Below are 109,839 nucleotides of genomic sequence, written 5' to 3' on the forward strand. Positions count from 1 at the left end.
GTGAACCACAACGCAACAGCCGTAGGACAGAAAGCCTTGAAGATGCACCAAAGTGAGTGAAGATGCTCAGTGCATCCTGAAAGCAGGATCTCAAACTGCTTCCTTTTCACTGTGTACGAAGGGTCCTCAGTTCACGATATGTGGAGTTAGTGCCACGTGGCCTAACAGATAAGGCGTCTTTCTTTGGATCAGAAGATTGAGAGGTTGAGTCTCTTCATGGTTACCAGTGTTATCATTTTGTGGGCATTGTATAGCACTGTTGTCCCACAGCACCTGGGTGGTGCAAGAGGACACGGGTTTGATTACTGCTCAGTCTGTGTGAAGTTCCCCTGGGTTTTGTTCAGCTGCTCTGGTTTCCTCCAACAGTCCAAAAACGTGCGATACAGCTAGGCTGGTGACTCTAAATTGCCCATAGTGTGTGAAAGAGTGTGTTCATTGGGTGTTGCTTTGGATAAGTGTCTGCTAAATGAATTAATGTAAATATGCCAGCTAGAAAAGGGGGCCGCAGTGATGCAGTGGGTTGGACCGAGTCCTCCTCTTCAGTGGGTCTGGGGTTCGAGTCCCGCTTGGGGTGCCTTGCGACGGACTGGCGTCCCATCCTGGGTGTGTCCCCTCCCCCTCCAGCCTTACGCCCTAAGTTGCCGTGTTAGGCTCCGGTTCCCCGCAACCCCGTATGGAACAAGCGGTTCAGAAAAGTGTGTGTGTGTGCCAGCTAGCAAAGGTAGGATTGTCTCACACAGGATGGAGATATGACCCAGTAGCAGTCCGCTCTAGGGGGGCCCTCCCCACAGGTCTGAGCTTTTGGACTCGAACACTGATTTGTTCTGAGTCAGTCTTCTGGAGGACCGGCACCATTTGCTGGTTGTTTTGCTATGAGCCGTGGATACAGGGAGGAGTACACCAGGGGGCGCCTCCGAATAATGTTTCACGCAGCCTCTCATCTCTCATGCCGCGCAAGAGCCGAGCAACTGAGATGGACACGCCACGAATTGTTTCAACCAGAGCGACAGGGAGAGCATAATGCAATGTTTTCGCAGCAATTTTTCGATCGATCCCAGGCGGACCCCTGCGGACGACTTGGAGGTGCTGCGCAGCGCTTCCGAGCACCAGATGGCGGGGCGTGATTATCCCAGCAGTGGCGTATTCAAGTTCCGCTGTGTCCAAAGCCTTTAGGAGTTTCCTCTCCCTCTGTGCATGTGCATCTGTGAGTGTGTGTGTGTGTGTGTGTGTGTGTGTGTGTGTGGGTCTGTATTTCCACAGCCCTTCTTCCAATTCATACATTTGCAGATATGGAAGTAGAAAGCGTGGGAGCATTTTTACTTCCAACGCCAGTCTTTCTTTCACCAGTGTCCCGGCCCAGAAGGGGTGGGTTCAGTCCAGCTTGTCTGCGGGCCTCGGTGAAGTTCTTCGCCAACAGCCCACTGCAGACGGGCTGCCAGATGGGAGCTTCAAACAAGGCATCAGCATCGTGGCTTGACGGATACCTTATCGTCCAAATATAGCACACCTTTGCGGAGCAAGGGTTAGGAAGAGGGACGGAAATCCGAACAGAGCGCTGCACTGCATCCTGCGTTCAGCCATCTGCTAAATTTCTGCAGAGTGCCGTTCTTATCGCAGCTGAGCGTGTGCGTTGTACAGCGCATGGTACACTTACACCACTTACCCTCACTGTTTGGTTGTTTAAAGTCATTTAACAGAATGCTATTAATGGTGGCAGTTTTCAGTGGACCGTATCTTCTGTTCTGCTGCTGATTTGGTTCTTCGGTGCGCTGCGGTCAGGCAACTGAACCTGAAACATTAAATTATATAGTTGCTAAGCTGGCACTTTTATCCAAAGCTTGCAGCTTCGCACTTTTTTCCATTTTCACAGATGAATGCACTTACTGAAGCAATCTGGGTTAAATAACTTGTTCAAGGCCAGGTCCTTAACCATCACCCAACTTCGCTACCCCATAATCGAGCAATCGTCAGAAGACTGCAAGTTTTTGTTTTTTTTTTTAAATAAATTTATTTATTATGGTTTTCAGAGGGGATGCGGTGGCGTGTTGGTGCGGTGGGTTGGACCGGGTCCTGCTCTCTGGTGGGTCGGGGGTTCGAGTCCCACTTGGGGTGCCTTGCAATGGAATGGCGTCCCGTCCTGGGTGTGTCCCCTCCCCCTCCAGCCTTATGCCCTGAGTTGCTGGGTTAGGCTCCCATGACCTCGTATGGGACAAGCGGTTCAGAAAGTGTGTATGTATATATATTATAGTTTTCATGATATAAAATGGAATGACTGAGTAATGTGCACAACAAGCTGGCTGTCCTGTCTGCTGGCATCACTCGGCACTGGGATAACGGCGAGGCTACGGGCTCAGCATCTGCCTGGTTCTGAACTTCTCACCTTTCCCCCCTGGAGCTCGAAGCACATCCTGCTGTAGCCACGCCTGCGCAGGCCTGTCTGGTGAGAACCAGGTTCTGATCCACATCTCGGGAGGGCGGCGCCCCCAGCCTGTGGCCCCACTTCCCTTCACGTGGCGTCACCAATACCTCCGAGCCTCTATTTTTGCACGTTGTGTTCCGGTTTCTCTACAGCGGGCTGCTGGCTGCTCCCATTTCTGTGGCACAGGGATGCTGTGGCCTCCGCTTTCTGGCCTCAGCACCACCCCCCCCCATGCCTCCACACCCATTGGCCAGCATTGGAAGAACCCCTAGGAAACCCTGCACAAGGACAAGCCCCCTCTTCCCACCTGCGAATGTGACACGGGTGGCGGGCCCGATCTCTGCGACCGACAGTACAGGTGTTCCACTACAGTGGCTCTCCAAATATTCATATGTGCACACAGCTGGCTGGAAATCGCTCACAGAGTGCACCCAAACTCCTCCTTCACAACTTTTCTGTTTGCTTTGGGCTACAGGAGTGGGAGGTGCAAACAGTCCACACACACACGCACACACACACACACACACACACACACACGCGCGCACACACAAACACACACATTCACTCACACCGTACACCAGCAGTTCTCCCCTACCCCTTTACGTCTCAGATCTGGCAGTCATAAAGACGACTGAGACTGCAGAAGGAGACATAGCCAGGAACTTGTCCTGTACTGTAGCCTGGCCAAGCGCAGGGACACACTGCACATTCAGGCCAAATGAGCACTTCAACAGCTGAATCATATCTAACAGTCTTCACAGGAGCCATGCTCAGAGCATGCAAAATACACTTCTAATATATATACATATATATGCACGGTGGTGCAGCGGGTTTGGCCGGGTCCTGCTCTCTGGTGGGTCTGGGGTTCGAGTCTTGCTTGGGGTGCCTTGTGACGGACTGGTGTCCCGTCCTGGCTGTGTCCCCTCACCCTCAAGCCTTGTGCCTTGTGTTGCCAGGTTGAGCTCTGGCTTGCCATGACCCCCTCTTGGGATAAGGGGCTTCAGCCAGTGTGTGCGTGTGTGCGCGTGTGTGCGTGTGTGCACGGGCAGCTGATAGCATACTGGTTAAAGCTGGTGCCCAAAGGTCACAGGTTCTAATCTTACCTCTGGCTGTAGTACCCTTGAGCAAGGTACTTGCCCAAAATTGCTCCAGTAAAATTACCCAGCTGTAGAAATAGGTAAATAATTGTAGATTAATATTGTAAGCAGCTTTGGAGAAAAGCATCAGTTAAAGGAGTAAATGTAATGGGTGCATATATAGATGCGTACATGCATAAATTTGTTTTGTGGCATATATAAATGCATATGTATATTTGGCATTGTATATTTAGATATTTACATATACATGCATACACACAAAGCATATGCATACATATATAACATCTATTTATATACCCTTATGTATATATAAATGCATATACATATATACTGTATATTACAATTGTGCAACTATGTATGTGAGTTTGAGTCTGAGCTATTCCTTTAGCTTCAGGTCAGGTGCAATACTCTGAAGATTCATTTCTGTCAATCAATGGAAGATCACCACAGAGGGATATGAATGTAATTACATGATTTTAGCATTTGAGAACACAGATCATGTGGCCGCGCTGCCGTCATTCCCCTGTAAATGCCCGATAGCAAAGTTATTATGAATTGCTGTCTGAACCCACCGGGAGGAATGTAGTCCTGAATAATACATCTCAGTTCAGGAGGGACAGATGAAGCAATGAGAGATGAAGCAGTGCATTGTGGGCCAGATTACCCAAAGTACCTGGGGACTGCTGCATGTTCAAATTCAATCTTACTGTGGTGCAAAGGCCAGGAAAGTGTTGTTTTTTTTCCTTCCAGGGAAATCTGCAGAAATGCTGCCGTGCCTGGGCGAGTGGGACCTCAACACTGCTGTGTTCATTTGTCATTCAGGGCAAACAGTAATTCTATCAGGGTGGCTGGTGGACAGTTCAACCGTCAGGCGAAACACCGGGGCGGCCTGTGCTCACGCAGGGTCTGCCGTTCTGTCCGGAGGTATTGCTCCAGGCAGAATCCCCTATCCCTACTTCGTACGTCACAATTTATAATTCATATGCACAAGCTTTAGCCTACATTGATCCCTATCTGTTGACAGGCAACGCAGACGATACTGTTCATATGTGAGAGGAAAGGGCGATCGCACTGGGAACCCCTGAACTGACACCAAGTTGTTTGATATTGTGCTCTCATCTTATCTTCAACTGTGTTACCTCAGAATGTTAAGCTTCTACGTGCAGTGTGGTATTTCAAAGGTACAACCACTGACATAATAATAATAATAATAATAATAATAAAAAGATTGTGTCATCATTACAGTGCAACTGATTTTGGCCAGAGGGCCCCAAAAAGACCAAAAACTGAGAGAATGTAACTTACTCAGATGGCTGTGTGCCCTTTAAGAAAGCGATGTTTTAAGAGGTAAGTCCAGCATGTATGGTATACTCGTGGCATTCAGCATTCTCCTAGGTGGGCCAAGCAACTTCAAGGTCAAAGCACTCCGTGGACGGCAGTGACCTCTCCTTTTTAGGCCAGGCACTGTGTCCAAGGAGGGGGGAAGGGAGGAGCGCAAGCAAATCCCAGGTTTCCTGCCGAGTATGCGCTCTTCATTAACTGCTGCACCTCACCCCATCGAAGAGCCAGGGTTTTCTATTCGTGGACGACTCTGGGGTGTTTTGCGTGAGACGAACCGCTAAATATAGTGAGGACATTGATTGGCGGTGGGGAGGCTGAGAGGCTCCAGGCTTTTTGTTGCCCACTGGCTGAGCTGTGTCTGTCCACAGGGAGCTGGGGAGGGAGAGACACCACCCTCCCTGAACACACCCTGCAAGGTTCCCATTGATTTCAGTTTCCAGACATGGAGCAGCTGAGCTAGGGGTTCAGTTCAGGACCATATAATAATAATAATAATAATAATAATAACTTTCACTTACCACTTGTCCTGGTCAGAACTGTGGTAGTGTGGAGCTTATCTTGAAATCACTGTCCACTAGGCTGGAGGGGGGGGAGGTACAAGTCCATTTAAAGGCAGTCACACACAGACTCACCCATTTACACACTATTTGCAATTTACTGTCACCAGTTCACCTGAACTGCTGCCTTTAAGTGTGGGAGGAAACATGAGTACCCAGAAGAAATAATATTAAGCACCCAAATATTAATACTACTACTACTACTACTACTACTACTACTAATAATAATAATAATAATAATAATTTATTATTATTATTATTATTATTATTATTTATTTATTTATTTATTGAGTCTCTGCAGGACTTTTAACGCTGTCCTCATCCACATTGTTAACAACAAGTGTGTTTTCTACACAACGGGACCGGCTTTGCTCCCTAAACGTCACCATCGCAGCACACGTCAGTGGGAAAAGCAGCAGAGGTGTGTGTGTATGCGTGTCTGTGTGAGTCTCTGCGTGTGCTGTCAGTGCAAACACAGTGGAACTGCCGGGAAGAGATTAACCCCACGACCGCAGTGAGGCACTGTGTTTCTCCCACAATTAAAAGCCTGTGCAATTACAGCAACAGGCCTGTTTCACTTGAGAGGAGGAACATTCTGACAGGCTCACTGGAGCTGCGCTTCATTACTCTGTTTTTAATTGTTATTTCTTCCCGATTCTGTCTCTCTCTCCCTCTCCTCTTCCTTCAGACAACATGGTGCAACTCCTTTCTTTCTGCTGACCTCCAGGGTCCAGACCCAAACCCAAACCCAGAATCCCAGTGTTCCTAGGAGAAATAAGGAGGCCTCTGTGACTGGCAATGATGGCCACAAGCAGGGTGCATCCTGGGAAATGAGAGTGCTGCTGCAGCTTGCCATCTGGCCCACTCCCTACCCCCCTTCCTGGGGTGTCGGGGGTGACTACAGCACCCGCTCGCCTCCACGGGCCCATTCCGGCATCCAAACACACACCCACTCAGTCCCTCTGCACCATGGAGTGTTTGGACTCTGCTATACCATGGGAAACAGGCAGCAGTGACCAGCCAGGCTCCGGGTTTTCTGGCTGGAAAGGAGAGCTGGATTTTGTTGGAACCAGAACCTGGTGGAGTGGAAACAGAGCTGCTACCTGGCGTCAGTAGGACCATGAGCTTCTTTTTACACATATTTCAGCAACAACCCCCCCACACACACACGCCCTCCACACAACTTTAAGAAAAGAAGAACTTTTCTCGTTGTCCATGACTGCAGTCAGGGTGCATCGCCCCCCAGCTTGAGCAGACGGAGGAAAGTAAGGCTACATAGACATGGGCACAAACACATCCATCTATTCTACTACTAGAAAAGCATCAGCAGAATCGAACTTGTGACTCTTGGGTGTAAATGCAGCAGTTTTCACAACTGTGGCAACTGCCCCTATTTATTCATTCAGCTGATGCTTTTCTCCAAATCCACTTACACTGTTAAGTCAATTAAAATTATTTACAGAACTTACCAAGGTTGGTAATTTTACTGGAACAGTTGAGGGTGAGCACCTTGCTCAAAGGTATTGCAGTTGGGATTCAAACCTACAGTCTTTGAGTCCAAAGGCAGCAGGTCTCCCCATTATGCCACCAACCACCCCACACATCAAGCCAGTTTCTAAAATTCAAAAACATGTTCCAACTTTTCAGTTGTGCTGTGTGGACCAATTCAGGATAAGCACCTTCTTTACAGTATTATAGAAGCGAAGAGGGTAAGATTTCAGCTACACTTTCGACTACCTTCTCTAGCGGTGCCACTTTACAATTGTTTGCTACTGCAATATGGAGTGAGGCTCTATTGTAGTGATACTTTGCTCCATGAATTCCAAGACATTGCAGTGCTGACTCATCTGTTCTGATGTAAAGAGGGGGATGTGTTATATAGCCTTCCGCCTAACAGCGTGCAACACAGAATTGCGTAGAACAGGAGCCTCATTCGGGATGCCCTGGGCTCAGAACAAATGACCTATGTCATGTGTTTTTAACTCCTTCTGGTGTTGATTTAACACTCATTATGCTGTAGTGTTTATTATTATTATTATTATTATTATTATTATCATCTCTCAGACTCACTCACACAATGGGAAATCTAGAGTGACCAGTTAATATGTTGTTGGTCTGTGGGAGGAAATCCACAGAAGCATTGGGAGAACATACAAATTCCACACAGACTGAGCCGGGTTCGAACGCATGCCTTCAATTAGAGCCCACGAGTTGTGAGGCACCAGCACTGCACCTGTGCTACCATGGTGTTTTCCACATTTACAAGTAACGTGTAAAAAAACCGTGTTATGTCGGGAAATAATTCTATAATTTTATTGTGTACTGGCATGCTTGGCATTATATTTTGTTTTTCTTCTACTGGATTACAAAAATAGATATATTGCATTACTACCAAACATTATGCTTTCCTTTCCCATATGATTAGAACGGCTCTCAATTCAGGTTGTTTGTATTGTTGATTCTGACCTTCTCAATCTGCCACTCTGGCTTATTCATTGTAGTTCTTTCATTGTCCCATAAGAATTGTATCATTTCTCCTAACATTGGCTTTTTTTATTATTTCCTCCAGATTGGAATTCAAATGAGTGATTTTTTTTAATGCATGCTATAAATACCAAATATCATTTTTGGACATCTTGTAGGGTTCAGTCTAGTTCTTGCTATTTGTTTTGGTACCACCTTCAATGTCTGGCAAAATGTCCATACTATAATAAAGCTAGATATGGATACACCCATGATTTGCTAATAATGTATTTTCAAACGCTGTTTCAGTGTGTTGCTCCTGCTCAGTTATTTACAGTAGGCATGCATACGCACACGCACACATACATGTGAAGATGCACAACATTCACTGGAAGTACAGATGCAAAGGGATGGGTTAAAAGGCCATGCAATTACTCAGCCCTTATGTCCAGGCACAAGAGAAGAGCTCAGAGCACCGGGTCATGATTCATTGAATATTTTTTTCTTCATTTCTCCACTTCAAACAGCAGCTGGAGGATATTTTTGTTTCGGGGACAATGGGTGATTTTTCCTTTGTGTCGGGGCAATCAGCCTCTTTGCCTGAGTTCTTTACCCGTGCGCGCGCGCGTCTGTGTGTGTGCATGCATGTGTTTGTGTGTGTGTAAGTGCGATTGCTGCCGTGTTCTGTGGTGTATAATTACACCTTCTCTTCCGCCAACTGTTGTGTTTCTTCCCGAGGAACTGTGGGACTGCGACTTCCTCTGCCAACCCCCTCCCCCTCCCCCTCCCCCCCCAGGAGCTCTTTAATAAACACTATGCCGGGGGTCTGCGGGCACACGGAACCGCAGTCATGATGTCAGCTATGCCAGGAAGCTGTCCTCATTTCATTCAACGACAATACTGGGCCTGGCCTCAAAAATAACTCTCTAACTGGAACATGAAATGATCATTTGCGTCTTTGTCCTGACTCATCAATAATGCTGCAGAGGACAAAAATTTGAAATGTGCACCTCAATGTGTTTTAAGGATTCTCAGGTGAAGTTTATTTATGGACTATCCCAGATCCACTCGTGTTTTCTGGTACCTGCTTGTGCAATAAATAAGAGAAGATGCTACGGGTCTATTAAATAGTCCTGCACCTGAAGAAGGTGCTACCACCTTTACTGAGCCAGTCAGTTTGAAGGAGAATGGGTGTGTAGGGTCACTCATAGAGGGTCCTTTTTAGCCATAGAGGTCTCGGTCTACTGTGAATGGATGCATGTGAGTCAAGTCATTGCCCCAAGGAAAAATGTCATTTTAACCACCCTGCTTCAGCCAAGCAAATCCAGCAAAAGCACTTCTGAATGCTTCGTGGATGCTTTCAAAAGCTAGGTACAGACCCGAAAGCTGACTAGTAGTTACCCAGTGCTTGGCACACACCAAAATGCCTACTATAAGCAAAAAACCGGAATTAGCTGCTTAGGAAAACATTGGAATCGTTTGTTGTAGCCTCTTCCTTCTAGCGGTAGCGTCCAACGAGCTGACAGCAACTCCTTCAACTCAAAGCAAACTTCAGTGGCGGCTCAAGTCATGTGGAGTCATTAGAGCTGAAGCCCCGTGCCGTTCGTTCCATCATCGGCTGCCCCCAGTTTCTCTTTTGCTCATCCTGTTGACATGTCGTGCTGAACATTTCTGACACAGCTTCTCCTCGGCGCTGTCGGCGGGAAGCGTGACGCAAACGCGGGCAAGGCTGACTCAATGCTCGCATGAACGTGAGAGGGCACGGCCGATGCAGTCCAGGCAGTTGTTGAACCAGCCTCCACTTCCAGGGGTCTGTCACCGAGTGTATGATCTTTTGTACACAAATGTTGGCCAAGCACACAATTATACATCATCAGCATGCCATAAATATACATTCAGGACTCACGTTATGGTCTCCTGTACAAGAAAAAACACTAAATCAACTTATGAAAACACTATTGACACCCCTTTCTTATACAACAAGCTTATTGCTTAGTACAAAGGCATTTATGCCCATTTCACAGTCATTTTACTTCTACAGCACATGTTTTATTCTGCACAGCAGCCTTTGCCAGACATGTGTATTCAACATTTTGGAACAAAGATAAACACCAGGTGTCTCAAATCCAAAAGGGTTTTCCCTGGCTGTTTTCTGGCTAAATTTAGTGTATTAATGTACTGTCCAAGTAGGGTTCAAATGCTTGCACTCCTAACATAGGCACTGGATGTAGATGGGTCATCCTTCAATTTATTGATATGGTTACTCTTCTTGCAAAACAAAACCATCTATTTACTCCCCCATTTCAAGAGCCAAGTGAAGAGAGGCTTTATTGTCATTTCAACCATATACAGCAGTACACAGTCAAACGAAATAACGTGCCTCCAGGACCATGGTGTTGCATAGAACAGTTAGCAACAAGACTACACAGACTATACAGAGTGCACGTGTGCAAGACTTGTGTAAACAGTGATAGACATTACAACAATTACTAAAACAAGACCATTACTAAAACAAAAGGGCCCGAATGCTTCGGTATCTTTTGCCAGACGGCAGAAGGTGTCTCAAAGTTTGTGTGAGGGGTGCATGGGGTCATCTACAATGCTGGTGGTTTTGCGGGTGCAGTGTGCGGTGTAAATGTTTGTGATGTAGGGGAGACAGACCCAGATGATCTTCTCAGCTGTCCTCACTATCTGCTGCAGGGTTTTGCAATCTGAAACGGTGCAATTATCAAACCAGGCAGTGATGCAGCTGCTCAGGATGCTCTCACCAGTCCCTCTGTAGAATGTAGTGACGATGGGCTGTGGAAGGTGGGCCTTTCTCAACGTTCGTAGAAAGTAGAGACGCTGCTGGGCTTTCTTGGCTATGGGGCTGGTGTTGAGGGACCAGTTGAGGTTCTCTGCCAGCTGAACACCAAGGATTTTAGTGCTCTTGATGATCTCCATGGAGGAGCGGTCAATGTTCAGCGGAGAGTGGTCGCTCCGTGCTCTCCTGAGGTCAACAACCACCCCTTTTGTGTTGTCCATGTTCAGGGACAGGTTGTTGACTCCGCACTAGTCCATTAGCCACTGCACATTCTCTCTGTATGCTGACTCATCATTTTTACTGATGAAACCCACCACAGTCGTGTCGTCGGCGAACTCAGTGATGTGGTTCAAGCTGTGCATTGGTACACAGTCGTGAGTCAGCAGACTGAACAGCAGTGAACTGAGCACACAGCCTTGGAGAGCCCCAGTGCTCAGTGTGGTGGTGCTGCAGATGCTGCTCCCTATCCAGAATGACTGAGGTCTCTCAGTCTAGGATCCAGTTGCAGAGGGAGGTGTTCAGGCCTACCAGCCTCAGTTTTCCAATTAGGCGCTGAGAGATGATTGCATTGAATGCGGAACTGAATTTTATGAACAGCATTCAAACGTACATGTCCTTTTTGTCCAGATGTGTGAGGGCCAGATAAAAGGTGTTGGCGGTGGCATCGTCTGTTGAGCACTTGGGACAATATGAAAACTGCAGTGGGTCTAGTGAGGGGGGCAGCAGGGTCTTGATGTACCTCATGACAAGCCTCTTGAAGGACTTCATGATGATGGGTGTGAGTGCGACGGAACGGTAGTCGTTGAGGCAGGACACTGAAGACTTCTTCAGCATGGGGGCGATGGTGGTGGCCTTGAAGCACGTTGCAACGACGGCGCTACTCAGGGAGATGTTGAAGATGTCAGCGAGAACATCTGCCAACTGGTCTGCACATCCTCTGAGCACTCTGCCAGGAATATTGTCTGGTCCAGCAGCCTTCCATGGGTTAACTCTACGTAGAGTTTTCCTCATGTCGGCCGTGGTAAGACACAGCACCTGGTAAGACAGCACATTTCCTTTTTCATTTTGTATCTATTGTAAATAGTTAAATTGTGGGGTCTTACGGGGAATACAACGGGGTGACTGTGTTTAGTAGTGGGAAAGGGAAAAAGCCTAAGGGGCGCTAAGCAGGTTGGGAAGGCTGGATTGAGGTCCAGGTCCTTGAGAAAAAGGTATCCTCAGACCGAGAGCTTTTATTTGCATGCCTATGTTCCAATAAACGTTCATCATGTTTACTGCCTGTGGGTCCTTCTTCACCCCATCCGAACCCGCACTACAATATTATGCTAACAATCAACAAATCACAACCATAAATTACAATTGAAACAGCAAATTCACACACACACATTTTCTGAACCGCTTGTCCCTTACGGGGTCACAGGGAACCGGAGCCTACCCGGCAACACAGGGCATAAGGCCAGAGGGGGAAGGGGACACACCCAGGACGGGACGCCAGTCCGTCACAAGGCACCCCAAGCGGGACTTGAACCCCAGACCCACCGGAGAGCAGGACTGCGGTCCAACCCACTGCACCACCGCACCCCAGAGCCACAGCAAATTCACTGCCACTATAATTAATTTTTTAAAGCTCAAGGTTTTCACCAAAGCAACTACAGTATAGTGTTAAGCCACTTCCAATTATTTAAACATTTACACAGCAGGGTAATTTTTATTGGAGCAATTCAGGGTAATTACCAAGGTAAAGGGTGCAGTAGCAGTGAGTAAAACCTAGCTCTTTTCAGTGCAAGGCAGTAGCTCTAACTACTACGCCACCTGCTCTGTCCTATTACTAGCTTTCATAAATACACCATAAACATTTAACTGTTATGGCACACAAAGAGGTCCTTTTGGGGGTCATTCTTATCAACTGCCACCTGCCTTCATAATGCCAGTGAAGGGCCTGTTACACCCTCAATGTGGTGAAGCAGGAGATGCCTTTAGTACCTTTAATATTTCTCCCTTTGTTTCTCATATAACGGTAACTCATTAATGTTGATTTTGTCTTTTTTCTTTTTCTTACTTTTTTGGTATAACTGCTTTGTTATTATGTCACATTGAGCTGCAGTGTGTGAATTTCCTATCCTATCCTATCCTATCCTATAAACAAATAATAACATAAATACTGCTTAAACTATCAAAAATAAAGGCTTAATCTCAAAATGAAATGAAGATAATTCTCCCAGCATTCAACATTTGTCAGTGAAGCTACACTGTGCTTATAATGGCCTGGTGTCTGCTTCCTTTTCAAAGTGAAATATAAAGACAGTGATCATGTGAATTTTATTTCTTTATATCATCAACATTTGTGAGCAAAATTTTGAAAATGTTTATCTGGAGTGTACCTTGTGCCACAGCCAACATTTGAGAAGTACACTGTTTTGAGGTGTATAATTCTGCAACCCTGCACCAAACAAAGGGTAGAATGAATTGATGAATGAATGAATTTCAATATAACATTGAAGGACAAGGTATGAATAATAAAAAGCGATATTTTGGTGTTATCATTGACATCTGCAAAAATACATTTAATTCAGGAATTTTAATTAATTTAAATATTTTCACCAAATTTAACTGCATTCTCTCACAACAGAAATTTGAATATGAACTAATGGAAAGAATGAATCCTTTTTTTTGAGGAATGGATGTACCAATAAAGTGGGGGCGGGGTGGCGCAGTGGGTTTGGCCGGGGCCCACTCTCTGGTGCATCTGGGGTTTGAGTCCTGTTTAGGGTGCCTTGAGACAGACTGGTGTCTCACCTAGGGTGTGTCCCCTGTGCCGTGTATTGCTGGGTTAGGCTCCGGCTTGCCACGACAAGTGGTTTAAGACAGTATGTGTGTACCAGCCATATTGCTATGATGTAACTGGTAGAGGGCAAAGGCTTTGAGTTAGCATGGCTTTTGCATTTCTTAGGAACAATTCAAAATAAATGGGCACAAATATAACCAGATGACTTCAGTTAACAGACACTTTTCTGCAAAGCGACTTCAAGTGAACACTATGTAGTGTTATCAGCCCACACCTCATTCACCAAGGTGACTTACAGTGCTAGGTACACTACTTACAATGGGTCACTCATCCATGGATCAGTAGAATACACTCTCTCTGTCACTCACACACTATGGGTGAACCCGAACAGCATGTCATTGGGCTGCGAGAGGAAACAGGAGAACCCAGAGGAAACCCACACAGACAAGGGCAGAACATGCAAACTCCACACAGACTGAGAAGGGATCAAACCCACACCCTCTTGCACCAAATAGGCACTGGGACACAGTAGCACTACCTGCTGTGTCACTCATCTAAGTTATCAAAAGCAAACCAACTATATTTATTTATTTAGCAGATGCTTTTCTCCAAAGTGACTTCCAATGGATACTATGCAGTATTATCAGCCCACACACCTTATTCACCAAAGTGGCTTACACTGCTAGATACATTACGTACAACAGGGTCACTCACCCATGCATCAGTGAAGCACACTCTCTGTGTCACTCAAACACTATGGGTGAACCTGAACAGCATGTCTTTGGACTTTGGGAGGAAACCAGAGCACCCAGAGGAACCCCACAGCCACAGGAGAACATGCAAACTCCATACAGACTAAGCAGGGATCAAACCCCTGTTCTCTCACACCACCCAGACACTGGGAGACAGCAACGCTACTCGCTCTGTCACCATTCCACCCTAGTTACAGCCTAGATGTGGGTTCAAGCTCTTCCCAATATACTGCATGTGTACATCTTGCTAAGTACTTTCAAATATTTTTACAATTTAGCTGTGCAAAATGTAGCGGAAATGGTCAAAGAAATAATGTAAATAATATCTTTCATTTTTACATAAAGAAATAAAAACAGGATATTCTCATGGGAGCAGGTGCTTGCCAGCTTGCCTGAAGCCCTGATATGTACTGTATAAAGATCAGTAAAGACACAGCAGTGACAGACACATTCCTCCTTAGATTAGAGATGTATGACAGCTTGTAGGCCATTGGAACCCTTGGCATCTGACAGCAAGTACCATCAGACAGTTTGATTGTTCCCCTCTTACGGGTTTCATTCAAATCCCTAAATTAAGTGTAAATGAAATCTTGCTTACAGAATGCCCCTGCCTCTCTCATCCCAGAGCCTCAATCAGACAGCTGCTAAATTTCATCCTCTCCCACAGGACTGAGGTGGAAATTACCATTCAGTGCAACAGGAACCTGTTTATAAAAGGCCTTTTCTCCCTGGCAAATCTGACAAACCTCAGGACTGACTCGAATGTTGTCTTTACAGAACGGCCCTAACGTTTACAGAATTCTTTTCATGTCTTAATTGAATAATTCTCAACATCCTCCTCACATACCACTGATGACATGCACACATCGTTCGTTCATTGCAGGACCAAAAATTCTGTCACTTAGTATTATATAACAGTATGAGCTTGTTAGTTTCAGTAAATCACAATGAGACAGGAGACTGACATTTATGCACATTCCATTAATACCAAGTGTTGTAAGGTAATCTTTGACATTAATCTCTGCCCTCCAGTGAGGAGGAAATGCATCAGTATATAGCTATGTAACTTCACGGAGTGGAATAGCATCCAGTGTCAGCCAGACATGGGGGGTATTACTGATTCACACAGCCAAGCCTCATAATATAAATATAATATTTCTAACAACATGCGTTTTTAATGCATCTTGATAAGTAAATATTCTGAGCAGAAAGGACAATATTTATTGTGTGACTGATGTCTGAAATAATCACTGTATCCAAATGATGGATGCTAGAGCCTTGTGGATCAGTGAAGTTGCCCCTCCTGCAACAACTTCTATTCAGAATGCGCTATCACAGGGCTAAGAAGATTACTGGAGGGGGAAATTAAAACTTTGCCACATTTCAGCTGAATTGCATAAAATGAACTTTGGTAATGTTATGTCAAAGTCACCTTTAGTTCGGCTTTAATACAGTAGTAAATCAGCGCAGTGTAATTCTGCTTGTAGAACAAGAGCACTGATACTCAGACACACACTGCCAGAACAATGACTGCAGCAGCAGTGACAGCTGTCGGATCCTCTTTCTCCGTCTCCTGTGATGGCTTTGGGTACCTTCCAGTATGCAAATTAAAAATGTGAACACCTTCCGTCTACCTGAGTCTTATTCATTCCTGTCATCCTTCAGTTCTGCTACTCATGAAATTGTGTACTTCTCTAATATTGTTAATAACATTCAACATATTATTGCAAACAACTTCTTCCACTTATTCATTTCACTTATGTTTTTCTCCAAAGCAACTTACAATGTTAAACTATTTATAATTACTAAACCTTTTATACAGCTGGGTAATTTTACTGCAGCAACTTAGGGTAAGTATGGGTAAGTATCTTGCTCAAGGGTACTACAGCCAGATGTGGAGATTAAATCTGCAACCTTTGGGTCCAAAGGAAGCAGCACCAACCACTACACTGCCAGCTTTCCTTAGTATAATGTTCAGTATAAGGCCTGTTCCAGTATAACATTCTGTAGGCAGACTATTGTTCATTACAGAAAATAAAATTTTAAATGTTTGGGTGCAACAATCACATAAATCTAAATTATTTGTATTTAGATCGAGGAGATGGGATCAGGGATGATGGGATTAGCTAAAAAAATCACAAACATCAGCGTTTCGGGAGAATGCATAGACTACGAGAGTTTGGGAAATTGCATTTGGAAGAAATAGCCTCTGACAAGACTAGCGTTACCAGTCAGACAGAAAATCTAAGCAGCAACACCAGCAGCCCCACTGTATTCTAAGCCACTTTGTACCTTAGAGTGTCCTGGCAACAGCATAACATACATTTCCACCAAGGACCTGGAAGGCTGTGAACATTGGATCTTGGCCCAGTGAGAAGATACTGGCGGTTTGGATATGGCACAAAGTGTGGTTGGGTGGATGCCCCCACAACAGCCACTCCCACCACAGTGTCCCGGGCACCCTGCCACTGCCACTGTTACACCAGCCAGGCCACCCATGCTTCTGGCTCCGACAGGAGGGAAGCGATACGCAGCCAGATGCAGGGAAAAGAGAGGCCAGAAATGGTAGCCGGCAGCTAACAGCCAGGACTTAAGGCCACTTCCTACTATGGGGCGTATGCTTGAAATTCCCTAGAACCACATAACTTCGGAAAATGACACACTAAATCAAGAATTTAACACTACGCATTTCATTCCCCAAATTCTGGTACACATTACACCTAATGAGTGCTTGATAACTCAAGTTCAATTGTAAAACGGCCCATGAACTGCAGCATCATATCACAGTCCTTGTTGTCAAAATGCTTTACAGGCATCCCTTGATCTCTGAACTCTCTTTATCTGAAATTTCGTTGTAATAGCTATTGGCTTTTGACACCTAATTTTTAATTTCCAGAACAATATCGGCATAATAAAATTTATCCAAAGTGTGTGCAAAAAAATTAGAAAGTCACGTGTTGCGCAAATGAAGTGGAAGTGCAGTGATTTCCTGTAGTTGGCACGCATGTACCATGAGCTGTTTCGTGTCTCCTGTTTGCTTTGATTTGAAATCTTTGTGCAGTGGCAGTGCAAGAATGACTGCCAAGCCTCCTTCTTCCTCCACCCACTGCAACTGACAAACGACTGTTCTTCTCTTCACTCGGTGATTACAGAAACAACTGATTACAGTAAACCACGTTTTTTGTTTATTTTAAACTGTTTTCTGAGCTTATTTTTTAACATAAATTTTACATAAATTATTGAACATTTAGGGGGGCAGGGGCACGGTGGCGCAGCAGGTTTGGCTGGGGCCTGCTCTCTGGTGGGTCTGGGGTTCAAGTCCTGCTTGGGGTGCCTTGCAACAGACTGACAGACTGGCATCCCATCTGGGGTGTCGTCCCCCCCCCCCCCCCCCGTGCCCTGTGTTGCCGGTTTAGGCTCCGTCGAGGCACAGGCAATGTGTGTGTGTTTTGAACATTTATTATACATATGTGTACATGTATTAACTAACAATTAGTTTCTAAAAAGTAATACCTGGAAACATGCCAAATATTGACCTTATTAAGTGTTTGACAATCATGCAGTGTTTTGTATTGTGCTGAAAACATACACACACACACACACACACACAATGTCTACAAGCACTTGTCCCAATTGGGGTCGCAGCAAGTCGGAGCCTAGGGCGCAGAGCTGAGAGGGGAGGGGGCACACCCCGGCCAAACCCGTTGCGCCACCACGTCCCCCCCGAAGACATACATTAATAGTTATATATGTGTTTTACAATGTGTCAGTGACATCTGGGCAAATTTATTTGGAGTTTTCAGATGGCCTGGAAACAGATTAATATTTTTCCCCATTTAAAATGATGGGAAATAGGCTTTCGGTATGTTAAATCTCAGTATTTACATCGTTTTCAGGAAGAGAGTAATTTTGGAAGTCCGGAGATTGCTGTGTTTGTTGTCATCAAGACAATGGTGGAGCTGAAGTTAGTGCACTGAACACACCACACTGTTTCCTCCAAAAGGCCTCTTCAAAACGATACCATCACGAGCTGCCTGTGGCCAGAAGTTCTGCAGCAGCAGAAACACTGCAGGGAGCTTAAGTGAGTCAGAGTGTCTCAGCTGCCTCCTACACACCTGTTGGCTGCTTCCAAAGGTGCCACTTACCAAACACACACTGGTTCTCCAGTGAGGGGAAGCTTCCCTGCATGCCACCTTGCGACCCATAGTGTGTGAAGAGAGCAGACGGTTTGCCATGTCAAATTTACACTCAGATTTGAGTGTAACAGTCTTATCTGAGATCCAGTTCTGGTAGAAAGTATAACTATTCCCTCTAACTTCTACACTGCAGTATGACTCTTTCCTAACAAACACTCTCTCCCACAGATATATTTTGAATTCACTTCCATACCTATGTTCTCCATCAGCCCAAAAGTAAATAATACCCAGACAGCCTTAGGAAATAGCGGAGCACCATGATAAACAAGACATTTGCTATCCTTTGACTTGTATTCTGCAGTCTGTCTTCATGCCGGTGAGCGAGGATTAATCTACTCCTCCGAGTGGGTTCCATCACTCTGTTTACTGCAGGCCTTGAGAAATGCGTTGGCACAGGTGGGTGGACATCGGCACCTCGCTCACTTTTGCTCTCTCTCTTTACTTGTACGTGTGTGCCACAGTAACAGGCGATGAGGCTGAGATCATCACACAGGTTACAATGTGTGATTTATTGTTAGCCCAGCAGAACAGCAGACTGTAGAGACTATTCACATTTCTCTTGTTCACACACTAAGGTGATGCACGGTGATCTAGACCAGGGTGAACCCTGTTGACAATCAACACCGAATCCTTAGTGTCAAGTCACATTACTTGTCAACATTTAAATTTCATATCTTAATAAGTAAATAAGTAAATAAATAACATTTCATATCTAGCATCCATGTCTAAGAATAAAGTGTACCAAAGGAATCAGGAAAACTTTAAGGCCAGCTGTCATGTCCACGCCCACATCATAATCGACAGCACCTAACACAGATCAAGCACCAGACACCAATCAGTACATTCACCCTTAAAGGACTCTCTTCAGCTCCCATTCCCTTGCGGAATCTCACTGAGACAACCGTCCCGTCTGCACTATGTCCTGCTCTTCCTTATCCCTTGCTCCCTGTCTCCGTTCTCTGGCTTTCAACCCTTCGCATCGTCCCCTGACCACTTCCATGGATCCTCACTCTGACCGCCAATCGACCGACTCTTCGCCCGTCCCCGACAACGAGAACTCACCTGACCCCTTGGTTCCTGACAAACAATCCTGCACTTGGGTCCAGCCGCCCCGGTGTCCTTGGCTCCGCATGACACCAGCATAGGACAAATAAGAACATAAGACATACCTGAGAGTTCTGGATCGGGGTGCAGACCATGTATTGCCGCAGGAATCTGTAAACTGAAGGTTGCTAATTCTGAGCTACCCTCCTTACTGCAGCATGCCTGAGGAAGGCTCTTACTCTCCATCGTTCCAGTAAAAATACCCAACTACAGTAAAAAGGGTCAGATACTGCAACTTGCTTTGGATTAAAGTGTCAATTAAGCAACAAATTAATGATACAGTTAAAAATATAGAAACTGTTTTCAAAGCTATGTTCTTTTGCTTCAAAAAATGCTGATTTTCATTTTCTGCCAGATATAAATAAAATATAAGTCACTCCTGTGTGAGTACAAAGTTAAAGGTGAATTATTTATGTTTTTGTTGCCTGCGACTTTTATTGAAACATTTTAAAGGAGTCAAAATTTCCTGGGTATTTCCATAATGAGGCCCCGAGCCAAGTTTTTGTGTGTGTGTTTAATGCTGACACCTAAACTGGACTTTCACTAAAAAGTGTAATTAGTGCTGTCTTAGCTGTATGTGGAAATTGTGTAAATCTCCCATTAGGATTGCCTGGAAACCACAGGCGCATTGTCTGAGACTGCTGTGCCTCCCGGGGTGGGGAGCGTGCTGCGGCTGGGTGGATTCTGCTCCGCTCCCCAGTTCACTTGTCACTCGTGTGCATGTTTGCGGCTGAACACAGCAGAGAGCAAGCCCTCTCCAGGTGTTCACGTCAGAAGTGTGCAAAGGCCAATTTTTCTCTGATCTTCAGCCTCCTGTAACCCCACACTTTGACCTCACCTCCAAATCCTCCCTTCCCGCCATCAGTCTATATTGAAAATAGTTTGAGGGACATGTGCAGGTCTGCAGTCTCTTACCTAAAACCCTTGGAGCCAGATGTGTTTCTAAATTCAGAATTTTTTTGGATTTTAGAGTAAAGTAATACGGCGCATAAACCTTGCACTACACAGCAACCCCAATGAAGTCTGTGGTAGCGCTCCGCAATTAAACAAAATGTATGAATATCCACCATAACTGAAATACATAAAGACTATAAATGGTATTACAGCTTGTTTACAGTTTATTTATATAGTAATGAACTGATAAATGAAATAGTGGGACAAACAGAGACCATAAATATTTTAAGTAAGTATTTCTTCGTAAAACATTCAGTAAAACTTCAAAAATATACAGGTTGAAGCTAAGGTGAATACATGTACACATACGTGTAATAAATGTTCATTATTTCTGGTTGCTTCAGGATCTTGGAGAAGAGGGAACATCAGTGTAACCATCATGGTCATTATCAGGTTTTTTACAAGTTTGGTGGCAAAATTATGGAATTTTGGAATTTACATTTATTCATTTCGCAGACACTTTTTTCCAAAGCAACTTGTATCACATAGAAAATATAATGTGTGTATTAGATTAGCAGAAAGACAGACTTACAGAAGTAAAGTTTGTTTGTTTCCACTATATGTACGTCACACGAGTAGCTGCATAAAACTTTATCCAAATATCGACAATTCATTCCTTGTAATTTACATATGTATGTATATATATAAAAGACCCTTTTTAAATGTGGACAGAAACTCAGCAGTTCTGAGTGAGAGGGGGAGGTCGTTCCACCACAATGGAGCCAGAACCAAGAACTTTCATGCTTAGCCTTTGGTAAGTGAGACCACCAAGTGAGCATATACGGAGGAGCGTAGCAGTCTGGTTGAGATGTAGCAGATGATCAAGTTTTGTAGATAGCTGGAAGCAGTTCTATTGATGCTTTATTGCAGATAAGAGATCGTGGACTTGTGCTACCTCAAGTTCTCCACATTCTCTTGGTGAGGATTGACCAGCTGCAGAACATATGTGCGTGTTCATAAATGTGATGTGTGTGTACTGCATGTTCATTGTCCATGGTGTGTTTGAAAGTAGTAGATTTCAAAAACTTTAATGGAAAATTTCCAGTATCCCCTGTAGCCAAAAAACACCCTGCTTGGCATACAATTACATTTACATCAGGGGATTACACATGTCAAGTAAGCCTTTCTTTCTGCAGGAATCCATTATTTCTGTTAATTAATACTTTTTGAAGAAAACCGATTTCCTTAAGGGAGCTGCAGTGTAGCATTCGGTCGTGTGGTATACATCTGATATCATGCAATAAACTGGCGTTCTGTGCGCTTGAGAAGGGAAACATGTAGTGTAAAAAATGGGAAGTCACACAGGAGTGTCAAACAGGATGTGGGGGTTGACTGCTCTGCACGTGAGGGAGAAGACAAAGACCCGAGTGGAGAATTACAAGCAACGCCTGTTAGAAACACCTCTTATTACTATGTATGAGTTTGAACAAATGAAAGAGAACGGCAAAGACCATTCGGGGAGACAGCGCGACACTGTTTGAGCGTGCATTGTTGAGCGTACAATCGTTGGTAAGACACAAAGCTTTGTTCTTTATTGCAAGCGATCTTCTCCTCTCTTTGTGTTTGTAAAATTTCTACCACAGCTGCAAAAAACAAAAGCTTGAAATCTCCTTTTCTTGGGGAGGGAGTGCTAATGTAAATAATTAAACATGTATAAAGAACAAGACCCATAATGATTAACTGCTTCAGTGAAATTGCTCGTATTTATGACCAGTAGTAGGCATTTCTATGGGAAAAAGAACAAATAAATAAGTTTTGCTGCAATTTTCTCACTGTTTACTATACACCAGGATGGGGTGGAAGCCTGCATACACATATCCGGCAATAACAGTCCACATCATTTCAGCACTAGCAATAGTTTCCTTTGAGCACTAAATCAACAGGTTGCCTCCACCATAATCAATGACCATAATAGTGCTGGAGAGGAATCTAGATCAGTTTTCTAATTGAAAGGAACAGGCCCTGGACAGAATTTGTTGTAATTTACAGTACAGTTAAACAGCAGTCATACAAAGGGATAGATGTGGTTTTTAATCTTCCTAAACAGCACTGCAGTGGTGAAACATTAATGCTTGCAAAGCAGTACTAGAATAAAATATATATATAGCGTGAGGAGAAAATTAAGAATTCTCTTCTACACAGTCTGCATAAAACAGATCCATTTGATTTTTATGTCACAAAGAGATAAGGTTCGGGAAAGCCTTTGACCTCAGCTTTCAGGCCTACCATGAGAACAAGATCAGAGCCGCTGTAATTGCTGAGCACTCATGTTTCGGACTCCGTTAGGAAGGTTCTTCTGGCTCGTGTTCCTCGATGACGGATGTTGATGTTTTTTGGTCCATGAACCCCTACTAGTGTACCTGTGCTTGGTACCATACCTTTCCTGGTGTCACTCTGTACCCCTGTGATCCACCTGTCAAACTGAAGAGTTGGAATGACTGAATCCCCACAGGCACTAAAAAAAAAAAAAAAAAAACACTCGCACAGTGTCAGCTGAAGTTTGAAATTGGGGCTCTATTTAAAGTGACAGTGATCCAATCCCAGAGGGCACTAAGAATAGACACTGATACAGACTGAATAAGCCAAAGCAGATGTAAATGTACATAAGCATGCTTTGAAAATCAGCTGCAAAAGAAAGGAACCCCACTAAAAAAAGCCTTTATTTTTGATGAAAAAAAGGAGCATGAATTGTTTCCTTATGCACAGTGAGAATTCAGTGTGGAACTTACCTCGTCCTGGTTTATTTTCGACTGACTGGACAAAGGGTTTAGTATTTTAGATGTAAAGTTTAAAGTATTGTTTTTATTCATACATATTTGATGAATTATTTGTATAAAACATATATTGACTCTGGTACAGACAGAGGGGTGTGTTCTTCCATGTATATATATATATATATATATATATATATATATATATATACATACACTGTATATACACACATTAATTGAAACCGCTTGTCCCAGGTGAGATCACGGCGAACCAGAGCCTAACTCGGCAACACAAGGTGTAAGGCTGGCAGGGGAGGGGACACACCCAGGACAGGACGCCAGTCCATCGCAAGGTATCCCAAATAGGACGCGAACCCCAGGCCTGCCAGAGAGCAGGACCTGGTCAAACTTACTGCACCACCGCACCACTGCACAACTGCCCTCCCAATATATATCAGTCCAGTCAGTCCAAAATAAGCCAGGATGAGGTAAGCTCCACAGCGAATTCTCAACATGAGAAATATATATTATAAATTGTGTTAAGCATATTGCTTGTATGCTTATTCATATGACTTCACTGAACATTTACCTGACTGCTTGTCATGTAACTTACTACTTTATTGTAAAATGCACATTTACTCAGTCTAAAAGTCAAGTACCTTCCCCAGTCTCATTTGATGCTAGTTGTTTACTGGGTCCACACAAAAGTACTCGTTCTTACATTGTGCTATATGTTGTCTAAGTAATGTATTTTAGATAACTACATTTTAGTACCATGTCATTTAATTACTTTAGGCCATATTAAAATTCAAATTCCATTTGACTTGAAGTATAATTCGGTTGGACATCGGGTAGTGCTGGTGCTGAAATCCGTCTAAGTCCGTGTGGAGTTTGTATGTTCTCCCCGTGTTTGTGTGGGTTTCCTCCCACAGTCCAAAGACGTGCCAGAAGTGCTAATAATACTGAAAAAGCATTTACAGAACTACTAAGGAAAATTTCAAAGCTGCAAGTTGCATAATGTCTTTAAAACAATAAAAACAAACTGAGGTCTATTATTTATCCACTTGGGTTTTAGTAGATTACTATTAAATTAACTAATTAATTAAATGTTGAGATTTTTACTTAAAATAACACAGAAGCTATGCATGCATTTGAATGATATTTATTTATAGCCAGGGACCTAATTCCATATTTTGAATATAGCATAAACCTGCCAATATTTAATATGGATGCTGTGTGTAACCTTTACGATTTAAAATATTCACCACTTCCACATTGCATGACCTGACACAAACTGTGGGTTGCCCTTTCCTCCTTGGTCTCATTTTTATCTCTACGCTAATCATTAGAGCCATCAGCTCATTCCAGCCTTAACTACCAGAGTTTAAAACCTTGCAGTAATTTCAAAGCCCTAACATAGTGTGTGTGCAAGTCTTGGTGTTGACTGCTACCATACACCTTATAGCCTTGCATCCTTGCAGCCTTGGAGCTTCACTCGGGTAGGGAAAGAGTAATTCACATAACAGCCACTGCTAATCCACGCGTATCTAATGAATCATTCTGGCTCTGAGAATTTTCTGCGACAGAGGAGCAATTTCCGCCAAGATTTAAGAGGTTGGAACTGCTTGGAGATCCTATTTTAAAGGCCCACCTTTCCTCTGAAAGGACAGGGGAAGCCACATAATGTTCAAAGAATCTCTTAGAGCAGCTTTTTCTCCACTCCCAATCATGCGAGTTAAAGCTATATATATACAATTGGTACTGTAATGGTTAGAGCTGCTGCATTTGGACCTGCAGGTTTGAGTCTCATCTTGGATTGTAATATCCTTGAGCAAGTTACTTATCCTAAATTGCTCCAGTAAAAATTACCCAGTTGTAATATGGATAAGTAATTGTAAGTAGATTAACATTATGAATCACTTTGGAGAAAAACATCAGCTATATTGAATGTAACTATACATGAGCACCAGATTTTTTTTTAAGCTATAACTTTAAATGCATTAGTGAATAATAAATTAATTAAATGTTGCTCAGCAAAACACAATCTTAATTTCAGAGGAAATTAGACATTATCCCTGGTAAGTGGAAAATTTAGCCCCTTACATAAAATTTTGTGCCTTTTCTACAGACATGAAAACAAATCACAAGGTATTAAAGATACAGAAGAGATTAAAGATGCTCTCACTGATGAACTATATATGTTTGGCCATTAACTGAGTGAAAAATTAAAACAATACCCACATTACTTAAAAGTAACTAAAAATGGAAGCCATTACCTTTGAACTTCCTCAAACCAGTCCAGACTTTGGAACTGATTTAAATACTTCACATCCAGTCTTCCCCAAAGACTAGATAATACAGTCTGCATTAACTACAGTATACTGAAAAATGTAAATGTAAAAAACTATTTGCAAATTTTTACTTATTCATCAGTACTATAACAGCCAGTGGCAACCAAGCAACGTTTAGCTCTTCAAGTAACTTGTCAATCAGTAACATAACAACCACAGGGAAGTGATTGATGGTTATGATTTGTAAGAGATGACAAAATAACCTGTATATAATTGCATCCTTTGCATACAGACATTCACTTAATGCATTGAACTTCATGCTTCTGTAACGCTCATCTCCATATAAGGACCCTGGGTTCTCCCCGTTTCAGCACCTGTTAAGTGTACAAAATCCAGGTTAGAACCCCTGCAAACACAAGAAGCCAATAGGCTCAAAATGGTCACTAGTCTTAGCAGATGAACAGACAGACAGCTGAGGACACGGGTACCTCTTCAGAAAGGTGGGTTGTGTTCTGTGCATATCCTTTTTACTGATTTAGTGCTTCATTTGTGTTTATTATAAGCTAGAAATGAAAACCGAAAAGCTGATTGAACCGTGTTCAGAGCTGTTCCCCTGTGAAGGTTACTGATTTAAGACTTTTCCCATTGATTTACTTTTGTTATGTCTCAGTATACAGTAGTAACATTAGAAGATGCCTTGGATGAAGGTATGAGCTGAAGAAATAATGGTAATTAAAATTTAATTTGGCATGAAACCTGAACTCTGCTGGCAGAATATAACAGTCGAACTTCAGCTACTGAACTGCACAGATATTGGTGAGTTATGAAACTTGATAACAGGGCATATAGTTTGATGAAGCTCACTTATTAATGGTGATAAAGCTCAGAATAACACTACCAATGGAGGTCTATGTTTTGGTTCATTTTAAATGAACTCATGCCAGTCCTGGAAAGGGCTGTAATGTATGTGTGCTGTGTTGTACTGTATATGTTATAGTGTTAGATAGATGTTATTATAGTGAAAGTGTGTGCTGGCCTGCCCTGCTTAGCCTTGCACCCTTTGCTTCCAGGATGGGCTCCGGACCGCAGTGACCCTGCCTTGGAAAGTTTCTTCACTTTCCGGACAGTTGTCTTACATAAATTCATTTCCAGAAATGAACTAATGTCGGAAGCTGGACATGGATGTATTTACTACAGCAATAATTTGCAAGTATAATGTCGAAGCATGATACGTGTTAGTATATCTTAAAATAACTGCATTGAAAACCAATTCGGTCAATCATCATTGATTTGTATATTTGTCTAAGTGATGAAGATCAGAACCTCTCAGCACTGGACGGGAAGGCTGATGCGTTCATGTGAGTGTCATTTCTGGAATTTAAGAGTTTTATCTCATATTTGTTTTAACATTTGTTTGACTTCTCTTGTTATTGGGCATTTACACAACCACTGAAGCCTTTACTCTGGTGTTAAACAAACAGCCGATTTCACAAATAAGCACACACAAACACACACGTGCATCACCACTACCGTCAGTCTTGACTGTGTTCCCGATGACGTAATAACGCGTCCTCGCGCCACCGCTGACTTCATTAGTGCTCGCTTGGACCGGAAACACGTTCGTCTGCTTCATTAACCTCTCTGCCGTCGGGTTTAGCACCGGGGGGAACATCTCACACACACCGCATGTCTCCAGAGCAACCTCAATCTAAAGTTCTGGAGCATTTCCTTCTTTTTTTAACGCCCTCCCTCTTTCCTCCATCCTTCTCTCTGCCTCTCTCTCTCTCTCTCTCTCTCTCGCACACTCCTCTCTCTCTCTTCTCTCCCTTCTTTCTCTCTTTTCTCTCCAGTTCCCCCTCTCCCCCTTCACTCTTTATCCCTCTTTTTCTTTTTCTCTCTCTTCTCTCTATCCCTCTCCCCTCTCTTTCTACCGCCACTCTTACACTTTCTCCCTCCCCTCTGTCCCTCTCTCTCATTCTGTCTCTCACTTTTCAATGTCAGTGTGCTTATGGGCTTACATTTCTATTTACATTTTACATTTATTCATTTAGCAGACGCTTTTGTCCAAAGCGAGGTACATCTCAGCAAAAGTACAATTTATGCATTACAGAAAAAAATGTATTGACAGAATGACAGAATTCTTCTACAGTCAAAGAAATGGTTCAACAAAATTAAATATTTTGTAATGACACATTATAATACAATTGAATACAATTATCTATCAGAGTATAAAATTACAATAAGACTATCTCTATCTATCTATCTATCTATCTATCTATCTATCTATCTATCTATCTATCTATTTGACCGTCCCTTTCGCTCTCTCTATCTCTCTGTGATTCTCTGTCTCTCAATCCACCCCCCACGTTCTCTCTCTCTCTCTCTCCTCCCCGTTTCTCTCTCCTCACTTCTCTCTCTCCCTCTTGTCGCTCTTTTTTGGCTGTACAGTCTCTCTCTCTCTCTCTCTCTCTCTCTCTCTCTCTCTCTCTCTCTCTCTCTCTCTCTCTCTCACTCCGTGGTCGAGCTCAGCAGAGAAGGGAACATGACAGCAGAAGGATTTCTCTTCGACATGATGATGATGTCCAGCATGAATGTGAAATAAAGAGAAGCGGCCCGGACGCTCCTGTGAACCCCAGAGCTCGGCCGGAGGAGGACCATGAATGAATGAATGAATGAAAGCTGCGCTCATTAACTTGGTATGTAAAACCGTTCCTTCCCCGCGCTCAGTACCTGTGCAGATGTGCTCGATCGGCCCGAGCATCGATCGTCACGGAGACCGACGATTCCTTTTAAGTGTATCAAGAGTGGAGTCAGTTACATAATCCTGCCAGAGTCGCGTGCCCACTTTCGCTGGAAATTATGGCATTTGTGCCTTTTACGTTGAGGTGCGTGATCGTGATGTCGGAAAAAGAGAGCGCAGTGAAAAATGTCATAATTGTTGGAGAGCAGTAACCGAACACAGTCCCGATGGAGAAAAAAAAAAACGAGAAATGGGTGCACTTAAGACCGAAGGCGAAATATATACGAGCGTGTGCGCACATAGAGCACAGAAGAGGCTTTCCACCAGCTAACTGTTGCTAAGTGGCATCGATACTGGACATGGCTCGTAATGAAAATAAACTCTTTGATAATGTGCGAGACGTAGAGTTATTAATCGCTCTTCTGCCTGTAAATGAAAGGTTGTGTCGGGAGCCTTTGATGTCGGGATTCATCATTGTGTCGCGGGCTGGACGCCTGCTGTGTGTGAAAGAAGCGTCGCGCTTGGCGAGGGGTTCGACGGAAAAGTTGACCACGGCAGAGTCACCGTGACTCCACACTCCACTCTTCACACTCATCTGTGAAGGAGCCGAGCACGAGCTGCGGCCTGTAACCCTGCAGGAATCGCAGTGCTACCCGAGCGCCATTTGACACGAGCAGTGAGTGTGTATGAATGTGTGTATAAACACATCACCCCAATGTGCCCGTGTATGAAATGTATGATGGATTCATCTGATCTAAGTCGTTTGCCCAAGAAACGTCATTATTCATACCGCGTAAAATTAAATGATGTGTGTTATTTGCTAATCAAGTGGCACCTATTCTGCTCTGGTTAAGAGCTCCCTCCATCACCATGACGACCTGGAAATCTCTCATTGAGAAGCACGGAAAGTGTGTGGGGAGGAGTGTGCAGAGAGGGTATGAGAAGGAGCGTGCGGAGAGGAGTGCATGCCGAGGGCTCGATGCTCTTTGGAATTAAGGCACCTGGTCCGGAGCGGCCGAAAGCTGCTGTGTGGTCTGGAGACATGGAAGGGGGTCCAAGGTCTAAGGCATCGCGTGCTCTTTAGACAAACACACTGGGCTGAGTTAAGAGCAGAGTCGAACCAAGCGAAGGAAATAGCCAGCTGGAAGTGAATTATACACGTGTTACTGCTCATAAGGAACATCTGTGTATTTTCACTTCTGGGGAGGTTGACAATGAACAGCAAACATGGAATAATGGATTTTCCAGCAAATGTTCTAAGAGCTGGGATGAAAACTTCCACGATACTGCCCAGTTGTTTGTCTTGATCATGCGGTATTAGTGAGTGACGATGTGAAGCTTTCTGATCGTCACAAACGGCATTTTCAACTTTATTTTAATAACTCTGTTCCTGTGACATCTAGATGCATTTGGTCTCCAAATGGTTAAACGTGTGTGTGGGAGGTTGCTATTTGCAGAAAGACAACATCTCGCCCTTGGTCACCTGCAGTGTAATTAAGCGTGACAGTTAAGGGAAAAAGCAATACATACACAAAATGTCCAACAATGGGAAATGAAATCATACACAGGCACGATGTGTACGGTGTTTACAGTGCGGACAACTGTGTGCATATTCATTACATGAAGAAGGCTATTAGAAGGTAAGCAAATAAACCATAAAACCGCTCCGTTCTGCTAAAAGAATAATACAATGATTTAGTTCTAAGGAGCAAAATTTAAGTTTTCATAACCGACTTTAATCTACAGACTTGCTCGAAGGAAAGAGTAAAACTTAATGTTAAATATTAAACATATGCCCATTCCTGCTATTATCTTTTTTCTGTTGCTTTTAATTCACTGTTTGCACTACTGTTGGATTATGTTAAACCTTTGCATGTACAAGGTATATATACAGCACACTATATAAACGAAAATTATAAACGACTCTTCGTTAACGTGTTCCTTATTGGAACCTTTTAATTTCCTTTAGGGGTCTTGTATGTTCGTCTGGATGATGGTAACTGGTGAGCAGAAAAGTGCAGTTGTAGAGAGGGAATTCAGAGGTGAACATGTCTTCTTTTTTCAGCCTCATGCTTCCTATCTCATTCAGGGGCCCTTTTCCCAAACCCTCCTCAGTAGATTCCTATGCCAGTCAGGTACCCCAAACAAGTCTTTTTTTTTTCCTGGCTTTTTCATATTTCATGTGGTTTGACTTCATGGACCTCACATTGTCAAGATGCTTGCTCATATCTAAATTTACCTTTCAAAGTCAGATGGGCTGAGAGAGGAAAGCAGCAATATTGTTGCTTATCCATGCTTTTCCATTTTTATGCTCTTGACTATTTAGGACCATTTTCAGTACCTTGGACAGCATTCAGTGAAACTGCTTTTTGCAGGCTAATCCAATGTTTTCAACAGGTGTATGCTTAATGTTTTTTTTAACACTGTAACTTAATGTTGTAGAATCTGCTATGTTCATAACAACAACCATAACAGTAATAACTCTATTTCCAGTGGAAGTGGCCATACATCAAGTAGACTGTTCTGATCTCTGTGTATATAGGGTCAAAGTCTTACAGACCATTCTTGCATTAAAATTCAACAAAATAGAGCAAACTGTTAAATAAAATGATTTAAATCAGTTTTTAATTATGTACAGTATTACTGTGCTATAACAGAACACAAATTTTAATGCAAGATATGGTGTATTTCAACAAATATAATTAATTTGAATGCCTTACCTCTTCATTCTCCTGTGTGAAATTCCATAATCTTGACAGTCTAACATGAACAGTATGTCCTTAAGTCAGTTTTCAGATATTATATAAGGTATCTAACCATATATTTATTGTTACAGAAAACTTTGTTCATTTTTGAACAGACATCTGAGGAGAGGTCTTGGCCAGATGTCACTTAAAACATGCAAGGTTAAAATTATTATGAAAACAGAAATGCTATTTCAGCTATATTTTAATGTTGACTTAGATCACATAATGACTTATATCACAGTATTCTGTGATCTTGTGTGATATTAATTGAAAACAGTGTGAAATTTACTTGGCCTTACTAATCAAATGCATGTGAGCTATTCCAGCACTTAATAAATTAGCAGATTTGTGATCTGTTTTGATGCTTTCATACCCAAATTAATAATTCCAAATCCAACTGAAACTCATCATGAAGCGATACATGTATATATGTATATATTCTGTATATATATATATTTAAATTTATAGAAAGTTTCTGTAGAAGCACAAAAGTACATATTAAAGCTTATAAATATGTGTGTTTTTGCCATGACGGCATGTTGGATCGGTGGTGTGTGCTGCAGCAGGATTGCTCTGTGCATGTGTCCGCTGCTGATGATATTGGCCAGGTGCGATGGTCAGTGGGGACAGGAAGCAAAGAAAATAAGAATAAATCAATCAGTGTATCCGAGACCCTGGCAGAATGCTGCCACTTCACTCAGCACATTGTGTATTAGACATTGTGAGTGCTTGATGGATGGAGCTGTGTGTTGCCATGGCGATGATGGCTGCTGAGCTCATGTTCCACCAGAAAAAACCAAGGAATTTTCCCCTCAGATAAACCGCCTGAACATGCTGAGATATGTTTCAACACTAAACCGACTTCAGTCACCAAAGTGGCCTTGCAACATATGTAGGGACATACAGCAAGAACATCAAACCCGTGAGTGTGGTTCTCTGTAAGTGCGTTCAGTAAAGCAAGAGCTGTGCTTCCGCTCAAAGTACTTCATGGTGTGGTTGTGAGACATTTGCATGATAAAATCTGCTTTGCGAGATTTGCCCAAGAATATTTAGTGTGCCTTAATCAGAGTATTGTAAATGTATTCAAATAATCGGCTATTGAGTGAAACAGTGAGAAGAGTAAAAACTCTACCGAAGATGAAAGGGACAGTTGCCATATCAGAGAGGGAAAATTGGCAATGACTGGAATGCAAGCGAAAGGAGATTACTTATGGTATGTAGCTCTAAACCTCAGACAATTTCTACTTTCGGAGTTCAGTAAAAAATTAACTTGTAAGGAAATATGTTGAATTAGTTGGCCGAGACACTGGGAAAAGCACACGGTTCAAAGCTCCAATGAGAAAATCTGTCCCATTTATGAATGTCTCACTAAAAGTAAGTAATGCTGCAATTGCAAAGATTCAGGCCTGACCCAGGCAAGGGGTCATCGTATTACTCTGGGCTCTTAATTCTGAAAGCCACCTGATAAACCGTGGTATGCAAGTGTGCTTTATTCTGTAAAGCTGCTTGGCATTGAAGTAATGTGTCTTCCATATTCTTTGATGCTATTTGTAGTCTTACTAGTGAGCAAAAAAGAGTGATGGAGGACAGAGGGGGGTGGAGTCTGACGGTTGCTCCACATCACAGAGCATCCTTAACCTAGTTCATGCTCTGTCAACAGCAAGCCTGCGATGCCAGCCCTGCAGAGAACTATGAGGTAAGGCACCAGGCCTGACAGCCACGTGGCACAAGCTCCCATCGTGTTGCCGTTCGCTCAGATTATATTTGATTACCCCTTTCTGCAGGTTCTCACAGAGAGCGTGTTTAATATTTAATGATGCTTCTTACATGCTGCGCTTTGCAAGCCACAGAGCAAGTGGTTGACCAGTATAAAATAAAAGCTGTTAAGCAGACAGTTTCCAGAATAAAGAGTTTCTCACACAAACAGTGAAGCACAAGGAAGTGTCAGGCAAAAGGTATCCTCTTTAATTCAGAGAAACATTTTAGATTAAGATAGTTTAATCTATGTACCAGTGTGTATGTAGTAACTTGTCTGAGATTGGCTCTGTTGAAATATATACTGTATATACTTTGCAACATTGGAGAAAATACACATAGGCCAATATCTGAAGATACTACACGCCAAAAGGTAATGCACTGTAGACGTTTGTCGGCTTTTTATGTCTGCGTAAAGAAACAAAGATGGTCGATGAACTAGGATTGCCACGGTTGTGGTCATTCAGTCATTTGTGAACATTTTTCAGGACCCAGGGGCCTTCGACTTGACATTTTCAATGTCATTCTACTCAGTCAAGCGTTTGCGTGGCTCCTGGCAGCGCTGTTTGAGTTAAGTTAGATCTAGTGGTTGTTTTCTACACACAGATGGAGGAGTGGGGGAAAGTCCCACGCTCCAGCACAATACCAATTACCCAGAAGGCCAAGTCTGACATTTGTTGAAACAGATCAATTGACAACGATGAATCCTTGGGCTAATGGGATCTTTTTTCACCGCAGTATTTTGCATAGGTCTCTCCTGCTCTACATTTCATTTGCTCAGTATCTGAAATATTAATAACCGTTCAGTAGGACTTGGATGTGAGGCACAGTGCAAACCATTCACACCCACCCTGCGTGCAATCCTGCCATTATTTAAGGGCTCCACAGATACTCAGTGAAGAGACCACCCAGGCAGTGCGGTCTGGAGATTGTGAGGTCGTCAGGAGCAACCAAAAGAATTACTGACACAATCATTCAAAGATGATAAATTAAGACTATTTAAATTCACAAACATGGTTGCAGCGTTAAGGTCTTTACACTACAAGTACTGCGTATGATCTATAAAAATATAATTTGCAAGATTCATTATTTATTCATCACTGAGATACAATATATCCAAGATATGTAAGATACAATAGTTTTATTACTTTTTAAATTTTTTTGTTGTTCGGACATTCCATTTCTTTGAACCAACTTCTTCACTTTGCTTCATGTCGATACAGAATTCAGATCTGGAATTGCTGAAGATAATTCTGCAGGATTTCTACTTGGACTTGAAGCTGAAAAATTTTGGTTAAGTACTGTCTTTAGCCACTGCTGTATGCTTAACCGTTTCTTTTTTGAATGTATGATAAAATTTCATAGTTCCACAGATCAATAATTGAAAACTTGAATCTTCCATGCTGTATAACTTAATCCCCAAGTCTTCATGAAAGAACGAAAGTCACAGGCATTCATCCTCTTCCTTTGATGTGACTGAATGAGAAAAACATCAGAATTCGACATCAAAAAGAGGGGTACATGTGCAGAAGTCGGCACGATTGTCTTTTGTTTATATGTCAAGTAGCAATAATTGAATTTAATTGTAGGCACTCACAAGTATGGTCCTTTCAAGGCTGCATTCTAACAACAGCACTCATGTGTCTCTGGATGTCCTGCCCTTCATAATATTTCTTTACAGTTTCACCCCCCTTTATCTCAGTTTTTTTTAGCTATTCGTGCATTTCAATAGCATTTTAAAATGTTTAATGTTTAATTAGTATAATTAATGGATATTTTGCCAGCAATTACAATGCCCCACTCGATATTTGCTAGCTCTCATTTTGTGTTCTGGAAATAATTCTCCTTCAAATGCAGGGAACGATATCATTCCTCCACATTCAGCTGACTTGAGCAGTTCCATTTACACTGGTGAAATCCAACTTGGACCACACAAATTTCTGCACCCGACCCCCTCCTTATGCAACATTCACTGCAGCACCACACCAGTCCTATTCCTTTCTAGTGATGGATGAGAGCTTTTCTGTCATAACCTCAAATCACAGATATTGTTGCACTGCAGAGAACATTGAAGCTTTGTGGGGTTTTCACTGTGATGGAGTATATTCTTTTATATATAATGCTACGAGGGTGTGAATTTAAAACATAAAAACAGCCCACTGTGGCCAGAAGACTGCGTAGCGCTGGCTCGTCAGCTTCTGGTTTGATTTCCACTTCTCATTAATTGCTTTAGGACAATTATTGACTTGGTAGAGGGATCAACAGATTGAACAGGAAATGTTGGGGGAGGTAGATGTATTTTTTCCTACTTAAATTTATTGTGCCGCTTATTGTTTAATTAACCTCACGTTGGGAAAATTACTGTAGTAAATTGCAGTAAATGATCTGGTAACTACAGCCCAGTGAATTCAAAAGCAATGTTTGAGGTCTCAACAGGAGTTCCCCTGAGATGTGCAAGGTTACACAACCGAGCGTGCGCCGAAAGGGGTTCAGGCGTCTCAGTCGTAATGAAGTGAAAAATATGAACAATTAAAAGAGATGGCTCCTGGAATCTCTCGATCAGAAACATCGCTTCGTGTCCAGCGGAGTCTGATACATACCAGCATCTATTGTGAATGTAAGGAAGCGTCTGTGAAAGAAAAGTCTTAGACAGGTTCTTAAACTTTCTGTGCGCTGTAACCTCTCAACTTCAAGGGCTAATAGCAGAGAGCAGATCAGGCTTAAAGTGCCTGGGTAGCTTCAGCCTCAGCTTCCAGTCATGAAGGATTTGAACATATGTTTCTTATTCAGCCCACACATGCAAAATCGCATCTCCAAAAAAAAAAAAATCACCCCATCTTAAAAGGAAACCTTTACATAAATGATTAATGGTACACTCATTGTTGTACCTGCCCAAAATGCCTTTCTTTCGATAGGATGCAATCATCTTTCCTTCATTTTCATCCTGTACCAGATCTGCTGTTTACACCAGAACCGTTTTTTACTCTAGTATGTGTAGAACACAAGAGCACATATTCCATGGGTACGCTGCGTACACAAACGCTGTTTCAGTTGTGTTAGAGTACACACCTTGTTCCTTGACTATAAAAGTCAAACACTTGACAACTGAACCTCTTCTTGTATATTCAAAAAAGAGAGCCCATTTGAGAAAAACTGAACTTTTAAAGAGTGTATAAGGCTACAAACTACCGTTTATGTTATTAGGGCAAAAAGAAAGCTGTAACATGGGGGGGGTGCAGTGGCGCAGCGCGCTTGGCCAGGTCTTGCTCTCTGGTGGGTCTGGGGTTTGAGTCCTGCTTGGGGTGCCCTGTATCCCCTCCCCCTCCAGTCCTGCACCCTGCGTTGCCTGGTTAGGCTCAAGTTTGCCACAACCCTGTTTGGAACAAGCGGTTGCTCACAGTGTCTGTGTGAAAGTTGTAAGGTAATACAATAAATGCGAAAACACACACACACACACACACACCATCAGCTTAAATATATGCATACGTGCAGTGCATTCGCAGGGGTTCTTCAGTCCAGGTTTGCATAAGTGTAGGGCTTAAATCCCCTTTTTATTTATATCCGATGTGAAGGAGCCACAAGGTGTGAGTTTCTTTTTGCGGTTCCCAGCTTCAGCAAATATGAAAAGGCCAATTTTCTCATTATGTAAGATTACTACAGAGGCTGTCTGTCCTTATTTATCCCAACATTTATTTTAACTCTGCTGCACGTATCCGGAAACTGCACTGCTCTGACAGTACATCAGCAGTTGAACGTAGATATTTGCAGCATGTTGCATCTGGCTGTGGTCTTATTTGAAAGACCGCATTTTTGTCCTGTGGATTTACAGAAACAAATAAAAATGTTTCCCATGCATACCTGAAAGATAAGCTTTAAAAAAGAATTGAGGCACAGTGTGTTCATTAGACATGATAAGGGGAAGTCAGTTCTGGAATAGAGACATGGTGATTTATAAAACATTGCCCTTCAGGAATTCTTCAGCTTCAGTATGCCTGCTTTTCCAGGCCTGTTAACACTTTTGTTTTATTTCTCTCCTTTTCTGGGCTGCAGCCCCTCGCATGAGCAGGCAGGGACTACTGAAGAAATCCAAACACAGCCCATTGTTGGAGCCTCCGCTGCTGCGAGTACCATTCCAGGGCGCTGCTGTCATTTCTTTGAAAAATACAAAACGTTTATTGCTGTGATTGCCATCAAAATTGTGAGATAGTCTCTCCCTGTCATCCATACTGGAAATTGTTGTTGTTTCTCCTACAGACACAGTTGAGAGTCTGTCTCTGTGTCTCTTTTTGCCCAGAACGTGCCGAAGGCATGGTGCGGAGTGGTCCGTCTACGTGATTTTAGCCACTGTCTTTGGGACTTGTATCTGGCCAGATTTAATGCCTGCTGCTCCCCTGCAGAATATCAGCTTTCTTATTACATGCAATCAGGTGTGGACATCTGCTCCGCTTTAAATGGAGAACAATGAGGTTTCCACCTCTCCCCTTAACAGCTAAGGGAAGTGAGCCATTTGTACCCGGGATAGAGCATCAGGTTGGATCTTTTGAAAGGCTTTATGAATATTAGGATTTTGATTACTTTTTTCATGCTGCCCATCTGGAAACTCTTCTACAAGAGTGACAGTGTGAGGGCAAAACCTGCTGTGCATGTGATTGAATAGGGGCACAGTTGAAACCTGGAACTTGTGTGTCTCTTTATTCACTGAGGAGCTGTAGTTATAGCAGCCCAGCGTTGGGCTGCTAAACTCTGGGGGAAGCAGTGTTTTTTCTTTGATAAGACAGTCAGGCTCTAGGCAGGATGGTGACCTCCAAAGGACCCTGCAAGGTTACAGCGTCTCTGGTAAGGGAACATTGTCACGACCCACAGGGACAATACTCTTAGTGACCAAAGGAGACGCCACTCAGTTCCGCTAATCTAGACCCATATACCTGTTCACAATTTGATAATTAGTCACTTCTAAAAGGAGCAATCAACTTAGGCAAGATTGCAGACTCTCAATCAGAATTCTATTGCGACTTCCCTTGCGAACCTTAGTCATGTTATTGTCAACAATCGTTGGCCCTAGTGGGGTCATGGCAAGCTGTAGCCTAACCCGGCGCAAGGCCAAAGGACACACCCAGGACAGGATAACAGTCCATCGCAAGGCACCCCAAGCAGGGCTCAAACCCCAGACCCAACCACACAGCAGGTACTGGCCAAACCTGCCATGCCACCACGGCAAACCTTAGCCATTCACTTATTTCCAAAGTCTTGTGCCATAAGTGTTTATGTTCCAGTTCTGAGTGCCTGTCCCATGTACTCCTGCCTTTTGTGCTCCTGTCCAGGTCCAGAGCTCCAGTCCGGTGTTTCATCACACCTCCGTGTTCAAGTCCTACTCACAGATTCGTGTTTCACTTTTCCCTTTTGCGCGAATACACTGTGTCTCTTTGTCCCATGTTAATTTCACCTTTACTCTGTATTTGTCAGTTTAACCCTTTGCGCTTGCAATGTGCACGTGGGGTCATTATACTTTACGTCTGTGTCAGGATGTCGCGCCAACTCGCGTCCTTATCAGACTCACATCCGGATGCAAAAAACATCCTGTTTTCATCATAAATGTTGAATATTTTTGAAAAGTAATCAATATCGCTTTTAAGGCCTTGATCTGAATTGAACCCTCTGTCCAAGACCTAAACAAAAAGGACTGGTTATAAAACCCTTTACATAAGTACGCTAAATAAGGTCTTAAGTACAAACGGCGGGAGTTAATGAGTGGGAGAGCAGCGCCAACAGATCTAAGCACAGAAACGGAGCTGCAGGATGAGTGGACCGTGACTCAGCAGCAGGTCTTGACCTTCACAAGGCAAGGGAGCGCCAGGGAATTGACCACTGGGGTCACAGAGAGGCCCTGTGGGAGCTGAGCAATTACTCACACTGACCGAGGTTCACATCTGTCCCCGCAATGCGGTCCGCCAGGTCCTGTCCACGATTAAAAAGAGAGGTAGAAATGTGTGCACGTTTACCAAAACGCATTTGTACCAGTCTCTGGCTCGGTGGGTCGAACACACCAACACGCTGCCCACTGACACCCACCAGCATTTACGCGAGGCTAATATCAGCAAGCAGCAGCATTAGGGATTAGAATAGCCTCCCATTTAAATAGTGGCTGCCTCCAGCTTTTGCTGGTGGGTTACACTCCTTGGTCGTTTTTTTATGCAATTTGTGTTTGGAAACTGGGCGATAAATATCATTGCATAATGCTCTGACAAACTCTGTAATTCTCCCCCCCAGAAAGGCTCATTGCTGGACCTTATGTAACCAACAGTCTTACCTTCACAGGAACACTACAGAGGGAAAACATGGACTTCTACTTGGGCGTCGAACCGGAGCACTGTCCTGACTGGTTTTTTTTTATGCTCGCCGAAAAAAAAAAAAAAACAGACAGACAAATGCTGCTATGTGGGAGGATGTATTGGCTGATGGCTTGAACGTCGAGCATGCGGTTGCATAAGTGCGCCACGCAACGGCACATGCTCGCACCATGCACACGTATCTGTGACTCTGGTTTCTTTATTTATTCCCGTGTCGCTTTTTAAAAAGGTTTCATTCTACTCATTTATTTTGGGGGACATGCATTTGCAAGCTGGGAAATTGATGAAGGTAAGAGGGCGGAATGATGGTGCCCGTTTTTCACTGGTCCGCACGGTGAGCGGGGACAATCCAGTGAGAGAGTGAAAGAAACCAGTCACTTGGGCATGAAATGCTGCTAATCCCACAGACTGTTACAAATCATTCCTACGTGTAAATGAACAAGCATCGAACCCACCCCCCGCGATCGCCTTTCTGGAGTATATGTGTGGAGAAGGGCCTCCATCCACTCTAGAGTCCTGCTTGTGAAAGAGCCCAGGGGGGTGGGGGAGGCGGTGCTTTATCACTGTCAGCACACTCACAATGTGCACCTCCGTATTTATATGTTAATAATCCTCCACCAGCGGACACACAGGCAGACACACAGAAACACAAATAAATGCCCAAAGGTGTAGCCTTATAAGTACATCATTTTATTTGTTTTATCTCTCCAGAACGTGTCGTTTTGCCAGGGGATGCTATTTTATTTTTCCCGAAGAAGTGTGCTTGTTGTTGCCGTGTTACCTTTCACAGCGACGCAGCTTTGCCGAGCCAGATTACCCCAAAACGGCTGAAGTGTCGAGGTCCTCACCCTGAAGCGAGCGCCACAAAAAGGTTGGAAGGGAGCCGGCAGTTAGTGATTCCAACCACAGGGACCTCTTCAGTTATGGATCAGATTGAAACTAAGTGTAAGTCAAAGCCTGGCTCTGGTGACCAAGCAGCACTGATGAAACTGTGTCACAGGTCATAATGTACCTTTCTGGCAAACTGGTGAGCTCACTGGTTTAGGTCGCCTGTCAACCTGGAAACACCCAGGTGTTTTTTAATATGGAAAACCTGCCAGGCTTCTCCTCAGAACAGAGAGCCTCGGCGTCTGAAGGTGTGATTCCATCTCCGAAACTTGTTTATTCTCAGCTTCCAGATGCTCCTTTTAAGGGTCCGTCGTGCTGAAATAAACCCGACTTAAAATATATGTTTGGAAAGAACAATAGAAAAGAAAAGGTCAACCTAAGGGCAACATGGAAAAATAGATGCCTTCAGAGATTAGACTGTGATACCAGCAGAGGGCATGTTTCTATGGTAACAGAAATAGTGTACAAGGTACTAAGGACCAGCTTTCCCAAACGCAGTCATTGTAATACTACCATATTTAAACGCATGTGAAAAATATTGACCAACTTTGGGCTGTTTCTTATGTGCTAACGTTCAAAATATGCTTCATCTCTCAAATTGTAAGAATAGTCTTCGAATGAATAAATTTCGAATAAATGTGTTCGCCATTGTTTTGGTAACAGTCACATCTGATATTCTTTAGTCTCAGTTAGCCTAAGCTGCAAAGCACAGAAAATCATGTACGCTGTCGTTCCGAACTCCTGGTCACGGCTTCAGAAGGCTGCAGTGCCGTTAGTTATTCAGTATGGCAATACAGACAGCATATATGTAACAAGCCAACTAAACCACAAGCACCACTCTCCATATGTCTGCCCAGTAACAGATACAGAATTTTTTGCAGTTTTCCTCAAGTGGGCAAATTTTGTGAAACTGTTTGTGTTCACTGTTTTTTCAAAACCTCACTGAATGACACTGAATGGAATACAAGTTTGCAAAACACTCAGTTCTAATGTTCACAAAATATCAGACGTGCCGCGTACGTCAGGAAGTGTTGGAACGCCAACAGAACAAATCGAACGGCAGAGTCACAGTTGCCATGGTAATTAGAAATGCAAATATCGAGATATATAAACCCTTAATATATGCTGTCTCTGCCATTTTGACTTAAATATATATATAGCATATATACGTAGGATATGTATTTGGCAAATGGCTTAGTCAGTAACCTGATGTGGGATGATCCCCTGTGTGTAGTCATGCGTTGACGAACAAGTTTTTGTGCTATGACCTGTATGACTGGAAGCAGTATGGTTACTTCAACGGGATGTATCTCCAGTAGTTTTTTTGTCTATGATCAGAGGAGGCCTCCTTACTGTTTGTGTACGTAGCATATGTTAAGTGGAGTTCTATTCTTGTCTCCACTGGTAAAAATACTGTATGTAATGTATTTAATCTATTTCTAATAGCTGCCACATGGGAAACAATGCAATTACTATATTACATATTATATTATATCCTCCTTGTTGTCAAGTGCTTTGGGATCCAGCTCAAACCTTCCACTTCTTTTTGAAGTAAACATTTTCACAGGATTTTCTAGGCTTTTGTAGCACTCATCTGATTAATTCTTAGGAACAAGGTCCAAAACCCATTAAAATTGTATTGGCAGTTAAGTATTTATTGGTCTCCTTTCATCTCAGCAAGATGGTCTGACAGTATGTTTACATCATACTTTTATGTCCTACTCACTCATTTTGGGAGAACACGCTCAAGTAGGTATCCGTAAAGACCACGCCACTTGTAAGCTAGCAGCCAACCCTCTTGGACGACATAACCCCCCATGAAGGACAATACATGCGAGCATCCATCCATCGTCAACAATCACTTGCCCCAAACAGGTTCGCAGCAAGCTGAACCTGGCAACACAGGGTGCAAGGCCAAAGGGGGGAAGGGGACGCACCCAGGACAAGATGCCAGTCTGTCGCAAGGCACCCCCGAGCAGGGCTCAAACCTCAGACCCACCACACAGCAGGCACTGGCTGAACCCGCCACTCCACTAGAAGAAATAGGGCTGGACGATGAAGCACGTAAACTGCCCTTTTCTCTTTGATAAAATGGACTAAAACTGGGAATAAAAACAACAGCATTTTAGAGAAGGTAAACAATGCTCCAAAACCTAATTTATTGAATATATTTATAGCTGTTTCAGCAAATATACATTTGTTCTACCCCTTTTGTGTAATTGGACATAGCTAAAATTATTCTGGAAACTGTATACCGTAAGTGTAAATGTGATTATTCCTTGATAATGGAAATATTCATAAAGCTAAAATAATAGATAGTTGTTGCATTTCTTCTCTGAAGTCCTACAACCAAGGGGTTTGCTTTAAGTGGCCAGTATTCACAGTCAATACACAGCTAACATGACACACTTTCCCAGCGTCCTACAGAACACAAGCAGCCTGAGTGCCGCTTCTCGGGATGTTGCTTTACGCGAGCAAAAAATGTTCCGAAATGTCAAGAAAATGTTTTCAAAACTTTTTCTTGACTTAAAAAGTGTGGCGATACAACTTGCTATCTGGGAAGCTGGACGGCTGACATTGTTTACATCACGAAACTCACTGGTGATAATGAGTCAGCTCTGAAGTTCTTCCAAATGAAGCCCTTCCAACAGCCAGCGCATCCACCACTGCAACACTCTTGTTGAACCACACACACCCGTTCTCAGGCCCTTGTGGCACGAGTGTATGGACAGCTTGTGTGCAGCTACACAGATACATACGCATTAATAAAGACACACACACACACACACACACACACACACACACACACACACACACGCTGTCTGAAATTGCTATAGGCACAAGGTAACTCAAGCAGGACTCAAACCCCAGACCCACCAGAAAGCAGGACCCAGCCAAACCTGCTGTGCCACCACACCCCCCACACACATATAGCAAAGCCTATATATTGCACATGATTACATGCATGAATAAAATATAGATGGATGCAAGCAGAATAATAGATGAGATGCTTTGGTTTTAATTGTTGATCCATATTCAAGTACATTTTGAGTTTTACAGCAGGTACTATTTGGCAAAAAAACTAATCTGACCCTTTGCGTTGGAATTGATCTTTTTTTAGAAAATTTGTGGTTCTTTGGAGTCACAGTGATGAGTCACAATAAAGGATGTTATTACTGTTCTGAAGAATTTCACCAGTCTTATCCACAAATGTACACACACACACTTCTCAAAGGATATACAGTCGCACTGATGTTAATGTGCCCTGTGTGTCTTGTGTGCTTGCAGCTCACCTCCAGCACATCTGATACTTCTTTTATTACAGCCTGAAACCTACTTATCAGTATGTTCTTAAAACAAGAATAAGTCTCCTATCCCTGGTCTGTGGAAAGTAACCGAGTTGCATAGTTGCATAGGCGTTTTGTATTCTGGAACCCTAACCCCTAACGCCAAGCATGCAGTTTACAATAATAATTAAATTAAACAAAAACAAAAGATATGACCAATAATATAATGATGACAAACAAATAATAAAGTAAAATAGTAAAAAAAACACATTTCAACATCTAATAAGTAAGCTTCAAGTAAAGCACGGAGGTTGTCGGTTCTGGTTCCGTTGTGGTGGAATGACCTCCCCCCTCACTCAGAACTGCTGAAACGCTGTCTGCATTGAAGAAGGGTCTGAAAACTCACCTTTTCCAAATTTACTTCGCCCAGGATCTCTCCAGCTCACGTATGGTGTAAATGTTCATGCACCATAAATTTATGATCACCCCCAGATAAACCTTTACACAGCCGCTACTCCTGTATTGTATGTAATGTTTGTGTACCTTCTAAAAAAAAACTGTAGGAAGGTTATCAGGATTCATTTGTCCTGCGTTTTATGCACCTACTCGAGCGATGAACATCAGTGCATCAAGTGGAAAGTAATAAACTAGGTTTTCTTAAGAATCTACTATGTCTCTTTCTCCTAATCTCATGCACAAATTGTATTTTTCTGAGATGTAAGTCGCTTTGGAGAAAAGCATCTGTTAAATGAATACATGTAAATGTAACATCTGAACCAATATACACATATTATGCATAATGCTGAAAAATCTTAAAGCTGCTTGTGCTTGTTTCACTGTCTTGCATTTGGATTGTGACAAACTGCAATGAACAGCTCACTGTCGTTTATAAACACCAAGTGTTTAGCCCCCTAGGTGTGTTTTCAGTGTTGTTGTTTATGTAGAGTACTGCACTGCTGAATGCCGTAGTAAAACAAAATGTTTGAGCTGGAAGGTTTTTTTTTTTTTCCTTAATTGATTCCTAACCAAGGTGAAATCAATTGGTACTGAGCCCTTATTAATTAAGGCTTGGAGCCAAAGCGTGGTAATCGTGTGCAGCGTCCCGATTAGGGCTCCCGCTCATTGGAGTGCTCTTCCCGGTTGTGTGGAGCGCCTTCTGATCGGTGTGATGAGGCTGTAAACAGAGCTGTGGATCGATGGGGTGGAACGTCCATCCAGTGGGCTTTCCTTCAAAGTGGACAGAGGTGCGCAAAGGACCACTTCCGCCCTTTCAGCCGTGCGCTACTTAGCAGCTGGTGAGTGCCCTCCCCCCCCAACTACGCCCCCCCAGGCCTTGCTGGAAGAAAACCTACCAGGTTGAGCTTGACGTGGAGATCAAAGCTTCTGGGGTCGTCCCAGGGGAGCCGGCTCCCTCCTCTATATGCCCCCCTGCCATCTGATGCTGGGCTCTTTGTGAGCGTGACGTTCTAACAGATTGTCACAGATTGTCGCAGTTCTCCTCCCCATTCGGCACCGGATGCGGCTTCGGTGGGAGCCAAGGAAAAATGGCCTCCGCTGTTGGAACGAGCACTCTGGAAAAAAGGGGAAGAAACAACAAGCGCTTTGCCAATATCAAACTTTTCAGATGGACTCCTTTGGCCTTACTTGTGAATTGTATGCAGGGCGCTCTCCCTGAGCTCCAGTGGGGACCATAGAAAGACTCAGGAAGAGCACATTTTCAGCCTGTGAAACCAGATGATTAGATAGCCTTGGTGACTGTCTCACTGTCGGCAATCCCCGAACGCCCCCCCTTCTACTTCAGTCTTGTGTCCATCCATACCTACAGCCACTCACCTCTCAGGCAAATTGCATCTCATTTCCAGTTTGGAGTGGAATAAGTCACTGTAACTGTTAGTTACAAAAGCCATTCTTAATTACCAGTGTAATCCATGTGGTATCCATTATAAGCATGAGTTTGATATGGGGAGGTCTAGAAGATTCCACAGAAACACATAGGTGATGGTCCTACGCGGATATCATGTTTAAACAAAACAAACCATAGAACTTGCTCCTGCTGTGTGTGTGTGTATGGTGTGTCTCCCTATCAGTTCGAAACATGCATCGGTTATTCAACAAATGTATTGTCAGCGGTGCTTTACACTGATCTGTAACAGCAGATGAAACCAGGCTTCGTGGAGTGAAATTTGCTCTTTTGAACACAATCGCACAGCACAGAGATGCCTACGCCACGTAATTACAGACATAGTGCTTGGGTTCGACAAAGGGATTTGTCTCCGGTTGCATCACTGTCTGCGATTCAAATGTGGGCCATGCGTCGCCTTCACAACCCTTGGCTACTTTTCCACTTTATGTTGACAAAGGCAAAAATGTACAGGTCAGGCCAATGGTATGCATCTTCATTTCTGGTTGAACTCTTTTTGTTCATATTTCAGCGTAGGTGGGAAGCTGGCTAATTAATGAATGAGCTGGCACGTCCTTGTGTGTTGCTGCTCTAGGCCTTTAGTGCCTCCAGTGGAAAATGTCACATGTTCTTCCCTCGGAGCCTCCTCCACATGCGTTGCCCATTTGTGCCCCGTGCTCACTGAGTCATCTGAACGCAGCGAAAGTGTTTGTTAAATGTCAGCTGCCCTGACTTCCAGCTCGATACAACGGGCAGCGCGGCAGGAAATCAGGACGCCCTACAGCGGTTAAGGACACTGACTTGTAGCCTCGAGGGCGCCGGTTCCAGTCCTAGGAGGCCCCCTCACGTTTTACCTTTTAGAAAGTGCTCATGTAAATTGCTGCTATACAAAAATTATGCTCTGTATATGTATTTTGGATAAAAGCAGCAACTGAACATCTAAATTTCCATCATAGTGCAGCGTGAAGGAAATTGGAATATCAAGCTGACACCACCGTCTCGATCCCCAGACCCCCCAAGCTGAGCTCCAATCAGCGCTCCCTCCTTCGTGGCCCCGCTCCTCTGGTGCCACCAGGCCGCTCCCAAAGTGGGCAAGCCGATCATCCTTCTCTGTTCCTATATGTATCATGTAGCATCTTGAGTCATGTTGATGAGAGATGAGCGTGGAGGGTCTGTCAGGAAGACAGGTGAGGAGATGCTGCTTGCAGTGCAGGATGGGGAGTCTGCCAGCATTTAGCGCGATAGGGGTGTGTGAGTACATGAGGACCACAGCTCGCTGGAAGATCTCAGAGTGTTCTTTGGGCAGCCAGATCAGCAATCATATGCAGAGTTTTGCTTCTCTGTAGGCTCATACACAAAGTGGGCTTTGGCTCCAAATAGTTGGAAGTATGTTAACATTGTAAGTCACTTTGGAGAAAAGCATCAGCTAAATGTGAAAGTGATCATTTTTAACCTCTGCAGGGGTCAGCATCATTGGGCCTTGTTAAAGGTTCCTGAACATGCTGATGATGTCACTTCGACTGGTGCTGAAACGTTTGCAATCCAAGTGCCAAGCTCGGCGAACAGCTAAACACCTGACTCAACAACCCCTAGCTACGAACACCAGTCTTCTATACCGTTTCTAATACACAAAGCCTTTGATTGAATGCAGACAATATAAAACACTGGTGCCGCTTCACATCCTTTTCCCCACAAATACAAGGCTTTCAGAATTATTCAACTAAAGCTCCTGCACTGAGACAATGCAGGCTGTAAGATTCCTCCCATACCGTATTCTCCGTAGGACATTTTCACTGTTTAAAATCGTCTCAGAATGAGCAGCTTGTGGCGTGGTTCCTATTATTGTGGATCAAAAAGATGAGCACACAATTCGGTGCGGTAAAAGAAAATAATAAAGATGGACGTGTCTCTGTTTACTCAAACTAAGTATTTTTATTCAAGGTCTCTTTCCGTCTTTGCAGAAATAAATTTGAGAGTTGCTGTGTCAACAGTCCGCTGCCATAAAGAAACATAAAACACCTTGGCGGAAAATGAATTGGAGCATAAATCACAATATAAGAAAGATGATGAGCGTATTAAAGGGACAATTTTGTCAGAAAAAAACGATCGAACGAACAGTGACTCGGGCTCACATCTTGTCCGTTCTTGCGCTCATGGTGTTTTACGGAAGAAAGGGAGTCGTACTTCGGGTGGCACGAGGCCGGCGATGTATTGCCTGCTTGATTTGCACGTTTACAAATGCACGGGTTTAAGATCCAAAAATTGATTTCTGTTCACTCAGGCCCACTTAGCCCTGTCACTTCACCTCTCCAAGTGCCATTGTCATCAGTCGCTGTTGTGCTCAGCAGGAGAGAACAATGCGTCCATCTCAGCTGACAGCTCTCCATCCACAGGAAAAATCTGCACCTGTCAATCATGCGTGCGCTGAACTCCAGAAGCCGGTTAATTATCGACCACCCCCTCCCAACCATCTCAACCCCCAACCCTGGAGATCTCCAGGGAGCTCGACAAAAGCACAAAAAAGGCGGCAGGAGACGTGAATCAACAAGCAGCAGTTCCAGGCATGTACAGCTGACTGCTCTTATTCATTCCCACCGCCGCAAAAAAATTAACAGCTCCGACTGAAGATGAAATTCCAATTTCCTTCCTCGTTCTGGCAAAAATCCTCAGGTGTGCTGTAGATATTCTCCCGCTGGATGGCCTGCAAATCCCAGTTTAATCAAACATGTTTACAGGCAGCAGCTGTCAAATGATGGGGGAGCACAGATTGGGTTGCATGGCTAATTTGATGGGATTATTATTATTAAAAAAAATAGCTTTAGAAAATAATCTAAAATCCAGCAGACAGATAGGTGGGGTAGCTGGTGCTGGAGTGGTTAGTGCTAGTGCCGTTGGATCTGAAGTTTGCAGGTTCAAGCCTCACCTCCAGTTGTAGTACCCTTGAGCAAGGTACTTACCTTGAATTACTCAGATATATAAATAGTTGTACGTATGTCAACATTTTAAGTTACTTTGGAGAAAAGGCTCAGTTAAATATGAAGGTGGTCATTTTTAACCTCTGCAGTGATCAGTATTATTGGGTCTTTTGGAAGGTTTCTGAGCAGCGACAAGGAGTGTTCCTTAAAATGCCACCACCAGCTCTCACATCGCAATGGTGAGATGCTCTTGAGCTCCTCAACATGAAGTTCTTGTGCGTTTTTGAGGTTCGGCGCTCCGCTAGATGGAGTCAAGCAGTTGTACGCTGTGGCGGGTTCCAGCATCGGGGAATTTCTGAGCAGATGAGGAGTGTGGTGCACAGGCCATGTGAATTTGCCCTCTGAGTCTCAGGCATTTGAGATATTTAAAAGCTTTAATTTGCTCGGCAAGTTGAGGCATGCAGTGTTAAAATCAGTCCTGTTCTGCAGGGCATTATCACAATCCACTGGAATTAATTGGCTGACAGTTGTTAGCATCAGTGCTGGGGAGAGGGAATTTGAATAACGCACGGCGCAAGGTAGTCCATTACTGCGGATGCGAGGTAATCCATCTGCTTTGGCCGCTCCGCTGGTCTCCAGGGGGCCACGGACTGCGTGCTGTTTATGTACCTTAATGCTTGATTACACTGTTTCGGCAGAGGTGGAATGATGATTGGATGTGCGAGTTCACTGGGCCGGAGGTTGAGCCAAGACCTGGGAGCTGGAGGCTTCTGATAGCACAGCTGTGTCTGCGCTGAGTGTGCTCTGACCCTCGGCTCACGTGTGTTTGTCTAAAGCTGAGGTCATGCGGCACAAAACGTCCATCGCAATGTCCAGCGGAAGGAAGGACCGCTGCTATCACTGTGTCCAGGCTGCTTTGTTTCAATGGCATGACCTCTTGAGCAATTAAGTTTTTTCGAAGGCCGCAAAAATTAATTCATGGTCACGCTAGGACAGCGGTTGGTCTTGTGTTCCCCTCAGACGTGTAAAAACATTTCTTTTAGCCTGGGTGAGTGATAAGAAATTACTGTCTTCAAGATTAGGATAACTACTAAACATTACTCTCTATCCATAATTGCTTTTTCTAAGGCAGGGTTATGGCGGTCTGGAGCCTATTCTGGAAACATTAGGCACTCGGCATGTTTCCACACTGTAGGTTATTGAGGGTCACCAATTCACCTGAAACACGTGTTTTGACTGTGGGCGGAAACAGGAGCACCTTGAGGAAATGTATGCGAACATGGTGAGAACATGCAAACTCCACAATGACTGAAAAAGAGACAGTAACTATGTCCAGTCCTGGAAAAATCTGTATACCCATCCCTCACTTAACAATGTTAATTTGATCCATGAATTTACCCTGTGAAGTTAATTCCTATGGCAAGGGGATCAAATTAGAACTATTTCTTATGGAAAAAATAATTGGTTCTGGGGGAAAAAAACTGTCACCTAAAATTAATAAGAAAACCAAAATAAAAGGTTTTCTTTGTGGCATTGTACTGACAACACCAACACATTTCAGAATGTTTGTAACAAAGTATTATTTCTAGCATGTATTTTAATGTTAATCCTTTATTTATTTCTATTTTATCGAGAACGGCATCTCGAATGCTGGGTCGCAAAGCTCCGGAGTCCACCTAGCAAGCACAGGGTGTGAGACATGGTACACAGTACATTGGACAGGGACATTTTGATAATCCAGCTCACAGATGTGTATGACATGAAGGAATAATGCACATTGCTGTCAGAAGCACTGTTCAATGTTACTAACAAACACTTGCAGACATTACATGTAGCTGATGCTTTTCTCCGAAGAAACTTACAATGTTAAGCTATTTACACAGCTGGGTAATTTTACTGGAGCAACTACCTTTCTTAAGGGTACAACAGCCAGAAGTGAGGCATCAAACCTACAACCTGGGATCCACAGGCAATAAGACTAAGCACTGTGCTACCAGCTGTCCCTGTTGTGGGGTGATCCCTTTTATTGTTGGATGATCTTTGACAGTGAGGTTAAGGCTTTAGTTATGCTAGTGTAAGTCACTTTGGAGGAAAGCATCAGCTAAAGTAATTTTTTTTTAATTTATAATAAATAATAACCAATGATGAAAAATCTGCCATTTCAATAGTGATATTATTTTGACATTAATTGGTTGAGATTCTCAATATGACAGGATGTTGTTCTCCTATGTTGTCTTGTGCAGTGTAATTGTTTACATTCATTTATTTAAGCTGACACTGTTCTCCAAAGCAACTTACAGTGTTAAGATACTCACCATTATTTACCCATTTATAGAGCAGTGTAATTTTACTGGAGCAATTAGGACAAGTACCTTGCTCAAGGGGACTACAGCTGGAGGTGGAATAAAGTCTGCAGCCTTGAGGTCCAAAGGCAGCCGCCCTCACTTCTATGATAGCACCTGTTTCTCTAAACAGTTAAATTAATTTTTCTGTATTCTATAATTTTCTTAAATGTCCCCATGAGTGTATTTTCCATGTTGGCTGTTGTTGCTGCGCTGAACCAATAGCCTTGAACAGGAAATGTGCTGTCAGGAACCACATATTTTGGGGTTGTATTGTCTGTTGCATCTTTGTTTGGGTGGTGTGAAGCACGTTTATGGAAGTCACATGACCACAGAAGAAAAAAAAAAAAAATCACAGCGTGCCGGATTTATAAGACAGAAAACTGTTCCCGTGTTTCTGTGTATGGAAAAAAGGGTATATATGTCCCCAAGCTATTATCGTCATTTTCTTTGTACTGGAGCCTGTTATGTGAGAGATGAGCATAGAGGGCTCTCTCAGTTCTAAACTTATGGTTTTATATTACGATGTTCCTAACCGGTCAGCTTTTCACATCCATCCGTTAGCTCAGTTCCCATAAAAAGCTCAAAAATGCGAAGGAAAAAAAAACGATTTTCTTAATCCGAATAAGTAGGATGTGATCAAAACAGGGTATTCTTACTCGGTTCCATCACGGTCCAAGTACTAGAAGGAGAATGAGGAGGGAGTCAGCCGCTGCGAGTTTGGTCGATTCTCTTTATTTTTTAACAGCAAATATCACCAGCTGCCAAGAAGAAATGCATACTTTAGCAGCAGAACCCTGTAAGTGGCATTACAGAACAGCAGCACTGGTTGCTGAAGCACCTAAAAAAGGTTATAAAAACCATGATGATGTTCTTCTTATTCCTTACAAAGACTAATGTGCTTGTAGGAGGGAAGCTTGAAGGATAGTGTGGAAACTCGCTCAGTTCTGGATCATTCTATGAGGCTTTTTTTTTTTTTTTCCCGGTGAGCCGCTTTCCAAGCCAATCGTGGCAGCCGTTCCCCGGGGTCCGCAAGGCACGCTCATGGCTACATGATATGGATTTTGCTGTGCCAGAGCTGGTCTTTAATGGCTCCTTGTTTGGTTGTGTGAACACTGTATTGATTGGTGACAGCAGGATCTCCGTGAGATTCAGCACCCGAAGGGGGACAGAAGCAGGGTACAATCGGGTGGGGAGTGGGGGAGGTGGTTTACTTTAGCTGCAAGACAGCCACACATCCAGGAGTGCTCACTCAAAGAGAGGCACCTTGCAAGGCTAAGCTAAGAGGTGAAAAGTGCAGTGGCTGATAGCATAGTGGGTTCAGCTTCTGCTACCTTTAGATCCGAAGGTTGTTGGTACAAGTCTCACCATCTGCTGTAGCGCCTACCTGAATTGTTGCTGGAAAATTACTCAGCTGTATAAATGGGTGAGTAAATTTAACACTCCGAATGACTTTGGAGAAAAGTGGCAGGTAAATGAAAAAATGTACAGCGGCACAGAAAGTAGCTCTGCTGTCTCACAGCACCTGGGTGGTGCAAGAGGACATGGGTTTGGTCCCTGCTCAGTCTGTGTGGAGTTTGCATGTTCTCCCCATGCCTGCATGGGTTTCCAAAGACATGCTGTTCAGGTTCCACTGATGTATGGATGAGTGACCCAGTGTAAGTAGTGTATCTCGCAATGTAAGCCACCTTGGTGAGTAAGGTGTGTGGGCTGATAACACTACATAGTGTTCATTGGAAGTCGCTTTGGAGAAATAGCATCTGCTAAATAAATAAATGTGAGGTGCAGACGTGCTATTAGCACCCTTCACTTTCATCCTGTACCCTATAATATACACCTGAAATTCCTCACATCCCCCAGACAGGCCTGTGGAATTAAAATAAAAGGAAAACGTTGAGGTATTGGCACTGCTCATCTTCACTCTGAAGCATTTAATAACTGAATACTATAAGCTGATATTATTTTACGCACTGATGGCCAATATTATGCAGACATTCAGAAGCATCGCTGAAAATGCACAGAAGAGAAGTGGCAATGGGATGAAGCGATTAATTCACTGCTCTGTAAATTTGATCACCAGGGCACACATTTTTAAATGTGGTTTCAATCAGGCAGTTAGTTGTGCATCACGGCAGAAGGGCGACAGGGTAAATTAATGTAAGTGTAAATTAAAAACGTATCTCTCACCGAAGGCCATGAAAGTGCTGCGAAAGAACGGCTGCGTTGAATTGTGAGCTAATGGCATTCCTTGCTCCCTATCACACATGAGTCCTTCATTTCCATGACACACACTTGATGCCCCCCTTTTAACAAGCTGAAGATGCTACTGCTTGTGCTGGTGAATGTGAAAAATATCCTTTCACTAACGGGCAAATCCCTTCTTTCTATAAAGAGCACAACTACATAAGTGAAAGAAATAAATTGCAAATGAATAGAACCCTTACGGTTGTTGAAAGGTCAGGACAGAGGTGTTGGTGTGAGATGAGGTTTTGTCTTCTCCATCCGAGTGCTGCACGACATCTAATGCCAGTGACAGCACAGCTGGTGTCTGCAGCTCCACTGAAATTGAGCCCTAAAACCGAGTCTCTTCACTCCTGATTTCTCACCACAAGGGCTAAAACCAAACTTGATCCCTCTGTTTATTTCTCAGAAGAGCGACACATATTAGTACCCATGCAGACCTTTAATAAGTCAAAACAGTCCTGTCTGGTATAAACAAAATACTGGCAAAACAACCTGTTTTCCCTTCCCTGTGTTAGGATTAAATATTTTGTGTTGCACAGTCAAATTTTATTGCTGATAGGAATAAATATAAAAGTGTTAGATGGTGAGCGCTGGGTCTCTGATTTAAATGGAATCGCAACTCTCTTGTGGCTTTTGTGTGGCGGGTTTAAATAAAACGCAGCACATTTCAGCTCCTGTCATTTTTTCCACATGAGCACCGGTATAAACTCATCGGGAGAATATAGAGTGAACATTTAACGCAAACACCAAAGTCACTTCATGCTCAGTAATTGTTTTATTGAAAGTTTTATCATTTTCTAATCCGGATTTTATGGTGAGTGAATTACACGGCGCAACCGTCCCCGGAGAGCCGGGCCATTGCGAGCCGATGATGCGATTAGCGTGAGACTGCTTGAGTCAAGAGGCCTGCAATTACAGTAAAGGGCGATCGTGTTGTATTGCAAGCTGCTCTAAGTCAACCGTTGCTTCAGAGGCTACGTCACAGGACCCCATTTCCACTGTTTCACAGGTTGAAATTTACATTTATTTATTTAGCTGACACTTTTCTCAAATGCAACGGACATCTCAGAGACCAATACAGCAGGTACATTATACCAACAGAAGGAGCGATTTGGATACAAACACGTGATTCTTGAGTACAGAATCTTAGTCTCATACCACCACAGAAACCACTATACTGTATATTACACCAGTACCTGCATATGAAGTTTTTTAAACTGATAACATAGTTCATGTCTATGTAACACATAGGAGATCAGATTTGTTTTGAATGTGGAGAGGGATTCAGCAGTTCTGAGTGACAGAAGGTCATCCCACCACACTGGAGCCACAAACGAAAGCCTTTGTGCTTTCGATTGTGGACCTCTTGTACATGGGACCACCAAGTGGACAAAGGTGAAGGAGCGTAGCAGTTTGGCTAGGGTGCAACGAGTGATCAGGTCTTGTAGGTATCGGGGAGGAGATTTGTTGATGGTTTTGGAAGCTGTAACCACAGTCTTGAATTTGATCCAGGCAAGAAGCTAATGGAGAATGAAAAAGGAAATAAAGTATCGTGTGAGGATGGATGGATGGATGGATGGATGGATGGATGGATGGATGGATGGATGGATAAACAAATAGGAAACAATGTATCTTGTTGGTTTTAAACCATTTCTACTGACTCTCTGGAGGAGTTAAACTGTGAAATCTTGCACTTTTCACTCAGTGAAGAACAGAAGAATCAGTTCCAAATCAGAAAGAGTTGTTTCATGCTACATTAAATATTACTGCCATTCCTCACAATGTAGACTAGCATTTAGTGTTAATGGGACAACAAACTTACGAACAAGCATGAGGGAAATTGTGTAATGATTCCTAACATGTAGCCATTATAGCCAATGAGATTTTTGCTGTGAAATGTCATCAGAAGAACATTTTTGGTCACATAATCGACTTTTCTTGTTGTTTGTCGAATAAGCTGGTATTCTGAGGACGATCACAAATCGGAGGTGGGGGTGAGTGAAGCAGCAGTAATTGAATTACCTACCTCTTGTCTGTATTGCTGCCGGCATCCTGTGACACTGGGATTAGTCACAGGAGCAGCTTCCCCTTCGCTCCCCGCCAAGGGGGACTGCAACAGTGGAGAGGCCCTTATCTGACGAGGGACGAGTATAGAAAGCACTGTTCATCACTACACTCCTCTAGTACAAAACATGCAAATGGTGCTTAAAAGCGCCCCTTTTTTGGAATGTCACTGCTGTGTGCATTTGTTTATGTCGATAGAGAGAGAAATGACAGGCTCAAACGAAAACTCTGCCAAGCACATATTTGTTTTGTGTTCTTCGTGTCAGTTGCCTTCAATTCGGCCCCGCAGACGCCCATCTCCAAATCGTGCCACCTATCAAGCGGAAGCAGGGAAATCAAGGGCACATTTAGAGCTCTGCTGCATCAGCCTTCAAAGGAAGACAGAAGAGGCGTCAAGAGTGGGGACACCTGAATGATGTAACCCAGCAGAGAAGCTCAGGATAAGGATGAATCGTGGTCCCGTTCGGGGTGCAATACGTAGCACACACCATATCCCCCACTGCCTACACACAATTCCTTCATGGCGGCCCTTTGGGCAACTGCTGGTGATATTTGATGCTCCCTTTGTTAGTGTCCCCTTGGATCCGGTGTACGTCACTTTTTCAGCGAATACATAAAGCGAGCCACTCTTTATGTAAGCAGTTTGCTTGACATTTTAGTGTTTTGTTCAAAACAAAATCTTGAATTTGCCTCTGATTAAATCAGTCTTCATGTTAATGGTATAAATGAGGTCATCTGTGAAGAATAAGTAGATGTATGAATTTACTGTCTCACCATTAGCTTTTTGAACGGAAATACAAAAACCGTTTTATCCCATGGCTGAAAGGAAGACCACCATTAAGGGAGATGAAGACCTGATGAATGTTTCTTTAATTCTTGACTCAGCCAGGCATATGAAGGAAGCCTGACTTAATTGCACACAGCGAACATCACTTTGCTTCTCGACAAGTTGTCCAGAAATGAGGAACTTGTCTTGACAGTTTTCCAATCTGCCGGCATCTAAAAGCACGCAACGGTTGCAGGAGAGCAGTGTCACTCCAAGTCCCCAAAGTATCTCAGCTCCTTCTTACCATGTTGCTACTGTGTGACCTGACTCACTCCTGTGCTCAGGTCAAGGGAGGCAAAGCCCACACACACACACACATTTCCAGAACCGCTTGTCCCTTACGGGGTCACGGGGAACCGGAGCCTACCCGGCAACACAGGGCGTAAGGCCGGAGGGGGAAGGGGACACACCCAGGACGGGACGCCAGTCCGCCACAAGGCACCCCAAGCAGGACTTGAACCCCAGACCCACCGAAGAGCAGGACTGCAGTCCAACCCACTGCGCCACCGCACCCCCGCAAAGCCCACAGACTTTCTTAAATTGTAAAGAGGCCCATTGTAACCGTGGCACCTTGAGTCAAATACTGAGTTTTTTCAACATATAAACCAGCTATAACCAAACACAGCTACAGATCATATGACCTTGAAATGACACTCATATTTTCACACTATCAATCTGTAAGGTGCGGATGGTCTGGACGTTATCTTCTTTCTAATGGTGTATCGAAAAATACATGGGATTTGACTTCCGTGTTCTCTATGGATGTAAAAGGTCATGACATTATAATGAGGACTTGATTACTGATTTATTTATTTATTTATTTTCTTTATTTATGGCAGTACATTGAACCATCCTTATGAACATTGCATCACATAATATATGCCATTGCAGCAGACTCTTTACAAGCAAAGCCCGAGGCAGTGTTAAGGGGTCAGCCGTCAGAATTTCTGAGAGACATGAGTCCAAGGAGGCTCTGCCCTTGGCCCCGTCGAGTCTGGAGCCGCTCTTTACGCCTTGCTCCCCTTCCTGAAGATGCTTTCCGTCAGTTTGGCTAAATTTCATTTTGCTGCAACAACATGTGAAGAACTACTACTTGCTGGTGGTCATCGTTGCTTTCGCATGCTGTCGTGACTCATCTCTGTTCAGATGAGTCTGAAATGACGAAGAGCCCAAAATATATGTGATACTAAGACTGAGTGCTGTTGAGTGCACTTCTGAGTTTTGTCAAACAAACAACAATGAATTAACAATAGAGTTGTGTTTGGTTCGCTTTGACAAGCTGAAACTAAAATCAACAAAAACTATTTTGTCTCATGAGAGGAGCAGCACTCTTGGTTTAAAATTTTAAACATAATATTTTTTAATACTTATACTTTTCAGTAAAACAGCAGATATTGATGTTTGCCCTTATCTTTGTCCCTAACTCTTATCATCTGTATATCTTCTGTCTTTTAGGCTCAGATCCTACTATTATCCCCAATGGAGCAGGATGTAGAGAGCCCAGTTACCATCAGACAGCCCAAGCTGCCAAAACAGGCCAGGGAAGACCTGCCGAAACAGCTCATTGACAAAGATCGAGGCAAAAGGAAGATCCAGAGGTACGTGCGCAAGGATGGGAAATGTAACGTCCACCATGGCAACGTGCGGGAGACGTATCGCTACCTGACGGACATCTTCACCACACTGGTGGACCTTAAATGGAGGTTCAACCTTTTCATCTTTGTTTTGGTTTACACAGTGACATGGCTGTTCTTCGGCTTCATGTGGTGGCTCATAGCCTACATTCGAGGCGATCTGGAGCACATAGGAGATAACCAGTGGACTCCGTGTGTGAACAATCTCAACGGCTTTGTCTCTGCCTTTTTGTTTTCGATAGAGACTGAAACCACCATTGGGTATGGCTACAGAGTTATCACAGACAAATGTCCAGAGGGGATCGTTCTGCTCCTAGTGCAGTCGGTGCTGGGTTCCATAGTCAATGCCTTCATGGTGGGCTGTATGTTTGTGAAGATCTCACAGCCCAAGAAGCGGGCAGAGACACTGGTGTTCTCCACCAATGCAGTCATTTCCATGCGGGATGGCCGGCTGTGCCTAATGTTCAGGGTGGGGGACCTCCGCAATTCGCACATTGTGGAGGCCTCCATCAGAGCCAAACTGATCAAGTCCAAGCAGACCAAGGAAGGGGAGTTCATCCCCCTCAATCAGACAGACATGAACGTGGGCTATGACACCGGGGATGACCGGCTTTTCCTCGTATCCCCATTGATCATCTGCCACGAGATCAACCAGCACAGCCCTTTCTGGGAGATCTCCAAGGCCCACCTGGCCAAAGAGGAACTGGAGATTGTGGTCATTTTGGAGGGCATGGTGGAAGCAACCGGTAAGAAGCCCTATTATGATATTTCTTTTGATTGCTCATCAGTGATAATGTACATTTTGTACAGCTCCACATATAGAGTCATTAACACATACAACTGTGACACATCTATAAATAATGACGTAGTTAATATAGATATCTTTATTTCCTCATTTGTTCAATCCTTAGTTTTCTGCACCTGAAAATTAAATCCTAAAAACTGCAGATAAAACAGATTCTGTATAATAGCAGATCAAACGATGTGTGCTTGCTTGGCCAGGTTATGGCTGTTAATATGTCAGCCCAGGATATTCAATGACATGATTATATGCCAAACCAGCCAAGCTGGAGCGACAGAGAGAATGACCCCTGTGAGCCAATAAGCTTCACAATGTGGCCATTGTTTGGGGATGCAAAGAAAATCACATTTCATTTACTGATCCAGGGAATATGAAGACGTGGCCCTGTTTGTGTAACCACCTGGGCTGCTGTAAACGGCTTCCAGACACTCTTGAGTGACTAGAGACTGCAAACTCCTTTGTCTTGAATGCAGGTGTAACAAAAAGTCTCATTTGAGGGATCATCTGTGCATTACTCCATGTTTAGCCTGAAAAGCTTTAGGCACCCATCTTCTCTCATTTGGTACATTTACTCTCTTATTAGATTTGGATCCTGTAATTTTCATTAATCTTTTTTGTGGTTTGATATGTAACAGAAATTTTGTCTTCTTCTGCTGTTTTTTGGTAGCACCAGGCAAGTTGCCTGCCATGAAACCATTTATCATTAATAAAAACCATTATTCCAATCATGTGTACAAATCTCTGGATTCAACCAGAGCCTGCAGCGTTGGGTTGTAGGTTGAACTCTGGCAGCTATTTGTGGATTCACAGTGTATGTCTGGTTATTTGTGGATTTACGGACTGTCCTCCGAAGAATATGTGCGCACTCACAGGTGGTTGGCAACTCTGGGTGACGCATGACTTCTTTCACAGAGTTGCTGACAGACAGCTATCATGTGATGCCGAATACAAATAAGTCTTCATTTGGGAAGGAAATAGGGATGTGCTTGCCCAGTCTAACTGCATGCAGTCCATGACACTGCATTGCATTTTCTTTAAATGTAAATTAGCCCACAATAAATCACTGTGTGAAATCAGTGCCAAAGTACAAGTAACAGCTGCACCTTTTATTTATCCTTTCTTTTTGAAATGACAGTTTGCTAAAGAGGAGAAACACTGCCCTAGAAAGTTCTGCTTTTTGCTCACTCTACAATGGGAGAGGCCTTGAGAAAAGGCCTGTGGGCTGTGAGTGTTTGTGTGAACCTTGCAAAGTAATGGCGATACAAGCGATTCTTTTTGATAAGAGGATATGGCTAGAGAGACCCAATCGATGGCGCTGCAAGCCTCTTCTCATCAGAGTGACCGGCTTTTGTACGTTATGTGAGCAGAGGATGTTGTCTTCACAGGCAGATGCGGAGAGAAATCCTGGAAATATATTAGAGTTGAAGTACAGCCAGATGGAAAGCTACATAAATACGTTTTTTTTAACAAACACATTTGAATTCCAGTACTCTTTTTCGGTATCATTATGCAAAGCATGTACTGTGGCGGTTGTATAATGGTTGAAGAAGGGACACCAGCCTTGTATTTTTTATAACGCACGCTGCAGTGAGAGATAACCTCGCTTACCAATGGAGAGGCGAAGCGACACAAAGGGAAATGGATACTAGGACCTTCTCTCTGAAGGAGCATCAAGAGGGTTGAACAATTAAAGAACCACTTTGCTTGGAGTGCCGTGCAGTTATCTGAAATCCTCTGTCCAGCTTCGGCTGCATTCCACAACCCAGTCCATCAATTTCTTCCATCATCTCTAGGTCTCCTCCTATCACCCCCCTTCTGCCCAATATCATTCAAAACATGGAAATTCACCAGATGAGCCGAAATGAAAGGTGGTCGGCCTCTTTGAAAGCACAAGGCTTCACACCTATTGCGCTGCTCCTTCTTGTTTGTACTTTTCAGATCGATTCTGCTAAGGCTGGTATGAAGCACATCAGTTCCTTTGATGATGAAAAGCTAATAAAGTGCTAATGTGATTTTATTTGGTGAGAAATGTGCGTTATCATCTGAAACTACTCATCGCTTATAAGAGGCTCTCCTCCTCCTTTGGGCAATCCCAACAAAAGGTGGCCAGGGATATTAAGACAGTGAGCCATTTACATATTTGAATGGAACTTGCTTGATGATCCTGTTGTGCCGGTTTTTAAGCAACGGCTAATGAGGTGAATGGCTCTGCAGCACACGGTTATCAGTTGATACAGGATGACATAGTTATTGCGATACGGTCCTGGAGAGCCAAGCCCAGGGCATTTTTGGCTCTGCTGGGTGATGATCCATCTGATCCAGCTATCTAGACCTTACCAAGCTCTTAATGATGAAAGAGCAGCAGGAAAACCTGTTAGGTTTTTGCCCTCCAGGACGATGTGTCAAATAGCCTTGGAATAAGATTACTAGAATGGTTTTTGCTCAGTTTAAATGAAAATATGGATTGTATACATCTCAATATGATATGTATGTGAAAAAAGATTCCATGCACATTATTTTTATAGTAGTTTAATAAAGTAGTCACATTAAGACCTGAGCAAGCATTTAAAGCCCCTATGGCCATCTAAACATGAAAATGAGGCATCATTGCATGGCATTTTGGTTTTTAGACTAAAGGCAACCTTCTGTTTTAGTCTAAAATCCCTGAAAGGGAAACCAAGCGTGTGTCTGGGTGTGCGTTTAATTTGGCAGTGCTGGGGAATATAATATCTGAAGGTATGATTAAATGCTTTTCATTAAGTCCTTGTTAATTCAAACCCTCCTACATCATCTCCAACGCTATCTGCAGGGAGGGCGGTTAAACACTGGCAGACTGACGGAAGCACATGTCCCTATTGGTCATTGTTTCATAATTACACGCATCAGCTTCCTCCCCCCGAAACACAACTGGCCAAGTCAAATAAACAGCATGTGACATTATGAAAGAAAGACCTACAAAGAGGAACTTTCTGTGTCTGTCTTCAACCCTGAGACGGTGGTACACGTGCGTGTAGTAGTGGACGCTTATCCCAGAAGAGTTCTGAGTGGATCGTACACCCCCGCCTGTTACCCTGCACCAAAGGACACTGGTCACTTGTCAACTATTCAGCGAAGCAGCAGGCAAACACTTGTGACAACACTGTCAGGGGTTTCCAGCAGAATGGCGAAAACAGCTCACAGTTGGTGGAGGGTTTATACGCTGAATTAACAAGATAAGAAGGGCAAGACAGATTTGAAAAAAATGGGCCCGTAGTCTTGTCTTTCTGATTAAAAATCACCAGCTGACCTGTGCGCATATGTGCCAGTGGATGAGCAGTTCTTACACTTTCCAAAATTCTTCAGACAAGCTTGCCGTACGCTGCAGGATTTCGAAGCGTGACGTACATTTGGCGGCGCTTCCGCCGCGCTTCTGCCTGCTGTAGCTGCGAAAGCTGAAGTTACGGAGGCAGAAAGGGAAACAGAACCTGAAAAGGCTGATCTTTCCAACTTACCAGTGTGTTTAGGAAAAATCCACCCTCTTTAAGCCACTACACACTTATTTGCTGTAGTTTGAGGGGTTGCCATGGCAACCACATTTCCTTCGTGAGTAAAGGCAGGGGATTTGTCTTTGTTAGTGTTGAAGCAAGCAGGCAGGAAAGCCCACTGCAGTTATGTAACCTGTTTCATCCAAAACACAGGCCACATCAGCCAGTGGGCAACATTATTATTATTATTATTATTATTATTATTAGTATTATTATCCACTTGGTACCAGCTATTCAGCAAGTGGGCGGCTGCATTTTTTACATTTTGTGCCTTATTATAAACAAGCAGATTGTTGTTTCAACAATGAGGCCTTGTGTCTGTGCCCTTATGGAAGCTTTGGGGGTTGGGACTGGTTCCTACCCAGCATGCATTGCAGTATGACAGGCACTGAGCCTTGCATCCACTGATGTTTAGGTGTCCCACTGAACAGAATACAGAGCTCTATAAATTTTACAAAGCAAACAGAGTCTTGTAGCTTTCAGCTGGATGCCTGTGGCTCATGCTCCTCGTTTCATCAATCCTGCCACATAGGGTACAACAGGTAAGCAAGCATCCATCAATTTACGTTACATTCCGTTGTTAAAGAATATGTCTGGGAAAGGATGAAACGGTCAAAGTGTAAAGGACTAGGTGAAGGAATACTAATGGATGTCTTGGTTATATCACTTTGACAGCATCAGTAATTACAGAGTAACCCCCCCTCCTGACCTTGTCATGCAAATCGAGAAGCATGCAGTCCCAGAATGCCCTAAGGAAAGAGGATTCTGGTGCTCTGCCGTATTTCATAATGACTGTTCGCATGTGTGTGACTGTGCAGTCTATCCACTTGCCACATTACTGCTTCTGATCACCACCATTGTATTGTGCAGATGTGGAAGCCACCGGCCCGAAGAGAGCAGAGGGAGACAGTGTGCAGGTGTGGGAACCGTGCAGATGGAAAGAGCTTTGGGGCACTGACAGAAGGGCCTTCGGACAGGTGTCATCAGGCTTTGTAGGAGAGGAATGAGGGACATTAGGGATGGAGATATTTAGAGGGCACCCATGGGTGCACCAAGGACATAGCCTTTGAGGTGAGGCCTTGCGCTTTCAGGAGAGTAGAATTGGAGAAATCCAGTGTGGCACCGAAAGGCTGCACCTCACTGGCATGCAAACTTCAACAGAAAGTAAGAAGAAATTCATAGCATGACATGTAATTCATTGCATGTGAAGAACAGGTGAGAACCTAAGTTAATTTACGAGCTATGCATCATTCCTCTTTCTACTGGAAATCGCAGAAGCCTTCAAAGGTAGCAGGATGTCAGGTGTCCCCGCACACACATTTTCCAGTAACCACCCAAAATTTCATAAAAGCTGAAAAAAGCAATCTGGAACCTTCTGTCATCACCCCCCACCCCAGCACGAAAAGGGTTTTCAGATCACATCACTCTTTCTTTATCAACCTGGAACAAGCAGACGTATCAGGCCAGTGTCTGTAGAGGTACATGACAGGAGAAAGCATTGTAACATATGTGTGAGAAGAAGACCTGTATATGAGTCCCTAAGACGCAAGCACATTCTTCCAAACTTTTATTATCAGCAACTTGCAGATTGGACCCATCTGACTTTACTCCACGTTAATGTTCATCAGGGCTCTGGGACTCAACCCTAATGCCTTCCCAAAAAAAGCTCAGCTCTTTAATCACCATGCGCTCCATGACGACTTGTGAGCTAGGCCTGCATGGCCAGCCCCGCACTCCGAGAAAGCAGGCCACCATACGACGCTCTCCTAGCCGGGAGAGAACTTAGCTAAATGTTTTATGAGCTCTGGTATGGTTTTTTCAAAGTGTTTTTTTTTTCTGCCAAATCTCCAACCTCCAGCTAAAGCATTGGGCTGATGAAGCTCTTCCACTGGTATTCTCAGCCTGACACCCTGGATTTATAGGAATGTTATCTGAACAGAACCTACTTCAAGTTATTAACAGAGGTTGTTTGAAGCATGAGACACTGCTCTTCCTTTTTTCTCCTGCTGCTGCAGTTCCCATCTCACCAAGCAATGCAACACATTTATCCGAACACAGTGGTGCGTGAATCTGTCGCAGGGAGAGAACTGAATTGATTTAAATACATATGATTTTAACCATAGGCCACATAAAGCTAGCAGTACATATCCCCTGCCTCTGTGTGGCTTAGAAATGTGCTATAATCTAAACAGATATATGACGTAGCATGGAGTGTGTGCAGTTAGTCGTAGGCAACAGCTGCTTTTTCCTTTTTTAAAAGCAGCAGATGAACTGAGAGCCACCACAGAAGCTGGGGGACCACTGAGAACATTTCTAGCACAATGTCTGAGGTCCATCAAAAGTGTGGCGCACACTTCGCTACCTGCAGGGAATGTATTGGTCATAATCAATCTCCCTGATAGATGGAGCTATAACCTGAAAGGTCCGTGACTGGGTGATGCTGACACCCTCACATTTATTTTACACACATTCTGTTCCAAAGTTTTCTCATTGCTAAGTAATAAGAGCATGTAGAGCGTATATAAATATAAGCCACTAATGGGATCTCATGCAGGTCTCATTGGAAGCAGTTAAGAAAATTATAGATCTGCTGTTTCATACTGTTCTTCGTGGCCAGAGTCAGAGGGTCTGACTGTCAAAGCCTATCCCAGAACCACTGGGTGTAAGGCAGGGGAGTGGGTATGCCCATCGTATCGTAGCCACACATAGACAGTCACTGACGTATTCGCACACTACGGGCAATTTACTGTCGCCAGTTCACCTAAACAGCATGTCTTTGGACTGGAGGAAACCAGAGGACCTGGAGGAAACCTGTGCATACACAAGGAGAACATTGAAAGTTCACACAGGCTGAGCCGGATTCAAACCTATGCCCAAACAGTAACCACTGCACAGCCTCACCACTAAAATACAGGCATCCCACTATTTATGAACTTCATCCGTCCCTGAAAACAGTAGAGATGTGGAAATTTCAGACCCTGAAGGCATATTTCCCTTTATTTTAAATGGGAAAAAATAATGCATTCCCAACCCATCCAAAAAGCCCAAACCAATTTCCCATATATCACTAGAACACTGTAAAACACTTATGTAACTAAACACTTACTGCTCCAGGGTAATTCCCACTTTGCTTTTTAATTGATCAGTTCTCTGCAGAATGAACAATAAACTAGCCAGGGATCAACTGAGCATGACATGTTCATTTTGAAGAACTGTCTAAAATTGAAAACCGTTACCAAAATGCCAGCGCATGCTCTAAAAACTATCCGCTAAACTTTTCCTGCTAATTGCTCTGCTGTATCCATAATAATTCAGTAAAATAACCCACCCAATATGGCCAATAGACACTGCTGTGGAATTTCATACACTGTCCATAATACCCCACTTTCTTGAAGCAACAGTCTCACATTGCTGCCTGGATGCAAACATATCAGTTACAGTACGCTACTGCACGACCACTCACCCAACGTTCACATTTTTTTGACACACTGGATAAACTGTGATTTATCTATTTATCTATACAGATTTTTTGTTCCGTAAATTAAAATTTGGGCATTTAAAGTCAGGAGCTGTTATACCAAAAAAAAGAGAGTTCATAAGTCAAGGGATACCTATACATTTAAATTTTATTTTATTTTAGTGTCTCTATACTTTCAAGCTTCCCTTTTATGAGGTGCTACCGGCTTTTTAATTCATTAATTGAAGATACTATCCATGGTAACATTAGAGTTAGCCCTCCAGCAGCTCCTCTTTCAGAACACGTGACACACCTACCGAGGCTGGCCTCACCTCAAGCACCTGTACAGACCACAATCAGCCCAACATAGATTCAAGGAGCACCAGCACCAGTTCTCGTCTTCATCAAGCGTTTCGCCTAGTTCCGCATCTTCTTGCTTGGTGACGTCTCTATGACCTCACTGCTCATCATCAGAGAAACACACTCTGCACCTGAGTTCACACCATCCACAGTCTCCAAGTTGTCCTTGACAATAGGGAAACAAGTGAATCACTGCAGTACCATAATATATACCCTGACTACTGGGTACAATCCAAAAGAAATATACTGTAAACATACCACTGTGCTGTCCAAATTCAGTACCTACCCACCAACCTAATTACGGCTACAGGAATCCAGAGGTACGAATATATATAACAGATTTATCACTTGGGCGATCTGAGAGAGGATTGTGTAACAGAGAGAAGTGAGATATTTAGATGTGTGTGCACCAGGGACAGGAGAAGATAAAACCTGAACACATTCTGCCCAGGGGAGGAATTTGAAATGAAGAGGCTTGTTTCTGCTCCTGTTTTCAGTGGAATTCACGTGGTATATGCGAGGCGCTTTAATGTTACGGTAAAATCCATCCTCCGTTCCTCTTGCAGAGACGGATGCTCATTCATCAGTTATGAAATCATTATCGGCTTTATACATTTTCCGGAGTTCAGCCTTTGTTTGTTTGTTTGCTTTTTTTACCAGGAAAAATACCGATATGAGGAATTTGTTAATGTTGACTGTGTCAGACTTCCAGTAATTACTGTGTTCTCAACAGGAGGGAGGCAGGTGAGAGGAGTCGGTCTCCCAGGAGACCATGCAGCCTCACAAAACGCTGGGGACCGGCTCCCTGGCCTAGGTCTTGTCTCCGAGTCGCGAGTTACATAAATGTGCTTGGGTTGGACTGTGTGGGCGTCCTCCTTCTCCCATTTACCTCTGGGCTGTTGTTCCCGTTATTTTAAAATTCTTCTTTTTTAAAGCGGTGCGCCGCTCTCCGGCTCTTCACTCCAAGGCCAGTCAGCCGGCGAGGCATCAGCTCGGCAACAAGCTGCTGCGAATGGTGTCAGAGGTCATCATATCAAGGAATTAAATAATTGGCAGCCACTTCAATGTCACGCAAAGCCTATCAGATAATGGAGCGGGGGGAGAAAGCCCTTCGAAATGCCTTGTTTTTGTTTGGTTGTAATTACATTTGCTGTCGCTAAATAATTGATGAGCCTGAGTGGGTCGAAGCAGAATGGAAGGAAATTAATAATCTCTGCGTGGAGTTCCGACATTTGCCTCCCCTTACAGCGCATACAAATTTTTATATATCTTCCCCCCACTAGAGCTCACACGGGACTGCAGGGTAAGAAACAGGTAATACCGCAGTCCCCAGGTGATGGGATGAGGGCAAGGTGCCTGCTGCACACTCAGCGACTTGATATAGGATAAAGGAGGGAGTTGAACTCCACCTCATAGCCCGAGCAGTGGGTCTGGGGGACAAGGCTGTGGTGTTTCAGCTGGGCTTCAAACTCTCTATGTTCAAGGTCACCGGGGGACTTTTATTCCCAGGAGCGAAGAACCCTCCAAGACTGTCCAACAGCAGCTGTTCACATCGGTTCCAACACGAAACCGGCGATGGCGAAACTGATCTGCCGCTATCTTTCACCACGTGCTTCTGGGACATCTCACTCAGTGCTTACACTTACGTTATGTGCCGCACTCGTGAGCGTTGTTTGGTTTCGGGAAAAATGTAAATTATGGGCCCTGGATTGAAACACCTTCATCTTGTTTATTGGGTAATTTCCACATTTTTTGGCTGCAAGCGCGTATAAAAGTGAAGCCAGATGGAAAGGAGAGTCTCTGGCACGGAGCTGTGGGGGCTGCTCCCCTGGGTGGAATACAGGTGAAGCATGTACAGATTGTTCATATTCCATTGCTGTAACAGCTGACACGGCTACTGGCTCATTCTCTTTCACTGCTCTTCAGCCGCCTTTCGTATCAGACCCGTCCGCTGGGAGCAGAGGCAAACGGCGACTCAAAAATGATGTCATTAGTGAATGTCACTCTTTCAAAACACCACATTCAGAGCAGAATAATTTATACAAAATACCAAGCAAGCATGTAATTAAAAAATTCCATCGCAAATGTCCATATTAAAGAGATAATATGATGCACGTCCCACATGCTCTCCTCACCTACGTATATTCCTATGCTGTATATATCCTCCTGCCCCTAACCCTACTGGAAAATAAACATAGTTATTGTCAGGCAGTACTTTGGGTTAGTTTATTATGGATGGACTGGTGATAGGACTGGGTTTGCGTTTGTTCCTTTATACTTCTGTTATACTATAGTGTACTTTTTCGAGGGGGGCGCAGTGGTGCAGTGGGTTGGACCGGGTCCTGCTCTCCAGTAGATCTGGGGTTTGAGTCCCACTTGGGGTGCCTTGTGATGGACTGGCGTCCCGTCCTGGGTGTGTCCCCTCCCCCTCCAGCCTTTTGCCTTGTGTTGTCGGGTTAGGCTCCGGTTCCCCACGACCCCATATGGGACAAGCGGTTCAGACAGTGTGTGTGTGTGTGTGTGTGTGTGTGTACACTGTTCTGGCATTCTTGAAGATTCTGGCTTTTCCAAGTACAGCATCTCTTTCAAAGAGCATCATCCCGCATTGCATCCTTGTGCATGTGTTGAACGGGTCTTATCGGGTGTGCACTTGGCTGGCTGACGCAACCGAATCCATATTGGGTGGATTTACCTGATGAACCTCTCTGCTTTTACAGCCTCTTTTCGCATGTGCTGTCAGTGACCTACCATCCCTCCCTCCAAAGAGCATTTCCACAGTCCAGCATTTGTCTCACAGTGTGGAGTTATTCAAAGAAATTATCTGAAATATGAAAGGATGAAACACTGTGACTGTGAAGGGGTGGGAGATGTTCTTCAGGGGTACTTTACATGTACCAACGTGTCTTTAGGTGGACTTTGCAGGTGAAGGCGACGCTCGGAAAAAGCTCTCAGAGCAGTAAATGAGAGTCAGCGTGTGTGCGGCTCTGAGTTTCTGAGGCCTCTCTTGCCATCTCCACAGGGATGACATGCCAAGCTCGCAGCTCCTACGTGGCAAGCGAGATCAAGTGGGGCTACCGCTTCACGCCGGTGCTCACCCTGGAGGACGGCTTCTACGAAGTGGACTACAACAGCTTCCACGAGGTGTATGAGACCAACACGCCGGTGTGCAGCGCACGAGAGCTCGCCGAGATGACAGCGCGGGCGCAGCTGCCCCTCACCTGGTCCGTGGGCAGCAAGCTGAACCAGCAGGCGGCCCCCGAGGCAGAACGAGAGCAGATCGAGAAAGACGGCCACGGGGACGGTGAGGAACAGGCGGAGCGCAACGGCGACATCGCCAACGTGGAGAGCGAGTCCAAAGTGTAGGATGGGATGTGGACGTGTCATCTCCAGATCCCTTCTGGTTTGTTCTGACACTTCGACTCGAGACGTGGACCGTTTTCCTTTCTGGTGGGGGCTGAGGGGCGGGCGAGCACATGAAATTAGGCCCAATATAAGTCCCGCCCTGCCGGAGAGGGCGTTTGTAACCGCGAGACACGATGGCTGGGACTACTGCATGTTCTCAAAAGGCTTTTCTTAACAGTCAAATATAATTTTTCGGTTTTTTAAGTCAAAGATTTAACCTCTATATATATATATATATATATATACATATATACACATATAAATGTATATATAAATAATATATTCTAGGGCATTTGCATTTGTATTTTTGTATATATTTCAATACTAGCCAGTAACTAGCTGATTCATGTTACAGATTTGTGAATATTTGCTAGGCTGTTGTTTGATGCCATGGTAGTAAGAAAAGGGGGAAAAACAGTCCTTTGTGTAAATATGCCTTATATAATAAACATTCTTTTCATTAGGGGTTTTTATATATATATAATATATATATATATATATATATATAATATGAAATAAGCATGTACAAAACTTTAGGTACATTGTTCTATATGATGTATATACTATGTAAGTAGTTATAGGCAAGATGAAAATTTCTCATAACTGGATGCAAAAACGAGGTTAGACAATTCTGGGGTCCTCACTCTGGCTGTGCAGGACCACCCCGGGTGTGATGTAGAGACTGATGACCATTTGCCTATAACCCTCAAGACTACAGTGACCTAAACAGGGAAGAGTTTCCCCTCGTGTGCCATCCTCACTTGTGTGTTGTGTATGCTTCGTGCAATACCCTTTAATTTAGACAGGGACCCTGAAAGAGTGGACACAGCGACTGTTGACCGCAGGTGTAAGCGCAAGCACATCCCCTCCCACCCCCAACCCCTAGCCCATCACCCCAGAGACTGTGGGCCCCTGCACAGGTGTTGCTCTCGGGACGGTCCGCATCCCCCCGCTGAGATACCGCTATGACCACCACATGCAGCGTAGTTGGGCCGAGATGCAAACTTTTATAATTTTTATAAAGACGTACAGAGAAAGGGAAAACGATGCGGTTCGACTTAACTGTGTTTCAGTCTAAAACTGTACTGCTGTACTGTTCAGTTTCAAAACAACAGCCATTCTGCTCCCTCCTAAGTGACTTGATGATGAATTGAGCTGACAGTGAGAGAAAGGAGCCTTTCCCCGCCCAAAGGGACCGAGGAGCAACTTCTCGGTGCCACACGCAGGTCGCTCCAGGTACGAGGAAGCGCTGTCTAAAAACTGTGCCACTTTCCACACACCGTACGCCTAACTTACCTGACTGACCCACACTGCCCTCCAAAGGAATGCATTTGGCGCTCAGATCTCAGACCAGGTGAGGGCTGGTAGGCCCTTATGGTGAGGAGAATGAGGCTCCACAAGCTCCTTCTCACCCAGACTCCTCGCGCCTTTAGCACTGAGAGCTCGCCGTGATGCGAGAGTGAACGTTGCGCATGTCTTTGAGCCACTGAGTTGTAGCCCTTTTGAAAACGAACGGCTGATTATAGTGAAAGGAACCGTTGAGGAGGTGACGTTTCTAAGCCTCATTTGGTTTTTCAGTCAGCTGTTGAAAGTAATCGTAGATAATATGCCCCCGGGGAGCATAAATTAGGATAGTGCCGACGTGATGTGGAAAGGTTGAGGCTGGAACCTCCAGGTCTTGTGGGCACTGAGGGCAAGGTTAGCCTTGATAGGGGTGCTTCTCCACTGCAGACCAGTGGTTGAGGCATCACTGTTACGGTATGTCCTCAGGAACCTCTACTCCAAGCACCCGCTGTTCCCAGGTCCCCCTTTTCCAGAGCAGGTTTCTCGTTGGTTCCGTGCTCAGTGCTGGCTTACAGCAACCAAGGAGCGAGGAGACTGTGGTAGATTCCGTGGGGCATTGATGGAAAGGTGCAGCACCTGGACGCGTCAGAAGGAGGCACCACGCAACTGCAGACAGGAGCTTCAGAAGGGAGACGTGCCACCGAAGGTCCAGCTGCAGGAGAGCCCGTGCCAAATGTGCTCGTCAAGTCAACGACAAGCTCTTCCTTCGCACCTCCTGGTTGGGACCCGTGACTGCGGAGGCAGTGGAGCCCAACGTTCAGAACCCGTCAGCGCAGCCCAGCCGGCGAGCCACTCCACGGGGTTTGGGCCGCGGGTTCGGCGGAACGCTCTTCAAAAACAGCTCCGGCCACTGTGGCTCGGGGGCACATGACATACAAAGAGAAGCCATCTCAACGGAGCAAACATGTCTTCTACACTCCTGCACCTTACGAGGCCGTTTTTTAAACTCTCATACGAGTACAGCTCACCTCTGACTATTTCATTTCCCAGTTGTAAGGGTTCAGTCGACTCCAAAGTGCGTACTGTTCTGAAGATAGAATGGGACAGGATTTCTCCGGTAATTTCCGTTTCAGCCATCATTGTAAACAAAAGCGGATATGGATGACTGGGAACAAGTTTTTTTTTTTTTTTTTTTGGAGAATATTTTTTCTGTTTCGGTAATTCAGTACAATTTTGGGTATCGCTGTTACCTTTTCCATACTTACCGTCGGAATGTAAGTGGCACTGCGTACTGTTCAAGATGACCATATCTGACCTTGTATGTGGTTCTCATGACATGAGGCTCTAGTAAACCTCTAGTACCACTAAGAAGCCATATTTCCTGCATTTACGAGTGGTTTTATATTTCGGTAGCTCATGTCCAATGTTGTTTAGCGTTCCGCACAGGTATCTCACTGTTTTTTGTAAATGTATATTCTTTTTAGTTTAGAAAGCAGTGCTAAAGCAGTCGAAAGCGTGCAAATGTGGAAAAAACCCTCCGGTTCCCAACGTTCGCAGAGACGCAAGGAGCTGGTTGTGTGTTAAGAGAATGTGTCCAGTAGCTCCGTGACAAAGTCGTGTACTTTTTTGTCAGTTTTTCCCATTTGAGGAGACATGGCCAAACCGCAACCTGAACAAAGTAGACACTTTCACTTTATTTTATTTCATTTCTTGCTGTATAATGGCTATGGCCATAATAGGAGTTGTTATTGTGCTTAGCTGTAGTATTACTGTTGTTCCAAAGCGGTGTGATTATTTATGGCAAAGATACCATGCAGGAGGGATGTATAGCAGCGCTCATTTTGCTGTTCGTTGGTTTATTTTACCAAAATTTTAGTTCTGAGTCATGATTAATGGAAGAATTACTTGTCGACGCGTGCTCTGCACCCTGTTTGTTAGAGGAGAGGCTGCTCGCTTCGCTCTGCGCTCATTTCGTGGCGCGTTCAATCCCATCGCGGCCACTTTTCAGGGTTCGAGTCAACGGCAGCGCGACGCAACCTTTACGCTACTGGCCCCTTTCCCACTTCTCCGTCAAGGTGAGGGCGATTTCTTTTTTGTTTTTTGTTGCAGCTTCTTAGATTGAAAAAGCATCATCTCTGCCATTTGCTTTTCTGCCTGCAATACATGATGTTAAGTAATAACGGCAGAGCCTGTCTTTCGGTGTGGGAGAAGAGCGCCAATCAGGGCTGTTTTCCCTCCATAATGAGGCCACCACTGCGAAAGGTACCTGCGCCATGCGGAGGGGACGCTCGCTGAACAAGCCTCCTAATTAGCTCTCCGCTGCTTCGACGGCTCAAAGCGAGTCGCGATTAAGGCCAAGCGTACACTTAATGTTAGCTAGCAGCATAACTGTCAAAATTCGTCCCTCCAATGCCATTCTTGTGCAAATATTTGGCTGAAAGGCACGTGATACGATCGGGAGATGGACTTTACCACATCTGCCGGTATATATATTAAACGACATCTGACCGACTCTGATTTCTAGTGTTCCGTTGTCCAGTCCAAATAAAGAGCAACAATTGTCAATGCTGGAATATTTATGAACCGACTTATTGCTTCGTGAGAAAAGTGCGCTGTATCTTGTGGACACGCCGGGACAGCATGACTGCAGAGGCTGGTCACAAGAGTGAAGCTACTACTTGCTGATTTTGAAATGTAGAAATTAATTTTGGGGTGGGGCAGAAACAGCAGAGTGATTAGGTGTTGCCTTCAAATACAAAGGTCGTAGGTTTGAATCCCAACCTCCTGCTGTAGTACCCTACTAACCCTAAATTGCTCCAGTAAAAGTTACCCAGCCGTATATAAATGGGTAAATAATTGTAGGCAGCTTAACATTTTAAGTCACTTTGGAGAAAAGTGTCACCTATATGTTTCAGGCTTCTTGTATAATTTAGGTTTTTTTTAAAAAAAAAAAAAACTAGTTTTTACATAAAAGATTTTGAAATACCTATTTAAAAGTAATACTAAATATTTTCTTTCCCAGATGCTAGAACAGTTTCTCCCATATCTTTAGCATCTCATAATTGGCTGTCAGAATGCCTCAGCACAGGATCATTTGATTCAATACAGATCAGCCATGATTCTCATGAAAATGAGAAGTGGTGCAGACTTGACAGTTAAGCAATAAAGCGATGATGCACTTTGCCTCCCGGCATGCACAGGAGGGTGGGGGGAGGGGGACAGTTTGGTGTTCATATGGCAATGCTGGGACAAGGAAAGGGGTGGAGTGAAGGTGCCTCAGCCCTGCACCCTGGGAAGAGAACCTGTCTCCGCATGGACAGACTCTGGACGGACGCAACCTGTCACTTTGCCCATCATGGAGCGAGGAGGGAGGGAGGGAGGGAGGATGCAGCTGGTCGGATCAGCGCTGCCTCTGCAGGAGTCGAATACTTGAACTGTTGTCCTTCAATGCACAAACGTCCACCTCTTATTCCGTATTTTTCGAACACCTGGGATGACCTCCTTTAGGTCTTTTAAGCTAACGATCAATAACACAACAGTATCAAGGACTGAGGAATGGGTAGAGCTTGTCTTGACTCTCCATTAGCAATTGCACTCACGTGGACATAAAGGGTTATAAACTGATTATTAGATGATGAATGTGACTCCACTGTATCAGTAAGACGTCCCACTAGTCGTATGTTGCCCTTCAGCTGTAACAGAGACGTCTCTGACTGGTTTTACTCTTAAACTGTGCACCATGTGGGGGGAAAAAAAATTTAAAAACTGCCAAACTCTCAAAATTAATTTTTGTATCTTTGCTTTTTTTTCCTTCTTCTTTTATTTTCTTTTTTTTTATTTTTCAGTCAATCATGTACCTGCTTGTGAACTTTCTGTGCTCCCTTTCTAACTGGGAAAGGTCCAAAGGGCATTAAAGGATGCTGAGATCCAAGGTCACCTAAGGTCACCAGGGACCCCCTGCCCTCAGTCCTCGACTCACCGTTTGGCGTAGCTACGACTACGAGCACAAGGTGGCAGTGGCTGGGAAGTGGCGTAAACAAGGCGACGGTGTTTCGATGCAGATTCGGTTGAGGGACTACATCCGATCACGTGGACAAGGTGCGATTTGCGGAATGCGGTTCGACCATTTCTCTGTCTATGACCCAGCAACAGTTCTTTTCAGCGCGTGTGCACGGGCAACGGAATGATAGCATGCTTTATATGAAAGCACAATAAATGTACAGAAATGATTCAGTGCCAATTTTTTAAATAAACAAACAGTATGTTTATGAGGCCTGTGTGTGGTTCATTCAAACTGGAATGCTGCTTATAATTAAACCAGCCAAAGTGAGTTGGTTGGTGCTGGTTTTACCATTTTTGCTAAGATGACAGTTGTTACATTCTAGTTCACATTCTTGCTAGTGGAACTAAAAAATTATTATTAGGAACTGTTATTTAGGGAACACTTTTGTCCAAGGCTACTGACAATGCAAGGTATATTACGCTACATACAAATAATTAAACGTGTAACAGTTCGAGACAGGTCCTGCTTGAACTTAAAATTGAATTGTCTAAATTCCATTTTTTTATTGGAAAAAATTAGTTCATTAACCCTTTAAACTACAACGAACAGCCATTTATTCTTTCAAGCCCCTGGGAAACCCAAGGACTTCTCACGATAGACTGGTGTTTTAGCGCCCTCTACTGCAGAACAAGTGCATTGCATGATAGGGCAACTGTACTGTATTTACTCTTTCTTTACATTACTAAATTTAGCTGAAGCTTTTCTCCAACGTGATTTACAGTGTTAAGCTACTTAGTTATTTACCCATTTATACAGCTGGGTAATTTTTACTAGAGCAATTTCAGGGTAAATACCTTGTTCAAGGGTACTACAGCTAGAGGTGAGACTCAAACCTGCAACCTTTGGGTGCAAAAGCATCAGCTCCAACCACTACACTACCAGGTGCCCCCCCCTTTTTTTTTTTTTATATTAATCTGATACTTTTGTCCAAAAACAACTTACAGCGTTAAGCTCCTTACAATTATTTACCCAGGTGGGTCAATTTAGGGTTACTGCCACGCTCAAGGGTACTACATTTACATTTAGCAGACACTTTTCTCCAAAGCGACATACATCTTGTAGAAAATAAAATGTGTGCATCACATCAACAGAAAGAGAAACTTAGACGCAGATGTGTGATCTTAAAGTACAGCTAGTTCGTTACTTTCCACCATATGAACTTATACGCATCACACGAGTAGCTGCATAAAGGTTTATTCGTTATTCAACGGTACAGTGGGAGGTGGGATCTGAACCTGCAACCAGTGGGTCCAAAAGGTAGCACATATAACCACTACACTACCAGTTGCCCATATACGGTACCTGTACTCAGTCAGCGCACGCATTCACTCGAAACTAATGTAGGCAGCAACTGACATACAGCAATTCCTCTTAACGGTGTTCATTCGTTCTCGTTGCCCGGGGAGGCAAATTACCATCATATCTCATAGACAAAATAATCCATTCCTGGATGGAAAACACATCTAAATTATTTAAAATGTATATTTCATGCGTGACAATTGTCATAGCACCAAACTATGTCGCAATACTGTGTTTGAAACAAAAATACAGTTTCTGGTCTGTCTTTAATGGTGTTTTAGTAATTCACTCTCTCTCCTTCAGTGCTTGCCCAGGTCAGGGTCACGGCAGTCCAGAGCCTATCCCAGAAACATGGAACAGAACCCTTGGTTTGGGTAGTTTGGACAGGACACCAGACCAGTGCAGGGTCATCACTCTCATGCCACGGGTGATTTACAGTGTCCAGTTCACTTGGACTGTGTGAGGGAATTGGAGCATCTTGAAGGGCAAGCAGACATGGTGAGAACATGCAGCCTCCACAACGACTGAAAAAGGGACAGAACATTTGGACAGTTCTAGAAAAATCTATATACCCATCCCTCACTTAACAACATTAACTGGATGCATGAATTTACCGTGAAGCTACTTCCTCTTACAATGGGATCAAATTAACACTATTTCTTATGGGGAAAAAAAAAATTATTGGTTCTGGAGGGGGAACTGTCACCAAAAATTAATAAAGAAAGCTAAAATAAAAGGTATTCTTATACATTGCCTTGACAACACTAGGGATAATAATTCCATATTATCAATAACGGCATGTCGAACGCTGGGTCACAAAGCTCCAGAGCCCACTAAGCGAGATTCAAACCTACACCTAATCAGTCCAGATGCTGTGCAGGGTTGCGGTGGTCCAGAGCCTATCCCGGAAGGACAGGGTGTGAGACAAAGAGAGCCCTACACAGGAACATTTTGATAAATTGCTGCATGGATGTTTATGATGTGAAGAAATAAAGTTCCCAAGATCACTGCCTGTGTCTTTCACTGCACACATTTATGGATTAGAGGTGCTGTGTACCATGTTTCACTGCCACTCCTGCTCAAGCACCTTCAATCAAAGTACTACTTACCATGAGTCGCTGCAGTAAAAATGATCCATCTGTAAAAAGAGGCAAATAATATTATGTTTTCGGAGAAAAGTGTCAAGTATGTGATTAATAAGACCATTGAATCCTCAATGTCAGATTGACAGAGTGACCTCAACCACTGCCCCGGGGGAGTATGAAGTAAATACCCAGTGATACCACAGATGGACAAACATCTGTCTCAGGACATCTAATATGCATATTGTGAAGAATACATACCCATTATGGAAGTAAAAGTACCACATGTAGGGCAAAAATGCCGCTGTACTGAATAATAAACCTGTTGTATGCAAAAAAGGTGCGTATTTTAGTGTCCTGTGGTAACAGCAGCACCCCTAGGGGCAGGGGGAGGGAATTACATTAAATAGTTGGGACTGGGTTCCAAACCTTAGGATCAGGAAGGCTAGGTTGGAGTATCACTTTAGGGTAAAACAGCAGAACCTTTACTTGTCCCGTTTAACGCTGTTTAAGAAGTTACTCAAATTATTTTTCACCGTTTCAAGAACTTGATCGAATTTAACTTCCATTTGTCCTCCCTGGCTGCACCCTCTTGAACCCTAGCATGTGAGCAAATGCTCCACTATGGAATTGACGTGTCGTCACCTCCTCCCCCCCATGGCCACGATCCCAACAATATGTTCCGTAAGCTGTTACAGCGATGTATCATTTCTCGAGGGAACTGTTGAACCAGCGCCCTACCCGAACAGCCTACAAAGTCCCGTCCAGGGTGTACCTCCCAGCCTCGCAACCAGTCACTCCGAGATAGGCTCCAGCCACCCACGGCCCTGACCAGGGCAAGCAGCTATCAAAGGTCAGTGACTGTATTTGGTGCATTCATAGAGCTTGCTATATTACTACGGTAATTTTGGGGCAGTTACTTACACACACGCAGTCTGAAACTGCATGTCCCGAGCAGGGTCGCAGCAAACCATAGCCAAATCCAGCAACACAGGGCACAAGGTTGGAGGGGACACACCCCAGACGGGACACCAGTCTGCCACAAGGCACCCCAAGCAGGAATCGAACCTCAGACCCACCATACAGCCAATCCCACTGCACCTGGGGTATTTACTTTTACTTATTTAGCAAACGGGGGGCACGGTGGCATAGTGGGTTGGCCCGGGTCCTTCTCTCTGGTGGGTCTGGGGATCAAGTCCCGCTTGGGGTGCCTTGCGACACACTGGTGTCCCGTCCTGGGTGTGTCCCGTTCCCCCCCTCCAGCCTTACGCCCTGTGTTGCCAGGTTAGGCTCCGACTCCCGTATGGGACAAGCGGTTCAGACGTGTGTGTGTGTGTGCGAGATTTTCAACGATCTATATAGTGTCATCAGCCCACACACCTTATTCACCGCGGTGACTTACACTACTTACAATGGGTCACTCATCCATACATCAGTGGAACACACTCTCTCTGTCACTCACATACTATGGGTGAGCCTGAACAGCATGGACTGTGGAACTTTGGACTGTGGGAGGAAACCAGAGCACCTGGAAGAAACCGACGCAGACACGGAGAACAAGCAAACTCCACCCCACTAGGTGCTGTGAGACAGCAGTGCTAGTCGCTGTGCTACCGTGCCACCTTTACCTCACTAGTTATTTTACTCAGCTGTGCTACAGCAGACGTGGAGAGTGAGGCTTGACCGAAAAATGTCCAAGGTACAAGTCCAAAACTCTAACCGCTGATTCCTGAAGCCCGCTTTCCCCTCAGCACCATCAACATGTGTCTAATATGAAATTTCAATATTCATACTGCTTTAAAAACACAATCTATTTAACTGACTTCTGCAAAGAACATTCTGAAGCAATCGAGAGGAGATCCACCTTCTGCTAAATGGGACCAAGGTGGTCCAGGACACCACAAGATCATGTCAGTATTTATTCCTTCTCTCACAGGCACAAATACTCTGCACTGAGATCAAACAATATTTTTGCAGCTGAAATTTACTTTAAGATATAATTTTAAAAAACAACCTTTCAACGTGGTGACACCGAAGGAGACTTTCGATGATCACTTTTGCTGTAAACATGCTTTAAATGAGTGACTAACACGGTAAATCCAGAGTGAACGGCGTAAGATGCGTGGTGCCCGCCGAAGCGACACTACACAGCGTAGGGACACATTGGGAATCCAGGTGTGACCGACTGGCACGGACTGCCACGCTCTAAGGAATGATGCTCTGCAGCTGTACAAGGATCCAAGAAACAGAACCTCCTCCAGGGAATCTACATCACCAGTAAAAGAAGGTAAAGAGAGACAGCAAACACAGGAAGAAGAAGGCAGTGGCTCAGGACAAGTTAATGAACGTCTTTTTATATCATACATTAGACCGCTTGAATATAATACAAAGGGCTTGTCCATTTTTTTTTCTTTTTTGTAACATTATCATATACACAGCAAGTCGACTAGATCTTACAATCTGTGGACACAGGTACTTATCCTTTTCCCATGCTGTTCATCTTTACAGTGCACGTCAGACGTCCTGTAACCAAACTGTGTAGTCAATCGTTGGAAAACTGGACTGGGGGCTAGGAAGGGCACTGGTTGGGATCAAAAAAAAAAAAAAAAAAGAAAGAAAGAAAAGAAAAGAAAGAAAAAAGAAAAATAAATTTAAAAAAATAATAAATAAAAAAAATTCCATAAAATTATGAAGTTAAACAAGGAGCGGTGGTCAAAACAACATTTAAATGCTGGAAAAATTTCTGAATTATGTTGGACGTTTGAAAGTTGACCATGCACGGGGTTATACTCTGTAGACGGTGGTGTGCACTCACACACTCCTGATAGCCGGACTTAAATGGACCCACTGTTGAAGCTTGTGCCAATTAAACGCAACAATAAAAAGGTTTCCTCTTGTATGTATATCTAATTGCTTATATATAAAACACTGCTGTCATCCAGGTTCTGTAGACAAACACCCACACATTATACCCTGTCTAAAATACTTAAGGTATGAAGATCTACTGTTACCTGTTTAATTTAAAATCCTACACTTTAGAGCTGTACTGGCGTTGTCAACTACTTTGGCCTGGAAGCACTGTTACCCATTTACTAAAATCACAGAAGACTTCCACATTGACTTAAATGTAATCAAAATACCATTAGGAAAAAAGTAGTGAGTTCTAAACTTCCTTTATTAAAAAAATATAAATATGTACATAAATTCTATTTCAACTATTAAAAGGGGGGGGGTGGGGGGGTGGGATGGGGAGGAGGAAGGTGAAAGTAAACACCTGAAGCCTGCGATTTGTGGACACCTCTCCTTGCCGATGCTGTCCCCATGGGACGCCCTCTAGACGAGCGGCCTACTGCTGTGGCATCACGCCGTGAAGCTGGAGGCAGGGGTGGGGTGGGGGGGGGGGGGGGGGGAGAGACTCACCGCATCCTCACTACTCGTGCCCCTTTGGACCAAAGCGCCCCCTTCAGGGCTTCACCTGCACGTGTGGAATTGAAGCATTTGACAGTGCTGCCAGCGATCCTCAGCTTCCCGCCCAATCGTGTACTGTACAGTGCCTTCATTCGGTGTGGGGGGTTAGGGGGTGGAGGGGTTTCGCCTCAAAAATTTCAGAGAAGGGTACCATATTAGCCACTGCCATGTTGACTGAGATAAGTACTTAAGGCAGCATCACCCATTTAAAAATAGGCACATTCTGAATAGCCTGATAGAACCGAAACCGTAAATTGAACACTTTAATGCACTGTTGTTCGGAAATCTCGCTTCCAGCTCATGAACACAAGGCCTTGCCTCGAAAAACACCAGCCGTCAACCTGGTACTCCGGAACCTGCAGAGTAGCAACCGGTGATATCTGCATCGTAATGTCCCTCAAGTCCTTCGCAATAAAAACAACAAACCAAAAAAAAAAAAAAAAAAAAAAAAAAGAAAAAAAAATTTAAAAAAAAATTAAAAAAATAACTGTACTGATGAGAAGTCGCTTTTCCGGGGGAGAGGGGGGGTTACAACCAATTCTGTCCAGGATACATCTAACAGTAAATGTACTGAGTTTAACAACAGTTCCAGTTTTGCTAAAGCAATAGATACAGCCATTTTTTTTTTTTTTTTTTTTTTTTTACTGACATTTAGAAAAGGTTTTGATACACCTTGTGTCAAAGTGCAGAACTGCTACATTATTGGTTACAGACATCTATGTGCTATAAAAAAACAGCTTTGGTACAATAAATTATCAAAAGGGAAAATAAATTCTTGTAAAATTCACAGCATAAATTGTGAGGCAAAAAAGCAGTCACAGAAAATTCTGCATGTTTCTCATTTTCAAGATGAACAGAAGACATTTGTGCAGAAGCTCTGGAGGAACCACATGCTGAAGAAATAAAACAGAAGAAAAAGGCAAAGGAGGGAGGGAAAAAGAAAAGAAAAAAATAAATTTAAAAAAAAAAAAAGGAAAGGGGGGGGGAGAAAAAAAAAAAAAAAAAAAAAGCAGGAAGGGACACAGTCGTAGCTAATTCCATCCATCTCGCAACACCGCTTCTGTGACCTTCCGGATTTTTAGGAAGTCATGTTTAGGACACGCATGTGAACTTACCAGACCCAGCAACTGTAGGGTCACCAAAGTTATACATTTTAGTTGAAAGGCCTCTTGAATTACCATTCTCAAATACGTTTTTTCTTTTTTTTTTTTTTCTTTTTTTGTTAAGAATTAAGGGCTGTCTAGAGTTCAAAAATACAGGAAAGCTATTTTTCATTTAAACGATAATGTCCAGCTTCTTTTCCATTCAGAGTCCAAAAAAATCATAAGGCCAAAGGGTTTTCTCAAAAGACTGCCACTGCCCCCGTCCCAGGACCCGACCCGACCGCTGCCCCAGTGCACCTCCACGACTGAGCCCTGCCGAGTCCCAGCTGCCCCGGGCCCTGCAGCCGCGTCCGGTCCCCCCGGCACACACACCCACCCCCCTCCCCGCCCCCCACAGAGAGTAACACAGGTAACCGACAGATGGAATCTTACTGCAAGTGCTTCTTCTGTGCCACGCTACAGGCTCCAAGCACCCAGCTCTTTTGTGAAATTGAACAGCTTAAAAACGTAATAGAAAAGGAGGAAAACCAAATTCAAAAGAAAAAAAAAAAAAAAAAAAAAAAAATGATTTCAGCCAAAAGGGGAAATGTTTGTGTGCTTATGACTGAACTGCAAGGGTGCAATAATTTCTCTCTTTTTTTTTTTTCTTTTTTCTTTTTTAAATCAATGACCACCAGCAACAACATGTGTACCGGTTCTTACTAATCCGCAGAGCTTTCGGCTTAACACCTCACCCCTGGACAAAGACACCGTGCCAATTTTTATGAAATACCTGGAGCAGAAATGGCAAATATAAAATTTAACCATGTTTTTTGCAACATAACAAATTTCAGGTATGTTTTTCGCAGTACTTATATTAGTTGTACCAACTTGCCTAAGAATGATAAAAGTGATATTTTAAAAAATAAAAAAAAAAACAAAAAAAAAACGGTGGGATGCAGAAAAGATAACATAAAATATGGGCTCTGCACTGTGGTAGCGGTTCAGTGATAATCTCCCTTCTGATTTAAGCAGCTTTTGATCTCTATGCACTTTTTTTCTGAAAAACACCACCTTAAAAAATACACACAGGAAAAAAAAACCCCATTCTCAGTTTAGTCACGAACTAGCCACAGAACTCTGCTGAACACAGACTCCTGCCATCGGAGAGTCCTCCCTGTCAATGCCTTGTCTCATGCCCAGGTGACCCTCCGTTATATAGTGACCGGGCACCGTGTTCGTGGCAATGGGGTACGTCGGATGTCCTGCCATGCCAGTCTCCTGGCGGGGATTCGAGAAGGCACCCAATCCCATGTTCATGCTGCCATTCTGGCCAAAGTCCAAGACATTGGCAGCCACCGGGCGGTTCTGGTAGGCCTGGTTGCCGTGGTTCCCCGTGGAGGAGGAAGATGTGGAGGAAGAGGAGGCAGAGGAAGACAGGGAGGTCATGGACAGGTGGCTGTGCACCACCTCCATGGAATCCTGCGTGGAGGCGCTGTTGGTGGGGGAGTTGTAGAGCCGGGGGCGGGGGCGGGTGGGCAGGCCCTGTCCGTGGTGGTGATGGTGGTGATGGTGGTGGTGGTGGTGGTGATGAGAGCTGTTGGGGTGCAACGCCTTGGGCTGCTGGGGAGGCACGTGAAAGGTGGTCTCCTGCACCGGGTGGGTCTCTACCGTCACCTGCTGAGCTCCCTCGCTGCTGGCCCAACCTATGGGTGGAGGGTATGGCTGCCTCGCCTGTTCAGGGATGACAAAAACAGTCACGTGATCAACATTTTCTTTCATGCGGGAGCTCAATGAAAATGCTTCTTTACACCACCCCACCTTGCCCCAATTAATACAATTTGCCAATACATAGCCTATATTACATCAGCGTCCAAGAAATTGTTCTCAGCTACCATGACCAGATCACCACCACCTCCAGTCTGGCCTTGAATGGGTGCTCACCGGTGGGCAGAGATTCTCGCAGTCCATGGCCTGAACCGCCGCAGAGAAGTGTCCTCCGCTGTGCCGGTGCTGATGGGTCGGGTCCGACCTCGCTCTGCCACTGGTGCTTGTTCCAGACGAACCTCCTGGGGAATGCCAGTGCCAGACATGTAATTCACATTGTGAACTCACGAAACAATAAACCTCCGAACAACAAATTGGGGCAGCAGGCAGCATGGTGGTTAGAGCCGTTGCCTTGTAATCAAAGGACCTCGTACCTACTGCTGTACCCCTGATGGCGGCAAAAATATCCCACTTCATAAATTAAAGACAATTGCAGGCAAGCTCATTATACAAACCTAACACTGTATGTCAGACTTTGAAGAGATTATCATATTAAACGAACTCAACGTGACCAGTTTGGAGTAAAGGTCAGAAAATCACATTTGTTACCAGACCAAAGATAAGTGTTTCACAAAAGAGAAGGAAATAGAGAAGCATCAGGGTTACCCGAACTGGAGGATGTGCTGGAGGTGGTTCCAGACGACTGCGACTGCTCCAGTGCCGGGCTTGTGGACACGCTGCTGCTCGTGTTCGTCCCTTCGTCGGCCGTCTTCTTGAAGAAGCTGTGCTGCAGGGCGTAGTAGGGCTGAATGCGGGTCTTAGGGTCATAGTCCAGCATTCTCAGGATGAGGTCCTTGAACTTCAAGTAGTCCGCTACAGCGTGGCCGGATTCCCCAGCTCGACGTCCTCCGGGACCTCCAGCCTCCACTCCAAGGATACTGTGGAGTTTGCGGGATCCAGGGGGCTTATACTGGGAGCAGAAAAGCATACGGGTCAGTGCTTATAGCCGTCTACACAACAGTGCAGTGGCCTCCAAAGCAGAAATCATTGCAAAGTGAGACGTGTCCTGTATGTGGAACTCTTCAGACTTCTCTCTCTCTCACACACACACACACACACACACACACACACACACACACACACACACACACACACACACACACACACACACAGAGGCCTGCTTCGCTCACCCTTTTGCCATCTTTGGTCTTCTTTGCACTCCATGTGCTGTCAGACATCTTCTCAAAGAACTTCCTTGCTTTGGGAGCCTGATCCAATATGTGGTTTGGTGGAATACCAAGCACTTCAACTATTTTGTTCATCTGGTCAACCTGGAACCGACATATCAACTCTGTAAAAATCTGCAATCGCTCGGATGTTCAGTTTCACAGGTCAGGTGGACTGAAACTGCAAGTTGCCCGTAAGTCACCTTGAACAAAGGTTAACAGCTCAATATAAAATAAGAAAAAATTAAAATATTAATACACGTTCTTGGTGTGTCTGTAAAGAGCTGGTTAATCTAGTAGAAACTGAAGGTAAAACACTAAGAAGTGCAATTTGAAACACAGCCTGGTTTTCAGTAACATAAAAGCAGTGGCACTTTCTGGCACTGCAGTGCCCTCTGCTGTACCACTGATGCAGCTTTGACCAGATGGTGAGATAATGTTAAACAATCAGCCTAAAAATAACACCCAAATGCACTCTTTTGCAGATGTAAGGTAATGACAAAATCCACAAAGACTTATTTACACCGTTTTGATGACTGCTGCACAACTGTTTCTGTAGAAAGGCTAAAGAGTGTCCTCAAACAAATTCAAAGTTTAGAATGTACCACGTTATTAAATATGTAATTTCATGCTAATTTAATAATGGTCAATGTAAAGGGGATTTACAGCTGAGTTTCGTCTGATGGTCATGAGTTACAAAAAGAGAATGTTAAGAGCTGCGTACCTCATTGGCCCCACTGAAGAGAGGCTCCCCTGTGTGCATCTCTACCAGAATGCAGCCCAGGGACCACATGTCGATGGCGAGGTCATAAGGCATGCCCAGCAGCACTTCGGGGGAGCGGTAGAACCGACTCTGGATGTACTGGTATATCTGAGGGCATAAAGAGGCCAGAAGTTACTACAGACACGCACACCGGAATCTTCCAAGAGGGTGTTTCGCATGGCGAGTTAAAGGGGTGTGCCACATACCCTCTGCCCTAGCTGGCACGAACTTCCAAAGTCGACGATCTTGATGGCACTCCTCTTGGGGTTGCACAGCAGGATGTTCTCCGGCTTCAGGTCACAGTGGATGATGCTGAGCTCGGGAGTGGCCAGGAACAGCAGCGCCGTGCACATCTGCTGGGCGAACTTTCGGGTCAGGTTCAGCGACACGCCCCGGAAGTTGGTGTTCCGCAGCAGGTCGTACAGGTTGTACGACAGCATTTCGAATACTAAGCAGAGGTGGTTCCGGAACATGAAGTGGCGTTTCAGGTGAACTGAAAATGAAAAGGCGATGAAAGAGAGCGAGTAAATTAAGAGTGGCGTCAGCCCGAGACCCAGCTCGGCCGCATCTGCAGTAAGAGAACAGTAAGAACTAGTTTATTACCTATGTAGTACTTCATCTCCGTGTCATGTTTGTTCATGAGCTCCAGGAGTCGAACTTCAATCTGGGCTTGATTTAGAAACGCCTTCTTGTTCTTTATGATCTTAATTGCCACCCACTCCTGCTCCACACGGTCATAAGCTTTTACAACCTGCGCAGACAAAGGAAAGTACGTAAATATACAGTAAAAATCACAAAACTCTACCACTGATAAAGGAAGACTAGCTGTGGCAACTTACCACCACATTTTCCAACAAATACCCCACTAAGCCCACAACTTGCACTCAAACATTCATAAGAATGGTCAAAAGAAACTACACTGGGTTCCTGCATTGTTTGAGTTACAAGTGTTTTTTTCATTTTAACTGCATTTCCCAATTTGTTTGAAATCTTTCCTCTGTTTGCTGAGAGAAAGAAACCTGCATTTCCACACCCAGCAGTTAACTGGCAGTCAGTCACACCAGAACAGTATAGGAGTGCAAGGCCACCAACATTCATCTCGCTTCCACAAGTGTTTACACGTCATGCCTGGTATTTGCCAGTGTCCGTGATCAATAAACATTGCACATGTTTACGGGATGAGTAGGTTAACACCAGACATTCAACAGGTGTTTTCAGGAACAATGTACTTTTATTTTGTCATTTTAAAACTAGCCTTTTTTTTTTTTTTTTTTAAAAATGCTCAAGTAAAAAGTCAGTCAATGTATTCTATGCCTATATGTCAGATCTAACCCGTAAATAAATCAACAGGTATCTGATTAAACAGCCTTTTGTGTAGATAATAAAGAAAGTTAAGTGGCCAGAAGCTGAAGGACACTACACACTCTTAAGGGATGAACTGGTGAATTGTCAGGACTGATTAGGAGGCTGTGGAAATGACAAGACTTTTGCTAATTTTAAATTCATTTTAATAATGTCTGAGGTTAATGAAAAATGATATAAGTTGAATGGACAAGGGACATCTGTATCTGTACAGATTCTGAATTAATGGTAAAAGCAGCTTTGGGTTTTTGAACAAACTGACTTACAATTGGACTTCTGGCCCCAAGTGTGTTTTTCCATTAAGGAACAACTTTCTCCATAAACCAGATGCAAACTAAAACACTTCAAGGATTCTCAAATTTTCACTTCACCTGACCAAATGATCCTTTGCCTATTAAAGAATCGATCTCGTAGCGGTCCATCCATTTCTCGCCATTCTTCACGATGTAGTCGTAGTTGTCGTCATCATAGCCATCATTGTAGACCTTTCTCTCCTTCTTGTGACTGGAGTCATCACCTTGGCCCTGTTGGTGTCTCCGCTTCTTTTTTGCATAGTATACCTGACAGAGACAACACTTTAGCGATGACAAAAATTACACCATCTCTCATCCACATATAATCTGTTTGTGTTCATAAAGTAGGAGAGAACAAAAAAGCCACTGCTTCAGCAAGTATTCATGTGCATAAGCTGTTAAAATACACAGCACCGGTCACAAGTTTGAATTCACCAGAGCAACGCATGCTCTCTGGGTGAAACTATACAAGGAGTGAACGAAAAGCAACCCACAAGTGTCCTGCATCCCTATCATTTTCTGCAGAACCATGGAAACAACTTGCAGGCTTTTCGACAAGCTCAAATCAGCTCCCTACCTCGTTGATGTGTTTATAGGTTTTGATCAGGTCAATGGAGAGCTTTCTCAGGGGTGCTGAGGCAGAGTCGCGAAAACACTGGGGCACTCGCCTCTGCAACATGACAACATCGGCGGTCACCTTAGAGAGAGACAGGGAAAGAGTTTATATCCATCAGCTCAACCACATTTCACACACACAGTGATTCTGATCGGGGGGGGGGGGCGTTAAACCGGGTCCTGCTCTCCGGTGGGTCAGGGGTTTGAGTCCCGCTTGGGGTGCCTTGCGGTGGACTGGCGTCCCATCCTGAGTGTGTCCCCTCCTCCTCCAGCCTTACGCCCTGTGTTGCCAGGTTAGGCTCTGGCTCCCCGCGACCCCATATGGGACAAGCGGTTCAGACAATGTGTGTGTATGAGGGATTCTGATCAGCATTTGTGCAACAGACAGCGAACGATCACCTGACATTAATGACATGTGTGAACACTTTAGAGCAATCGCAGCAAGGAATAGGACACAAGTGATGCTTTATAAAATCCATCATCAATAACTGCCTGTTCAGTGCAGAGTTGTGGTGATCCAGAGCATATCCAAGCACGAGGCAAGGTACATCCTGAGCAGAACATCGGTACAGAGGGCAATCACATGCACAGATACTCTCACTAAGGCAAATTAAGGGCCACCAGCCCACCTGAACTGCATGCTTTTTGAACTGTGGGAGGAAACCAGAGGCCAGGAGGAAGTTCACAGAACATGCAAACTCCACAGACTGAGCTACATTCGAACCTGCTGTGCCACCGTGCTATGAAATGGTCTACGTATAGGAACAAAATGTGAAAGATGGAGAGAGACTTCAGCTTAAGTCATGGTCGCATCTCCTTGTGATGCGATGTTGTTCATTTACAGCAAGGACACCTCCGCCCAGTCAGTAGTATGACGCAAAGTGCTGTGCACCTGGCTGGTGACGGGCTGCTGAGCCTGCTCGCTGTAGGGCAGCACAGTGACGGACGGGTCCGTGCTCTGCTGGTGGCGCTCACTGTGCTGCTGCTGTGGCTGTTGCGAGTGGGGCACGTGTGCAGCCATCTGAATCCCCGAGGCATGGAAAGAGAACGACGGGGCAAGCCGGACAGATGAGGGTTTGCATGCTGAAGTCTCTCCTCCTGCAATACAGGAACAAACAAACAATAATACAAGGGAAAGGCAAATCTACCTCAGCTCTCAAAAGTACAAAAGTTCAAACAGGAGAAGGTGACTCTTTACAAAGTAACTGCAGATGACTTAGACTTATACATTATATTGTCATACTAACCAGTAGGGATCACAAGACTCACGGGTACAGATTAGGACTAAAAATCCATATGGGGCAATTCTGGTAAACACTCTACTCATTGAGAGTAACAAGAAAATGAGAGAAACCTTCACAGAGGAAGCATTCGGTATGTGCTTGGGAATAATCAGCTTCGCCAGTTTTGTACAGTTCACCAAGCAGGAGACGACACCAAAAATGGTGGACAAAAAGAAATATCATGGAAAGATGTTTGCTATAATTATCCAAAAATCCACTTTTTATACACATAAATTCAATTGAGGCGAACCGTGTTGAGTCGAAAGGAAGTTGTAAAATGTGCTGAGGACGAATACAACTCAGGAGACACTCATCTCCTGCACACCTAAAAATAATTTACTACTTCCTAACAACCGTAATGTACCTGAGAATATGAGACATTGTATGCATAATAAAAATCTCTCCTCTCCTTGTTTGCATTGGTTATGTAGACAACATCTTCCAAGCCAAACAGCAAATTAGCATCCAGTGTCCTGCAATGTCCAACCAGAGATAAGATGAATGTTTTCTTTCCTGCCATTTACGTGAACACACAGCAGTTTCTTTAAATACTACAAAAGAGAATATAAAAATATAAAGGGACTAAATGCAGAGGGATAAACTACTACTGACACAGCTGGACCGTTTTCCAGACAACAATCATGGTTTTGTGTCAATTATCAACAAAGTGCACATGAATGCAAATCGAGTTAGTAGCATGACAGATTTATATTAAACATATGACAGGCAACGTCCACATACATTAAAGAAAATTTGCTCCTAATTTGCTTTTCAAATGGTCAAACAAACAGATGCTCCTTGACTAACAATGGGGCTACATTCCGATAAACCCACTGTAAGTGGAAAAAGAATACAATACCGCACCTACCGAGCATATAACATCATACCCTAGTCTAGCCTACCTTAAACATGCTCAGAACACTTACCAGAGCCAACAGCTGGGCAAATTTAAGCAGGAGACCCACATGGGCATTTAGTAGACATGGCGGAAAGCGAAAACACAAAATAAAAAAACGCTTTCACCACAGTATCGTTTTTTTTTTTTTTTTTAAAACACTCATTGGCATACAAGTGTGGTTGAGTGGATGCTGCGGCTCGCTGCCATCACCCAGCATCAGGATAGAGTATCGTACCGCATATAGCAAGTGTGGGTCAGATCGAAACTCAAAATTCTAAGTACAGATTCAACCGAATGCAAATCGCTATCATACCTTTATCGTAGCTTTTTTTGGTCAGGAACGCAAGAATTCATGGAATTAGCTAACCTGTGTTTAATATAACATAAAAAGCAAAAAAGGTTTAAGATCATTAAAAACATGGAGATCCCCTCACATAACTTGCATAATTAATTCCTGCAAATGTGTTAAAATGGGTTCTCATAAAAATTAACTACCTGGCATGAATTTAAATGAGAAAAATCAAAACAATGCATTCCAGTTCCACCATGCAAAATTATAGTCTTATCTATTAAATGCAGACAAAATGAGGAGTCCAGAACAGCTACAGAAACCTTTAAATCCAGGCTTAAGACCCACATGTTCAAACTCAATTATATATACCAGATTTGCATGTTTCCTTATTTTTATCTGATTTCTCCTCATAATTTGTCTTACTATTATTTTATACTTTATTTTAATGTTTTATTTTGTTACTTCATTTTAAAATACTTATATTTATTGTAAATTGTTTCAGCATTGTAATCCACATCTGTTTCTCTGAAGCATAAAAGGCACTATGAAGTTTTTGGTGCTACATAATATACAGATTACAACACTAGAAAATGAAGCAATTATTCTAACGTAATTACTGTAATCACTTGTAAAGTTCATAAACCCCTCCCTCTGCTGGGCTATTTCCAAAGCAGGATTTGAAATATATAAATTCTAAATCAAATCACACAAAAAATCATTTGTAATGAAACTGCATTTCAAGAGAATCCTATGGATTTCATCACTTATTAGAGGCAAGGCTTTCATTTGCCTTTCAGCAATTTCTTTAAAACTTTTTTTCTTTAGTTCCCATTGTTATGGGTATTGTTTTACTCTATACAGAGACGTGTCGCTTAACAACGGGGAAACATTCTGCAAAATGCATCATTAGGCGATTTCATCATTGTGCGAACATCAGAGTGTATTTACTGAAACCAAGATGGTATAGCCTCGATGCAGTCAAGAGATTTATGAGGCTGCTGCCAGCGTAACAGAGCATACTGTTTTACAGTAAACTTTTTAATAAGTAGAAATAGTACACTGTAAAATAATGATAAATAGTACAGTATGTAAATACATAAACCAGTAACATTGGTGTTTTATCATAATCAAGTATTATGTACTGTACATAACTGTATGTGCTATACTTTTATACGACTGGCAGCGCAGTAGGTTTGTTTACAGCAGCACCACCATGAACGTGTAACATGTTGCATTACGACGTCGCTAGTCAACAAGAATTTTTTAGCTCCACCTTATGGGACCAACCTCGTATATGCGGTTAGTCGTTAAGCGGCGCATGACTGTAATAAAAAGTCACAGGATGGAGAGATGTTTGGGAGTCAACACATAGCAATGTGATAGCTGAGATGTACAAGAGAGGTTGCACCACACCTGGATGGGGGTGTTGCTCACCTTGTGTGTCACTTGACATCACCAGTGCTTTTTTTTTTTTAAATTGAGATTTCTGTTCTTGCAGGGCATTTATCATAAGTGTGAACTGATTACGCCTTATGCAAATTTCTGGGTACAAATTATGTGTACTTATAAGCGTGAGTTCTCGTAACGCAAGTGCTCATTGTGTGAGGGAAAACGGCATACTCTTCACAAATTACAACTGATATGATGGCAGGCCTAAGGGAACGAAATTATTAAGAGCAGGACAGCAGCTGAAGGAATAGCCTTTGTATAAAGGCCATTCAACTTTCAGTGGTGTTCCCATTAAACTTTAGGAACATACCAATGGAATTCTAAAAGTCAGAAATTACCCACGGAAAAGAGCAAATTTAGAAAAATCACACATCAGCTACCCCTATACTATTCTATTAACAAAACGGTGACTCAAAAGTTTATTTTTTTTGATCCAGTGTACTTGCCCAGTGCTCCAATACTTGGCAAAAGTCATGACATTAGATCACAAATAACCGTGTACAAAGATGTCATGATCTCATTTGACTGACAGCACAACTTGTGGTACAACTCAGATCACATTTCAGCCAAATGCGGACAGGGATGTGAAGGACATAAGCTACATCATATCGGTACTTGTGTCACAAGATTCCTTTCAGTCAGATTTGTTATGAAGTGTAAACTGCTGCCAAAATTAGTATACAAACCCCAATCTAATCTCAAACACTCTAGACTGGGAAGTAACTACATATCTGCAGAAATGAAAACTTGTATAAGCCACATGAATTTGTGTTGGAATAAACCAAGATTCTGCAGCATGCAAGTCGCCAATGAGGAAGAGAAAATGTAAGATGTTTCAGTTCCTCCCTCTTCAAAATGGATGAAAAAGAGCACAGTTGCCATCTATAGATGCTCGCTGACTGGATCTGCTTGTGACTCAGCTGTCTGCATGTCTTCCCCAACACAGTAAAACCAAACACAAGCACAAAGCCCCTCCCGCTCATCCCTCCCTCCCTCCCTTCTTCTCCGACCGCCGCTACGAGGGCTGGGAAACTGCTGCTGCATCACGGCACAGAGTTCATCCCAAAACCCTGAACAGCGGAGTGTGCGGGGAGTCCCTCAAGGAGTGGGACGGGCAACTGTGCTTTCCGAGAGCGACGGAGAGACAACGCTCTTCTGCAAACCGCATCGAACCCCTACACGCACGTTCCCCTTAAATCCTCGGCCCCGCACAACAACAACTCGAGCTTAGAAATTCAAGGTACCGAAAATGGAAATGTATTTTAATAGCTTCTTATTTAAGATAACACTCACATCTTCTCTTATACTGTACGACAGTGGCAAACGTTTAAATGGCAACAAGAAACAGCCAGTGCTCGGCTAATATCAAAGCAGCAACTGGTAGGCTTCTTTAGAGAAAAACTGTAAATGATGTGGTCATTAACACATCCAACTCCGCTAAAACTTGGTTTATACTGCCTTTGCATTCGGCAGATGAAACATCCTGTTTTAGCACATAGATCATAACTGTAAAACTACTAACTTGAGTAGCTTACGGAGCTCTTTTCTTCTATAACAAAGACTAACCACTACTCCTGTATTAGTTGGAACTAGGACTGAAACAAAGTTGGCTAAAATGGCAAAAATCTAATTATTTTACGGTCTGATCAGTTCCCCGAGTTCATCTAAGCAAATGGCAGAAGACGACTTGCAAATTGCCGCAAGAAAAACTAAATTTAAGATCACCCTTCAGAATGACATCTTAAATTCATAACTACTGTACATCACCCTGCCCCAAAAGTAACCTATTACAAAAAAGGAATTGTGTCGTGTAGCATAACAACAACGATAATTACAACAGAAAAACGTGTTGAGATTTCCTGTACTCCTCATTACAAGTTAGTTAATAATTCTGATGTAGTTCTTTACGAATGACATCCGCTGACCACACATGCTCAATGTGCAACCAAAAATTACAGAAAATGAAACACACACACTAGCACAATATTTAGGGGGCCTTTTAACCCTTTATACGTGTGCTATTCAAACTGAACGATTTGAAATTATCAGAAACAATTGATAAAAAAAAAAAAAAAAAAAACATAAGCGTTAATCAGCTTTCACCTTCCTTAACCTGCATGACTTCCTCAGGATATTCTGAACACATGGCAAGTGACCATAACCTCCCAGAGAGAAGACACTGTCGTAATAACCAGGCAATACAGGAGCGAAAGACTAATCAGACTAATGTGCATTCGTACACTTAATATACATTGTCCAAACAGTTGTTCTAATAGAAGCATCAGATGTGTATTATTTATCGAAAGCACAGCTTACTAAACTTCACAAATCCTTTAATAGTTAAGTAACTAAATGCATAAGATAGCAAGAAAGAATGTTATTTATTCGCTTGCTGCTTAAACAGTTAATCTAAAACTGCATTTTGGGGGGGGTGGGGGGCATTTGACACACGTAGGTATATATCGAGCCGTACCGAAAATAACCTTTGGGAGAAAATCGGAGAAATCCAGTTTCATTTGGTTCTTTCCACTCTGCTTGGTGGAGATGAACAGTAAAAGGCAAAGGCCTTTAGCTCAGTAATCGAATCTTCTCAGTTCTATTTTCAAATCTTGGTCTGTCTGCAGTGAGTGGGAATTCTGCAGATCATTAAGTACTCATTTATCAACATCTCTCACCAGGCAACACAATGCAGCAGAATCACAGAGTAACCACCCTTCTGAACCCCAGCAACAGCGCCTAATTAGCATAGCCTACCACCAGGAAGATACTGTGTGATTGGGAGAGACTATGAAAGCGCAAGCCAATCAGAGCACAGTATGCAAATAGCCTACTTTTGTTGCCAGGGCAGAGCTGCGATCTATTGTCCAATAGGAAAACAAGTAATAAACAAGAAATGAAATTGCACTTTGTCACATTTCCAAGCTGCTTTTAACACTTTAGTCACTGGAAGCAAATTAAAGTAACATTTCAAAATGTGTACACAGTCTGTCTAGGAATGAAACTCAAAACTGACCCAACAGCACACTGCAAAAAAAGAAAATATCACGGCGGCACTGACAAAGAATGCCCTATGTTCTGGCACATTTAAAGTTCAAAAGGCATTTCTTCAACATTTGTTTACTGATTATATACAGTATATAAATATATACACACAGAAAGGAGACATGAATGCGTCTTTCAACCCTGAAGAAGTGAACAAAAACTCAAAAAATTAACTGAAAATACACAGAAAGGTATATTATTGTATACATGCATCTAAATTAAATCATTTCATTTTGTTCCTTTCCTAGACCCTTCAGTTCATTAAAGTAAAATTCTGGATCCCCTAGTTATACAGCATTTATCCAAACCAACAATTTTAAATCTAACGCTTCTCCTTCGTACTTGTCAGTCCAATACATTTTTTACATTATCCTTCTCTTGCTAACAAAAAATAGACATATAATGGCTGGTTATCATTTAACTGATCATTTGGCCAATAGCAATAACAATAATAATGAGAAATTCTGACAACACAGTCCATACTTCTGTACACCACTGGATTTTTATGGCGTTTCACGGTGCTTCTCGTGACTCACACTTTGCGGAATCGGAGCGAAAGACATTAATGCACAATTTAAACCTTGCTGGGCTGATTCTACCAGACAGCGTGAGTATGCTGTTGGGAAATCCAGCAGGGCTGAGACAGCAAATTTACAATTGCTTTTACAGTAAACTGCCAGTCCAATTTTTTCCTGACAGGCAGGTGTAATCTAGCAAAAACATTCGAAAGTATAGTCGTAGCTCTCGACGCTCGTCCTCGTACTTCGCCTTATAAGTCTCAAAGTTTGCCCCTTTGAAATCTAACTTCTTGCAGGATTTGTTGTAAGTAAAAAGGATTAATACGAAGGAGAAAGCAAACTAGTTTTAACAGAGCCTTTTTAATGCTTCTGTCTACTATATTACTACTCATTTGTTAGTAGCTAAACATCTTCCACATTGTCAAGTGCATGCATTTGGTTGAAACCCACACATTTCTTTGCTCTAGACCTGTATTCTGGCACAGGTTTAACATTCAGAAGTTACATAAAGTAAAATTCACCACCAATGGAACTGTTATATCCTATATCTCATGGTACAAATGAGCACCCCAAAACTGGTATGTATAAAATAGAAACACCTACGCACTTAAACGTTTTGCAACTCATGTCAATGTCACAAAGTATTCGGGGGGAGTCTTGCTCACTCACTCAGTCATATAGAAATGCAACAAATCACCAACTGCAGTAAAATTCATATAGAGGAGTCACTGTGTTACATGACCCTGTAAAGTGGACACGAGAGTTTGGAACTCAAGCGAGTGGAGTCATCGGCACAGACTGAATTCTCTAAGAATTTGACAACCATTTAAAAATATTAAGTATCACTGAACCTGACGTGCTGATTACAGTACAATTTATAGGTTCTGTTTAGAAAAAATAATTTGTCAAGTCATTTTATAACAATTCAATGCCAACTCTTTATCCTCAAATCAAAGTAAGTAATCACTAAGGTGCTGAACGGGCAATGCAAGTCCTTAACCCCAGTCCCAAAGAGAATACGAAGTCAGGAGAAACACAGGGGACGGCTTTCCAGCACTATGTCAACTCTCCTCCCCAAAGCAACAGCAAACAAGAAAAAGAAACAGATGCTAACCTGTATGCATCGTCGCCTGTTAAATTTCATATCATCCTGGAAGGAGAGTCCAGCAGCAAACCACAACCCACTGCAAAGAATAAAACACACCATTAAACAACATTTTATGCAAACGTATTAACTGTGTATATGCAAGCATGTTTTGCTGGACACAGTCAGCAATCAGTTTTGTATATTAAAATAATTGTTATGCAACAATTTCTTTTTTAAGGCCACAGCATCTGACACTTTATGTGTTGCAGTCTCAGATATCGATGTCCACAACACCTGTTGCTTTCATACATACCGTACGGATGGACTTTGTGGACAACTTATTACGTCCAAAAGCTCCAATTCATTCTTACAAGAGAGTTTCAATTAAACGGAAAAATTTCCTGGAATCTCTGGAATACTGAAAATGTAACAGAATATTCCCATAATGCTGCCCTGGAACTCAAAAACCATGAACTGTGCCAGTAAATACCAATCGTCTGAAATGCTAAATAGTGTAAAATTTTAAGTTCAGCATGTACTCTAACACATCTAATTTTAGGATTGAAATAACTTACCAAGTCAGATGTTTATTTGTGCTGACCCTGAATCCAGTATTTTTTTTTTATCCAAGAAGGTATTTACCATAATTGTTTCAAAGAAGTAATGCTAATAATTACACAAAAATAGCTAGTGTTTCTTCAATTACTATTTCATCGGGATCAATTTAGGAACCTTAATCCAATGATATGTTACAAAAGTATACATTTGATCTAGTTACATAATCAATTCCCATGACTGAAACCTATACCCATGTCCTCAAAAATCTGTATTGTTAAAGACTTTATATTCTGTTCTCATTTGCTTTATATGTTTGGCTATGTTTTCTACAGGTCAGCCCTACATTATAATATTGGCATAATAAACATAATTGAGCATATCTGGTTTTTTACAATTGCAGACAGATATAGTTGAGTGTAATGTATTCAATGCTAATACTTGCATTCTTTTTTTATTTTGCGAGTACAATTCTTTGAGGCTTATAACCACATGCATGGCCATAGCCCCATCAGCACTTAATTAAGTACACCAAACTTACCTAAGCCAACTCGCAAGTGGTTTCCGGGTGAAAATACCCCTTCTTTTACAACAGAGACTCTCACTGATGGATGCCCTAGTTCTTCTATATTCAGCACAATCATTGGTGTGGATCTGGAAAAAAAAAAAAAAAAAAAGATCGGGAAAATTATTATTGGTTGGAATGTTTCTAACCACATGAGACCAATCGAAAGACTCAACTCAATACACACTTCATAGCAATACTAAAGAAAGGAGGCAAAAAAGTTACACGCGAGAAAATTTACAGATTCCCCTTACTACGCAAGTTATTTTCACTTAAGTGTAACTGCAGTGCAAAAAACCAAAAGCATCTGGTTTTACATTTCATTGCAGCATCAGAAACAAGTGCAGGAAACTAATAAACTAACATTACTAAACGCAGGTTTGAGCAAAACTGGTCCTTATCGTTCTTCAAGACAGGAGTGACCCCATCCCTGAAACACCTGCCCTGCCACTGCTATATAATTCCTTAATTAGCTTTTTTTTTATGATCCAGGGTAAGAAATGATAAAGAAAAGTGCAAAAGATCTCTCCGCGTATTCTGGAAATGCATACTTCTAACACTGTACCTTGGAAAAAAACACCCTGGAAATAAGCGACTTGAAACGCTAACCTCATCCTAGTTCCACGCAACCTGTGGGTGTACTGGACATTCTTAGAGCTAAAAGTCATCTTGCACGGCCTCATTTGCTTAAGCAAAGCAGTTTACAGTTCTCCGAGCATTGTCGTCGGATTTTTTTTTGATCAAGTACATTTACATAAAATTGGTAAAGTCGGATGGCAACAAAAGTGAGAATCCGTATTGTTTAACCTACTATGGTCATTTCCATTTTGTCCCCCACCAAGCAATCCAAAGTTTACACCGCTGATTTTAAGCTGTCGACATTATTAAAATCAAAAAGTTACTGTAATTACCTCCTTACTGACCCCTTGTCAACCACGGCCTTTTCATGACCGACATTTAATAATGATTGAACTAGACACTGTTGGTGATAAAAGTTAAACAGAAACCATAAAAACTATAGACAAACTGAAGTAGAGCAGTAAAGTGCACACAGAACTCAATTCAAACAGGTGATGCCAAATTCTTAACAGCAGCGGATCTGGGTACAGAGACCGAGTTCAGAAAAGCTGCCGCCGACAGGAACGTGTCTCCTGGAGTCTCCATAAAGAATAAGCTCACAAGTTTACAGAGCATGCATCCTTAAGTAATAACGATCAATACTGCACACTGTTCAAGTCAAAAAGCAGGTCAGGTACTAAGTATTTCACCCTTTCAGTTCCTCTTTCCACTCAACAGCAACTTTGGTTTTTTTTTTTAACATTTATGACCGGAGTCATAAAAACGATTTCTTCCACTGTCCCAAATGCATTATAAGCAGACGAAACAATTTTCACATGGCACACATTACAGTGATGCATTTATGTATTACATAATATCTGAGCAGTTAAAAACATCCCATGCAAGTGCTAATATTTCAGCAAGCAGTCTTGTGGTACTCTCTGCAGTAAATGTCACCGTTTCAATGCCCAGTGAGATCCATGTTGTGTACCTGGTGGCTCACACCGACCGGGAAGACAGGGCCAGTGCCAAAAGCTGAGGTCTGACCTCACGGTGTACAGCACCACGGTGCCACAACACAGCAATGTGCTCCTTTCGAAATTACATTACATTTTGGCTAGACAAAATAAAAGTAAGAAGTGCTTGAAAGTCCACAATTAAACGTAAAAAGGGATTTCACAGAGACTCAAAGTAGTCATGCTGTAGAATAAACATGTACATTTAATACACAAAACTTCAGTGAACATTCAGCCAAAGAATTCGTGAAAAATAATCCAACCACCCGCTCCTACTGATTGCTTTTCTAACGCGGGGTCATGACGACGCGGACCCTATCTGTAAAGAACAGGGTGTGAGGGAGGGTACACCCCTGGATGGCCAGTGGACAATCACACTCACTCACTCACTAAAGGTAATTTCCACTCACCTGTGAGCGGAAACCAGAGCACGCATACGAAAACCACACAAGCTTCGCACAGACTGAGCCGGATTCAAACCCACAGCCAAGGAGCTGAGGCACCAATTCATAAACCGCTGCTCCAGTGCTGAGATTCTCACGAGGCCTAAACGTGTCTCCGTCAAACGTAGCGACGGACTGTTAGCGAACCTGACATTTTGGTAACTGTCTCAAGCAACCAAAACCCAGTTACTCTGAGAAGTGTAGTTTAAAAGGTACAATTTCACTAATGCTGGAATAAACTCTGTGGGCGTTGGCAGAAAAGTTTGCACTGGACAGGTTAACAAAGGGCTTTAAAGGGAGCCGCCGAGATGTACATCTGGCCCGAAGGGAAGCGAGCCGCACCACTGTCCCACTGGAAGGGTCGCAACTCAGGCAGCAACGCCTCCCCCCGCCCAACTGCTTTTTAAACCCCTTCGATAATGAGGGAAGCGTAGAAGAACCGAACCGAACCGGGTGGACTGCTGGAACACAACCTTTAAATAAAACGCCTGAAAAATTTAAATATTTGTGTTTTTTATATGTAAACCCACGTATACGGCTGAAGGAATAAATGTACCCGAGTAGACATCTATCCGTAGAACGAATAAGCCCGCAGCGACGCAAAGGGAATGAGTGACCAAAGAGCACGCTGGAACTCTGAACTATGTGCTGTTGAAGGAAGAGTCCACACCTCTTGACTAGGAAGCCACATGATCCAAAATTTCGTTTCCTTTAAATGTTATTTCAGCAATCTCGACATCAACCACAAGGGTCATGATCTAACAACACTGAATATTAAACACCGACAAAAACTTGGAAGCAGCTTCGAAAGCTTGACTCGGTTGCTGGAAGTAAAATGTTTGCTTGGGAAGGTTATCAGACTCAAATTACACCCAACACTAAACAAAATCTCGGGAAATTTCTTAAAAACACCCCCCCCCATTTCTCTTCATTTGACAGCAAAGCAGCAGACAGTCACCTGAGCTATGTTTAGTTTGTCCTCCATATTTCGGGTAGCATTAAACCGGTACGCATGTCACCGTCATTTACCAAAAATATGTTTAAATAAAATTCCTACAAGTCAGAGGCACCTGTTATGGTGACGTAATAAAAACCCGCCGGTTTAGCCACCCTCACAGGTACAGAAGTGAGGTTTAACATGCATACCCTGTACTTATAGAACAGCAGGTACGCTACATGTCACTTGTTCAGCGTACGGCACCAAGGATAAAGATACCTCCTAGGCTGAGGGTTCGAATCAGGCTCATTCTGTGTGCAGCCTGCAGGTTTTCCCAGTCTTTGTGTGGGTTGCATCCCACAAACCGAAAATACTGGTCACTCTCAATGGTACGTGTATGTGTGTGGGGCTACCCTGCAATGCACTGGCATCTCATCCTGGGTGTACTCTACCTAACCTACCGCCCTGTGCTTCTGGGATTGGCTCTGGACCACCAACACCCCGACTTGGACGATACGTTGTCAATAATGGGTGACGACCTTTAATTTGAGGTATTACTTCAATCATCTAAACCTGGTTTGACACTAAACACCCTGTGCAGCAAACCAACTTGAGTTTTCATCTGGAGCTGAACCCATGTGGCCACTTTTCACAATGAACACAGAAAATGCCCCCACTAGGCTATCGTAAAATCCAAGATTCCAAAAAAAATCAATGCCAACTGCCAGAGCCATGTAGGATGGACACCTCACAGGTGTGTGTAACAGAGTGTACAAAAAGTAAGGTTAACCTGGTTCCCAGGGCAGGAAGAGACACCGGGCTGGCAAAAGTGTCACCATCGACTGAAAATACCCAAACATTTGCAATGAATTATTTATTGTGCGTTTTGCACACAAAGCATCAACCCACTGAGCAAACTACATGTGATTAGGGAAATTGTGCATAATCCAAAAAAGGTATGAAGCAATCATTCAAAAGTCTAAAAAAATACACTTTAAAAATACACATTATAATTTAGGAAAGCAATTAAGGGGTGACAAATATCAACAGACAAAAAGGAAAAATAAAACAATCAATTTAAACACATTTTATATACAGACTGTAAAAACATATTTTGTCATCGGACAGGTTAACGTTTCCCGGATTACCAGTGTCACCTGAGAGGATCAGTTTTTTGTGGTAATTGGAGGTCTCCAATCAACAATCGGTCATCTACCAAGAACTGAAGCTTGCAAAAAGACTGCCATGCATGGAGCTCCTTTACCTGGCAGCACTCCACAGGGCAACATGCTGTTTATAATAATAATAAAAAGAAAAAACCCTTTACATTCAAGTTTGTTTCTCACTCTTCTAAAAATAAAGTTGTGAAAAGACACGAAGCTCAAATTAAACCGGCACTGAATTGTACTTGCATTCTCAAATAGCTCGCAGAAACGGGAGGATGACAAAAGAACACCCATAAAGGGAAGAAAGCGACTTCAACCGCATTACAAAAAAGAAAATATAATAATAAAATTTAATAAAAAAAAAAAAGCTGACTGTGAACGCATTACGTTTCAATGTAGAACGCTATTTTGAGCAACGCGGCCATGCAACCGTGGGGGGCGCAGCGCTCAGAACTGCTGCCTTTAGACCCGTCAGAAGGGTGCAGGTTCAAATCCCAGCTATGATAGCCTTGAGCACAGTACCTACACCGCATTGGAATCGAGTCAGATGTGCCGTTCGTACCCTGTAACTGCAACCCTGATGCCACCGGGACCCCGGTGAGCTAAACTGCAAATGCGAAGCAAAGTTCCACCTGAGCAGAAAGGCGACTACTCGGGCACAGAGCTCTTTGTATTCAACTTGTTATGCACCATAAAGCATCAAAACAGAACAAAGGGCAGTGAGGCACAGCCAAGAACAGGGAAGTGTCTGCCCTCTTGGAAACCTCCATTAAGGGTAACGTTGAGGTCAGCGAGTCAGTATTAGGTCAAACGTGTGCGCGCTGCCCAAGCGCCGACTCCCGTTCAAAAATGACGTAGCCCGTGCACCTCGCTCTAATAAAGAAAGCTTCATTAAAGTGCTAATCCAACATTTTACGGGGTGAGAAGTCCCTGCCGTTGCATCGTATAATTTAAAAGCTTCTGAATGATTACCTCACAGCCACAGGAGGCTGGAGAGAGCACTTCAGTCCCGATTATATAATGCTGCCTTTGTAGAACAATGACATGTCACGACCAATTCTCTTACTCTGATTTAACAAAACCACACAGCGCTGTCTCAAATTCAGACCAAATCACTCATCAGTAAACACTAACAAGCAATCAAAGACTTTTTCTGCCATGACATCTGCAAACCTCATAACTGTACATGTTTTTTAAAAAAAAAATTGGGAAGAGCTGCCCGACATGCTGTTCAGCCACTGTGTGCAACTAACACGGCAGTAAAGTGACAGTGATTGGACCCAACAAGGTTCTGGAGGGATTCCGCAGCAAACTACGCAATTCATCTGCAAGGCACCGCTCCAGTCCATGCTGGTCGGACAAAGGAGGGGAGCAATGTGACCAGTTTGATGGCTCGACATACGCCGATCGAAAGGGCTGCATCGAGCGGCGCAAACCAAACCGAATCAAAATGCTCCAACGTGGGATAAGAATGACTGCTCGGGAAGGTTTTCCTCTCTTCGTATCTGCACTCACTCAACTTTCTGCCGTTTAGGTCCAGCCAGTCCATACCAAAAACACGCACTCCAAATGATGTCAAAGAGGCAAAAAGATCCATTTACATTAAAATAATGAAACAAGACACACTTTTGTGCTTGCTACAGCTCTGCAGGTGCACCCCAGGATATGGTGAACAATAACTCATCAAATTCATAAATTTTTATGCGACAGCAAAAATATGAATTACACAGGTAAAACCATCAGCAAGTTCATAATTGACTTTCAACAGCATAAGTCAAATATGTTTACAGAGAAATTGGTTATAACAATTTACCAATAGACGATGTCTGGAAAGGACACACGTGCCGAGTATAACCAGCTTCATTTCTTAGGAATTTCATCTTCTCATTCGGAATTTTTTTTTGCATTAAGTATTTTAAATGCACCATTGGAAAAGAAAAATATTTAGAACTCTAATGCTTTTAGCTAATAAAACAACAGTGCACAATGCATAATACATTATTAAATCAATATATGAAACGTTCAGCTTCTGCTTATGTACCACACTGCTTGTTTACGTAGCCATGTTTTCTCTACATCCTGAATGGGGGGGGGCTTCTGTAGAGTGTACATACAACATCATGTCACAAGGTGTTACACCCTCAGCAACAAAGCATTTTAAAATTTCATTCTAACTCATGTCAGTGGGGGTTGCTTACATCAGGATGTTCCATAGTAAAGATTTACGACCAAAACTAAATGACAGCGTATGCACGGTCCCACAGATTAACACAATATTGTTGAAACATGTAAAAATAAAGACATCAAGGTCACCTGCAGAGTATTTACTTCATAAAATGTGTCCAGTGCTTCCACTTATTATTATTATTACTATTCCCATTATTTTACTAAGAAGTACATCTTCATTGTAGCGCTGGCACAGTGGGTAGTGCTGGTGCTGCTCAGCTGCTGGACTGAGCTTCCAGATCTGAGGTTCGAATCCAGCCCTACCTGTGGCCACTATCCACAGGATTCTATAAGGTCACTGTGCGCATCATAGTATGGAAGAGCGCCGATCATACGGAAACAGCAGATAGTCTGGAGCCTTGAGGTCTCTTCTAGTCAGCCGACGGTTGGGGGAAATGAGCACGAGTCATTTTTGACTAGTAGCTCAAATCCAAACTCACAGTGCATACATACTGTGCGCTTTAGTTTTCAAAACACGGGTGACGACTCCAAGTTAATCTCTACAGCGGCACGGAGCGCTGCAAACAATGCGTACAACATGGTCCCGAGACATCGCGCTACTCCACCGTTTAAAAATGCCGTTGCTCAAATATTAAAGTGAAAGAACTCGAAGTGCACTCTTACCATCCCTAGGCTGAAAGAAAGCGTTTCTAAATAATGCACTGCTACTAAATGACCAGACAAGTGTTTTTCCCGTTTCAAAACACCATGTCCTCCACACACCTCGTGTAACCCATCGAGTCCTTCTCAAACATTCCAGCTGGACTACATCTTTCATAAAACGCAATACTAAAATATTGAGAAAACAGGTTCTTAAGAGATTATGCTGCTCTCCACCAATAGCTGAAGTCATTAGTTCTCCCATTAAGTGACCTGATGATGACTTGGTCATTTCAACATTGACATCAGAAGGATAACTCTCATGCAAAACGATGTGTGTGGCGATAACCCGATGCAACTGAATACAGTGCACATTTCGGTGACATTTATAACCACATACGGGCCGTCTTAAGATGAATACGCGCTTCTTTATTAAACGCTCACACAAAAGGATACACTTCAAACAGAAAAGGTAGTGCCAGGCAACAAGTTCTTCAGAAATATGTCCTGAAGAAAGCAAATTTACTAAGTATCTACATGCCCACTTCAACTATAAAAGTCTGAAGTAAAACTATGCACGCTGTCAGCGTAAAAATGCGCTATTTGCGTATCGGCCGACAGCAACATAACGTTATGTTGTAGCTATGCTACTTTTTTTTTTTTTTTTTTTTTTAATTTTCACCTTTAATTCCAAATATCAAAATGAAAAATGTTAAAAATAGATTAAATTACTCGTATGTACTGCATAATGCAAGAGTTTAGAGGAATTCAGAGTTATTCCACAAACAGCCATACCCACATCCAAGTCATATATACTAAAAGCCTTTGCTATCGGAAAAATTAAAAACATATGTAGTCTTCAGTTCAGCACTATCGGTGTTGGGTTGAGGAAATGCAGTTACTTTGGAGTAAGACGAATTTATATCAAGTATCAAGGGTCGCCAATTGGATCACGAGCCTTATTTCAGTACTTTGTCATTTAAAAAAAAAAAAAAAAAGCCCTTTTCCTTCAAATATACGTGTGATGTCATCTCCACTGGATGCAAAGCTGTACTGCTTGAGATGTTAACATTAAAAATTACACTACCAGAGTTAAAACAGACTAATCTACCTGAACAATTCATGCATTTCCAAAAAAAGACAATTGTAGACATGATTGAGTCCATGTCACACAGTAACAGATGAAGTAGACTGTACACGTGTCAGTATTTCACAGCATTATTCATTTCACTGACACCTCTGTCCAAGACAACTTTACAACAACTTCCTCAGATGTACAGCATCGCTAGAAGACAAGTACCCTGACTCAGGGTACTGCAGCAAGGGTGGGATTTGAACTCAGAACCTTTATGACAGCACTCCCTATTGCTGTACTTGCTGCTCTGTTAAAGAAAAAAAAAAAAAGCCAACATTTGTGTACTTGAAAGTACAGTAGTTGATTTTGACAATGAAAAAAGTAAGCAGAGGCCAGTCCACATGTTGTTGGGTGACAGCTTCCCTGTTTTGAAAGCCAAAGTGTTGCTGCCTATGGTGGGTAGTGTACTCAACTGACATGTTTCTATTAGACGTTGTGCTGGCCTATCTGCGTCTCTCCTAGATTTAAAAAAAAAAAAAAAACCACAGAATTAAACTTCAGTATTTTTCCTCTAGGGGGGTGCGGTGGTGTAGCAGGTTTGGTCGGGTCCTGCTCTTTGGCGAGTCTGGGGTTCGAGTCCTGCTTGGGGTGCCCTGTGGCAGACTGGCATCCTGTCCTGGGTGTGTCCCCTCCCCCTCCAGCCCTGCGCCCTGTGTTGCCGGGTTGGGCTCCGGTTCGCTGCAACCCCACTTGGGACAAGCGGTTTCAGGCAATGTGTGTGTGTACGTGTATTTTCTCTATCAGTTCTAACATTGAGAAGAGCTACCCAACAATAAACAAATCTTCCAACTACAGACAAAACATCAACTATAAATTCATAGCAGTGAAGTTCAGCTACGCATTTAAAAAAAAAAAAGTTAAAGAAAATCTTAAAAAAAGAACAAAAAAAAAAGACATTCAAGATTTTAGCAGTCATTTTTTTCAGGAAAGGTCAAAAAGAAAAACTAGACGTAGAAATTTTTAAAAAAGTATGATGAGTGTTCCAACAAGTTTGCGGTGTATATTCCATCTTTATGAAGCAACGTACGATTTTTGCTGCTTTGAAACAAAAATACAAAAATACAGGAACCAGATAGCATGCAATAAAAGAAAACAGGAGAAAATGGAAAAAAACTGTCTAAATGGGCTGTCATTTACAGCTGTTCCCACCTAACTCTGGGCAGATGTACAGGTTAGCGCTGCTGCCTTTGGATCTGAAGGTCGCCAGTTCGAATCTCACCTATTGCTGTAGTACTCTTGAGCAAGATACTTATCCTAAAATTGCACCAGGAAAATTACCTAGTTGTATAAATTGGTTAAAAAACTGTAGGTAGATTAACACTGCAAGTTGCTTTGGGGAAAAAGTGTTAGCTAAATGAGAAAATGTAACCCAAAACAAGTGTCTGATCTATCAGCCACATGCTTCCATCCAGCGTGAAATATCCCAATGCACCTAGTGAGATGGAAAGTCAGTCTTTGCCGCAAATCTCCACCCATCCGACTGGAGATTCTTATAAACGGGTACAGTTGTAGAATGTATAGTGTGCGTACCAAAATCTGTACAACTATACAGGTACAAGTAAAATGGCAATGGCTGGTACTGATACAGTAAAAATAACACAGCTGGATAAATGGGTAAACAGTTGTAAGGAACTTAGAATCGCATAGAGAACCTTCTAAGATGCCTTGGACATGAGAATGTGTCAACAAAATGAATAAACGGAAACATAAATAAGAGAGAGCGGAGCTGGTCCACATGCAGGCTAAGCTACCATCAACCTTGGTCCAAGGTGGACGTCATCAGTTTATAAGCATGAGCTGAGCAACCCAATAATCCATTAAAACAAAAACTTTTATTTTGCATAACATGACATGGACAGGAGCATCTTCCAAAAAGGCATGGCTGAAATTACACTGCAACATTCAGAGAAACACTCTCATCTGCAAATATTACTGACACACGGCAGCGATGACATCTCCCACTCTACTAGTCCTATCGCTCTGAGGGAATTAAACATTCTTCTTGCCATTTCCCCAAAACTAGGTCTCAAAATGGGTCACGGTGACATTTTTGACATTCATCGCCTGGCAGTACACACACTCGTGTACGGTATCACGACACACTCGTCAACAAGCAAAGAATAACGAGCGTTCGTCCCGAGGTTGGACACGCTCGTCCACACACGCAGCACACGACACTAACAGGAGGCTTTCAAATGTCCCTGCTGTCTGTACGTGTGCGCGCGTGCGTGCTCGTGTGTTCTTCAGGGACGACCGTCCGTCCGTGAGCCGTAGCGAGTGCAGTGAGGTCGAGCGCGCTCCCGTCTAACACCGCTGCGACTGGGCCTCACGCGCCGCTCACAACGCCGCTCTCGAGACGGTGACATTGGGAGTCAATGGCTAGCGGTGCCTCTAGTCTAGTATAAAGCACGGCGTCACCTCGCAGCGCTCGCACACTACACCTCCGGGGGCCGCGCATCCAACCCAGTGCGGTCCGGCTACTCTTTAAAATAAGAGTAAAAAGTAAAAGAGTCTTTTACTGCCAGGTTTACATCCACTAGGGCTGGTACAGCTCGCAAGCCTGTGCCCTGTCAGCTGCGCGCCGAAACGCCGCCGCTTCCCCCGGCGTCGCCTCAGACAACCCGGGACACATTTCTCCATGTACGCTACTTACTTGTCTGCAAAAATATCGTTGTATTATAGTTGCACTATGAGAATGCACAACCGGAAGTCTTCAGAAGGCGAAAATGTTTAAAAAAAAAAAAAAAAAAAAAAAAATGTCCGTGAAGGATAGAGAGACGGAGTCACGAAGCAGGCCCCGTACGAACGGCCAAAAGGCACCAGCACAGGCAGCAGCTGGCGGCAAGGCCGGCTCGGCTGTCCTCATAAGCGGGCAAGCGATAGCTAATTTTAGGGTTATTTTCAATACTGTGAAATAAAGTGGTGGGATTAATAAACCTTGTCGTTCGGTACATAACGCATAAATCCGGTGTAGTCATGGAACTAACACAGACAATCAAGCCCGGGAATCAAAGCAAGACAGTGTTCTACAGCCAAACAGTGCGACTACTACAGACACTATCACCACCATCATCATCTTTATTGTTAGTTAAATCTGAACGGGTCACTCGTCACATCAGACTATTCCACCTGTCACCTATGTTCATTCTGTCAACTTCAGCGAAAAATCGCAAATAACCATGTCTCAATCAGTTTCGATAGAACGTGAATTGTTTAAATTCCTCCGTGTTTCGAGCAGGACAGCTAACTAGGTAACTCGTAGAAGACTAGTTGCCTTTGCGCCGTAAGTCGGCGCCACAAGTCTGCTCAAAAGTCACCGGTGCAATAACATGCTCTGTTTTATCAGCAGTTCTAAATTGGTTAATAAATTGACACTACACCGGTGTCTTTTAAGTTAAGAGCTAGTCCTTCCAGCCGGCTTGAGGACGGCGGGCTCGCGCGGCTGTGTGTCACTGTCAGCCTGGCCGAGCAGCGCGCCTTAGCGTCGGAGACTCGCCCAGACCAGCGGGCAGATGCACCGCTTCCATGAGCCCCGTCGCTGGACAGCACGCGAACGCAGACGGCTGGCGCCCTGCACAGCGCCGTGGCCTACTGTCCGCCGCCGCCACACCAGCGCACGTACACAATCACGGGACAACCGCTGGGGGGGAAAAAAATCCCTATAATATTGCCTACTCTCAATTACGACGGGAGGTTAAATCGCTGCCACAGTGACAGTGTAAAGAGCAGCCTAGGGGAGCCCGCTGGGGAGCCAAGCGGGTTAGCGGGCTAGTTAGCGTTAGCCCACATAGTACTCCACCGCCGCCAACTCACCTTTGTCACCGCGTACTCCACTCTCTATCCGTAAAATCCTCATTTAAAGTCCCAGAAGCGCGGGGCGAGGTAAAGGATCCAGCGTCTGTCGTCCTCCTAGGAGATTCCCCAACGAGCAAGCGGCGCTCACTCTTCCGACTCCGGCGTCAGTTCGCTTCCCAAATCAACAGCGCCTCTCCGTCAACTCGCCAGCCGAACACAAACTCGCACACGAGCCGCGTCGGCGAAAAACCGCACGTTCGGCTTCAACCGCACAAACCTTCCGCCGTCATCCACTCGCCTCCGATAATTTCGTGAAGTTCCCGAAAATGTGTCGTTTTAAATGCGCGGGCCCTTGAGTTATAAACCTTGTTTTCTTGGACGGGATTTTTTTTTTGTAAATTTCACAAAATGGCGCGCGTTCCAAACCTGCGCAGCGAACCGGCCCGGCAGACCATAGAGACACGGACAGCCACTTCGCCTGGCGCCGCCTAAATCTACTTGCATACAAGCTGCGTTAAATCGTACATCTCGACGTTTTCTTAAACGCATCCAGTCGACGCATTCGTTTCGGCATCGCTGCCATTACTATTAAAAACTAAATTTATTATTCCGGCGGGAAGGTAAATTATTTGAAAAAAGAAAAAGCGACTTACAAAATGGTGGCTGACTGAGAGTGTTACCATGACAACTGTCAATCAAACGACGAAGTTCCCGGATGGACTAATGACGCAGGAAAAGACAATGTAGTTGTCATAGAAACTGCCAATCACTTCTACGTTTGGAAGGCAGGTGGAGCAAAATCTAATGGGAGCGACTTTAATGGAAGTACATAATTTTGAGTAAATGTGTATGCATTTCGGCATTGTACACAGGAACAGCAGCAGCACAATTCAAGCCTAGAGGGTTTAAACGTTGTGTAAAAAAATGCAATTTTTCAGCCTAAGCTTGAAAACAATTCATTTTCAAGTAATGGGTTTGATTCTTTTTTGAATGTTCACAGAGGCCGTCTAAATGCATTATTTTTCTGTATCTACCTTTCTTGTTTATGTTCTTGCTCTTCCGTTAGGTGTATCACTTAACCTCCTTTGGCTAAAATTCTTTGCGCAGGAATACAACTCAATGTTGAAATACACACACAACACATGCAGATTTCTGCACAAATGTTGGCAGTCTCCAAGGAGAAGATAAATAGCTGATCTCCTCCTAGGTAATTGCTGTTCTTTGCTCACACTTGGCCTCTTGAAGTTTTACCGTCAAAGTTCA

The 109,839-nt window shown here is 43.5% G+C and overlaps 2 protein-coding genes across 4 annotated transcripts; one reads left to right on the forward strand and one right to left on the reverse strand.

Moving 5' to 3' along the window:
* Positions 1-27,969: 27,969 nt before the first annotated feature.
* On the forward strand, positions 27,970-74,222 carry kcnj6 (potassium inwardly rectifying channel subfamily J member 6). 2 transcript variants are annotated; one of them, XM_018755600.2, is made up of 4 exons: positions 27,970-28,169; positions 56,984-57,908; positions 68,325-68,606; positions 73,837-74,222. In XM_018755600.2, exons 1-4 carry the CDS (start codon positions 28,146-28,148, stop codon positions 73,878-73,880), a joined length of 1,275 nt encoding a protein of 424 aa, XP_018611116.1. In that variant the 5' UTR covers positions 27,970-28,145; the 3' UTR covers positions 73,881-74,222. The 2 variants fall into 2 exon arrangements, with proteins under 2 accessions (XP_018611116.1, XP_018611115.1); XM_018755599.2 differs by lacking the exon at positions 73,837-74,222 and having other exon boundaries at positions 68,325-68,844.
* Positions 74,223-81,915: 7,693 nt separating this feature from the next.
* Positions 81,916-109,258, reverse strand: dyrk1aa (dual-specificity tyrosine-(Y)-phosphorylation regulated kinase 1A, a). Of its 2 annotated transcripts, none has more exons than XM_018755020.2 (13): positions 109,230-109,258; positions 96,677-96,789; positions 95,608-95,677; positions 87,904-88,109; positions 86,974-87,093; positions 86,475-86,663; positions 85,345-85,492; positions 84,948-85,234; positions 84,703-84,849; positions 83,943-84,083; positions 83,419-83,722; positions 82,930-83,054; positions 81,916-82,719 (listed from the first exon to the last, which is right to left on the reverse strand). In XM_018755020.2, exons 3-13 carry the CDS (start codon positions 95,615-95,617, stop codon positions 82,105-82,107), a joined length of 2,292 nt encoding a protein of 763 aa, XP_018610536.2. In that variant the 5' UTR covers positions 95,618-95,677; positions 96,677-96,789; positions 109,230-109,258; the 3' UTR covers positions 81,916-82,104. The 2 variants fall into 2 exon arrangements, with proteins under 2 accessions (XP_018610536.2, XP_018610534.2); XM_018755018.2 differs by lacking the exon at positions 109,230-109,258 and adding an exon at positions 108,595-109,201.
* Positions 109,259-109,839: the final 581 nt, after the last annotated feature.

This window comes from Scleropages formosus, chromosome 4 (genome assembly GCF_900964775.1).
Source record: "Scleropages formosus chromosome 4, fSclFor1.1, whole genome shotgun sequence".
Taxonomy (NCBI): Eukaryota; Metazoa; Chordata; class Actinopteri; order Osteoglossiformes; family Osteoglossidae; genus Scleropages; species Scleropages formosus.

What these genes read in the sequence shown, in the direction of transcription:
- dyrk1aa (XM_018755020.2), bottom strand. An exon ending in GCAAAGGATCATTTGGTCAG is followed by an intron (nt 85,493 to 86,474) that starts GTGAAGTGAAAA and finishes TTGTCTGCGCAG; the next exon opens with GTTGTAAAAGCTTATGACCG. An exon ending in CAGCACATCCTCCAGTTCGG is followed by an intron (nt 83,055 to 83,418) that starts GTAACCCTGATG and finishes GGCATTCCCCAG; the next exon opens with GAGGTTCGTCTGGAACAAGC.
- kcnj6 (XM_018755599.2), top strand. Translation starts at nt 28,146, where the DNA reads ATGAAAGCTGCGCTCATTAACTTG. An exon ending in AAGCTGCGCTCATTAACTTG is followed by an intron (nt 28,170 to 56,983) that starts GTATGTAAAACC and finishes TCTGTCTTTTAG; the next exon opens with GCTCAGATCCTACTATTATC. An exon ending in GGGCATGGTGGAAGCAACCG is followed by an intron (nt 57,909 to 68,324) that starts GTAAGAAGCCCT and finishes CCATCTCCACAG; the next exon opens with GGATGACATGCCAAGCTCGC.